This window comes from Papio anubis, chromosome 5 (assembly GCF_008728515.1).
Source record: "Papio anubis isolate 15944 chromosome 5, Panubis1.0, whole genome shotgun sequence".
In the NCBI taxonomy this organism is placed as follows: Eukaryota; Metazoa; Chordata; class Mammalia; order Primates; family Cercopithecidae; genus Papio; species Papio anubis.
The window spans coordinates 149,777,146-149,899,041 of NC_044980.1; the positions used below are offsets into that span (position 1 = coordinate 149,777,146).

Consider the following 121,896-nt stretch of genomic DNA (forward strand, 5'->3'; position numbering starts at 1 on the left):
GAGAATGAAGCTAACAGGAAGGATGGTCTCCAGGGCTACTAACTCAAAACTTCAGACACTTTCTGTCCTCCTCATGGTTTATATATTCAACTTATCCTTCAATCAACATACCCTATATCCTTTCCTTTTAAAATTAAATAGCAATGGAGAGAAGTTCTCACTATGTTGCCCCCACTGGTCTTTTCAACTTTCTGGTTGAAAAGGTCTGGGATGGAGCTAGAGAAACTTCATTTATTTTTTATTTTTCTGAACCTATGGATTATACTAAAACTTTTATTTCTAGTGAGTCCCCAAATGGTACCAATGCTGCTGGTCCAGGACCACACACTTTAAGAACCACTGGCCTACATTAAGAAAATGGCAGGCAAAGATCCTCAGAAACAAAGTCAACTCTCTACTAACACCTTGGTGGAAGAGGTGATGGACAGTGGGGAGAAGAAAGTGCTCACATAAAGTCCAATTAGCGAGGGGCAGAGTGGAGTTAATGAAAAGAAGACTTAGTCCTCACAGTCATTCAAAGACCCAGACTGACAATCTTTGCCATCTTCAGTGGCTTCCAAACTTATCCTGGATATGACCATGCAACCAGCAGTTGGGAGAAAAGAATGGAGGATCATGCAAGAAATGTTTATGGGGCAAGCCTGGATTCCTATGCCCACATTTCACTGCCTAGAACTTAGTCATATGTTCTCACAGAGATGCTGGCAGTACAGAAATGTCCCTGGTTGGGTTGCCACATCTTGGCAACGTATCTTCAAAGAACAAGACTCTCTGGTAGACACCTAGCAGTCTCTGCCGTCAAACCCCTTTCCCATTGTGGACTTAAGCAAGTCTGGGCTTAGCTTTAAAGAAAATGTGTAGCTAATGACATAGACATCTTAATTACTAAAATTAATGTCTGTAACTTAAAATGGCCAAAGGACTTATTACCTGAGTGACTGGAGAAAAAAACAATTCATGGGACTTGCCTGTAAGAGTCCATTCAGGATAGGGAGAAAAGACTGAGATAGTGGGTTTACAGGAGCAGTGATGAGGAAAAAATAAAGTTTCTGTTTTATAATTCTTCTGGGCTCCTCTCTATTAACATGTTATACTACCTTTTGCAGCTTAAGCAAAATTTTTAATGGAATAAGTTTAAAGATATCATAGTTTTACATTTATAGATTGATATCCATTATTCCTCTATCATTCTTAAAGCAAATGATAAATCCCCTTTTCAAAGATGAAAACTTTTGCTGTTACTGAGGTTATCATCAAAGTTTTACTGCAACTCCAAAACATAGGAATGTCCCATACAACAGCGGTGAACACTTTGCTTTTTAAAGTGATTATTCTTAGTGCAGGGGTACTCATTTGTCTATGCTTGTTATACAGTGAAATTACTGCCTATGACATCTCATTAATTGAAAAAGTTGGAGTCAAGATTAAAGCTGTTTACATTTTTAGTGAAACCTCTCTTAAGACTGTCCAAAAGAAAATAAACTAATATATGAGGCTATTTATCAAAAGGAAAAAAGAAAGATAAACATCTTTCATGGTCTTTCATTCATTTCATCAATTAGGACACACAAGGCAGCATCCTTCTCTATAATCTGATCTCTCCTATGACCTGAATTTTCTCTTTGTTCATTCTGTCCAGTACAATTGTTGCTATCATCAGCATCCATTGGTTCAGTTTTTACTCTCATTCCTGCTTCTGAATGAGGCAAATCATCAGGCAAAGAAGCCAAGCAATTCTGAATCATTTCAATTACTCGTTCTAGGTGCTTTTGAAACCTCTCGGCTGTTTCAAGCCGTTGACGTTTCTGGACCTCCATCATGACTCTCAAGGTCTCTCTTGCTTGGTGGGGTCGGTATTCATTTATAAGATGATGCACGTGTACAAAAAGCAGCTTAAGATCTTCTAGTTTCTCTTCTCGTTTTATACTCCCAGGGCTCCTTATTAAAATATCTAAAAGGTCCAAGAAATTAATAAGGATAGACATATTAAGTTTTCTCAGTTCTTTTTTGTGATCAAACTGCATAGGATGAAGCCGTTCGATGCCCTGACTTTCCAAAGGGCGGATGATAAGATCATCGCATTGGAACTGATTGCCAAACATCATGTAACTATCTTTTATTGGAGGGGGAGGCTTGGGAGCTAAGCCTTCTTGAATATTTTCATCTGTATATTCCTTGATATATTGCATTGGAGGTGGTGGAAGTGCACTTACTTGCTGTGGTTCACCCATTGTGGACTATCAAGAACCTATGGACACAGACCAAAGATTTATTAGAGCCACAAAACAAACCTGTTACATTTCATAACTACAGACAGAATATTTTCTTCCTTTTCTTCCAGTAGTTTGGGGTCCAAGACAAGATGATCTCCTTGGTTTCTAAAACTAACATTTATGATAGGGAAAGTTTGCCATATTTTCTAAGTAGGCATTATATTCTCAACCATTCACATATTTTCCATTCTCTCCCTAATAATTTCATCAGCATAAAAAAATCTGTAGCATCTTCTGATCTCTAAAGAAAATCTTCCACCGGGTGCGATGGCTCACACCTGTAATCCCAGCACTTTGGGAGGCCGAGGCAGGCAGATCACAAGGTCAGGAGATCGAGACCATCCTAGCTAACAAGGTGAAACTTCGTCTCTACTAAAAGACAAAAAAAATTAGCCGGGCATGGTGGCGGGTGCCTGTAGTCCCAGTTACTCAGGAGGCTGAGGCAGGAGAATGGTGTGAACCCAGGAGGCGGAGCTTGCAGTGAGCCGAGACTGTACCACTGCACTCCAGCCTGGGCGACAGAGAGAGAATCTGTCTCAAAAAAAACCAAGAAAATCTTCTGGATTCCACACCCCTCACCATTTATGCCCCCATTTCTCTACTCCTCCATAACCAAACTACACATGTTGTCTCCCAATCTCATATCACAATCACTTTTGCTTTATGTTACAGATTGATTTCCAATAGCAAACACTTACTTGTATCTCTCATAAACACTGACAAAATTAACACTGCTAAATCCTAAACACATGGTATTATCCAAAGTTCCTGAATGAAATGATTCAGTTCCATATCCTTTTTGTCACAGTAAACTATGCAATTTTATATGGACACATTAACTTTTTTTTTTTTTTTTTTGAGACGGAGTCTTGCTCTGATGCCCAGGCTGGAGTGCAGTAGTGCGATCTCAGCTCACTGCAACCTCCGCCTCCTGGGCTCAAGCAATTCTCCTGCCTCAGCCTCCCAAGTAGCTGGGATTACAGGCGCACACCACCATGCCCGGCTAATTTTTGTATTTTTAGTAGAGACAGGATTTCGCCATGTTGGCCAGGTTGGTCTCTTAATTCCCCACCTCAGGTGATCCGCCCACCCTAGCCTCCCAAAGTGCTGGGATTACAGGTGTGAGCCACCGCGCCCGGCCTGTATGGACACATTAACTTCCCTACAACTATCACAGAAATTTCAAACCCCAGGTTCAAACCCAGTATCTTCTATGGCCATAATAACCTCTACTTACTCTACCTTAAGCCTAGATATACCATCCAATGAGAAGATTCTGAAGTGCTCCTTCACACTGGTATTATCAAAGTTTCAAGATATAACACCCTCTAACATCAGGTGGGGCAAGTATTCTATTAGAAGCAATATTACACTTAGAATTCGTGAGGTACTAAGGGCAGGCGTGGTGCAGCCCTGAGTTTCCACTATGCCACAGTAGTGCATAGGATGATGCAGCCTCGACCTTCCAGGCTCAAGCTATCCTCCCACCTCAACCTCCCAAGCAGCTGGGAGTACGAGGCATATGTCACCACGCCCAGCTAATTTTTGTATATTTTGTAGAGACAGAGTTTTGCCATGTTAGTGCGGCTGGTTTTGAACTCCTGAGGTCAAGCAATCCTCCTGCCTTGGCCTCCCAAAGTGCTGGGACTACAGGTGTGAGCCACCACACCCAGCCAACATTTTAAAACTTATAACATAAATTCAGATTACAGAAAAAGTGCATGAATATAGAAAGAACACTTTATATTCTTCACTCAGATTCTCCAAATGTTAACATTTTCCTTCATTTGCTTTATTGGTTTCTCATTCCTTCACCCCTGAATACTTCAATGTGTTTTCCCAGGACAAGAATGTTTTCTTCTACCCACAGCACAATTACCAAAATCAAGGAATTAACATTGATCTGGTACTTCAAAACACAATTTTTGACACCTTACGTTTCATTCCACTCAAACCTTTTTAGGTGACGAGTGCTGCTCTGTACTTTCCTACACGATGTGCATTCCTGTGCTTAGGTTGTCATTTTCCTAAGGCCAACTACGTGACAGATACTGTTGTTTTATGGCCTCTCTAACATAATCTTCATAACAATTCTATGAATTAAGGTTGTTTGTTTTGTTTTTTGAGACAAGGTCTCAATCTGTCTCCCACGCTGGAGGGCAGTGGTACCATCAGGGCTCACCGCAACCTCTGCCTCCCGGGTTCAAGGGATTCACCTGCATGACCCTCCTGAGTAGCTAGGGACTACAAGTGTGTGCCACCACGCCCAGCTAATTTTTTATTTCTCGGTAAAGACAGGTTTTCACCATGTTGGCCAGGCTGGTCTGGAACTCCCGACCTCAAGTGATCCGCCCACCTCGGCCTCCCAAAGTGCTGGGATTACAGGCGTGAGCCACCACAGGGTCCCATGAATTAAGTTCTATTATCAATTTCATTTTAGAGGTGAAGATCCCAAGTCTCAATGAGGGGAAGTATTGCCCCAGATCAAAAAGTTAATAAATGGTACAACAGGAATTCTTATCCCAGGTCCCTTTAGCTCCAAAGGGCAAGCTCTCTTATATCTCTAAGCCGTGAAGCATCTAATTATACAATTAGAACTTGCATATTACAAAAATTATATTTTTCTCTACTGTCTCTCTAGATGGAACTTTTCAAAGGCAATGGAAGTCTTATTTTAATAAAACCAGAGCCAAGCATGATAACTGGTTCTGAGACTCAAGATCCAACATCTAGTGTTTGTTCTGGGGGAGAAGGCGCCTCACCAGAAGACGACAGATATTCCAGGGTCCCAGCCCCAGAGATTTGATTCATTCTGTCCACTGTGAATGGGCCCTGGTATGTCGCTTTAAAAACCTCTCCAGATGGACCTGACGATTAGGCTTGGTTGGGATCTACCGCCCTCGCCTGCCCCCGTATCTCAGCTGTTTCACAACTGCTCCCAGAAGAAGGAAGGGCAGGGAGGGCTACTCTCATGTTACAAAGGGCCAGAAAGGGCAAATAACTCGCCCAAGGCCACACAGCCTAGAAAAACAGCGGCGAGGGGACCAGACACCACGTCTCCCAACCTCCACTCCGGCTCGGCGTCCCCACACGGAGGAAGCCCTGGGACTGCAGCGCTAAGAGCCCCCTCCTCCAGGCTGTCCATCCCGAGACCTCCACGAGCGGCGGGGAGGCCGCGCTCTCGGAGAGACTCGGGACAGAAAGACGAGAGAGCGTCTTCGGAGGCCGAACTCCTCCATGCCTCCCCAGTTCCCAGAGGAAACCGCCGGGTCCGGAAGAAAAAAACGCACACACGCGGGGGCCCCAAGCCGTTGCCGCCCACTCACCTCAACTCTGGCTTTACACTGGTAGCCGCCTTCCCCCTCTGCAGCCGAAAGCAATTTCCGGTCTCCTCCTGGAAGAAGCCACCGACTCTGTCTTTGATTGGCTGTAGGAGCTGTCCTTTAACGAGATTCTAGATCCGCCTCAGACCGATCGCTCGCTATTGCGCCTGCGTATATTCGACTCCTGCCATCCCCACCCCTCTTACTGACTTTTAAAAGTAGTAGCTGAGGGTTGTTTCTTCGTTTCTTTAAGGCATAAAATTAAACAAAACATCTTATTGCTTTATTTTTTATAGACCCCTTATTGACTAGAAAAAATCTTATATTTTAATGTGTAACATGCTCTTGTAAGACTTCCATGAATTTAGACATTTATGACGCGAAAATAACCTCCCAAAGAAAACTTAGCAAAGGCGCACTTGCTAGTGCGCCTGCGTGTGTTCCATCCGCTGGCCGCATTACAACTCTTCTGCTGACAGTCGCAGCTGGTAGTTCCATTCCTTTTGTCTTTTCTTTTTTGATTTAACCCATACAATGAAGACATCTTACATACAAATTCGAAAATATAGATATGCAGGGTTTTTTGTTGGTTTATTTTATTTTATTTTATTTTTTTTTTTTCTTTGAGACGGAGTCTCTTTCGCCCAGGCTGGAGTGCAGTGGCGCGATTTCGGCTCGCTGCAACCTCTGTCTCCGGGGTTCAAGCGATTCGTGTGCCTCAGCCTCCCAAGTAGCTGGGATTACAGGCATGTGCCACCACATCCAGCTAATTTTTTTTTTTCCTTTTTTTGTATTTTTAGTAGAGACAGGGTTTCACCATGTTGGTAAGGCTGGTCTCGAGCACCTGAGCTACAGTAATCCGCCCGCCTTGGCCACCCAAAGTGCTGGAATTACGGTCGTGAACCACCTAGCCCGGCCTCCCCCATTTTAATTCCCCCGCACACATAAATTTATTTCCTGAAGAAATTCATCCTCACTGCTGACCCCAATATGTCCTGCACCCGTGACTTCCAATGCTTGTTCCCAGTCCTCGTTTTATTCCCTCTGTCAGCAGCATTTGGCACATTTGATTATTTGGATTGCCCCAGGACTCAGTTCTCCAACCACTTCTCAGTCAGATATCACCCAGATACATGCAGGCCCTGGAACACCGTTTCCTCTGCACTTCAGACCCTCATATCCAGTGGTGACAGACATTTTTACCCCGTTGCACTTTACTCAATTGCAAATGTTCAATCTAAGGAATCACCTTTTTCTCCTTTCTCCCATACCCCACCGAAACTACCATACCAGCCTTTTGCATTAGCTCTATTTAAAAATAAGTAAATAAAGTTCCAAATATGACTGACCACCGTCCCCACTGGTATGGTCCTATGCCATGCTGCCATTATCTCTCATCTGGATTTCTTTGATTTTTGTCCTGCCTTAGTCTATTTACCACAGCTTCTTAAAATATAAAACCAGTCTTAACGCTCTTCTATTCAAAATCTTTCTACTACTTTTAGAATAAAATCTGACATCCTCCCCCGGCCTATATAATAGGCCCTTCAAAATTGCCAAGTACATCCCGGTCTTGGGGGCAGATGCCTTTGCCTGGAACTCTTTCCATAGATATTCACACGTCTCATTTCCTTATTTCTCTCCCCTTTTTTTTTTTTGTATTTTTAGTAGAGATGGGGTTTCACCGTGTTAGCCAGAATGGTCTCAATCTCCTGACCTTGTGATCCGCCCGCCTCGGCCTCCCAAAGTGCTGGAATTATAGATGTGAGACACCGCACCCGGCTTCATTTCCTCATTTCATTCAGGTTTCTGGTCAAATGTGACCTCAAAGAGTTCTTCTGGGGTTACACTACTCTATACAAAATAGCGCATCCCCAATCTTTCTGTTGGGAAATGCCCCTGAAACCCTTCCTATGTATTATCTTTTTTTCATAGAACCTCTCATCATCTGAAATCATCTTATATAGTGTATGTATGTATTTTATTGCCTTTCTTATCCATCAAAAATATCAGGTTTATGAGCATGGGACCTTTGTTTCATTTACTGCTGTTGTGTTTGAACCTACATACAAGAGTGGCTGAAATTGGCAAATACTCAATGAGCGTTTATTGAATAAGGAACGAAATGAATACAATCATCACTTTCAAATAAATTCATAGTGTGGCTTTGGTGGTTATACCACAGTCTCTTTAGCCAAAGCCTCATTGTGTTAAATTACGTTTCTCCCAATTTTAGCCAGTATAACTACACAGGATGAGGAGCATCCCAGTGCATATATGTTTGTGCATGTGTCCAATTTTGTTCTTTAGAATAAATTTCTAGAAATAGAATTACTGGGCCCAAAGGTGCAGTGTCTTAACAGTTAGTAGCAGAATGAAGGCTAGAATCTTGGACTCTTGACTATCAATCTAGTGTTCTTTCCAATAAACTTCAAATGAATAATGGATATGAAGTGCATATCATGAGAAGGGCTAGTGACAATATGATGTGTGTTACACATTTAATTATGTGACTATATTTGCAGAATCTCGATGGAAAGCTTATTCCTTAAAGACGCCTACTGCAGGCCGGGCGCGGTGGCTCAAGCCTGTAATCCCAGCACTTTGGGAGGCTGAGGTGGGCGGATCACGAGGTCAGGAGATCGAGACCATGCTGGCTAACACGGTGAAACCCCGTCTCTCCTAAAAAAATACAAAAAATTAGCCGGGCGAGGTGGCGGGCGCCTGTAGTCCCAGCTCCCTGGGAGGCTGAGGCAGGAGAATGGCGTGAACCCAGGAGGCGGAGCTTGCAGTGAGCTGAGATCCGGCCACTGCACTCCACCCTGGGTGACAGAGCGAGACTCCGTCTCAAAAAAAAAAAAAAAAAAATGCCTACTGCAGCTTAACAAGGAATATGCTCATTGAATAAATATGTATTGTGTATCTGTTGTGCCGGCACTGGTCTGGAAGTCTAAAAAGACAGACAAAAGCCAGTGGGGCCTTTGAAAAAGGTGTTCTCACGGCCGGACGCAGTGGCTCACGCCTGTAATCCCAGCACTTTGGGAGGCCGAGGCGGGCGGATCACGAGGTCAGAAGATCGAGACCATCCTGGCTAATACGGTGAAACCCTGTCTCTACTAAAAATACAAAAAAATTAGCCGCGCGTGGTGACGGGCGCCTGTAGTTCCAGCTACTCGGGAGGCTGAAGCAGGAGAATGGCGTGAACCCGGGAGGCGGAGCTTGCAGTGAACTGAGATCGCGCCACTGCACTCCAGCCTGGGTGACAGAGCGAGACTCCGTCTCAAAAAAAAAAAAAAAAAAGACAAGAAAAAGGTGTTCTCTCTAGAAGGTGTTCTAGAGAGACACAGACAAGGAGTATGCAAACAAGTAAAAACTTCGAATAGTGACAAGGGCTATGGGGGAAAGTATAATACAGATTAATGTGATAGTGACGTGGGTTGGGGGATAGCTACTTTACAGAGGGTGGTAAGGGTAGCCTCTCACAGAAGGTTAACTCTGGAAACAAGATATCAAGGAGTGAATTGTGCAGAGATCTGGAAGACAGCAAATGCAAAGAGCGTGGGGCTGCCATGATCTTTCTGAATTAGAGACAGGAAGGGAGCCTGTGTGCTCCCTAACTAGTGAGCGAAGAAAGAAAGAGTGGGGGAGATGAAAGGGTAGAAATGGGCAAAGACGCACGGTAACCGACTTCTTGCCTCCCTTAGGATCTTGGCACATTATAGAAAACATTGCTATCATTTGAACCTAAATGGCAAGCAGATTTCCACCCTATTGATTTTTTAAAATTTAGGTGTATTGAGGGATACTTCACATAGAATAAAATTAACTCTAGGTGAATAGTTATGTGAGTTTTGATAAATATACACTGGCATAAAACCACTACCGCCCGGATTAAGATGTAGACTATTTCATCACCCCAAACAATGTTTTTTTTATTCGATTCCTTCCCTTTATCCCCATCCTCTAGTAACCACTGATCTGATTTCTGTTCATATGGTTTCACCTTTTCCAGAATGTCATATAAATGAAATTAGAAAGTATTCAGTCTTTGGTATCTGGTTCCTTTCACCTAGCATAATACTTTTGAAGTCCATCAATGTTGTTCAATGTATAATACTTTGTTCCTTTTTACAGATAAGGAATATTCCATTGTATGAATGTGCTGTAATTCATGTATCCCTTCACTGGTTAATAGACATTTGGGTTATTTCAGTTTGAGGTGATTATTAGCAAAACTACTATAAACATTCCCATGCAAGTCAATTGTATGGACATATGTTTTCATTTCTTTTGGATAACAACATAGTGATACAATTGCTGGATCTTATAATAATTATATATTTAACTATATGAGAAACTGCCAAGCAGTTTTCTAAAGAGGCTGCTTATTTTTCATTTCTCAGCAATTTGTAGGAGGTATAGTTGCCCTCAATCTGCACTTGTTATTATCCTTTTAATTTTTACTTTTTGCTATTCTAATATCTGTATAATGATTTTAATTTGCATTTCCTTCGTGTTAGGTATATTTCATGTTTACTGGCCATATATATCTTTTCTTTGGTGAACTGTCTGTTCAAAATTTTTGCCCAATTTTTAAATTGGCATGTTTTCTTACTTACTATTGAATTGTAAGGGCACACACACACAAATACACACAAGGTATAAGTCCTTGATCAGATATGTCTTTTACAAATGTTTTCTCCTAGTCTGTGGTTAATCATTTCATTTTTTAAGTGTCTTTCAGCAAGCAGAGTTTTTTCTTTTTGATGATGACCAGTTTATCAATTATTTTCTTTCATGGTTCATACTTTTTGTGTCCTTTCCAAGAATCTTTGCCTAACTCAAAGTCACAAAGATTTTTCCTCTGTTTTCTTCTACAAGTTTTCTAATTTTAAGTTTTACATTTAGGTCTATGATCCTTTGGGGGTTAATTTTTGTATTTGATGCCCGGTAAGGGTCAAAATTCCTTTTATTTGTTTATTTACGCTTATGGAAGTCCAATTGTTGCAGCAACTTGTTAATTTTGTTGGCCTTACTACCTCTGTCATTGGTAGACAGGTTTATAGATAATCTCTGAGCGTCTGTTAGTCAGTTACATTGTATCTTTGGCTTGCTGATCAGCCCAGGCAGAATAATTGGAAGACAGCAAGTAAAAATTTTTATCTCCAAGCTGGGCAAGCTGGCATGCACCTGGGGTCCCAGTTACTTGGGAGGCTGATGTGGGAGGATTGCTTGAGCTGTGATAGTGCCACTCTACTTCAACCTAAGCAACAGAGTGAAACTCTGCCAAAAAAAAAAAAGGGCTGGGCACGGTGGCTCACGCCTGTAATCCCAACACTTTGGGAGGCCGAGGTAGGCAGATCACCTGAGGTCAGGAGTTTGAGACTAGCCTGATCAACATGGAGAAACCCCATCTCTACTAAAAATACAAAATTAGCCAGGCATGGTGGCACACATCTGTAATCCCAGCTACTCAGGAGGCTGAGGCAGAAGAATCACTTGAACCCGGGAGGCAAAGTTTGCAGTGAGCCAAGATAGCACAATTGCACCCCAGCCTGGGCAACAAGAGTGAAACTCCGTCAAAAAAAAAAAAAGGAAAGGAAAGGAAAAAAAGAAAATAAAAATTTCATCTCCACTCCCTGCTTCTTCCTGATTTTTATAAGCTCATATACTGTATACGGTTTTAACGATGCATTTTTTTTTTTTTTAAGACAGACTCTTACTCTGTCACCCAGGCTGCTGTGCAGTGGTGTGCTCTCTGTTCACTGCAGCCTCTGCCTCTCAGGTTCAAGTGATTCTCCTGCCTCAGCCTCTCGAGTAGCTGGGACTATAGATGCACGCCACCACGTCCAGCTAATTTTTTTACTTTTGTAGAAATGGGGTTTCATCATGTTGTCCAGGCTGGTCTCGAACTCCTCACTTCAGGTGATCCACCCACCTTGGCCTCCCAAAGTGCTGGGATTACAGGCATGAGCCACCATCCCAGGCCTTAATGATGCACTTTGGATGAGAGACATTGCTAATTTTTTTTTTTTTTTCCTGCAGTCTGCAGTATAGTTTCAATTCCTAATCACTATTTTGTTGTTGTTGTTACTTCATGGGTGCCCATGACCTTATCACTACCAGTGTCAACAATCCAGATCTGTGTGCAGCACACACGGGTGGGGAGAGCGCTTGCGGTTTGCTTTGCCTACAACATTTTTTCTTACCAGCAGGGGGAAGCAGCAACCCTGGCATTTGGAAATAATCCCCAGCTTCAACTTCCTGTGAGAAAGATTTGTGTCCCACATATTGGGTCCTACTGAGAGACATTGTCAGTTATCACTTGCAGGTTGAAGAACCTAAAATGAATTTGTAATCCTACAAAAAGGCAGGTAAGCCATTTTGAATTATTTGTTGTAGCTGTCACTGTTAAAATCTACAATTACATTATGTGGAATTTCACCAGAGGAAAAAAAATAGCCATGCCATCATCATACCTGTTCTTTAAATTATCACAAAATATACCCATTACGGCCGGGCATGGTGGCTCACACTTGTAATCCCAGCAGTTTGGGAGGCTGAGGCAAGAGGATCACCTAAGGTCAGAAGTTCGAGATCAGCCTGGCCAACATGGGGAAGCCCTGTCTCTACTAAAAATGCAAAAATTAGCCAGGCGTGATTATGTGAGCCTGTAATCCCAGCTACTCGGGAGCCTGAGGCAGGAGAATCACTTGAACCCAGGAGGCGGAAGTTGCAGTGAGCTGAGATTGCACCATTGCACTCCAGCCTGGGCAACAGAGCAAGACTCCATCTCGACAACAACAAAAAATACCCATTTTATTGATTCATTGATTGATTGATTTTCTATACACTCCCTAAAGGATCACAGGGCATCAATCATTTTGGAACCCTCTTTTTGAGTCCATCTCAAGGTGGTCCTCTCTCAAAAGGTTTCTATGATTTCACCCCAAATAAGTTACACTCTGGATTGGGAGGCGAGGCGGATCCACCCGAGGTCAGGAGAGTCGAGACCATCCTGGCTAACTTACGAGTGAAACCCCGTCTCTACTAAAATGCAAAAGTGGCAGTGAGTGCAGTAGCCTGTAGTCCCAGCTACTAGGGGCTGAGGCAGGAGGAATGGCGTAAACCGGGGAGGCCGGAACTTGCAGTGAGCGAGATCCCGGCGCCACTGCACTCCAAGCCTGGGCGACAGGCGAGACTCCGCCTCAAAAAAAAAAAAGTTCACCTCTCACCCACTCAAAGCCTCTTTCCTTTACTTCTTGCCTCCTGTAGCTGAGTTGAGTATTCTCATGTATTTCTACTTGTTTCCTTAGCTAAGTTCCTGACTTATCTGGGCATCCCCTTAACAATCCCTGGAATTACCTCACACATGGCCAATGTTGAATATATTTTTTTCGAAGACAGATTTGAGCAAAAGCAAAAGAAAAAATTATATATCAGTATACATGTACAAATGTGAGCTACCTGCTTTCAGTGTAGCTTCACATCAGGATCAAGACTAGGTGGAGGTGTGAAAGGAACATGCCTCATGTACAAAATTAAGGAGGAGCAAACTCAGTAATCAAGATAAATAATATTGGCTGGGCGCAGTGGCTTATACCTGTAATCCCAGCACTTTGGGAGGCTCACGCAGGAGAATTGCTTGAACCTGGGAGGCCGAGGTTGCGGTGAGCTGAGATTGCACCATTGCACTCCAGCCCGGGCAACAGGAGCAAAACTCCGTCTCAAAAAAAAAAAAAGATAAGTAATATCTTAACAGAATGTGTGTATATATAGATATATATATATATATATTTTTTTTTTTTTTTTTTTGAGGCGGATCTCCTCATCGCCCAGGCACGGAGTGCAGTGGCTTGAATCTCAGCTCACTGCAAACTCCGCCACACCCGAGTGCGCCGTTCTCCTGTCTCCTCCACAGTAGCTGGGACTACAGAAGCCCGCCCACCTGCGCCCGGCTAGTTTTGTGTGTTTTTTAGTAGAGACAGGGATTCACCATGTTCGCCAGGATGGTCTCGATCTCCTGACCTCGTGATCCTCTCGTCTCAGGCCTCCCAAAGTGCTGGGATTACAGGCTTGAGCCACCGCGCCTGGCCTACAGAATATTTAAATAAAAAAATTAAGGGAAAAACTCATGATCTACAAAATATTACAATTTCTTTTTGGCTCTCACAACCTCCACCTCCTGGGTTCAAGCGATTCTCCTGCTTCAGCCTCTTGAGTAGCTGGGATTCCAGGCATGCACCACCATGCTCGACTAATTTTGTATTTTTAGTGGAGACGGGGTTTCTCCATGTTGGTCAGGCTGGTCTGGAACTGCCAACCTCAGGTGATCCACCTGCCTCAGCCTCCCAAAGTGCTGGGATTACAGGCATGAGCCACCACGCCCAACCAAAATATTACAATTTTAAAGAAAGACAGGATTAGTAGTTCACACACAACCATTTAAAGAAGAGAGATTTTTCATGCAACTGTAAAAGGCCAGAATTATTTTCCCAAGGGTATGGGTAGTAGTGTCCTCATAGACAGAATTTTAAAGTTTAATGAGGCATTTATTCACCCCAATATATATAATATATATCATATATATTTTAACATGGATTTATAATATATATTAAAACATACATTACAAAAATGCAATATATATCATATATATGTTATATGTAATATATAATAAAAATTATATATAGTGTATAATATAAATTATGTATTATGTGTTGTATGTTTTATATATTATGTATTTTAATATATATCTTTGGTGAATGGATGTATTTATTAGGAAATAAATATTTTGAGACAGCATCTCACTTTATCGCCCAGGCTGGAGTGCAGTGGCAGGATCTCGGCTCACTGCAACATCTGCTTCCCAGGCTCAAGTGATTCTCCCACTTCAGCCTCCAGAGTAGCTGTGACTACTGGCATGTGCCAACACGCCCAACTAATTTGGGTATTTCTTGTAGAGACAGGGTTTTGCCACGTTGCCCAGGCTGGCATTCACCCAATATTTGTTACTCACTTACTACATGCCAGCTACTGTCCTAGGTACTGCAGACACAGTGGCCCAACACATGGCAAGTCCAGGTGCTACTTCCCTGCAGTTATCTGGGAAAGTCTTTATCCACTTGAGTCTACACTTGAGTCTTCAGGTCCAAGATGAACTTCTCTTAGAACTTGGGCTTCCGACAGAGATAGATTTTATGAATTCTGACCCCTGTGGGTTTCTTTACCCCATTCAGACTCCAGTCTGTGTATTGCACAGAATTTGACTATCTTCCTTCTAGTCTCCTTTCCTTTGTCTCTTTATTATCTTCCACCACCTCTGACACCTGAGTCCCAGTTTGTCTTCCAACATTTGTTAGCCTGAGAATGCCCCCAAATCAATCAGGGTAAAGCAGAATGCAAAAGAGTCTGACCTGAGATTCCATAGACCTGATTTCAACCAATCAGATGGGTAACCTCAAGCAAGACACATTTTTCTCAGTAAAGTGAGAACCTCAGGTCAAACCAGTGGCCTCCAAGTCACGGAAATGCATTCCAGGTGTCCCCTGAGGCAAAGGGGAGCCAAGCTGGTGGGGCTTCAGGCTGCCCACTCTACCCCTACTTTCAGACAGGGGGCCCTCACCTTCGTCTCTTTTGTTTACTAAGTTCCATTTATGATTTTATATTTTTTTAAAAGATCAATATGTGCAAAACTTTGACAAATACTGAATCATATAATCTCCAAATTTCTTTGAGATTTGGTATTGATTGGTACTGTTATTACCTCCCTATGTATTTATTGTTGATTGTATGCAAATTAGAGAAAGCAATCTCACAGATTTCAAAGCGCATTTGAAGAGTCATGTCTAATGAGGGAGTAAAACTTTTCTTCCAAGGGATTAAAAAGATGCCCTGTAATTCCATAACCAGTCTACCTTTTTCCCTTTTTCTATAATTAAAAACTTTTTTTCTTTTTTTAAATGGAGTCTCACTCTATCACCCAGGCTGGAGAGCAATGGCGCGATCTTGGCTCCTGGATTCAAGCAATTCTCCTGCCTCAGCCTCCCAAGTAGCTGGGATTACAGGTGCCCGCCACCACACCCAGCTAGTTTTTGTATTTTTAGTATCAACATGGGATTTCACCATGTTGGCCAGGCTGGTCTCAAACTCCTGACCTCACGTGATCCTCCCACCTCAGCCTCCCAAAGTACTGGGAATACATGCATGAGCCACCGTGCCCGGCCAATAAGAACATACTTTTAATAGAGACGGGGTTTTATCATGTTGCCCAGGCTGGTCTTGAACTCCTGGACTCAAGGTATCTGCCCACCTCAGCCTCCCAAAGTGCTGGGATTACAGGCATGAGCCACCGTGCCCAGCCAACCAGTCTACTTTACTTTTTAAACAGACTATTTTTTAGAGCAGTTTTAGGTTAACAGCAAAGCTGAGGGGAAAGTACAAAGAGTTCCCATATACCCGCTCCCCCCACACACTCACAGCCTCCACCATCATCGACATCCTGCACCAGAGTGGTGCATTTGATTTTGATGAGCCAACAATGACACGTCGTTAGTACCTAAAGTCCATAGTTCACACTGGGCTTCACTCTTGGTGTTGTACACTATGGGTTTGACAACACATAATGACATATATTCACCATTATGGTACCATAGACAATAGTTTCACTGCCATAAAAATCGCCTGTGCTCTGGAATGTCCTCCCTCTCATCAAACCCCTGGATATCATTATCTTTTGTTTGTTTGTTTGTTTGGGAGTTTTTTTGTTTGTTTTGTTTTATCTCATGTTTTAGATTCATAATCTCACTCTGTTGCCCAGGCATTGGCACAATTGTAGTTCTCTGCAGCCTCAAACTCCTGGGCTCAAGCATTCTCCCACCTCCTTCTCCTGGGTAGCTGAGACTATAGGTGTGCACCGTCATTCGTGGGTAACTTTAAAATATTTATTATTATTTTTTGAGACAGAGTCTCACTATGTCATCCAGGCTGAAGTGCAGTGGTGTAATCATGCCTCACTGCAGCCCCAACATCCCAGGCTCAGATGATCCTCCCACCTCAGCTTCCTGAGTAGCTGGGACCACATCATGCATGCAGGTACCACCACGTATGACTTTTTTTTTTTTTTTTTTAAGAGATGAAGTCTCACCATGTTGCCCAGGATGGTCTCAAACTCCTGGGCTTAAAAGATCCTTCTGCCTTGACCTCCCAAAGTGCTGATATTACAGATGGAAGTGAGCCACACGTCCAGCTGACTTTTTATTGTCCCCATAGTTTTACCTATTTTATCCAGAATCATACAATATGTAGCCTTTTCTGACTGGCTTCTTTTACTTGGTAATATACATTTAATGTCTCCTTTCTTTATTTTTGTGGATTTATAGCTAATTTCCTTTCATTACTTAATACTATTTCATTGTTGGGATGTACCACAGGTTATCTATTCACCTACTGAAGGACTTGGTTGATTCCAAGTTTTGACAATTATGAACACAACTGCTATAAACAATGTGTAACTTTTTGTTTGGATGGGAGTTTTCGACTCATTCGTGTAAATACCCAGGAGCCTGATTGTTGGATCATACGGTAAGAGTCTGTTTGGTTTTGTAAGACACTACCAAAATGTCTTCCAACATGGCTGTACCATTTTGCACTCTCATTAGCAATGAACGTGAGTTCCTGTTGTTCTACCTCCTCAACAACTTTTGTTGGTGGTGGTGTTTTGAGTGTTAGTGGTTCTAATAGTTATGCATGACATCTCATTGTGCTGGGCATGGTGGCTCATGCCTGTAATCCCAGCACTTAGGGAGGTTGAGGCAGGAGAATCACTTGAAGACAGCGGTATGGAGATACTTCATTGTTGTTGTAATTTGTTAATGGCATATGATTTTGAACACCTTTTCACATGCTTATCTGCCTTCTGTATATCTTCTTTGGTCAGGTGTCTGTTGAAATCTTTTGCTGATTTATTAGTCATGTTGTTCATTTTCTTATTATTGAGTTTTAAGAGCTCTTTGTATATTTTGGACAACAGACCTTTATCAGATACGTCTTCTGTAAATATTTTCTTGTAGCCTGTAGCTTGTCTTCTCATCCTCTTGTCCTTCACAGAACAGATTTCTTTTTTTTCATGCAGAACATACAAGATGATTCAAGCAGCATTTTTAATTTTAGTGAAGTCAGCTTATTAATTCTTTCTTTCATGGACCATTCCATTGGTGGTGTATCTAAAAACTGATTGCCAAAGCCAAGGCCATCTAGATTATCTCTTATGTTGTCATCTAGAAGTTTCGTTTTGTGTTAATTTCTAGAAGATTCATGTCTTCTAGAAGATTTATTTTGTGTTAATTTTTGGGAAGAGTGTAAGGTCTGTCCCTAGATTCAATTTTTTGCGTATGGATGTCTGGATGTTCCAGCACCACTTCTTGAAAAGACTCTCCTTTCATCATTGAACTGCCTTTGCTCCTTTGTCAAAGATTGGTTAACTATATTTGTACGAGTCTATTTCTAGACTCTCTATTGTCTTCCATTGACCCATTTGTCTATTCTTTCACCAGTACCACTCTGTCTCAATTGCTGTGGCTTTGTAGGCTTGAAGTCTGGTAATGTCAGTTCTCTAACTTCATTCTCTCTCTGTATGATATTGGCTATTCTGGGTCTTTTGCCTCTCTATGGAAACTTTAGAATCAGTTTGTCAATATCCATGAAATAACTTGGTGGGTAAATTAAGATTTTTAATTTGAGATACTTATGGATTCACAAGTAATTTTAAGAAGTAACACAGAGAAATCTCTTGTACACTTTGCCCAGTTTACCCCAATGGTAACATCTTGCAAAACTTTAATACAATATCACAACCAGGATATTGACAGAAATATAGTCAAGACACAGTTCCATCACTAAAAAAGTCCCTCATAATGCCCTTCATAGCACATCTACTTCCCTCCTGTTCCCACGTCCCTCTTAACTCATGGCAACCACTAATCTGCTTTTTTTAGTTTCAAGAATGTTATATAAATGGAATCAATCAGTATATTACCTTTGGTGGATGACTTTTTTAGCTAGCATATTCTCTGGAGATTCATCTATGTTGTTGCATGAATAAATAGTGCATTCCATTTTTTAACTGAATATTATTCCATGGTATGGATGTAAAACAAGTGGGTTTTACATCTGTGTTGTGTTCAGTATATGGATATTACAAAGAAAGCCGCTATGAATGTATGTTTACAAGTTTTTGTGTGAATGTAAGTCTTCATTTCTCTGAGATAGATGCCAAGGGGTACAATTGCTGGGTTGTATGATAGTGGCATGTTTAATTTTTAAGAAACTACCAACCTGGCATGGTGGCTCATGCCTGTAATCCCAACACTTTGGGAGGCTGAGGTGGGTGGATCACTTGAAGTCAGGAGTTTGAGACCCACCTGGCCAATATGGTGAAACCTCCTGTCTCTATTAAAGTTTAAAAAATTATCTGTGCATGGTGGCACATGCCTGTAATCCCAGCTACTCAGGAGGCTGAGGCAGGGGAATCACTTGAACCCAGGAGGTAGAGGTTGCAGTGAGCCGAGATCGCGCCACTACACTCCAGTCTGGGGAACACATGAGACTCTGTCTCAAAAAAAAAAAAAAAAGGAACTACCAGACTGTTTTCCTTATTGGCTTACTTTACGTGCCCACTAGCAATGTGTGGGTGGTATAGTTTCTCTGGTTTTACATCATAATTTGGTGTTGTTCCTTATTTATTATTTTTGTTTTAATCATTCTAATATGTGTGTAGTAGTATCTATATGTGTATAGTATTAAACTATTGTGGCTTTAATGTGCATTTCCCTAATGACTAATGATACTGAATATTTTCTCATGGGCTTATGTACTATCTGTATATCCTCTGAAAAAAAATTTATCTTGATATATTTTCCCTGTTTTCTAATTGGACTGTTTGTTTTTTTAATGTTGAATTTTGAGAGTTCCTTGTATATTCTACATACTAGTCCTTTATGGAATATGTAGTTTGCAAATATTTGCTCCAGTTTTTAGCCTGTCTTTATTCTTTTCCCCAGGTCATTCATAGAGTGAAAGTTTTTAATTTTGGAGGAGTCTAGCTAATCAATATTTCCCTTTATTAGTTATACTTTCGGGGTTGAGTTTAATAACTCTTTTCCAAGTCCTAGTTTCCAAAGATTATCCCCCATGTTTCTTTCCTAAAAGTTTTACAGTTTTCTGTTTTTAAAGTAAGTCGGTGATCTATTTTGAGTTCATTTTTTTAAATAAGGCGTGAGCCTTATTTAAGGTTAATTTTTTTGCCTGTGGATGTCTGATTGCTCCTGCACCGTATGTGCAAATGTCTATTTTTAAAAATTACTCTTGCACTTTTATTTTTAAAAATCTGTCAGCCATATTTGTAAAGATCTATTTCTGGGTGTTCTATTCAGTTCCATTTAGCTATCTGTTTTATCCCTCCATCCGTAACTTACAGTCTTGATTGCTATAGCTGTATAACTAGTCCTAAAATTAGGTAGACTGATTCATCCCACTCTATTCTTTTTTCCACAACTGTTCTATTCCCATTCCTTTCCCATTCCATATAAATTTTAGAATAATCACTTCTAAATCTACAGAATAACTAGGATTTTGATAGAAATCATATTAAATCTGTATATTACTTTGGGGAAAACTGACATTTTTACTATGTTGAGAAATCCAATCCATGAACCTCATATGTTTCTCCATTGACTTAGATCTTTTTAAATTTCTTTCTTCAGGTTGGGCATGGTGACTCACGCCTGTAATCCCAGCACTTTTGGGAGGCCAAGGCAGGTGGATCACTGGAGGTCAGGAGCTCGAGACGAGCCTGGCCAACATGGCAAAACGCTGTCTGTACTAAAAATACAAAAATTAGTTGTGCATAGTGGTGTGCACCTGTAACCCAGCTACTTGGGAGGCTGAGGCAGGAGAATTACTTGAACCTGGGAGGCAGAGTTTGCAGTGAGCTGAGATTGCACTACTGCACTCTAGCCTGGGCAACAGAGCAAGACTCTGCCTCAAAAAAAAATAAATAAAAAATTAGGCCGGGTGCAGTGGCTCACTCCTGTAATCCCAGCACTTTGGGAGGCTGAGGTGGGCAGATCACCTGAGGTCAAGGGTTCAAGACCAGCCTGGCCCTCATGGCAAAAACCCATCTCTACAAAAAATACAAAAATTGGCCGGGTGTGGTGGCACTTGTTTGTAGTCTCAGCTATTCACAAGGCTGAGGTGGGAGGATTGCTTGAGCCTAGGAGATTGATGTTTATGTGAGCCAAGACTGTGCCACTGCACTCCAGTCTGGGTGACAGAGCAAGACCCTGTCTCAAACCAAAAAAAAGAAAAAGAAAAAGTAAAAGAAAAAACTTCTTTGTCTTTTCTAGAAAGTGCATGCATACAGTGCTAATTCCTTTACTTACCTGTATCCCACACATTTTGATATGATTTCTATTTCTATTTTATTTCTGGAGTCTCACTCTGTTGCCCAGCCTGGAGTACAGAGGCACAATCATAGCTCATTTCTACTTCGAACTCATAGGCTCAAGCAAACCCCTTGTCTCAACCTCCCAAAGTGCTGGAATTATAGACATGAGCCACTGTGCCCTGCCAATTCAATGTAATTTTTATTTCCCTTTAGACTACCTTTTTGACTCTCTTTTACCACTTAGATTCTAACAACACAGTTCTAAGTGTTTGGAGATTTTCCTGTTACCTTTCTGTTATTGATTTCTAGTTTGATTCCACTGTGGTCAGAAAACACATGGTATTATTTCAGTTCTTTTAAAGTTGTTGAAGTTTCTTTTATAGCCCAGCATGTTGTCCTGATCTTGGTATACATTCTGTGGTATGTTGATGAGAATGTGTATTCTGTTGTTGTTGAATGGAGTGTTCTATTAATTTTGATTAAATCCCATTAGTTGATAGTGTTATTGATGTCTTCTATATAATTACCAATTCTCTGTTTAATTGTTCTTTAAATTTTTGAGAGAGGGGTGTGCCTCCTCAAACTACGAATGTGGATTTGTTTATTACTTTCAGTTCTACCAGTTTTTACTCTACATATTTTGCAGCTCTTATATTTGGTTAAAACACTTAGAATTGCCATGTCTTCTTGGTCCCTTTAATATCCTTTTTATCATTATGCCTCTCTGTGGTAATTTTCTCTGCTCTGCAGTCTATCATATTAATACAGCTATTTCTGGTTCACTTTAACATTTTCATAATACATCTTTCTTCATTCTTTTACTTTCAAAATGCCTATATTGTTATATTTGTAGGGAGCTTTTGTTGACAGCATGTAGTTAGGTCATGCTTTTTGGTTCACTCTGTCAATGTCTTTTAATTGGTGTATTTAGAACATTTACATTTAACGTGATTATTAATATATCGGGGCTTATGTATGCCATTTTATTTTTTGCTTTATGTTCTCTGTGTTTTTGTTTCTGTTTTATTTTTCCTGCCTTCCTGTGGTTTACTTGAACAGTTTTTAAAATTCTGTTCTGGTTTATCTATAATGTTTTTGAGTATACCTTCTTTTTAGCTTTTTTAGTGATTGCTCTAGGTATTCTATTATGTATACATAACTTTTTACAATCTATCATGCCATTTTAGTAGTTTGAGTGAAATATAGAAACCTTACCTTCCTTTCTATCCCTTTACTCTCCCACATTTATAATATAATGGCCTTAGATATTTCCTCAACAAAATTTTAATCCCACCAGACAGCTTAAACTGTCAAACATAACTTAGAAAATGCAAGAGAAGAAAAATCTATTGTGTTTTCCCATAGTTTTGCTTACCATGTTCTTTCTTCTTTATCTTCCACGATCCCGCCCTACTTTTTATAAATCATTTCCTTACTGTTTACAGAACATCCTTTAGCCATTCTTGTAGGATAGGTCTACTGATGGCAAATTTTGTTTTCCTTCAATTTATAATGTCTTGATTTTCCCATTATTTTTGAAGCATTAATTTGCTGGGATGGGATTCTGGGTTTTCAACTCTTTTCTTTCAGCACATGAAAAACAATGTGCCACTTCCTTCTGTTTTCCATGGTTTCTGATAAGAAATCGTCTGTCATTTGAATTGTTTTCCCCTGTAGATATATGTCATTTTTCTCTAGCTACTTTCAAAAATATTTATTTATTTATTTATTTTTTTGAGACAGGGTGTTGCTCTGTTTCCCAGGCTGATGTGCAGTGGTATGATCACAGTTCACTGCAGCCTCAACCTCCCAGGCTCAAGCAGTCCTCCCAACTCAACCTCCTGAGTAGCTGGGACTACAAGGATGAACCGCCATGTCTAGCTAATTTAAAAAAAAAAAAAAATGTAGAAACGGGTTCTCCCTATGTTGCCCAGGCTGTTCTCAAACTCCTGAGCTCAAGTGATCTTCCTACCTTGGCGACATTTTTTGTTTGTTTGTTTTCAGCCTTTAATTGTGCTTTGTCTTAGCATGGATTTCTCTGAGTTCACCCTATTTGGTGTTATCTCTGCTTCTTCAATCTGTAGATTTATGTCTTTTGCTAAATTTGAGGGCTTTCAATCATTATTTCTTCAGCCTTACCCCTTCTTCTCTCTTTCTAGGATTTCAGTGACACAAAGTTAGATCTTTTGTTATAGTCCCACAAGGCCTTGAGGCTTTATTTTTCTTCTAATCACTATTCTCTATGTTGTTTAGATTGGGTAGTTTCTGTTATCCTCTTTCAGTTCACTGATTTTTTTCTCTTCTCCTCCATTCTGCAGTTCAGCCCAACCACTTTTTTCTTCAGCTATTATAGTTTTAGTTCTAAAATTTTTCTTCAGCTATTTTTCTTTTTTCTTTTTTCTTCAGCTATTATAGTTTTTTTCTTCAGCTATTTTCTTTTTTTTTTTTCTTCAGCTTTTTTCTTCAGCTATTATAGTTTTAGTTCTAAAATTTTCATTTGGTTCTTCTCTTTCTCTTCTTTTCCTTTGTTGAAGTTTTCTTATTCTTTGCTGAGGATTTCTATTTCTTTCATTTGTTCCAAGAACATTCCTAACTCCCTTTTCATGGATGCCTTAAAGTTTTTATGATATTAACTTAACATCTCTGTCATTTTGATGTTGTCTCCTATAGGTTGTCTCTTTTCATTCCATTTTGAATTTTCCTATTTCTTGGTATGACTAGTGATTTTTGGTTTAAGTCTGGACATTTATTCATTAGAAGACTCCGAATCTTATTTAAACTTACTTTTAACAGACTTCTTCTGACTCTATTCCAGTAGGAGATGGGGAGGGGGCGTCACTTTGTTACTTGTATAGCAGTTCAGGTTCCCTACTTGGCCCCCAGGGTGGACTTCCCATTACTACTAGGCAAGGGTGGGAGTTCCAGCTCCCCACATGGACACCACTAGCATAGGGAAGAGGAGGGAAGGCCTTCATCACCAGCTATCAGGAATGAAAGTCAAAGTCCAAGCTCCTTCCTTGGCATTCTCTGATACCACACACTGGGGATATAGGAGGCCTCATTACAGCCTCAAGAGGATGTTAGATGTTAATCTCAGCTCCACTCGGCCTTTGCTGTCATGGGTGAGGGTGAGGCCACAGGTTTTTTTTCTTTTTCTTTTTTTCTGTGATGTTTCGCTGAAGTAGACTTGTAATTGTGTAAAAGTTTTCTACTTTCCTTGGCTGCCCCTTTCCTGGTCTTTTATTTATTTATTTATTTTCTCCGGATCATATCTTTGTTGGGATTATTTTGGCGTAGGTGTTTCCAGCTTCTTCACCTCCAGGTTGTGGAATATATGAGGCAAAAATTAACCAACCAAACAAAAAAACCCAGGGAAATAACCACGATGTTGTTCCTCAGTTCCTGAGGTTCCTAGCTTTCTTTCCACCTTTCAAGTCTTCTGCTGTTTGTTTTATATGTAATGTTCAAGATCTTTAGTTGTACTGATCAGGAAGGACAGAGAAAAACACATCTACTCTATCTCTCCGGAAGCAGTAAGAAGTGAATTATCAGGGCTGGGCGCGGTGGCTCAAGCCTGTAATCCCAGCACTTTGGGAGGCCGAGACGGGCGGATCACGAGGTCGGGAGATCAAGACCATCCTGGCTAACACGGTGAAACCCCGTCTCTACTAAAAAAATACAAAAAACTAGCCGGGCGAGGTAGCGGGCGCCTGTAGTCCCAGCTACTCGGGAGGCTGAGGCAGGAGAAGGGCGTGAACCCGGGAGGCGGAGCTTGCAGTGAGCTGAGATCCGGCCACTGCACTCCAGCCTGGGCGACAGAGCAAGACTCCGTCTCAAAAAAAAAAAAAAAAAAAAGAAGTGAATTATCAAAGTAGTCAATAAAATACTTGTTTCCTTTTGTATCTCTACATGTTTTGAATTTTCTCAAATAGACCCATTAATTTGGCAGTAAGAAAATATACCTAGTTTTAAAATTATTTAAATTCAAAATTGTATATGCTACGTTATATCCTTCCTGGCTATCATCAACACTTTTCATAACGTTAGTGAAGTCACAAGGAGGTGACCCCAGTGCATTACACTGACATAATGTTGCAAGTTGTGTTCTCTGTGAAGCAGATTTTGAGACAGAGTTTTGTGGGAAGGATGTTTATTAAGGAGCGCCCTTAGGACCAGCACCTGTGGAAGGGAAAAGGGTGGAAGCAGGAGTACACAGGGAAGGAAGGTGAATTTTGATGCAGGCCCCTCAGGAAGCTCTGGAACTAGAATAGCCCTTCAGACTTGGTCTGTGTTGAGCTGACAGCCAGACCCTCATACTCTACATCACACAGTTCTTGATGTGGACTCTGGAAAGAGCATCACATTGGGTGAAAGAGATCTCTGCAACTGGCACCATTTCCAAACTCACTGCCAGCTGAAAGGTGTCTATGGGCAGCATTCTCAGCAACTGAGGACACAAGTCCTTCATCGAAGGAGGGTCTGGATAGTGCATCACCACGTATACCCCACATGAATTTTTTTTTTTTTTCCTCTTTGAGACAGAGTATCACTCTGCACCCAGGTTGGAGTGCAGTGGCCAATCTTGGCTCACAGCAACCTCCACCTCCCAGGTTCAAGAGATTCTTCTGCCTCAGCTTCCTGAGTAGCTGGGATTACAGGTACGCACCACCATGGCTGGCTAATTTTTGTATTGTTAGTAGAGACGGTGTTTCACCATGTTGGCCAGGCTGGTCTCGAACTCCTTACCTCAGGTGATCCGCCAGCCTCAGCCTCCCAAAGTACTGGGATTACAGGCATGAGCCACAGAGCCCAGCCATCACATGGATATTTCTAATGGGAGCGTGTCTTTCAAAACATCTGCTCTAATCTCATTTTATAGATCCTGCAGCAAAAGGCAGAAATTACATACGGTCACATATTAACAACTACCTTCCCAAATATTTTTTCTCACAGCAACTACAGCGACCTTTACAAAGTGCAAATATGATCAAGTCACTCTTCAACTTAAAATGTTTCAGTGGCTTCTCATTACTAAGGACAGAAGTTAAAGTTGCATACACGAACCTCAAAGCCTTGCACAGTCTGTCTCCTGCTGCTCCCTCTAGCATCTTGCCTTCCATTCTTGCCCTGCCAGCCATGATGGTCTGCCTTCAACATTTTGAGGCACCTTGCTTCTTCTCGCCATAGACGGGTTTCTTCTGCTTGAAAGACTCCACCCTAACATGACAACTGCATGAGTGATCTTATACTGCTTTTGCCAAAATATCGCTTTGTCATCTTTGTACTTATGCATGTAATGCCAGACTTTAAGTTTGGATCATTGGTTAGTAATCAACCATCCACTGTCTCATTGCACTTGCAGCAGCAGAATTGTTACCATGGTGACGAATATTGCTGTTAAAAGTATTGGCTTTTATCTGATAGGGATATTGACTTGATGCCCCAATTGATAACTCCCTCTGAGGAAGAGGCCTGTTGCTTTGAAATACGTAGGTATTTATGCATCTATCTCTGATGAAGTATCAAGATAGAAAAGGAAATGTAGAGAAAGTGCATGGTACAGCTGTGGTGGGCAAGTCCCCATCGCTAGTTTACTTAAATTGCGTTTGGGTGAATAAAGTATATTCATGCTGAAGAAACCCTTCAGGCAGGGGAGGGTGCATAAAACAAGACTAGAAGAAAGGCAAAAGATAAAACCATAGTCTACACAATCATGAAATTAAACCGTTTGTAGCTAGGATAATTCAGACTCTGGCATAGCTACAAATCTGGAACTCCAGACTAAAGGCTTTGAAATGAGTTTCCTTTTATCTCTCTCCTCTACCCCACCTGCCAACCTTTCACACTCTTGGGTGGTTTTCCCAAAGGCCCTCTCAGACTTTTGAGCGTGTGCCTCTCTCTCTGTCCTTCTACCTGTACCCACTGTTTCAAGAGTCAACTCCCAGAACATCTTAATCTCAGCCCCTATGGTATTTATCAAAAATCACAAGGTGAGATTTTCCAGCCACCCACTAGAGCAACTGAGAAGGGATTCCCCCGATACTGACAAACCACCACTCCTCCCAGAATATGTCGCTTCTCACCTCCTCCATCTCGACTACACATATTTGCTGTTCAGAAAAGATTCCTAAGTTTTGCTGGAAACCCAACTTCTGTCCTCCAAGGTACTGCTGCTGCAGAGAATGAACAAAGACTTGCAAGGCTGGGCAGGTGCTCCCCTCCTGGACTTACATGGCTCCCAGAATCATTTTTCTCAAATCCGACTTTTATTATCTGGTGTTAATAATTTAATGTTTTTCATTGACTCCTTTTACAGGTTTTTTAAAAATGGAAAGGCAATTTTTTTACAATAAAGGTTTTTAAAATTTGTAATCCCATGTCTAATGTAGTGTGATTTTTTTATTCTGGGAATTAACTTGCACACAAACACATAATTTACATCATGTTAGTACAGCATTTTGGACTATTTTTTTCTTAATATATTTAAACATTTTTCTATGTTTCTATATTCTGAATACTTTTTACGTCACTTAGAATTTTTATTTCATACTTATTGAAAGATATCTTTCAGACTTAGATATTCTGTCATACATCGCTCGTGTGTGCGTGTAAAAAGGAAAACATTGATGAAATAAATTGATTAGGCCATTTCTAAGGCAGTGATAGTGACATGCAGTTGACACCTTGCTGACAGTGATTTAAAAACAATCCTGATTTCAGAGATGTTAAAGATACAATAACAACACCCCGTGAATACACTCTCTTCTTCAAGAAATAGAATAATCACTCTTTTGTTGAAACTCCTTGTGTGTGCCTCCCAGATCAGGCATCTCTCCCTTTACCCTGTAGATAGTCACTATCCTTAATTTTGTGATTATCATTTGCTTGTTTTTCTCTATACGTTTAGCAAATATATATCCCATTGTTGAATCTTATTTTTGAGCTCTTCTACAAATTGAACTATATCATATATATTTTTGTGATTTGCTTTTAGTATCCCACATTATGTAAGATTTATCCATGCTAGCCGGGCACGGTGGCTCATGCCTGTGATCCCAGCACTTTGGGAGGCCTAGGAGGGCAGATTGCTTGAGGTCAGGAATTGAAGACCAGCCTGGCCAACATGGCGAAACCTTGCCTCTAGTAAAAATACAAAAAAATTAGCTGGGCATGGTGGTGCATGCCTATAATCCCAGCTACTCAGGAGGCTGAGGCATGAGAATTGCTGGAGCCTGGGTGGCCAAGGTTGCAGTAAACCACGATTACTCCACTGCACTCCAGCCTGGGTAACAAACCCAGACTCTGTCTCAAAAAGATAAAAAATAAAGATTTATTCATGCTAACATGTAGAGCTGCCATTCATTTTCACTATTGTAGATTATGCACTGTAGTCCATTCTACAATTTATTAACTCTCCTGTTTGAGGAACATTTGGGCAATTTCCAGGGTTTTGCTATTACAACTTGTTTTACTGTAAACATTCTCCTAGTTGTCTACTGGTAAGCATATGTGAGAATTTCTCCACTGTCTACACCTTGGAGGAAGACTTGTTAAGATTAGATCAAGAGTCAGCACACATTTTCTTAAAGGCCCAGATAATATTTTAGATTCTGCGGGCCATATGGTCTCCATTGCAACTACTCAGAGCTGTCATTTTTAGTGTGAAAGCAGCCATAGACAATATGCAAAGGAATGGCTGTGGCTATGTTCCAATAAAACTTTATTTACCAATCCAGACAGCTGGCAAGATTTAGACCTCAGAACATGGTTTGCCAATTCCCGATCTAGATGAGTAGATTTCCTATTCTAATTGCCTACAAATACTGCTGCACTGCTCCTTCCTAACCTGCATATCCCCTGAGGGGAGGTGAATCCTGTCTCTGCTTAGGCTAAGGACTGGACTGAATGTCCATGTTCAGGGGCATTCAGAGAAAAGAGGAGAATGGGTGTGGGGACGTGGTGGCGGTAGTGCATCCCAGCTCTTCGTCTGTGGCTTTGACAATCTCTGGGAAGCAACAGAAGAAAGGGATTGAGGCAAAGCAGAACATTCACATTGGCTCTGCTGGGCCTGGGTGGGTGGTGGGGCCCTACCTGCCTGGAGGCTGGGGTCTCCGGCTGTAGCGTAGCCACCATCACAGAAGCCACTGTGAGGTCACCACCAGGCTATGGGCAGAAAAATTCAAACAGGAGATTGTATTTCTTTTGGAGTTGTATGATTTCCTTTATTATTTGAGCTGCAGTAAAGAAAGCTGGGATGGGCTCCTCTAGGGATACTTCCCAGATCCCTGGGCAGTTGTAGCCCTGGCTCCTCTTTAAATGGATTTGGTTTCAAAGATGATCGTCTCCGTGGTCTCGGATGTCACAGTGCCGCTGATCATCTCCAGCTCCTGGCCACCCTGGGCTTTCTCCACTTTGGCCTCTACGTTTTGCTTCTCCACCATCTTAGCCACGATATCTACCTCTCTGTTGTGTGATGTGACCCTTGCTTTTGAACCAGGAGTGGCCCTGAGGCTCCTTAAAAACGAGCTGATCTTACTGGCTTTCTTACGTAAAGCTCCTGTGCTAGATGCAGATCGGTTCTTCCCCAGTTCGTGAGTTGTTCTCGACTCTTTTTTGGTGGAGCTGTGGGTGGAGCTCTTGCGAGAGGAGCTATGTCGCTTGCCCCTCACGTTGCTGTGCCCTTTTTCTTTTTTGTCATCTCTCATGTTTTTATGGCCAGATACGGACCGGCGGGAGGACGGTTTCTGATTCTTGTCCCCCACTGTCCTGCGGTGACTTTCACTTGCCTTGCGGTGATGAGAACTTTTCCTACTGGGATGTCTGTCCTTCTTTTCTCTTCTTTCCTTTTTTTCATTCCAGGCTTCAGCACTGGGCGGGGAAACCTTCTGGCTTCCATCTCGCTCACTCATGTAGCCTTCGCTCTGCAAGGTGGAGATGAGGGGCCCCACGGCTGGCCCTTCAGTTCTTTCTGCTGCACACTTGCTGGTCGTCATACTGCCTGCAAACGCCGCACTCAAGCTGCTGTCTTGGGAGAGACTGGTGGTCCCCGCCATCGAGGTGGAAGTACCTGCCGAGGAGATGCTTGCGGCACCCACCAAGGCCAAGCTGATACCATCTGAGGATATGTTGGCAGCACCTGCCATGGACTTGCTGGATTCGTTTTCTCCTGGATTTTTGATGGCTGCTCCCGCCAGCGCTGTGGTCACCTGGCCTGGGCCTGCAGATTTGGTTGCTGCTATGCTCACAGCGCCTGTTGCAGGACTCGTGGCTGCCCCTGCTATTGCCACATCTGTTCTAGGGCCTGTTGCTGTTCCTGCCACTGCTATGCCACCTGCTGTCCTGGCTGCTGCTCCTTCAGCAGTCCCTGGAGTGCTCCGGGATAGAGAAGCTGCACTAGCCGTTCTGTGGGAGGCACGTTGGATCCCCTCTCCCCCAGCATAAGCAGAAGAGGTGGCTGCAGATACATCACAAGGCTTGTGGAGCCCAGTCTCACTCTGATCCCTTTCTCTGTGGAGCTCTGCAGCCTGTACCAAGGGGAAGAGAAACAGATGAGATAGAGATGACTGAAATGGAGATCAGAACTTTCTGCTCCTCTCTTATCCTGGAGCTGAACAATTCAAAGCCTTATAATTAAAAGAACCTGGGTCGGGCACGGTGGCTCACACCTGTAATCCCAACACTTTGGGAGGCTGAGGCGGGCAGATCGCTTGAGGCCAGGAGTTCAAGACCAGCCTTGCCAACATAGCAAAACCCCGACTCTACTAAAAATACAAAAAATTAGCTGGACAGGGTGGCACGTGCCTGTAATCCCAGCTACTCAGTAGGCTGGGGTAGGAGTATCGCTTGAACTCAGAAGGCGGAGGCTGCAGTGAGCCAAGATCACGCCACTCTACTACACTCCAGCCTAGGCAACAGAGTGAGACACTGTTTAGAAAAAGAAAAGAAGAAGAAGAAGGAGAAGGAGAAGCAGAATCTCTAAAATCATCAAGTCTAAGTTGTTTTTTTTTTGTTGTTTTTTTTGGTTTTTTTTTTTTTTTTGAGACAGAATCTCACTCTATCGCCCAGGCTGGAGTGCAGTGGCACGATCTCGGCTCACTGCAACCTCCACCTCCTGGGTTCAAGGGATTCTCCTGCCTTTGCCTCTTGAGTAGCTAGGACAACAGGCGCCCACCACCATGCCTGGCTAATTTTTTTGTATATTTAGTAGAGATGATTTTCATCATGTTGACCAGACTGGTCTCAACCTCCTGAACTCTGGTGATCCGCCTTCCTCGGCCTCTCAAAGTACTGGGATTATAGGCATGAGCCACTGCACCCAGCCTAAGCCTAAGTCTTGCTCTCATTTGTTGCCAGGTTCCATCTACAGTACCCCTTCAATGGTCACTCAATTTTGGTTGAGCAATTCCAGTACCAGAGAAAGTACTGATACAATTCCTCATCCTTGGACATTGTATTTTGTACACTTATTTTTACATATTCTGCAGGACAGATTTCCAGAAGTGGGATTGCACAGTCAAGGGATACACTCACTTTACATTTTGGTGGCTACTAAGATTGTGCATGTGCATACACACACGCAGGGTGTGCTGATTGACACAGAAATCAGTGCCTGGTAGTCACAGGGAGACAGACTGTGACTCAGATGGAAGAAAGACTTCTTCATTGTTAAAAATCTTGCACAGCACTTTGGGAGGCTGAGGCAGGTGGATCACCTGAGGTCAGGAGTTCAAGACCAGCCTGGCTAACATGGTGAAACCTTATCGCTACTAAAAAAATAAAATAAAATAAAATAAAATAAAATAATAAATACAAAAATTAGTTGGACATGGTGGTGGGTGCCTATAATCCCAGCTACTCAGAGACTCAGAGGCTGAGGCAGGAGAATCTCTTGAACCTGGGAGGTGGAGGTTGCACTGAGCCAAGATCATGCCATTGCACTCCAGCCTGGGAAATAAGAGCGAAACTCTGTCTCAAAAAAAAAAAAAATGCACAAAAAACTGTACAGTCTCCAATTGCATATTGGACACTCCAATTGCATATTGGAGACTCAGAAGGGTGGGAGGGGGTGAGGGATGAGAAATTACTTAGTGGGTACAATGTATATTATTCAGATGATGGTTACACTAAAAGCCCAGATTTTACCAGTATACGATATATCCACGAAAAAAAAAAAAACTACGCTTGCACCCCTTATATTTATACAAATAAAGAAAAGTTCCACAACACATCAGACCACCTGGGTTGGGGTAATAAGTGTTTAAGAAAAGACTGACAATCAGGATGGTGTAGAAAGGATTTCAACCCTGGGTGTGAGACCGGAGTAGCTGATACCTAAGGTCTCTGAAATTCAGCCTTATGGGACACTTTGAACAAGCCCTCCCACCTCCCAGTGTGGTAAGTCCCCTAGTAGTGGCTCGTTTGGTCCTGAGCCCTTGCAAATGCAATACATTTTCCAGGTGGGCCTCAGAAAGCACCAAAGGCTTTGTAGGACTGGCTTTGAACTGCTCCCTCAAAGACCCCGCCCCATGTTCTCGAGCCTTAGAGAGGCTTACCACTAGGCTTTTGTTGTCTTCGGGTGCTGTGTCCCCAGTTAGAAGTGTCGGGGTACTACAGTAACTCTCTACTGGTGGCCTCAGGAGATAGACAAGTTTTTCCCAATAGCAAAAGAGATCTTCCCGTGTGTCAGAAGAGGGACACAGCTGCAGATAAAAAGTACGGCCAGTGGCGAGTTTCAGGCGCAGCTGCTGTTTCTCACGATCGTGGATGGAGATCTTCACAAACTTCAAGGGAAGCAGTCTCGTGAGCTCTAGAGTCTTGACGGGCCTGCGACCTCTCCCCTTGGCAAACCAGCCCTGTCTGACATGCTCTTCACAGATTTTAGTTGGTCGGGCCAGCACCATGACGTCAGGCAGTGGGAGGATGGGGCTGGTGCAGACGATGCCCACTGTCACCATTCGGACACGGTTGTGTACATCAATCACTTCTCCCTTTTTGTTTATCTGAATAAAATTACTCTCGAACATCGGTGCATACTTGAAAATGTCGTACTCTCCTCTCTTGTACAATTGTCGCTGCAGGTCCCCCATGGAGGTTTTGAACGCACTCATTGAATAGTAGCTGCGGGCTGTGTAATAAGGTAAACAAGATTCATTGCTCATAGTTCTCTTCATTTAAGACCACTCCACCAGCCACAAATAGAGTCCCCGAGAGAGAGAGGGAGAGAAGGTAACTGCCCATCTCCCTACAGGGCTTCTGCCTAAATCTCCTGGCACCACCACATTTATCCTCTGCAGTCCTTTGTGACCTGTACTCATCTCACACCCCTTTGTCCTAGCCTCCATGCAACTATCCCTTCGAGTCAGGGTCACCAGCCTTCCCCGCAAAACAAATCAACACCTCCACAGGGGTGAGGCTGACCTTGCCGGGGTGTAGGTGTGGGTAGGCTGGGTATTTTTTTCAATCAAAATGCTGGGACGCATAATTTATGAAGTCATTCTGCTTTTATAAATATCTGGGTTGTTTCCAGTTTTGCTGTTTTAGATACCCCTTCAAGGATCATCTTCTTGCAAAAATAGTTTTGCTTCAGCTGAATTGCTTCCTGGGGATAAAATCCTGGGCATGTAAGGTGTGCTTGCTAAGGGCAGGGGTGCTGTCTAGATGCTGATCTCTGTGTCCCCAGTGTGTAGGTGGCACAGTGCCAGCAGGCACTCAGGAATAGGTGTTGAACGAATGGTCCCAAGGGACTTCTGTTCCCCATCAGAACTAAAGAGCCAGGGTTCCATTTGGGCAGTGATTTTCAGGATATGGAGGATTTTCTCAACTATTCTCTCATTTGAAGTGGTTTTTTATTTTTTATTTTTTATTTTTTTATGGAGTTTCACTCTTGTCCCCCAGGCTGGAGTGCAGTGGTTCAATCTCTGCTCACTGCAACCTCTGCCATCCAGGTTCAAGCAATCCTCCTGCCTCACGCTCCCAGGTAGCTGAGATTACAGGTGCCTACCACCACGCCCAGCCAATTTTTGTATTTTTAGTAGAGTCAAGGGTTTTTCACCATGTTAGCCAGGCTGATCTCCAACTCCCGAACTCTGGTAATCCACCCTCAGCCTCTCAAAGTGCTGGGATTATAGGTGTGAGCTACCGCACCCAGCCAGAAGCAGGTTTATCTTTTAAAACATCATTTTAGAGTGAGAAAACTGAGGCTCAAGATTGTCTTGCTTGAGGTTAGAGTCCAGAGCCGGATTCTAGGTCCAACCTTTTTCTCTTCCTCAAGCTGCACGGCTCACTGAGAATCTCATTCTGCATCAAAGTGAGTGTCATTGGTAGGTAGTGACATGTGTGGGGATTTACTGGGAACCACAGGAATTCTTGGAGGTCTTGAATCACCACAGGATTTCCCACACGGATATGTCTGCTGCTTCACTTTTGATGCCTACTTGATAAACCACTGACGTTCTGTTTCTTTTTAAAGCTCTTCTGAGAAATGATGGCAAAGACATCTATCTGGAGTTTTTGCTTTGTTTTGTTTTACTTTGTACAAGGTGAAGAATCCAAATTCCCCCTCCCCCAGCTAGAGAATTACTTCTGCAATAAACATACGTTCCCCCAAACTCGATGATTACCATGTGGAGGTCTTGAAATGAACTTCAACCACGAAATGTTATTTTTTATATCCCCCAGTGCCAACTGCAGTGCCTGGCACATTGCAGCCTCACAGTAAATATAAACTTGCTTGTGTCCATTGAGATTCATTCTTCCATTTATTTATTCAACAAAATTTAATGGGCAAGTATTTTGTTTGGGACCCCCTAGAAAGTGGAAATGCAAAGATAAAGTTTCCTATCTCTGAAAAGCTGAAATTTTTTTTTCTGAAGATATTGAATGACTTTTTTGGGGAACAATAAGAAAAAACAAAGTGGCATATATTCTATTATAATGGAATCATAACTAAAAGTCAACACAATTATGTTAAAAAGTAAGAAGTTGGAGCTGTATATAGACATAGCCCTATATTCTTCTCTTAAGGTCATTTCTGATGAATAATTAATAATGAGAGAAACTATAATTGTATGATTGAGAACCTACTATAAGCCAGGCATGCTGTTGCCATGATATATTCTTCTAAACATTTTAATTCTGGTTGGGTGCCTTGGCTCACATCTGTAATCTCAGCACTTTGGGAGGCCAAGGCAGGAGGATCACTTGAGAACACAAGGGAGAGATCAATCTGGGTAACATAGCAAGACCTTCAGCTCTACAAAAAATGAAAAATATTAGCTATACATGGTGGCATGCCTGTAGTCCCAGTTACTCAAGAGGCTGAGTCAGGAGGATAAGCCCATGAGTTCAAGGCAGCAGTGAGCTATGACTGAGCAGTGGCTCTATCCACTGCACTCCGGTCAGGGCAACAGAGTGAGATCCTGTCTCTAAAAAACTAAAAGTGTAGGTCTCTCCCCGTTACCTTTTTTTTTTTTTTGACAGAGTCTTGCTCTGTAGCCCAGGCTGGAGTGCAATGGCACCATCTCAGCTCACTGCAACCTCCGCCTCCCAGGCTCAAGCGAAATTCCCACCTCAGCCTCAGCAGTACCTAGGACCAGAAGCGCAGCACCACCACGCGCCTGGCTTTTTGTAGAGATAGGGTCTCGCCATGTTGGCCAGGCTGGTCTCTAACTTCTGGCCTCAAGTGGAGATGCCTACCTCAGCATTCTGGAATGGCTACCTCAACATTCCAGAATGCTGAGATTACATGTGTGAGCCACCACACCAGGCCAGGTATCTATTTTATAGAGGAAAAATGAAGGCTCAGGAAAATTACAAGCAGATTGGCATGGTGGCTCATGCCTATAATCACAGCATTTTGGGAGGCCAAGGCGAGAGGATTGCTTGAGCTCAGGAGCTCAAGACCAGCCTGGCCAACATGGCAAAATCCCATCTCTACTAAAAATTAAAAAAAAAAAATTAGCTGTAGTCCCAGCTACTTGGGGGAGCTGAAGCAGGAAGATTGCTTCAGCCTGGGAGGTGGAGGCTGCAGTGAGCCAAGATTGCACCACCGCACTCCAGCCTGGGTGACAAAGTGAGACCCTGTCTCAAAAACAACAACAAAAAAAGAAGTTACAAGCAATTTCAGCAAGGTCATATGAGACCAAAAGCATACTGACATCCCAAAATGTGGCAATGGTTAAACTATACTAGACTGGTGACACTAATAGGACAAATAGGACACAAACATATAAATGCAATGCAGCATAAATTTATCCATTCACTCCATTAATATGATTAATTGCCTACTTTGTGCCAGAATCTCTTTTAGATGCAGGAATATAGCAATGGACAAAATAGACAAATATTCTTGGTCTCCTGGAGCTTGTATATAGACAGGAAACCATTTTTTTCCCGATATGTTCAGGAAAACATTGATATGTTCCCAATGATAAACCAATAAATTAAATGGCATGTCCAATGCTGGTAAGTGCTGCAGAAAAGTAGGCAAGCAGGATGGGAGCGTGCGTAGGGGAGGGGAAGGTGGTGGTTAAAGAATGTTCAATGAGAAAGGTTTTGTTGTTGTTGTTGTTGTTGTTGTTGTTTAAGAGATGGGGTGTTGCTGTGTCACCCAGGCTAGAGTGCAGTGATGTGATCACAGCTCATTGCAGACTCAAAACTCTTGGGCTCAAGTGATCCTCCTGCCTCATCCTCCCAAGTGGCTGGAACTACAGGTGCACAACACCATACCCTGTTAGTTTTTACATTTTCTGTGGAGGCAGGGTCTTGCTGTGTTGCCCAGGCTGGTCTCAAACTCCTGGCCTCAAGCAATCCTCCCGCCTCAGATCTTCCAAAGTGTAGGGATTACAGGTGTGAGCCACTGTGATGGGCCCAGAAGTGACCTTTGAGTGAAGACATAAAGGAGATTGGAGAGGAAGCCATGAAGATGGGGAAAGAACTTCTCAGTCAGAGGAAGCAGCAAAGGCCAAGACCCTGAGATGAGAGCATGCCTGGTATGTTTAAGGAACTCCAAGCAGGCTACAGTGATGAAAGTAGAGTAAGGAGGAGGGTCGTTGGAGATGAGGCTGAGAGGCAACTGGGGTGGTGATGGATGAGCAGATCATGTTGGATGGACCTTTTAGCGCTCTGAGAGGTCTTTGGCTTTGCTCTGAACGGGGGATGATCCAAACCATAAATATAGAAGATGATTCTGGTCACCATACTAAAAAGAGATTATAGAAGTGCAGGGAAGACAGCAGTAGAGATGGGGCAACTCCTGCAAGAGATGATTTGGGGTAAGACGTATGCGATAGCAGTGAGAGTAATGAGAAGTGCTCAGCCACCACACATACTTTGAGGCAACTATTAGGTATGCTGAAATTGAACAATTTCCAATAAATATTAGCAAGTGAAAAAGCAAGTTGCTTGGCCTAGGATACTGGGCACACACAAAAAAGTAGGTTGCAAAGTAACATATGCGGTACATCATATGTTTTTTAGTGAGAAATTTAAAGTGTGTGTATGTATGTGTATGAGAGTGTGTGTGTGTGTGTGTGTATGTATGTGTGTGTGTGAAAGGAACTGGTAACAGGAGCTACCTTGGGTCAACTTGCTGTCTCAGGGAAATAGCAAGATGGAGACTTCATTTCTAGAACATTCCCTTCAAAGAGTGAGACTTTCATCAGTCGTGGATAGCCTTCTTAAGGTGTTGAAAATGTTCTAAAAATTAAATTGAGAGGGCTGTACAACTCTGTGAATATATACCAAACATTACCAAACTATACACTTTCAATGGATGAATTTTATGGTCAATGAAACATATCTCAATAAAGTTATTGAAGAAAATAGCAATACTTCAGTCTTGACTTATGGATCCAATCCCATTGTCTTCCTTCATTCTCTTAGATAATTAAATAATCCCCCGGCAGGCATGTTAAACAAGGCTTTAATATGACATCAGAAGTACATATTGCCTGCTTTGCTTGATTTTTATTTACGAGTTTTGGGTAATTTTTCTTGACGAGGAATGTGGTACAGCATGTATAAGCTAGAATCTAAATTTTAGAGAGCTTACAAGCCGGTAGAACACACACTGAAGAAAGAGAAGAAAACAGGAGGGCAAGTAAATACACAGCAGAGTGATAACAAATGAGTTGAATGCATGATGACTCTAATACCCTTTACCACTATATTCAAAACCAACAATAATTGTTTCTTAAGAAGAAAAACGATCAGAACCACAATTCTAAGGATAGTTTTGCATATATTTTAAATGAGCCTAAGGTTGAAGAGCTGTGAAGAGTGGTAACACAAAGCAGTGTATACAAGGCACTGAGTATATGTAGACATACAAGATTATAGGTGGCTGAAGTCTAAATGTGCATTGTGGGAAGTGGTTTCAAGTCAATAACTTTTATTCTTCATCTATGATTTTGAAAAGCAAGGGAAGTAGACAGCTATATATAGCCTTTTCAGTGAGTGTGCAGCCCAGGGGAGCATTGCCAGCTAGGCAGGATGTGAGGGTGGGGAGATTTCCATACCATACACAGTATGTACTGGCTGGGTAAATCCCCCGGCCTAAAATACAATCCACAGTACTTTTATGTCAATGCTGCTCAGCCGAGGTGGCGGCGGGGGCTGAGCTGCGGTCAGCCTGGGGCACCTAGGACTTCAGGAAGCCAACCTGATTTCTGCCTCACCTTCTGGCTCCGAAAAGACGGTCACCTAACTCTTCCCCTGAGGACCAGTATGCAAATCAGCTTGCCTCTCTGCCTCGGGTTGAAAAGGAAAATGAGCTGGTATACATACAAAAAGGAAGTCAGGCAGGGGATCAAAATAATTGTATTTCTCAACATTATGATCCAACTAGCGCCCTCTGTCTTCCCCCTCCCATCCCCCACTCCTGTCTTGCTTCTTTCCTGCTCCGCATTCCGCCCCACTCCCTAGCGGAATCCTTCGCTGCTCACACAGGCTTAGGACAACTTCCCTGTCTCGGCTCCCTGTTTTGCTCTGTTTACAAATCATGAGATGCTCTGCCTCTGTTTACTTATTATTAATTTAATGTTACATTGAAGAAACTTGCAGCTAAATTCACACACACAGACACACATACACACACACACAATAAAACACTTAACATTAAAAATAAAAATAAAGATCAGGCCAGGCTTGGTGGCTCACGCCTGTAATCCTAGCATTTTGGGAGGCCGAGGCGGGTGGATCACTTGAGGCCAGGAGTTCGAGACCAGCCAGGGCAACATGGTGAAACTCCACCTCTAATAAAAATGCAAACATTAGCTGGGCCTGGTGGTGCGCACCTGTAATCCCAGCTATCTGGAGGCCGAGACACAATAATCGCTTGAACTTGGGAGGCGGAGATTGCAGTGAGCCGAGATCACCCCACTGCACTCCAGCCTGGGTGCTGTACTCCAGCCTGGTTGACAGATGGAGGCTCTGTCTCAAAAAAAAAAAAGAAAGAAAAAGAACAGAAACTGTCTACAGGTAGAAAGAGGTAACTGATCCAGGAGCTGGGATAAAATGATTATTCTAAGTAAATATTAAATTTAACTCTGAAAAAATACTGGAAGAATGTAAAATAAATATTAACATTGATTATTTCTGAAGGGTGAGATTAGATGTAATTTTTATTTAATTGCTGGTCTGCTCTTTCCACCAAGAATATACTTTACTTTTGTTATCAGAAATATATATATATTGCAAAAAAATTAGCTCTAAATTTACTAGCCATTTCAGTCATTATTGTCTTCTACAAATCAAATCAATGATTTCTGACAAATCATTTTTCTTTTATTTTAAATTGGAAAGTAAAAAATCCTTCCATTTTATCATTTTTTAAATTTTGTAAATTAAAAAGCAAAACATTTCTTTACCTTTCCAGTTTTATTTGCTGGAATTTTGATATACAAACTTCCTGATATCACCATGTGCATTTAAATATACATTAATATAAAAATAAAATACACCTGGAAAAGGTACAGAACAATATGTATGACTTGTATGTAAAAACAAAACGTAAAAACATACAAGCCAAACATATTGTTCTGCGCCTTTTCCATGTTAACAATATATCCTGAAGTTTTTTAGGTTGATACATTATGAATATACATTATTTGTTTCCATAACCTTGTAGTGTGCCATTGTAAGGATGCACCATAGATTATTTTACTTGTCTCTCATTGATGCACAGACAGGTGTTTTCCATTACAAAAAAAAATACTGCAATAGCCAGGCGCAGTGGCTCACCCCTGTAATCCCAGCACTTTGGGAGGCTGAGGCGGGCAGATCATAAGGTCAGGAGATTGAGACCATCCTGGCTAACAAGGTGAAACCCCGTCTCTACTAAAAATACAAAAAATTAGCCGGGCGTGATGGCACACACCTGTAATCCCAGCTACTCAGGAGGCTGAGACAGGAGAATCGCTTGAACCCGGGAGGCAGAGGTTGCAGTGAGCCGAGATCGCGCCACTGCACTCCAGCCTGGTGACAGAGCAAGACTCCGTCTCAAAAAGAGAAAAAAAAAACTGCAATAAACATCTTGTACAGATACCTCTCTGTGCTCATGCTATTTTTCACCCTTAGAGTTGATAGCTCTAGCAAACAGAAGGTGTTGTTGTTGTTGTTGTTGTTGTTGTTGTTGTTTTCAGAAGAAATAAGTTATATATATGCCAAAATATTCTGGGTATGACTCTTAAGTGGATATTAATAAACCTGATTAAGTTTGGATGGGAACCACAAGGAAATTAAAGGGCTTCACAGCCACATCCAAAGAGGACAATGGAAGGATCTCTTTGGCCTGGACACAAGAGGGCCCTGCAATTATCCAAAGGGCAAGCTCCCGGACTAGAGAAGGCTGGAGTTTTAGGACCTCAAAAGATAAAGCAATGAAGATGGGTTTTAGGTAACAGTAAGAGAGCAATCATTTATCACTGATGCAGCAGCCATTCCCGTTCCTCTAGTGGAAACACTCTAGTGTTCCTCAGAGAACCATCCCTCCCCCATCTGTGGATGGGTAGGTCCATGTGGCTGGATAGGGCTGACTCCACCCCACTCCCAGATCCAGGATTGCATCCAGGCCTGGAATGGGTCAACTGAATATTCCATTGCCTTGGCTCTAATGATTGAGGTACATGTGAGCATATCATCTGAGTTAGGCCAATGATTCAAAATTCTGGGACTTTTACTGAACTATGAGGAAAAGGATCTAGCTCCACTGATAAGATATCAGCCCAGCAGCCATTTTGCTGCCACGGAGGACAGCTTGCCCATACGTGAAACCAGCCCAGAACTAAGGAATGAAAACCAAAACCTCTGATGTCGTCGTTAAATACCAGGGGACCCAGCAGTGCCAGGTTGAATTGGTTTTTCCTTTGTTATAGAAATTGGGTTAAATTAGATTTTTTCCAACCCAGTTTCAGTTGAGGCCCCAAAGCCCTATATTAATATGATAAAGGGAATGAAGTACCTCCATCCATACTTGACGCATTAAGAGGCAAAACAGATTCTGCCAGTAATAGCGTTTGCCCACCTTCAGCCTTTAGAAAACAAGGCATGAAAAAGCAAGAGAGAGAATGTTGGGGGTTGTGCGTTTCCTCTCACCACTAGCCCACGGGGTAAGGTGGGTGGGTGCTTATCTACCAGAAGCCAACCAAAAGGGACTTTAAGAGACTGTTCAGTGAGCTTGGTGTGAGTCCCAGAGTTTTACAGCTATAAGGACTAGTGTCTAAATCCCTCTGGGAGAAACATCATGGTGAAAGTTTGTAGAAGAGCTACTTATTCGGTGTCAGAGGGAGAGGGGCCTCTACTTGGGGCAAATGGTATATCCATCATTGGCTGGGAAAGGAGGCCTGAGTCTTCCAGTCGATCTATGGGAGGAAATAAGTGGTATGTGGTTCCATCTCTTTTTTCTTCATTTGAGATGGGGTCTTACTCTGTCCCCCAGGCTGGATTGCAGTGGCACGACCTCAGCTTACTGCAACCTCCACCTCCCAGGTTCAAGAAATTCTCCTGCCTCAGCCTCCCAAGTATCTGGGATTATAGGCGAATGCTACCACACCCAACTAATTTTTGTATTTTTAGTAGAGACAGGATTTCACTATGTTGGCCAGGCTGGTCTTGAACTCCTGACCTCAAGTGTTCCGCCTGCCTCAGCCTCCCAAAGTGCTAGGATTACAGGCATGAGCCACCGTGCCTGGCTCTTTTTTCTTTTTATTTAACAGAAACGAGGTTTCCCTGTGTTGCCCAAGCTGAGCTTAAGGGACCCTCCCACCCCAGTCTCCCAAAGTGCTGAGATTACCAGCGTAAGCCCCCATGCCCAGCCTCTGTAGTTCATTTTCAAGGAAATTTTACCCAAGAGGACAACCTAGTGGGCAATTGAATCCTGACGGGAGCTGGAACAGCTGAAGCCCAAGGGCTGAGGGTTGGGCTCGTTGGCCAAGAAGAGTGGCATCTCCCACATCAGGGGAACAGTTGTCAGAATCTTCAGCTGAAAAATCTCTGAAAATAACAAAGCACATGAAACATGCAAGAAAAAGCAGCAATTATGCATCCACCACATCCCAGGGACATCATCCCCAGATCACTGCTGCAACTACACAAATGTTGCACCCTTTGCCCCTCTTCCTCTTTTCCCTCCAGCCTGAGCTTCCAACTCAGGTGGCTCAGACACCAGGCTTGTGTGTAGGAAAAGAGAGGTTAGGACATGGTGGAAAAGCCAAGGTGCTTCAAATCCTGAAGCAAACCCATTTAAAGTTAAGGAAAAGCATGAGTTTAAATACATGTTTGGAGTTTTGATTATTACCTTGAACTGAACTGGGCTTTCTTTTTCTTTTCTTTGTTGTTGTTGTTGTTGTTGTTGTTGTTGTTGTTGTTTTGAGATGGGGTTTTGCTCTTGTCACCCAGGCTGGAGTGCAGTGGCGCAGTCAGCTCACTGCAACATCCGCCTCCCAGGTTAAAGCCATTCTCCTGCCTCAGCATCCCAAGTAGCTGGGACTACCGGCGCCTGCCACCACGCCCGGCTAATTTTTGTATTTTTAGTAGAGACGGGGTTTGGCCAGGCTAGTCTTGAACTCCTGACCTCAGGTGATCCACCCTCCTCGGCACCCCAAAGTGCTGAGACTACAGGTGTGAGCCACCACACCCAGCCTCTTTTTCTTTTCTTAACTTTTTAATTACGGAAATTTTCGAACGTGCATCAGTGCAAGGAGAGTAGAATAAGGATGTACCCATTAGCCAGATTTAGCAATTGTCAAGTCATGGTCAAACATTTTTCATCCCTTCCCCTACCGATTTCTCCCCCTCCACTGGATTATAATGAAGCAAATCATAAACATTTTATTGTTTTATCAATAATTCAGTGTATGTTTCTATGCAAAATAAGGACTATTTTAACATGATAATAGTGCCATTATTACATCTTTTTTTTTTTTTTTTTTTGAGATGGTGTCTTGCTCTGTCGCCTGGGCTGGAATGCAGTGGTACCATCTTGGCTCACCGCAACCTCTGCCTTCCAGGTTCAAGCGATTCTCCTGCCTCAGCCTCCCAAGCAGCTGGGATTACAGGCACACAGCACCACACTCAGCTGACTTTTGTATTTTTAGTAGAGATGGGCTTTCACCATGTTGGCCAGGCTGGTCTCGAACTCCTGACCTCACATGATCCGCCCACCTCAGCCTCCTAAAGTGCTGGGATTACAGACGTGAGCCACCGTGCCCAGCCTATTATTACATCTTTAAAAATAACAAGTTTCTCAGTATTATCAAACATTGATTTAGCATTCAAATGTGTCTAATTGTCTCATAACATCTTTATACAATTGATTTGCTTGACTCTTAATCCAAAGTCCAAACATGCTCATATGTCTCTGAAAGTCTCTTTTAATCTAAGGGTTCCCCCTCTGACTTATTTGTTGTTGTTTTGTTTTGTTTTGTTTTTGTTTTTTGAGACAGAATCTGGCTCTGTTACCCAGGCTGGAGTACAGTGGTGCAGTCCCAGCTCACTGCAACCTCCACTCACTGGGCTCAAGTGATCCTTCCACTTCAGCCTCCCGAGTAGCCGGGACTACAGGTGTGTGCCACCATGCTTGGCTAACTTTTTGTATTTTTTGTAGAGAAAGGGTTTCACCATGTTGCCCAGGCTGGTCTTAAGCTCCTGGGCTCAAGCAATCCACCACCCTTGGCCTCCCAAAGTGCTGGGATTACAACCATGAGCCACTGTGCCCCACCTTCTATGACTTATTTGTGAATGACACTGAATCATTTGTCCTTAGCATGTTTTGTATTCTGGACTTATCCAATTGCATCTCCACAGTGTCATTTGTCAGGTCCATTTATCTCTTGTATTTCCTATAAACTCGAATTTATATCTCGAAGTTTGATTAGATTTGTGTTCAATTTTGTTTTCTCTTGGCAAGACTCCTGAATTGTTGGTTTTGTGTACTTTCTCTTGCATCACCTCAGGAGGCATACAACGTCTGGTTGTTATTCTTTTAAGATTAATCAGCGTGTTACAGTGTTGTCAGCTTCATATGACAGTTATACATTTTCGTATTGACTTTTTGCATAATAATTTTAACAGCCATTGATGATCATTGCCTACATTTATTATCTCTTTGGCATTGCAAAATGATGATATTCTATCACTCCTTCATTGATTGGTTTCTCAGAAAAAAAAAGGACTTCCTCATTAAATACTTGACTACTGAATTGAAAGATAGTTCTTCAAGAAAAGCAGGAAACATGTTTTATTCTTTTCCTTTGTTTCCAGTTTTCAGAAAAACAAGCTGGTTCTTCAGCATCCTCCAAAAGTGATCAAAAGGTTGGATGCTTTTTTCAATTCTCTTTTGGACTCATTGCTTTAACATTTTTGCTGTTCTTCATTCATGGCAATTATTATTCCTTTTGATACTTAAATTGTTCCATCTTTGGCAAGTGGGAGCTCCTTGAATTTGGCTCCTGGGAAGTGAACTTTTTAAAACGAAAACAAACAAAGGGACTATTTTTTTGTTTTGTTTATGTTTTCCTTAAAGTGAGAAAAAAAATATTGAGCTTCCTAAGTTTACAATTTAAAGTTGGCAAAGACAATTCCGAGATAGTGGGTTTGATGGCTCTATGAGAAAGAGAATAAAACTACTTATGATGGCACTCCATGGAGACTGAGCAAATGAAAGACTCCTAACGACTGCAGCAGCTACTGATGATGTTTTGTTTTCCCGGATGAGAGCACTTTGTGAAGTCTGTAAATCTTTTCATCTGAACCAAGCAGGTATAAAATGTACTTCTCTCAAAGGAGTTTGTAGTCTAGTTTGAGAAGATAACACTGTATTATCTAGGTTTCCTGGTAGTGACAGAAACCTCAAAATAACTGAGACTCAGAAAATAGATATTAAAAAAGGTAATCCAGGACTGGCATGGAAGATCCATGGTCACCAAGGTCCCAGGCTCTTTCTATCTTATACTCCATTGTCCTCAACATTCAATTTCCACCTCATGATACTAGATAGCTGCTTCAGCTCCAACTGTCACCTCAACATTCTAGTCAGAAGGCAGGAGGAAAATGGAAAGAAAAGGGGATGACAGATCCCACTAAGGAAATTTCCTAGAAGTTGTGCACACCACTTCTGTACATTCAGTTGACCAGAAGACAGTCACACAACTACACCTAGCTACTAGGGAGGCTAAAAATTGTGGTCTTTATTCTTGATGGCCAGATGCCCAGAAAACCATCAGGGATTCAGTCAGTTACTCTTGTATGAAGGAGAGAGTAGATATTTGGGAAAAGCAGCAATCCCTAACTCAAGCCCATATTCAGGGAGAAAAAAAAAAAAAAAAGATCTTGTTTGAGCAGCGTATTTTCACACATATGTCTTAAAATCTCAGAATAGGGGAGATCATTTAAAAATATACCTGTACCCTACCCTCCTGAGTGTCTTGATTATGCTGGGGCATCCAGTATATGAAATAAAATAAGGCTATTGTTTGGTAATTTACATTTAAAAATAAACATTGGAGAATTTCACTCCTATACAGCAAGAATGATTGTTTCATTTATTATTTATCACTACCCAGTACATGCCATCTCTGCTTACACTAAAATCTCTTGATTATTAACATGGTAGAGATAAATGCCACACATTATTTTTCAACTACGTACTAACTCTAAGGCAACATGCATGACTAGCACCCACCATTTGTAAGATGTATGGGATTCAGTCCTCCAAGGGACCCTCGCAAGGAAGCTAAGGATCAGAGGAGGCACAGCTTGCTCAAAGAGAAACAGCTTAGTAAGTGACAGATCTGGGAATCCAACACAAGTTTGTTTGTTTTTAAAGCCCATATATACTTTGTTTATTATGCCATTCTGAAGGATTCGCTTATTTTTCACTGTTTCACAAAATGTCAGGACAGAAAGGCAATCATCTATATGTAGCATTGAGAAATTTCTGTGGGCTTTAATTTAAATCTTAAAAACTAATACACTTCAGCAACATATTTCTTCATTTTAATGTGTGAGGGTTTTGTGCTCATTACCTCTTTTAATTGTCCAACCCAATTTGGCGAAGATCCATTCAACAAATTTTTCTTAAACATCTTTTTTAATGTGTCAGGCACTGTGATAGTTGCTGAGTATATCATGGTAAGCAAAACCACGCATTGTCCTTACCCCTTGTGCTACATGTTTTAACTGCTGGATGGATTGGATGGATTAAACCAGGAACTATAAAGATTAAACTGTAATCCTTACCATAATTTTGAGTCTACAGTTTTTCAAATATCATTTTGAGCCATATAGCAAAGCCTGTATGTATTTTTTACATATGCTTCCTCGTTTTGTGAATTTTGAAAGGATGTGGTTATGGCCTTTGACATCAGAGGAGAAGCTCAGCTATGTTGGCTGAATGTTGATAGAAAGATAACGTTGAAGGCAAGTTGCCCTTGAGCAACTCTCTGAAGATCAACTGCCTCCACATTGCATTCTTTGCCCCAAAACTCTTCCCTTTGGTTGTGCTGAGAGGTGATGCCCAAGGTGCATCACATTTCAAGAACTGGATCATGAACAACTTTATCCTCCTGGAAGAACAGCTCATCAAGAAATCCCAACAAAAGAGAAGAACTTCTCCCTCGAACTTTAAAGTCCGCTTCTTTGTGTTAACCAAAGCCAGCCTGGCATACTTTGAGGATCGTCATGGGGTATGTGAGCAGTTTCATTTGTCTTTTTTCACATAGTATTTTATGTTTGGACTGGGCTAATGCAAAAGTATATACATAGCATACAATAGAATACAGGAAACACAAACATGCTTGTTGTAACAACATAAAAAGTACAGTAAAAGTAACCAGAGGAGAATGCAGAGAGCAGTCAAGAGGTGAAATGGTGGTGCGAGGCAATTTCAGTTGTAAAAACTGGAAATTTAATATTCATCAGCTTTTTCCCTGTGCAAGATTATATTTGATTTTTAAATTATTAATAACATTTTAGGAAGCAAGTATTATGATTCATTAAAACTTGAACTTTCTATGAAACATACCAAATTTAATGAAACATACTAAACTTAATGAAATATACTAAATTTAATGAAACTTAGATTAATACAACATTAGCATTCGATGGGATGATCTACCCCAGCTTGCTTATTTTTAGTGGAAGAAACTGGTGTTTAGAATGGTTAAATTTGGGGTTCCGTGTTAACGTTTTCATGAATAACTCTGTCTGTCTCAATACTCGTCACTTGCCCAATCTTGAAATAAGATTCCCCAGGCATTTAATTGTCTAAAAGTTGTAAGGCACAATGGCAAGCCTCTTCATCTCTTGGTAGACTTCCTAGGACACCAGGTTTATTAAGAACAAAGTTTCTGCAGTGCAGACCAGCAGTTCTTACCCAGAAGAGTATGGCTGCTTAGCTAGGTCAGTCTGTCTCTGTATCTCAAAATAGTCTCATGCTTCTTTAAGATCAGTAATAACAAAAGCAACAGGAATAATCCTAATAATGTAGTTTGGTAGAAAAAGCATTGGACAAAGGGTCAGGAGACCAAACTACTTCTCAGTAGGTGATCCAATCTGGACAAATGTCTACCCCCTATTTCAGGTTCTTTCTTTATCAAAGGAAAAAACTGGAAATAACAACCTTCAAGATCCCTTTCTTCTTTAAAACTTCTTTGCTTTATGCAGTGGCTCTTGTTTAGCCCTATGCTGCAATTTTTCAAAGCGTGTTTGATTCCTTACTGTATGGTTATATTATTTTTACATCATTATTGGGGTAGGACAAGGATTATCACTTATATTTTACTGAAGGGAAAATAATATTAGGTGCCTGATGGTCACTTAGAAACAAAAGTGCTCTGATTCTTTGTTGGAGTCTGACTTAGTAGCTGGAGGCATGAGTTTGGGATTCTTTGGTGTGCCAGGCTTTAAAGCATTTCATGAGGTGGAGCTCCAAAGGAGGTCAGGCTGGGTATAGAGTCTATGGATGCCTCACTTTTTAAAGTTGCAGGTGTTGCATGTCTTTGATGAATTACCAAAAAAAAAAAAAAGTTGCAGGCGAAATAGTGCTGCCTCTTTAAAAGTGAAAAGAATTGCTTGTCTTGTTATCAGACTCTTACTGATAACAATTTACCAGTCAATCAGAAAACACATGGAATTATGTGCGAGGCCTCTGCCAGGTGGCCAGGAGCCCAGTTTGTGAACTTGGGGGATTTATCATAGAGCTAATAAATCGCATGGCATTACTCAATGCTTTTTTGTGAATGGAACATTTAAAGTTTTTGTTTCATATTGAAAGAACAGTCATGTACCTTTAAATATTTTTTTCAAAGCCCATTTTACAGTTTTCACCAGTTTGTTTTCCTGATTCAACATGGTATCATCTTATTTAGTTAGTACTAATAATTCTTTAGCCCAATTGTTATTTGTGAACTGTTTGTGAATTCAGCTCAATATTATTTGCAAATAATCACAGAACCAGATGGCCTCAATTCAGAATTTTATTGGTCATAATTTGCAAGTAGACAAGGTTGTAAAATCACCCTACTTCTTTATCTGAGCATTATGAAAAATTCCAAGACAATTACTTCATTCTGGGGAGCCCTAGGCTGTAGTTTCTGATACTTCCATGTAAGATACAGAGAATATATGTCCAAACATCAAATTTCTTGTTTTCTAATGCCTTTTTTGCACTTATAAATAACATTTTTAAAGTATTTCTTTAATTATTTAATTATTATAGAAATTGATTAATTAGAAATTTATCCAAGGTCCCTGAAACAGGTAATATATGTGAGTTATTATTGTCCATGTCTTATGTACACTACATCGTTTAGGGCCACCAATTTGTACACAAGAGTGCATTAATATTACCCATAAGTAAATAACATTACACCTGTGGGAAGAACATTTTCATTTTTAAATTAAAGCCTTCACTTTCAATCTGTAAAATGGATGTGATACTAGTACCCATTTCATAGGAAGATGGCAAAGACTCAGAGGTATAATGTCTTTAGGCTGAACTTTTTGAAATTATTTGGCAGGTCGAATATCAGGTATTAGAAGTCTCAAACAATTCAACTTAATGTATTAGGTACTTAGCATAGGCCCTGCCATCTGGTAAGCATCTACTAAAAGTTAACCGTTGTTTGTATCCCTTTCACGTCTCTACAGAAGCTAGCAGGGTGTCATAACAATTCATTTTCAAATTATGGGAGATATTCAAGGATTCTCCAAAGTCAAGCTAAGATCAGGGTCCTGGATTCCTTCTATTCTGTGGCAATACAAGTTTGTGGGGTAGATATACACGCATCATGAGCTGTTTGGCCAGTTATTGCCCCTCTTAGGGTGTCAGAGCTTGTTTTTCTCTTTTCTCATTTGTAAAATTATGATTCCTGCAATTCTCATATTCTATGAATTTATAACACCATATGAAAAATAACCCTTCTACATACTCAAGAACATATTCTGTAGTTCTATAAATCAAGTATGTTTATTCTAACCTTAAAAATCATGCCTATTGTCATTATAATACTAATTGATTGAGGCTTTTACTTTAACATGGATTTAGTTCTGGTGTTAGATGCCTATTTTTCCTATTGAGATGTGCAAGTGTTTTCAGAGGGGCCAAAAAGCGCCTTCATCTTGCTGGAGCAGTGAGCCAGAAAGAAGCATAGATTTGGCAGGTAGTGGCTTGCAGACAGACATGATTTCAGAGTCTCTCCTGTGCCTGTCAATTTTTTTCCAAGTAGTCCCTGATGCCAGAAATTCTTTAACAGAGGGCAATGAGAGATAAGGGCACATGGGTGTGCTGGTAAATGCTTAGGAATCCGAGTATGGGGCTTGTTGGATAGCCTTGATTCATAGTGTTTGCCAATTCCTTTGGTGTAAATACTCCCATCATGGCCCATTTTAAACTACCAATGTGAAGTCTGCTGGTTCACAGATTCCTGAAAATTTAACAATTAGCTACCTCAGGCCAGTACAAGCCAAGTCCAGCACATCATTGGCAAGCCTAAGAACAAATGATCCTTGAAGAGGTAGCCACCAACTAAGCAGCATACTTAGTTGCACATGACTGATATCAGATCCTTTTCAGTGGTAAAAAGAAAGTGAAGAACCTCAGGCGCTTTGAGTAAGCACAGAATGGAAGAGGCAGCCTAGATGGGAATAAAGCATCATAGATTGGTGTGGCTCCTGTGGCCACTTTCTAGATGTGGGATCTCAGACCAGACATTTGACCTCTTTATGCCTGTGTCCTATTTGTAAAGTAAGGATCCCAGCACTACCTACTTCAAGTGATGTTGAGTATTTCATGAGAAAAGTATGTTTTAAGCTTCTTACCAATTGCTACATGGTAAGGTGATTATCACTCACAATTTTGCCCAAGCACCACCTTGATCTTCTGAAAGCCCCTCTGGAGAACTGGAAACATTCTTCTGTTTTGATGACTCTTTCCACCTTAGAGATCAAGTGTGCTGTGCACCTTATGATGTGAGAGTCATTATCATTTACATGGAACCAGAGAAACAGTTATGATCACCATTCCAGTCAGCATCTGGGTGAGGGTCTCCACTCTTCACGGCCTCTTCCCTTTAGCGTGCAGTCTGATCTAGCAACAGAACCATCTCCTGCTTGCAGCAAGCATCCTTTCTAAATTAAAGGTGGTAGGTGGGGAGATGGTCACCTTTCCTTGCTTTTGAAAGCATTACTGCATAGTGGTCAAAAACACTGCTTCTACATCAGATCTGGGTCAAAGACTAGGTCACATATGATCTGTGTGATTTTGTGTAAATTACATAATGCTGTGCAATCTTCTAAAAAACTATTTACTTTTTTTTTTTTTCTTTTTGAGACAGCGTCTTGCTCTGTCGCCCAGGCTGGAGTGCAGTGGTGCCACCTCAGTTCACTGAAACTTCTGCCTCCCAGGTTCAAGTGATTCTCCTGCCTCAGCCTCCTGTGTAGCTGGGACTACAGGTGCGCACCACCACACTCGGCTAACTTTTGTGTTTTTTTTAGTAGAGACGGGGTTTCACCATATTGGCCAGGCTGGTCTCAAACTCCTGACCTCATGATCCGCCTGTTTCAGCCTCCCAAAATGCTGAACCATTGCACCCGACCTATGTTTTTAAAATAATTAAGCAAGGCCAGACACATAGACTCACACCTGTAATCCCAACACGTTGGGAGGCCGAGGTGGGTGGATCACTTGAGCTCGGGAATTTGAGATCAGCCTGGGCAACACGGTGAGACTCCATCTCTACAAAAAAAAAAAAAAAAAAAAAAAAAAAAAAAAAGCCAGATGTGGTGCATGCATGCCTGTAGTCCTAGTTACTCAGGAGGGTGAGGTGGGAGGATCCCTTGAGCCCAGGAGGTTGAGGCTGCCATGAGCTGTGATCATGCCACTGTAATACAGCCTGGGCAACAGGCTGAGACCTGGTCTCAAAAATAAAATAAAATAATTAAACATTCCTTCATGATCTTATTTCCTTTTAAGAAGATGGAGGTCACTCTTTTTACAAGTCCCCAATGGAAAGGACAGTCCTGAAAATTGGTACCCTGTGCCAAATGGGTCTTCTGCAATGAACTATTTTAGGACCTGTACACTTTCCACATATGCCCCAGGACAAATCTTTGTCTTCATTCACTTCAAGAAACCCCGCTATGTGTCTTTAAAAAAAAAGAGAGAGAGAGAGGCCGGGCACGATGGTCCACGCCTGTAATCCCAGCACTTTGGGAGGCTGAGGAGGGTGGATCACCTGAGGGCAGGAGTTCGAGACCAACCTGGCTAATATAGTGAAACCCCGTTTCTACTAAAAACACAAAAAATTAGTCAGGCGTGATGGCAGGTGCCTGGAATCCCAGCTACTCGGGAGGCTGAGGTAGGAGAATTGCTTGAACCCGGGAGGCAGAGGTTGCAGAGTGCTGAGATTGTGCGATTGCACTCCAGCCTGAGCAACAAGAGCAAAACCCCGTCTCAAAAAAATAAAAATAAAAATAAAGAGAGATAGAGAGGGAGCCCTGGAAAGCTTTGCCTCCTAAAGTTTCCCTAGAATCTCCCCAGATTCCCACAGCCACCTCCTTAGTGGAAGCTGTCAGAATCTCTCACCTGGGACTGCTACCACCTCTCATGGTCTCCCTGCACCCGCTTCACCCCTGCCCGCCACTTCATCCTCCACATGGCAGCCAGCACCAGCTTTTCACATGTGACTGTAGTCAAGTCCTGAAGACCTTCATCAGAAGTTGATGTGTCCCTCCAGCAGCTCTCCCCATTGCCCTAAGGATGGACACTACCAGAATCTACCACATGGTCTCGTCTGTCTCAGCTCTTGTCTCACTCTCTCATCTCTGGGATCCAACCACACTGGGTTTTCTTCAATGTTAAAGCCTCCATTTTAAGTGTCACTTACTTGGGAAAGCCTTCCTTGATGTCCCTAGACTAAGTCATGTCCTCCTGTCCTGTTCTACCATGGCACCAGGTGTCCTTTCTTCACAGCACATGCTGAAGTTGTAACTACTCATCTGTTAATGTAACGATGTATTCATGTCATTTCCCCACCTCACCCTCCATTGGACTATCAGCTTTATGAGAGTAGGCACCCAAGTTGATAAAGATGGCCTCGCCAGTGTCTACAAGAGTGTCTGGCACACACTATTCACTCATGCATCATTTGTGGAAGGAATAAAAGGAGAAAGGGAGAAAAGAAAGGAGGGAGTAAGGACATAAGGTATAGATTCGGCTGGAGAGGTTAGAGACACAAATGAACCTCAAATAGAAAAGGTTCAATGCCCAAATAATAGACATAGAACTTCAAAAGGGAGATTACTGGGTGTAGGAACATGTAACAAAGACTCCCTGGAGGCAGTAGTGTATGACCTATCCTTGAACAAGGAAGAGGAAGATTTAGGTATTCAGGTGGATGGAATTTTAAGTGCTAGGTCAGAGAGGCACATGTAGGAACCAGCAGGAGGCCCAGGTCCCAGCCTTCAACTCTTTTTAGGAGACTTAATCAACTCTTTTCTCCTTTTTCCTCTGCCCTGTCTTACCCTTCCTTCCTTGCCTTTTACAGCTAAACCCTCTGTAGATGATATTCTTTTTTTTTTTTTCTTTGACCCAGAGGCTTGCTCTGTCTCCCAGGCTGGGGTGCAGTGGTGTGATCACAGCTCACTGTAGCCTCAACTTCCCAGGCTCAAGTGATCCTTCTGCCTCAACCTCCTGAGTAGCTGGGACTAGAAGCATGCACCATCATGCTCAGCTATTAAAAAAAAATTGTAGAGACAGAGTCTCACTATATTGCCCAGGCGGGCCTCAAACTCCTGGGCTCAAGCAATCCTCCTGCCTCAACCTCCCAAAGTGCTGGGATTATAGGCATGAGCCACCATGCCTGGCCATGTAGATAACATTCTTAAAACTACCCAGGCATTTTTGCTTGAGACATTGAGAAGTCATGGACCCTCTTCTCTTCATTCCCATGTCATTCAGTTGCCTTCCAGCTGGGTTCCTGCTGACATTTGAAGCTCTGTACCGTCTATTATCCACACAACACCTAGAATGAACCTTAAAATTTTAAATCAGATACTACTTTCTACCTTAAAGCCCTCCATGGCTTTTTAGGGTATTTAAATAAATTCTCAACTATGACTTACAAGACCCTTCATCCTGTCGTCCTAGCCTGCCTTCTTTATTTCACTTCACACCACACTCCCTGTATGTGCTTCTATCACATCTGCCTTCTTTCTTAACCATAAGCACTCAAAGCTCAAGGTCCTTGCAGGGCCTTTGTACAGGGCCAGGACTAGGGTGAGACAAGTGAGACACACACATAAAATGGCACTCATTCTCAGGATGCAGGATCTTTGCATTAGCTGTTCCCACTGTCTCAAACACCCCAGATTTTTGCAGGAGGGTTTGTGTGTTTGCTTGTTTGTTTGAAACATGGTCTTGCTCTGTCACGCAGGCTAGAATGCAGTGGTGGAATCTTGGGTCTGCAACCTCTGCCTTTCAGACTCAACCGATCCTCCCGACTAGCTGGGACTACAGGAGTGCATCACCATGTCTGGCTAATTCTGTTTGTTGATTTATTTCCCACCTCTTCCAAAGCACATAGATACTTTAGTATCTGCACTTATTTGTTAGGTTTCTGGATCTGCTTCCCTGTTTAATTTCTGTCTGTCCATCTACTGGAAGGGCAGTTCCATGAAAGCAGAGATCTTGACTGTCTTCTTCATCACAGTATCACCATCATCTAAAACAGTTCTGGGCACTGGTTAGTAGTAATAGGTGGTCAGTAAATATCTGGGGAATGAATGAAGGCCACATAACTCATGTTGCATTCAGAAAAGCATCTGGAAGCTAAAAATGTGGGTCTTGTCTAGTCACACAAAGACAAGGAAGGGCCCAAGCAAAGTACTTTGCAATTGAGACATGCACAGTTTCCATCTGTTTTAATGGAGTGTTGTCATGAATTGGTCTTTACCTGCGTAATGTGAGGTTAATGTTTTATGGAGATAACTATTGTATTGACAGCTTCTTTTCTCGAAATAAAATTAGATTTGATTCCTACTGTTTAGGGACTGGTGCACCCATTCATCAGTTTCTGCAGTAAAAATAGGCCAGAGAGAAATACTATAAACATGAGAGTTTAGTTTCTGACTCAGTCTGAAAGAAAGCAGAAGAGCTCAGTTTCAGACCAGGCACAGTGACTTACGCCTGTAATCCTAGCACTTTGGGAGGCCAAGACGGGCAGATTGCCTGAGCTCAGGAGTTCGAGACCAGCCCGGCCAACATGGCAAAACCCCATCTCTACTAAAAGTACAAAAAATTAGCCAGGTGTGGTGGCACATACCTGTAATTTGGCTACTCGGTAGGCCGAAGTAGGAGAATTGCTTAAACCCAGGTGGCGGAGGTTGCACTGGGCTGAGATCGCACCACTGCACTCCAGCCTGGGCGACAGAGCAAGAAGTTGTCTCAAAAAAAAAAAAAAGAAAAAAAAGAAAGAAAGAAGAGCTCAGTTTCTTGAACTACAAGCTCCATGTAAAACAAGATATGTAAATATCAAACTCGGAAATCATGTCTACAAAAAACTGTACTAAAGCTCTTCTCAAATGTTGATGAACCAAATAGTAAATCCTCATTCCACCCTCATTTTCTGAACCAACTGATAATACGTTCCTCCATTCATCAGTGAATTATGAGACCTACTGGAAAAAGTAGACCTTCCAGGAAGTAATTTTCATCCAGAGGTCAGTTTGGGTTTGGCTTCATGACACTCAGAGGCCTCGCTAAAAGTGATCCTGAGGAGAAAACAGGTCTGTAATGCCTTCCCATGCATATAAAAGTCCCCGTTTGGATCAACGGTCTGTTCAGTTTCTTGAAATTCAGTAAAAGTTTTCTGTATTTTAATATAATAAGAGCTAGATACAGGTTCTTACGTCTTATGTTGCCGTATAATTCCTATTAACCTAAAGGTATTTATAAGCAGGCTTCTCATTGTATTTTTCCTTTTTTGATATTTAAAAAGTCACAGAAATTATAACTGTTTGTTATAAAAATTCAACTATAGGGTTTTTTTCCCCCAAACTTCATATATTGTGCCAAATTTTTATTATTATTATTGGTTTTGGGGTTTTTGTTTGTTTGTCTGTTTTTCATTGACTCTGTATCAAGGAAATGTTTCTGTTTTGGTACATTTAGATTTAGTCATTTGTTCAGCAAACATTTTGCAAATAGCTACTCTGTGCCAGGCACTGTGCTAGATGTGAGGAACACAGTGGTAAGTAATGGAGGCAGGTGTCTTACATTGGTGCAGAAGTAATTGAGGTTTTAATTGAGGTCAATTACTTGTGCACCAACCTAACAGCTTGCATTCCAGGAGATGAGACAGACAGCAACCAAGTGTATAACTGCATAGAGCAGATAGAGAATGTGGTAGGTTCTATGGCAAGACCAGGCAGCCACTGGGACTGAACTGGGAGGAAGGGTGGTCAGAGAACTGAAATTTGAGGAAAGAACTAGTTAAATAAAGAAATGGGAAAGAGTGTTCTGGGCAGAGGGAACTGCAAGAACAAAGACCCTGAGGTAGGAGAAGGCTTGGCTTGTGTGAGGAACAGAGATTTGAACATGCAGAGTTCAAGAGTGGGGCACAAGACAAGGGGCAGAAGCCAAACTCTTGTGGATCATGGCAAGGAGTTTGGATTTTATTCCAACGCCAATGAAAAGTTTCCAAGGTTGAAGCAGTGGGGGTGATTCCATCCATCTAGAAGTGAGCTGACAGCTTTGGGGTCAGCAGATTGTACAATGGCCAAGAATAGAAGCCAGCCAGGAAGCCAGGTAGAGTCTACTGCAGTGGTCTCCTGGGCCATTGTGTAGTGTCCCATCCTATGAGTTGTTCTTCAGCTGTCTTACGTTTTAACTTTCTTGTGGCATCCTTCTTCCTGGGGGTACTTTGTCCAGAATCATCTCACTCCATGTTTTGATAGGAAAGTGCCTGGTGTATAACCTGGGTCAGGATCAACACTGAGCTCAGACAAACTGTAGCAGCAAAGACTGAAACCAAATTAGAATTGAGTTAAATCAGCTTTGATTGATCTCAAGACAGAGTAAGGAATCTTCCGATCCTCATATTGTCAAAAAAATTAATGAACCAAGTACTTTCAGAATGTTTTCTGTAATCTGGTCTGAAGACATCAATTTACTATCTGTGTCAGCACTGGTCTTTTCTCTCGTGCAGACATATCTTTTGCAGAGTTATAATCATAATGCATGACAATTTTATATTCTACCTTTCCATTTATTCTTTTATGTAAATGTATTTCCATATATCTACATTGCCTCCAAAGTAATCATTTTTCATATATATGATTTTTTAATGGTTGAGTCAGTTCATTGCAAGAACATGCTTATCTATTTTACATACGTGGGGGAATAGATGAACTTATCTGTTAGCTATGGTTCAACATTCAGAGTGTTTCCAGGTATAATGAAAACACCAAAAAAAAAAAAAAGTAAACATAATATAGGGCTGTCTTATTTTAAAAATCAGCTTCTTAGGATAGAGTGCCCCAAATAGGATAATTGTGTCACAGGATAAGAAGATTTTCTGGTCTTAATCGTTTGTTGCTAGATCATCTTCCAAAGAGATTGAAGAAGCAGTGCATGGGCCACAAAAAGCGGCACCGTATTTGTTAGCAGAACCATTAGAGAAGATTATGTTTCTAAAAAGGAACTAATAGAAACAAAAGAATCACACTGTTGTGATTTTCAAGTACCCCATTTTGAATGTTGTAGTGAGAGAGAGGGCAAAATGTGTAATCTTTTACACATAGGTGAGATGATTTGATTTAAAGTCAGTGTCACATGTATGTAGACGAACCCACCACCTGCATAGTTGGATTTAAGCGGTGCCAGAGGGTCTCCTACTCTGCAAAAGCTGAATCCTCGAACTGACGTCACAGAGTGGGGGTGGTCTGAAAGGTTCCCATGAATGAGTTCTTTGGGTTAGGTCATGAAACACCTTATCAAGGAGCAAATGAAACACAAGAAGGTGTCGCAGGAGCCACTTTTGACTGTTCCATAGAAGTTAGTTTTAATTTTAGACAGGGCCTATGACACTGAAATTTTCAGGCTGCAATTCCAGAAAAGTGGGATGAGGTGAGCAAGGAACAACAGAGCAACCTAACAGAAAAGAGATTTGCATGCTGCTATAAAGACACATGCTCACGTATGTTCATTGCGGCACTGTTCACAATAGCAAAGACTTGGAATCAACCCAAATGTCCATCAGTGACAGATTGGATTAAGAAAATGTGGCACATATACACCATGGAATACTATGCAGCCATAAAAAAGGATGAGTTTGTGTCCTTTGTAGGGACATGGATGCAGCTGAAAACCATCATTCTCGGCAAACTATCGCAAGAACAGAAAACCAAACACCGCATGTTCTCACTCATAGGTGGGAACTGAACAATGAGATCACTTGGACTCGGGAAGGGGAACATCACACACGAGGCCTATTATGGGGAGGCGGGAGGGGGGAGGGATTGCATTGGGAGTTATACCTGATATAAATGACGAGTTGATGGGTGCTGACGAGTTGATGGGTGCAGCACACCAACATGGCACAAGTATACATATGTAACAAACCTGCACGTTATGCACATGTACCCTAGAACTTAAAGTATAATAATAAAAAAATTTAAAAAGAAAAAGAAAAAAGAAAAGAGATTTGGACCCAAGTCACCTGGCTAATTCTTTACTCTCTCTGGGATTTAGCTTTCTTGTCCTAAAATTAAAGGATTCGGCTGGATCAGTGCTTTTTCAAACTTTAAAAAACATTTTAATATAAAATTATACAAGTCATCACTATCCCCACATATGGAACAGAAAGAAGTGGAAGTTCTCTGCTTGAAGCAGGGCAGGGCAACTGCCCAGAACCCTATGTCCCTTGGCCTGTCCCTGACTTTCAGGGATCAACAAGGTATCTTCCAACTCTGTGACCTGTCTCCCCAGGGTGTAAATTGAATAGTAGAAATGAAAAGACAAGAGCTGATTTAGAAAGTAACCTTGAAGCCTCATTGTCCTCATCTCTAACATTATAAAGTTGGACTGAATGATTTCTAAAGACTCTTCCAGTTCAAAACTGTGGAACCTTGGCTCACATTTGTAATACCAACACTTTGGGAGAGCAGAGTGAGAGGATTGCTTGAGGGCAGGAGTTTGAGACCAGCCTGGGCAACATAGTGAGATCCCATCTCCACAAAAACAAAAAATAAAAAAATTAGCTGGGCATGGTGGTGCACACCTATAGTCCCACTATTTGGGAAGCTGAGATGAGAGGATTACTTAAGCCTAGGAGTTCAAGGTTGCAGTGAACTATGATTGCACCACTGCACGCCACCCTGGGCTACAGAGAGACACCCTATCTCTATTTTCTTTTAAGTGGAAATTGGATATCTCTGCCAATGATAACAGGAATTCACAAAAAGTGATGGAGATTAGCCAAACATGGAAACCTTTTCAGGAAGTAACACCTTTAAGGTGATTAATAACTGTGTGGCTCTTGAGAAAGCATGTTGTCAAAATACAAGCATGACCCCAAGAATGTCCCCTGAAAATCAAGTCGGACATTTCATGTGTAACCAATATAAAATCTGAAATAATAACAGCCAATATTTAATGAGTTCTCTTTGTGTTTCAGAGCATCAGGGTTAAGTGTTTTATATGTCTTATATCATAAATATTCACAATACCCACATTCATTATGTTATCCTATTGTTATCCCCATGTAATTTCTGAGAAGGCTGAGGTTTAAAGAAGCTAAGTATCTTTATTTAGGTTACACATATAGGACAAATATTATAAGTTGGATTAAATGTTCTTCAATGGACATTTTCAGATCTAAGCTTGTTTGGGTCTGATAAGTCTTATAATAGAAACTGAAAAGGCAGAGTTGGGGCAAGGATTTTTTGGTGAGTTTCTAACACAGTCCAATAGAGGCGTTGAGTCGGAACCAGTGGGCTTGCTCCAGGTTGCCCAGCAGACTTACCCGAAAGACAGCACAAACATCATCAACAGCAACAATTGTTTTAAAAAAAACAATAGTTAGCATTACTACAAGAAGAGGACTGAACACTTTGTTAAGTATTTTCTCATTTCCTCCTTACAATTCTTTGAACGAGATAAAAGTAAAATTTTGTTTTAGTGAGGAAGCAATGGAGCTACGAGGACAGTAAGTAATTTTCCCAAGGAAGCGAAGTGAAAAGTGTAAAGGCAACAGCATGCCTTAGGATGTAAGGATTCCCTACACTTTGCTCCTACTACACATTATTGAGACCTTTCCTGATATCTTTGTGGTTACCTAAGTAGGATTACGTTTTGCGAGAAGGTAATTCTACTTACCTTCATGATTGCAAGCATCTCAGCCAGCTTCTCGCTGCGAGTTTGTGAATTCACCAGTCTTTGGTGACTTTGCAGAGTGTATTTCCATTCACCTGGACTCTATGGGCTGACAAACATGAGTTCCTGGGCTTGTAAACCTGAGAATCTGTTCCTGGGATGGCCTCTGACAAGGAAAGAGGCTGTATCCGCCTGAGCACTATCTAGTTTTCCAGATTAACAACTAATAACAGCATCGACCACTTATTGAGCCTTTTCTGGGAATAACATTCTGGGAACGCTATATCCAAAGTGGTAATACAAGGAGTACCAGGAGGAAAGTATTAGCCCAGCGAAGCGACCCAGAAAGGGAGATTGAGGGTGCTAACGCCAAACTTCACCCTTTTCCACAATCTGTGTTGAGGCCACTTCCATGAAAATGACCCAATGTGGTGTTTCCCAAAGTGGGGTACTACCAGGAGCACACAAGATGGTACATGGACAAATCTGGTTTTAACATGTCTTTAATAGTTATGTATCTACTACAATTTATATTCGAAATAAGTGTTTTAAAATTTATGGTGGTGGTTTACAGTTTCCTCCTGGAATAAATTTGTTTATGTGGAAAAAAGTCAATTGAAAGAATACTATTAAGCAGACAATACTATTTGAGGGAAGTAGGGTATGGTGGAAATTGCCAGGCTAGGTTGCAAACCGAAGCCTGGGAGCACTGAATCCTTGGGATAGCAGTGTAAATCATGATTCATTATAATTTGCTTTTAAGTAGTTTCAAGAGTGAAATGTAATAACCTCCCCTGGACATTTGGAGATACAGAGGTGATGCGCAGAGTCTAGGGCACTTGAAGATATTGGGCTGGTGCAAAAGACATTGTGGTTTTTGCCGTTAATAGATATAAGCACAGAGGAGCAGGAAGATGGTCAAAAGAGATCTCAGGCCCCCACGTTCTGCCAGAGCACAGCAAGCAAATGAGCCTCTTGCCACAAACTGAACCCAAATTTCTCTGAATCCAAGAAAAGGCTGTTCTAATTCCAAACAAGCTCATTGTAAACCTCAATAACATGAAGTTAGTGTTGTTCACATTGCTTTCCAACTATGTTTCAGATTGATATAACTGGTTCCTAATGCATAATTAACTGCTGTTGGAATGAATCCTTGTCCCCTTGCCTCTGTGCCTGCTGGACTTCATATCTGTGTATTAATAGTCACTTTTGTTTGGCAATCTTGTGAAAAATGTAGACTAATTTTTAATTCTTAAAGAGATAATACATTCACATAATTTTATTTTTATTTTAATTTTTTTAGATACTGGGTTTTGCCATGTGGCACATTTCAACAATTTTTTTTAAAAAGTTGCAAAATGTTATGCAGTAACAAATCTCCCATCCTTGTCCCAAGTCACATTGCTGTCCTACATCACAGTAACCATGATAGTTAATTTCTTATAAATTCCTCCAACAATACTTTATGCAAATACTTGTAATACAAATAAACATTCTTCTTTCCTTCCTTTTTGAATAGTAGTAACATACTCTGCACACACTTCTTAACCTTTCTTTTAGTTGGTTAACAATATATCCTGGAGATTAATCCACATGGATACACAAAGATATTCTTCATTCTGTTTATGGTTGCATAATACTTCATTGCATGCATGAAAAATTTCTTTTAGTTATGGTTGGTCTGTTTCCAGTTTTTTGTTATTATGCACAATGAGAAATGAATGGCCTTGTAGATGTGTCATTTTCCATAAATATGATTATAATAGTGATTCTCAACCAAAGGTGATTTTACCCACCAGGGGACATTTGACAAAGCCTGGGGAAATTTTTGGTTGTTATAAGTGGGGAGGAGGGTGCAATCAACATCTAGTGGGTAGAAGCTGAGGGTGCTGCTGAATATCCTATAATTCACAGAACAGACTCACAACAAAGAATTATTCAGCCCAAAATGTCAATAATGCTGAGGTTGAGAAGCTCCAGTCTGTTGAAAACATTTCTAGAAGTGGAATTGCTGAGTCAAAGGATATTTGCATCTGTTATTTTGTTGACTACGAGCAAATTACTCTCTACAGAAGTTGTACCAATGAACATTCCCCAGGGCCACATGTGAGAAGCCTGTTTTCTCAAAACCTTACCAACACCATTATCTTACGTTTTGATCTTTGCTTATCTGATAGGGGTTTAAAAAATAGTACCTAAGTATAATTTATTTGCATTTCTGTTGTTATAGTGACATTAAGCATCTTTCCATATGCTTAAATATTTATATACCTTTTGCTCATTTTCCTATAAGTTTATTAGTATTTTATTTAATTTATAGGAGCTCTTTATCTACCAGCTAAACACTTTGAGCAGACTAGTTTTAACCTACATTTTCATTGTCAAGAGATTTTTATCCACCTACCAATTTTTCTGGAAATCTTATTCCAAATTATTTCCATTAAGAGTTTTGTCATAGGGTTCACGATAACATTTTCTGCTGCATACTTGGTTTTACTTGCTATTCCTTCAATCAATTAACAAATATTAATTGAATATGACCTCAATGCAAGGAGTTATTTCCTGAAATGCGATGAAGTTGTTATGCACTTATGTATTTTGGCTACTGGTCCTTCAGCGCTTAAAAAGAAGACACAAAAAATATGTTCTTTCAAAATCATTAAACATTTCCTATTTCTTATTCTGGGAGGAAGGTCTTCGAAGGAACATTCACAGCTTAGAGATGCCGAGAGAACAATACAGAGGATGCCTTGAGAATCTACTTTATGCTTGGAAAATATCAGTTAGTTCCTGCTCTTAATTTCCACATAAATCCATTTCTCTCTTCTCCCTTTTATAAGAAAATCCAAACACACATGTTTTCATCATGCTAGGATCATGTTACCTTCATCTAGTAAGAATGGGGCTTGGACATTATTCCTGAGTTATCATTTCACTTATAAGATAAATATATCCATATAAAAGCACACTGAATTACTTTATTAGCATCTATGAAGAAAATGGCTATCCCTCAAGAAGAACATGAGAGATACTGTCATGAACTTGAGCCCCCATGGATATAGATGAGCAGGTGGCAGGTGCTCTCTAGCTGCTGCTCACCGCTAATGGGGTTATGCGGTTACAAGGGCGTGCATCATCTTGCACACCCAGCATTTGATGCATACCCCTTATTCCTCTCCCATAATCATCCGAGTTGACACTGTGATGTTTTTAAAACTTCCGACAGTATTAAAACATTATTTTCATTTCCCTGCTTTTCCTCCTGCTTCACACTCTCTGTAAAAACTTCAAATATCATAAGAATAGATAAGTTTGTAAAATTCTGCCACAGTGGAACCCACCACAAAGAACCAGTGTTAGTAGCTTGGAATGCTTTTCTTCTTGTATTATTTCTTTGGATATTGCATATGCTAATATTATAATCTCTTTTTCCAAAAATGGGATGATGCTCCATCTGTTGCTTTAAATCTACTCTTTAACATTTGGTGTATACTTTTGTCCCTCCGTATAGACGAACTTTATTATCTGTTAATGGTTACAGAGTAGTCACAGAATGGATGAACCATAACTAATTTAACCATTTGTCTATTGATGGAATTTAAGTTTCTCCAGTTTATTTTAGTGTAATAAATAATGTTGCTGTGAACATCCTTTTTATTATATCTTTATATATTTTGAACAAATGTTTCCATAGAATAAATCTGATCAGAGAAATGTATTTATTCATTTTAGTTAATTGTTTTTAATATAAGAAAATAAATACATGCTCATGGCAAAATATTCAAAGAGTACAGAAGGATACAAGGTAAAAAGAAAAGCTCCTTGGGAGGCCAAGGTGGGTGGATTGCTTGAGACCAGGAGTTCAAGGCCAGTCTGGGCAACAGAGAAAGACCCTACCTCTTAAGAAAAAAAAAAAAAAAAAAAGAAAGAAAGAAAGCTTTCTTCCCACTCCCTACTCCCAACCCCCAGGATCACCCACACAGGTGTCTGCTCTTAATAGTTTCTTATGAGAAAATACATTTTAATAGATGATCCTAAATTGTCCTCTGAAAACTGTGTGTGAGTATAATTCTTTTTCTTTTCTTTTCTTTCCTTCTTTGTTCCTTTCCTTCTTTCCTTTTGAAAATTCTCACTTTTTTCATTTGGGTGGCCAGGGTGTTACTATTTAAAAATGGCAGACTTTAAAGGAAGTGAAATTGTTTTCCTCATAGCACATCCAGCCACATGGTAACCCACAGTGTGAAATGCTGAGGCGGAGAAAGCCAGCCAACGGTGGGCCAGTGATGAGTGAGAGGTCTTATGGAAAATAAGAGAGAAAAGAAGGCAGGTGTGGGATGGATCAGTTTCCTGGCTTTAAGGTGGTGCAGGGAGACTTGAAATTAATGGCCTTAGCTCCAGACTTTCCCAGAGCTTCACAGTAGAAGGACGTTAGGTCTAGCTGAAGATGGGCTGAGGAGGTAGGAACCAGGAACAGCTCATTGCAAATTGCTCTGGTGTTTTACGAGACACTAATTTGTCCATAGAGACAGTAATGATCATATCTTTTTGTTTTGTTTTGTTTTGTTTGTTTGAGACAGTGTCTCACTCTGTCACCCAGAGTGCAGGGACATGATAATGACTCACTGCAGCCTCAACCCTCCAGGCTCAATTGGTCCTCCTGCCTCAGCCTCCTGAGTAGCTGGGACTACAGACATGTACCACCACACCTGGCTAACTTTTTAACATTTTTTGTAGAGACAGGGCCTTACTATGTTATCTAGACTGTTGAACTCCCGACCTCAGGCGACCCTCCTTCCTTGGCCTCCCAAAGTGCTGGGATTACAGGCATGAACTATTGCTACTAGCATTTGCTAGTAGGTTTATGTAATTTTTAAAAATTCTCTTAATTAGCTCAATGATTCAGAGACTATTCTTATGTCACTTTTGAAAAACGAAGCAACTGAGAGGCTGAGACACTTGCCTCAGGTTGTACAGCTGGCAAGGAATGAAGTTAGGATGCAAACCCAAGTCTGCCCTACTTGAAAGCTCCAGTTCTCCCCCACTCTGCCTCACCAGAGGAGAAAGCTGAAAACTGCTGTTTTTCAGAAAGGTGGAGACGTCCTTTTCCCATGGGTAGCAGACACATAACTTCTCATCGGCGTATCTGCTGGACTAGTCCAGCAGCAAAGGAGCCAATGTTGTTGGAGCAAAGAGAAGTGGCTATTCTGAGGAACCAGGGAGTGTGTTCCACCTTTGCAATCCAGCATAAGCATTGCTCAACCAAATGGGACAGAAACAAAGCTCTGCTAGGCCACGGCTTGGTGAAATGGGTCACGCAATTGATTTTCCAGCGCTGAGTTCAGGGAATGACAGTCTTCTGTGCAAAGTCCCAGCAAGCGCTAAGCCAGGAAGCATAGTAGTTAGGTTAACAGGCTCTGGAGTCATAGAATGGAGCTTGTACACTGCTCTTCTACGTATTAAGAAGGTTGGCCTCTGTGAACTTCAATTTTCTCATCTATAAAATGGGGAGATAATATGTTATAGGATCGTGATGAAATGGGATGGAATGTTGAGTGCCTGGAATATAGAAAATGTTTTTCACTTTTTTCCTGTTTCTCTCTTTGAAACTTATAATGCAAGCTCTATTTCATACAAAATATTAACATAAAAAGCCACCCTGCCCCCTCATCTATCTATCAAGCAATGCACGTTTATGGGGAACCTGATGCTGACCCATTTGTAAACAACTTGTTTCTGGGTTGGGGTTTTGTACATAGCAGAGCAGCTCCCTCGCTGTGAGATCTATTGAAAGTCAGCCCTTGATACAAGGGTTTGTTAAAAAAAAAAAAGAGAGAAAAAAAAAAGAAGGAAAGAAAGAAAGAAAAGAAGAAAAGAAAGGGGAAAAGAGAGAGAGAGAAACAGTAACATAAAAAGAAAAAAGATATAAAAGCAGATTGCACAAGCTTACCCCTGTGCAAATTTGTAAGCATCCGCATCTTTAATTGTGTCTGACACGTGTCAGATGCTTGGGATGAAACATTAGACTATGAGAACGGCATATCTTTGAACATGGCCAAGAAAAGAGACAAGGGTAAGCAAGGTCCTGTGACTTTCGCCCCAAGTAATGCAGACAGAATAACAAGTAAGAATGAGAGCAGGTTGTACTTGGCCTCTCCCTTTCTCTGGTGGCTTTTGTGTGGTTTCTTTGGAAAGTTTTACCCTGGCATTTTTCAGAAATAGCACAGTTGTTTGGGATGATTATAGGCAATCACCCTTTCCCAGAGACTGAACTGTGTCAGGCTTAGTGACCGGCCACTCCTCAGGGGCCAACTAGGAAGGACATAGCTGGTCCTGCTGTTTACCAAGTATTGGATCTTGTGAGATGCCAGAAGAACCAACCTCAGGGTCTTTGGAAAGACCGACCAGCCCGTCAGGATGGATTGTAGTGGTGGGTCCCAAGCACTCATTTAGGAATGAGAGTGACGTTAATGGTGGAACATGAAATCCATCCCAATAGAAGAGCAAGCCCGAGAGCAAGCTCATCTGACAGACTGTTAAGGCACAGGCACAAAGGAGGCCATGTGAGTTGGGAGGAGAACTCCTCCTTGGAAATCTTGGAGTCTCGCTGTCCACTAACGTAACCACTAGCTACATGGGTCCACTGAGCACCTGAAGTATGGCAAGTGCAAATTGAGATATGCACAAAATACACAATTTCAAAGACTTAAGTACAAAAAAAAATATCGCATTAATTTTTTTGTGGATAACAATTTTTTTAATATACTATAACCAAGTAAGATTTTATTCTCACAAATGCAATGTTGGCTCACTATCCTAAAGTCAATTAAGACAATATACAACATTACTTGAATAAATATCAAAAAAGAAAATTTCAATAAACAAAGAAAAACATTTGACAAATCCAACACTCATTGTGATAAAACCCCCAGTACATTAATAGAAAAAAAATTTTGAGTCTTGCAAAAAGTCATCTATGAAAACCTACAACTAACATTATACTTAATGGTGAAAGACTGAGTGCTTTATCTGTAAGTTTGGGAACAAGACATAAATTTCCACTTTTTTTTATTTTTTCTGGAGTCTTGCTCTGTCACCCCGGCTGGAGTGCAGTGGCACAATCTTGACTCACTGCAACTTCCACCTCCTGGGTTCAAGCGATTCTCCTGCCTCAGCCTCCCGAGCAGCTAGGATTACAGGCGTGCACCACCATACCCAGCTAAATTTTGTATTTTCTTAGAGACGAAATTTTACCATGTTAGCTAGGCTGGTCTCAAACTTCTGACTGCAAGTAATCCACCTGCCTCGACCTCCCAAAGTGCTGGGATTACAGCACTTTGGGATTAGCCACTGTGCCCGGCCAATTTCCACTTTTAACACTCTATTCAACACTGTTCTGCAAGTACTAGCCAGATAAATGATACTATAAAGCGAAATGAAATTCTCCAGATTGAGATAAAAAAGTAGAACTGTTTTTCATGGCACACCACATAATTTTCCACACACACAAAAAAAAATTGTAAGGAATTTACTACAAACCCACTAGAACTATTAAACAAATTCATCCATGTCAAAAGATACAAGGTCAACATACAAATTAATTTCTTTGAAACTTTTATTTTAGGTTCAGGGGTACACGTGCAGGTTTTTATATAGGTAAATTGCATGTTGCAGGGGTTTGGTATACAGATTATTTCATCACCCAGGTAATAAGCATAGTACCAGTAGGCAGTTTTTCAATTCTCACCCTCCACCCTTGAATAGGTGCTGGGGTCTGTGGTGCCCTTCTTTATACCCATATGTGCTCACTGTTTAGCTCCCACTTACAAGTGAGAACATGCAGTATTTGGTTTTCAATTCCTGTGTTAGTTCACTTGGGCTGATGGCCTCCAGCTTTACCCATGATGCTGCAAAGGACACAATCTCATACTTTTCTATGACTGCAGAATTTTCCATGGTGTATGTGTACCACATTTTCTTTTTCTTTTCTTTTCTTTTTTTTTTTTTTTTTTTTTTGAGACAGAATCTTACTCTGTCACCCAGGCAGGAATGCAGTGGCACGATCTCAGCTCACCGCAAACTCTGCCTCCAGAATTCAAGTGATTCTTGTGCCTTGGCCACCCAAGTGCCTGAGATTACAGGTGTGCACCATCACGTCCAGCTAATTTTTATGTTTTTAGTAGAGACGGGGTTTCACCATGTTGCCCAGGCTGGTCTCGAACCCCTGGCCTCAAGTGATCTGCAGCCTTGGCTTCCCAAAGTGCTGGGATTACAGATGTGAGCCACCACGTCTGGCCTCACGTTTCTTTATCCATTCTATTGTTAATGGGCATTAAGGTTAATTCTATATCGTTGCTATTGTGATTAGTGCTGTGATGAACATATGTGTATATGTGTCTTTATGGTAGAATAATGTATATTCCTTTGGGTATATGCCCAATAATAGGATTGCTGGGTCAAATGGTAATTCTGTTTTAAATTCTGTCAGAAATCACCTAACAATTTGAAATGATAATATTTTAGATATTGGGTTAAACAAAATATATTGTTAAAATTATTACTTGTTATGTTTTGCATTTTTGAATGTGCCTAGTAGAAAAAAAATGTAAGTTACATATATGGCTCATGTTACATTTCTATTGGACAATATCACTTTAGAACTTCACATAGAATTTTTATCCCTATTCACAATTCCAGTTAGTATTTGCCTCCACTGTCTGCCCTCATCACAATGCTGCTAGGCTGTTAACAAGCCAGACTTATCCAGTATTTTTCTACTCCATAATTTTGCCCTGGCTGCTTGCTCTACCTAGGATACTCACTCCCCTAGACCTTCTCCCACATGGCTCCTGTTCGACTTTTTGGTCTCTTAAATGCCCTTTCTTTCTCCAGAGAAGTCTGCCTTGGCCACAGTTCGGTCACATCAACTGTTCTATTCTCTTTCCAGCACTTCTTTGTCTTGTCTGCCTTCCCGAGTATACCACGAGCTCTGTGAGAGTCTACTACGTTCGTCAGTTCATTTCCTGAACTCAGAATAGCACCTCACTCATAGCTGGCCCTCCATAAATACTTCCTGAATGGCTAAATCTACTAGCCTTAAATCTGGTTAAGATTGTTTAAACTGTGCTCCAATCTGACACCCTTTGTTTTGAGCTAATTAAGCTCCACATAGGGCTAGCCACTGCTGGGCACTGGGTATATGGGAAGATGCCCTGGTCTCTGACCTTAGGGAGCTCAGGACTTAGTAGGTTCCAAAGACAAAAATGTCAGCAAATGGTGTTGTCATGTCACGTGCCATGAGCCTGTTGTTTTTATTTCACTATACGTGCTCTAAGGAAAGAACCCAACAGAAGTCAAAACACGGCAACCTCAAGCTCGGGCTGCCTGTTTACCAGTAGCTGCAGATAGTTCTTGAAAAGGCAGCTCTGCTGTGCTCTACTATTTGTGAAAAACAGGTTAACCATTCCAAAGAACTGTGATTATGGTCAGGACCAGAGCATGCATTCCTAACTCTAAATGAGAAGATAGTTTGAGCCCAAAGGGCACGTTTGCAGAGGCTTTTGCGGGAAGACAAGTCTCCTAATTTAGTATTAGACTACAAAAGCAAGTTCTAGACTGATAAGTAGAGTAAACACTCATTTTCCTTTATATATACTCTATAAAAGTGCAGGGAAAAGACAAATATACTCCAAATGATTAACCTTGGCTACCTCAGGGTTATGGGGAAGGTTGGGATAATAACACACTACAAATATTTTCTTCTCATGCCTCTATAGTATTTTGTTTTGTTTGTTTGCTTGTTTGAAACAGTGTCTTGCTCTGTCACCCAGGCTGGAGTTGATGCCACCAGCTCTATCACAGCTCACTGCAGCCTGGAACTTCGGGCCCAAGCGATTCTCCCACTTCACCCTCCCAAGTAGCTGGGACTACAGGCGCACACCACCAGGCTTGGCTAATTTATGTAATTTTTTGTATTGTCTCACTGTGTTGCCCAGCCTGCTCTCAAATTCCTGGGCTCAAACGACCTCCCACCTCAGCCTCTCAAAGATCTGGGATTGGCTGGGCATGTTGGCTCACGCCTGTAATCCCAACACTTTGGGAGGCTAAGGCGGGCAGATTGCCTGAGCTCAGGAGTTCCAAGCCACCCTGGGCAACATGGTGAAACCCCATCTCTACTAAAAGACAAAAAAATTTGGGGGCCGGCACGGTGGCTCACGCCTATAATCCCAGCACTTTGGGAGGCTGAGGTGGGTGGACCACGAGGTCAGGAGATACAGACCATACTGGCTAACCCCCTCTCTACTAAACCCCCTCTCTACTAAAAATACAAAAAATTAGCTGGGCGTGGTGGCAGGCATCTGTAGTCTCAGCTACTCAAGAGGCTGAGGCAGGAAAATCGCTTGAACCCGGGAGGCGGAGGTTGCAGTGAGCCGAGATCTCACCACCGCACTCCAGCCTGGCGACAGAGCAAGACTCTGTCTCAAAAAAACAGAGAAAAAAAAAAAAGATCTGGGATTACAGGCATCAGTCACCATACTGAGCCTCTATAGTGTTTTTATTCGTCACAATAAACATAAATAGATTTCGTACTTTCAAAAATGGATAAAGTTGTTTTTACTTAAAAAAGTAAAAACCAAACACCACAAAGCTTTCCTGTATTTGATAGGGTCTGCTTCTGGCATCTTGAATTTTTTTTATCTCAGTTGTGTTCCTCAGCTACTAAATCAAAGATCAGCTTCCGGGCTGAGGACCCAAAAACAGGAAGTAAAGACTGAATTCACTTCGGGAGAATTTGATGATGTAATGGGTCCCTGGATACTAACCAAGCCCCTTCATATAACACAAATCTCTTGCGATAGTTAAGGCTTCCTTAACTTCTTTAATTGGGAAAGTACCCTTTATTGAGGGCACCTGTTATAAGCCAGTTAATTTGTTTACATCATCCCATTTTATTCTCCAATCAACTCTCAAAAGGTAAGTATTATCCCCACTTATCGGATGTAGAAACCAGGGTTCTAGGAAGTTTAATGAATTGCCCAAGGTCGCAGAGCTCCTATGGTAAGAGGCAGAGACCTACTTTGAACATAGCTTTTCCAAACTTGTGCTCATTTCACCATCATTTGCTACCTCCTTTAAAAGAATAAGGTAGAATGGGGTTTGAGCCACAATCCTGATCACCATAGTTCCAGATATTGAAATCCAAAACATAAAAATTCCCAAAAATATAATTCTGGAAAAAATAATTCTAAAACTTTTTTAAGAGACATTTGCTTACATTTTAAAAGTGGATTTATTTGAGAAATGTATAAAGACATGACGAAATGCTTCATAGGCCACTGTGTGCGATAAAATAGGCAGTAATAATATACATTCTTTTGCAAACATAAACACTTAGGTATACTAAGGACAGTCACATGGGTATAACAGTTTTGAGCAGACAAAAAGGCTGCTCAAAACTTGAGCAGCTAAAGAAATAGCTGGTATTCAAGGCGAATGCCTTCAGCTTTTGCCCATTCAGTATGATGTTGGCTGTGGTTTGTCATAGACGGCTCTTATCATTTTGAGTTATGTTCCATTAATATCTAGTTTACTGAGAGTTTTAAACATGAAGGGATGTGGAATTTTATTGCAAGCCTTTTTTGTATCTATTGAGATAATCGTGGTTTTTGCCTTTATTTCTATTTATGTGATGAATTACATTTATTAATTTGCATATGTTGAACCAATCTTGCATCCCTAAAGCCTACTTGATCATGGTGGATTAGCTTTTTTTTTTTTTTTTTTTGAGTCAGTCTTGCTCTGTCACCCATGCTGGAGTGCAGTGTCATGATTTTGGCTAACTGCAACTTCTGTCCACCTCAGCCTCCCTAGAAGCTGGGACTAGAGGTTTGCACCACCATATCCAGTTAATCTTTGTAATTTTTTGTAGAAACAGAGTTTCACCATGTTGCCCAGGCTAGTCTCGAATTCCTGGGCTCAAGTGATCCGCCCTCCTCAGCCTCCCAAAGCGCTGGGATTACAGGCATGAGCCACCGCGCCTGGCTGGATTAGCTTTTTGATGTGCTGCTGGATTTGGTTTGCAAGTATTTTGTTGAGAATTTTTGCTTCAATGTTCATCAATATTGGCCTGAAGTTTTCTTTTTTGTTGTATCTCTGCCAGGTTTTGGTATTAGGATGATGCTGGCCTCATAGAATAAGTTGTGGGGGAGACGCTTCTCCTCAATTTTTTGGAATGGTTTCGGTAGGAATTATATTGGCTCTTCTTTGTACATCTGGTAGAATTCGGCTGTGAATCCATCTGGTCCTGGGCTTTTTTTGGGTGGTAGGCTATTTATTACTGATTCAATTTTGGAGCTTGTTATGGATCTGTTCAGGGAATTAATTTCTTCCTGGTTCAGTCTTGGGAGGGTGTATGTTGTCCAGGAATGGATTCATTTCTTCTAGGTTTTCTAATATGTGTGCACAGAGGTGTTCATAGTAGTCTCTTTGATTACTTGTATTTCTGTGGGGTCAGTGGTAACATCCTCATTGTCATTTCTAGTTGTGTTTAATTGGATCTTCCTTCTTTTCTTCTTTACGAGTGTAGCTAGTGGCCTATCTATCCTATTAATTTTTTCAAAAAACCAACTCCTGGATTCATTGATCTTTTGCATGGTTTTTTGTGTCTCAATCTCCTTTGGTTCAGCTCTGATTTTGGTTATTTCTTTTCCTGTATCTTAATTACGGAGGTTATTACACAACTGTATACATTTGTCAAAACTCACTGAAATGTACATTGGTAAATTTTATTGTATGTAAATTATACTTTAATAAAGTTGATTTTTTTTTTTTTTTTTTTTTGAGACGGAGTCTTGCTCTGTCACCCAGGCTGGAGTGCAGTGGCCGGATCTCAGCTCACTGCAAGCTCCTCCTCTCGGGTTCACGCCATTCTCCTGCCTCAGCCTCCCGAGTAGCTGGGACTACAGGCACCCGCCACTTCACCCGGCTAGTTTTTTGTATTTTTTAGTAGAGACGGGGTTTCACCGTGTTAACCAGGATGGTCTCGATCTCCCGACCTCGTGATCCGCCCGTCTCGGCCTCCCAAAGTGCTGGGATTACAGGCTTGAGCCACTGCGCCCGGCCAATAAAGTTGATTTTTAAAACAAAAAACTAATATGCAATATATTTCACCTTTAAATTTTTTAAAAAACCAAATAGCTTATATAGCCAGGTTATCTGAAATACTACGATAGACAACCTAAGTCTTTTAATGAGATGGATCAAAAACAGCAGAAGAAAAGTCTGTGCCAACTCTCAGAGAGAGACTAATTTGCCTTCAGTATTTGTTCTTTTTGGGTCCCTGGCTAATTCAATGGTGTCCACCAACACTGATAGCAGATCTCCCCCACCTCGTCCATTCTGATACATGTACTAATCTACTCTGTAAACACCCTCACAGACACACCCAAAATAATGCTTTATCAGGTATCTAGACACGTCTTTTTTTTTTTTTTGAGACAGAATTTTACTCTTTTGCCTAGGCTGGAGCAAAGTAGCACAATCTCAATTCACTACAACCTCCGCTTCCCAGGTTCAAGCGATTCTTCTGCCTCAGTCTCCAGAGTAGCTGGGATTAAGGCGCCTGCCACCACACCCAGCTAATTTTTGTATTTTTAGTAGAGGTGGGGTTTCACTAGGCTGGTCTCGAACTCCTGATCTCAGGTGATCTTCCCATGTTGGTCTCCCAAAGTGCTGGGATTACAGGTGTGAGCCACCATGTCCAGCTTTAGATACTCCTTAATCCAGTCAATTTGACACCTAAAATTAAGTCAACAAGTCCACTCCTCATCGATTTGGCACCCATACACATCTTAAACCACACGTAATTTCCAAATGAAGACAATAATAAAGCAGTAGTTCTGCCTAACATGATGCAACTAACATAATGAGGCTATCCTGCATACAACAGAAAATTCACTAATCGTGATTTTTGAGATTTTAGACGTTAGGGACTTAGACTTTAGGGATTTTTATCTTTCAGGATTTCAGCATTTGAGACTATGACATTCAGAATCGTGTCTTTTGGGATTGACTGGTAGTGGGTATAATGACGTATTTTGCAACTGGTTCCAGAGCTGAATTAAAGTCTATTCTCAATGGCAGCTCAATTCTAGGCACCTGTGAAAGGCTTCTTCGATCCAAAAGCACTTTCCTAACTATCTTTCCTTGGAGTCTGATAGACCACCAATGGAATTTGTTCCATTAGGTAAGGCATCAAATCCCCTGAGATCCCTTCTCCAAGCACAAGGATCCTTAGAAATAGGTAACACGTAACATCATTATAAATCACAAATACCATCATGTGAATTAGTTATCAGGGAAATACAGCTAGCAAGTTTCCAAGACAATAAGACACAGGCCCAGTAATATTTGATGGGGAGGTTGGGGAGGACGTGGAGAAGAGGTAGTTGTAGAGCAGAGTCAGGAATATCCTTTGGGAGTGTCATTGTGGAACTGCGGATAATTAAAGGACATGGAGAAGCCAGAGGCAGGAAAAAAAAAAAAAGGTGCCGCTAAGGGTATGCACCACAATCCAGGTCAGGCCCCAGCTCAATTACTATGCTAATATGGTCATGGATAGACACGGAGAAGAGAAAATTGTCACATATGTGTCCATGGATTTCTCTACGCATCTCAGCTACGAGTTCTGCCGATGCTGCCGTTTGTCACAAGGGCAGTGGGGTACATGACCCAGTGTCTCAATGAGTGGAAGCCTGTCACCAAGAAGAAGACTCTGAAGGCATGTTTTCCCAGCAGTCTGCTCAGAGTGTTTATCCCACACTTAGGGCCAAGAGGCAGTTTTGGATATTTGGTTTGGAGGGTTGGAATTTGTTAAAAACTCAGTGGATCTTATCTAGTAGTAGATTTCTGGAGCAATCTGGACAAAAATATTGTCTTCTCTCTTACATGAATGGGATGTGCTTGTCTCCCCACAGAAGAAGCGCACGCTGAAGGGGTCCATTGAGTTGTCCCGAATCAAATGTGTCGAGATTGTGAAAAGTGACATCAGCATCCCATGCCACTATAAATACCCGTTTCAGGTAAGTCCATCAGGTGGGTAGTTCCCCATTTCCTGGACCGCGGTTAAAGTCCTCAGTCACGTGCAGGTGCAGTGGCTCGCGCCTGTAATCCCAGCACTTTGGGAGGCCGAGGCAGGCAAATCACGAGGTCAGGAGTTCGAGACCAGCCTGGCCAACATGGTGAAACCCCGTCTCTACTAAAAACACAAAAAGTTAGCTGGGCGTCCTGGTGGGTGCCTGTTATCCCAGCTACTCGGGTGGCTGAGACAGGAGAATCATTTGAAGGAGGCAGTGGTTGCAGTGAGCTGAGATCGCGCCATTCACTCCAGCCTGGGTAACAGAGTGAGACTCCATCAAAAAAACAAAACAAAACAAAAGGCCTCAGTCACTGTGACAGAGGGTGGACAGGGATGACTCTCTGCTCCAAGGTTAGAACTTAGACAAATCCCATTAGGAAACATATGTGTTCCTTCAATCAATGACATTTATTTGTTAATTCTTTCACTTACTGAACACACATTAAGCACAAAATCTTAAAAAGGTGGTTATTCCTCATACCCCTTTCCCTCATGTCTTCTCTTCCTCAAGGGAAGGCCTAATTAGTGAGGAAAGAAAGAAAGCTGCTATCGGGGCCCCAAACCTAACGTGCTTTAAGTGCAGTTTACTCATGATTTGAAGCAACATATTGCAATTGCTGGGTATGAATTGCTTGGAGATTCTGAGGCACAAAGATTCAGATTTTATAATCTGAGGATTATCTGGAAATGCACTGTCTAGTACAGTAGCCACTAGCCACACAAGCATGTTCACATTTATATGTATTAAATGACATTAAAAATTCTGCTTCTTAGTCACACTGGGCACATTTCACATGTTCAATAGCCGGACATGGCTGGCAGCTACTGTACTGAAACAGCACTGGCAATAGAATGCTCCTATCACTGCGGAAAGTTCTTTTTTTTTTGAGACAGAGTCTCACTCTGTTGCCCAGACTGGAGTGCAGTGGCGCAATCCTGGCTCACTGTAACCTCTGCCTCCCCAGTTCAAGTGATTCTCCTGCCTCAGCCTCCTGAGTAGCTGGGACTATGGGCACGTGCCACCACTCCCGGCTAATTTTTGTGTTTTTAGTAGAGGCGGGGTTTTACCATGTTGGTCAGACTGGTCTCAAACTCCTGATCTTGTGATCGACCCGCCTCGGCCTCCCAAAATTCTACTGAACAGAGTTAGTGGAGGGTATCTTTAAAGTCCTTACCTTATGTATGAATCTTGGCACTTCTGGCTTCAAAGGCATGGATATCTCCTTGCACATTTCAGGGTACCATTCTTGCTTACCAACCTGAGGGATGAGTATATATTTAACGTGGCATAGAAAAGAACTTTTTTCCTACTGGAAAAGTGACCCTCATGAGTTGGAATTTTGAGGACTGAAAATAAAAGGAATAGCATGTATTTTTCAGTTGTTCGAAGTCCCAATGATAATGAGTGCCTAAAAAAGTGGTGAAATATAAAGAAGACTGCAGTTTAGTTAAAGTATTATACCAATGACAGTCTCTTGGTTTTGAAAAATGTGCTGTGGTTATGTAAGATGTCATCAGTGGAGAAAAGTAGGTGAAAAGTACACAGGAACTCTGTACTATTTCTGGAACTTCTTGTGAATCTTAAACTATTTCAAAATAAGAAGTTTTCAAAACTCTCATTACACATTTGTCATATAATATCTTTCTCTTTCATGTGCCAGAAATATTTTTTTTAATCACTAAAAACTTAAGATGAGAAATAAATGTGCTTTCTAGTCAAGAGGAGAACTTTCTCCTGCTGTTTTAGTTAGCGATTGCTCTCTTGGGGCATGGAATCTGAGACAAGCAGCCGAAACCGCTTACCCTGTGTTTTCGTAGCACCCAAACATCTGGATGAAAAGGATACTGGCCCCCTAATTACCCAAATGTTTGCCTATGTGACGATAAACACTCGAGACCCCACTCTCAGCTCAGTAGGTCTGCTGTCAGTCAACTATCTCCATGCACACTGCTCACCTTGGATTCTGTGTGTGTCTCCAGGTCATGCATGACAACTACCTCCTATATGTGTTTGCTCCAGATCGTGAGAGCCGGCAGCGCTGGGTGCTGGCCCTTAAAGAAGGTAATTAAACTCCTTTGCCATTGAATCACTGACACCCTTGATCCTATAGTAGGGTTGGGTTCCACAATAGAATAGACTGTGGTATGAGAGCAGCTGATGGCTGGTTTCCCTTTTGGGGTTAGTGGAAGTTTCCACGGTTTCATTCCGGGCCCAGGAGGCAATAACTGATATCATTCAGGGCTGACCAAATCCAGCCTGCTGTCTGTTCTTGTCAGGCTCTGAGCATATTTGTATATAACTCATTTCAAATAGTTAAATAAGTACCTACATAAGACCCTTGATTTTGTCTCATGGTCGGTAAAACCTAAAATATTTACTGTCTGGCCTTTTAAGAACAAGTTTGCCAACTCCTCGTATAGTATGAAGAAGCAGAGCATAGGCCCTAGTGTGAAATGACCTGGGTTTAAATCCCAGTCTGTCACTTGCTATGTACTCTTGGGTAAGTTCCTTAATTGCCTGTGCTTCAGTTTCCCATTTATTTAAAAGGGAGAAAAGGAAGGGATAACAGCACCTGCCTTTGGAGCTGATGTGAGCAAAGTCCTGGGAACTAGGTTGGCCCAGACAGCACGCAATAAATATCAGCTAGCTTTCAAGCGTTTCAGACCATTGGTAAGGGTATTTCTTAAGCCTTACCTTCCTGACGGCACAGTTAGAGGCAGTAGTGTTTAAGCACATGGGATGTGGAGCCAGGCATGAAAGTGAAAATCCCAGCTCTGCCAATGATTAGCATGTGACTCTGGGTAAATTCCTTGACCTTCGTGTGTCTCTATAAATTTTGACTAAAAACAGTCATGGAGCTGTTGTGAGAACTGAATGATTGAGGACTTAGGACAATACCCATCCCAAAGAAAGCACTCGATCAATGTTACCATTATTGTTCTTTAGCCTGAAGCACTGGATGTATCAGAAGATCTGGATTCAAACACTAATCTGCCTCTATGAAACTATGAGGACTAAGGATAAGCAAACTATTTGTTATCTCTGAAGTTGCAATTCCTCTATCTGAAAAAAAATGAGAATAGAAATACAAGGTGTATCTTATCCCAAGGTTGTTGTGAGCCTCAAATGAGTTATGAGCAGACAAGTGCTGGGTAAATGGGAAAGGGCTTACAGTTCTAACAGTCATGGGACATAGAGCAAACACAAAAGTAAGAAGTAATCAAAATGGGCTGGCTGCAGTGGCTAACACCTGTAATCCCAGCACTTTGGGAGGCCAAGGTGGGAGGATCACTTGAACTCAGGAGTCCAATGCTATGATGAGCCATGCTCATGCCACTGCACTTCAGCCCGGGTAACATAGTGAGATCTCATCTCTACTAAAAATAAAAACATTAGCCAGGCATGGTGGCACAGGCCTGTGCTCTGAGCTACCCGGGAGGCTGAGGTGGGAGAATCATCTGAGCCTGGGAGGTCAAGGCTGCAGTGAGCCAAGTGAGCCGAGCCTGGGTAACCAGCAAGACCCTGGTCTTACCCCACCAAAAAAAGGAAGAAAAAAAAGTAATCAAAAGGGCCCCAGCTATGATCATTGGCTTTTTGCCCTCTGTGAAGGGATTTCATACACAGGATGTTAAAATTGGAAGGAACATTAGAGATTAGCTATCTAGTTCTGTGGTTTGTTTATTTATTTATTCAAGGAGACAATGTATTAGTCCATTTTCACACTGCTATAAAGATATGCCCAAGAGTGGGTAATGTATAATGAAAAGAGCTTTAATTGACTCACAGTTCTGTATGGCTGAGAGGCCTCAGGAAACTTACAATCATGGTGGAAGGTAAAGGGGAGGCAGTCACCTTATTCACAAGGTGGCAGGAGAGAGAATGACAGAAGGAGGAACTTGCCCAATACTTATAAAACCATCAGGTCTCATGAGAACTCACTTACTATCACAAGAACAACATGGGGGAAAATATCCCCGTGATCCAGTTACCACCACCTGGTCTCTCCCTCAACACGTAGGAATTATGGAGATTACAATTCAAGATGAGATTTGGGTGGGAACACAGAGCCAAACTATATCAGACAGGGTCTCACTCTGTTACCCATGCTGGAGTGCAGTGGCACAAGCATGGCTCATTGCAGCCTCGACCTATTGGGCTCAAGTGATCCTCCCACCTCAGCCTCCTGAGAAGCTGGGACTACAGGTGTGTGACACCATGCCCTGCTAACTTTTTTCTTTTCTTTTTTTTTTTTTTTTTTTTTTTTTGGTAGAGAAGGGGTCTCACTATATTGCCTAGGCTAATCTCCAGCTTAAGAGATCCTCTTGCCTTGGCCTCCCAAAGAACTGGGATTACAAGCATAAGCCACTACACCCAACACTATTCTGTGCCTTATGTATGTATTTGTTTCAGTAGCAGAGCCCCCCTTTTTCCCCAACCAAAATCTTACTTCAAAGCCACAAACCTACAAGGGAAAAAACCAAAGTTGCTGTGGTTAAAGGTAGGAGAGTTGGAGGGATGGTGATTCCACCTTCTCAACCTTCTCATTACCCTTAAAGGCACTTTTGTAGAGCCCAGTGTTTAACAATCTCATTGGCTCAGATGAGGGTTTGCCCAACCTAAGAACACACAACTAATGCAAGGCAGAGTCGGATGTGAGCCTAGATGTGCTGATGCCTAAATGTAACATGAACTACCCCAGTAAATAGCACAGTGCATTTATGTGCTCAGGTCAACCCATGCTTCTGAATGGTCTGGACAATACTCATTCAGGCTCACTTAGCCAGGTCTAAACTCGAGATGGTATAAAATTGGTAGCCCTTGATAGACTGACCTGGAAATAACTCTTCTGTTGGTGCCAATCTATTTCAGAAACGAGGAATAATAACAGTCTGGTGCCTAAATATCATCCTAATTTCTGGATGGATGGGAAGTGGAGGTGCTGTTCTCAGCTGGAGAAGCTTGCAGCAGGCTGTGCCCAATATGATCCAACCAAGAACGGTAAGAGACTGGGAATTCCCTCTACTCTGTGAAATGACCATAGAAAGGTAAAAGCTTTTGGCCTTCAATCATTGAGGGTATCAGGAATGGAATGCAAAATTCTACATTTTCAGAATTTTCCAAGAGGAATCATCTGTGTTTTCTACCAGTCTGTTGGTGCTTCCATCTCAAAGCTGATGTCTTTATAGCTCCTGACCACTTAAAGTGTGTTCTTTGGACCAGCAGCATCAACATCTCCTAGCAGCTAGTTAGAAATGCAAATGATCTGGCCCCACTCATGACCTACTAGATCAGAATTTTCATTTTAACAAGATCCCAGGAGACGTATGTGCACAGTACGGTTTGAGGAACCCTGCTATAACCTGCATTTGAATGGCATGGTCTATTTAAGTCTTAAATTACAGAGGCAGCCTTAAGAGATATAAAATATTTATTTCTCACAGTGGCATCTTATCACACATATATTTAATTATACAAATTCAACTCTATAGCCTTAAAGGTGAGAGGAACTTTTTTTTTCTTTTACTTTTTACTCTGTGGTTTCTCCTTGCCTCCTCTTCAAACTTGCTCTTGACCTCCACAATCTCAGAAAGGAGAAGGCCACAGTCTAAATGCAAAGTGAAAACAAAAAAAAAGCTATTTCTTTGCCTTTGACATTAAAGGCTCAGGTCTGGGGGACTGGGCTGCAACGGGATTTTAGTAATGACTTTCGAACCTTAACCTCCAGTTCTGTACAACTCCACTCGAATGCATTTCACATTCATTATGCTCTTGTTCCTCTCAACCATCTGGGGTAAGGGAATGGGCTGCCTTGAGCAATTCAGTATGCTCCAGGTCACACTGCTGGAAGTGCTCTGCAAATTCCATTGTTGCATAGGAATGATGGACCGTGTGGATTGTTCTCCTTCCATGTTCCTCTCTTCTCAACCTCTTTTGCCATAGTTTCTCCTTCTCATTTATCACTTCCTTTTGTGCACTAAAACTTAATACTGAAAATTGGCAACCCAAGGCGGATGTAACACATGGCTCAGTTTTCTGTGGCTTCCTGATTCATAGCCCCTCTCATTACCACTTTAAAAACCACCACTTTTCACCCTGCATCTTGGGGAAAAAAGCCCTTCAACGTAATCCATCCCTGGGCCCAGAAGAATAATACTTAATAAGTTTTAGAAATTGGTAAATATTCAAGTGATCCTCCACATTAGTCCTGTGACCATATTCATGTAGGCCAATATTTAATAAAAAAGAAATGGAAAATTTTCTATGGATGGGCTCCACCGTAATAACAGAACGGCATGGGCTTACCTCAGTGAGTGAAAGCCCTTTCCAAAGTCAGGGATCTGGTCTCCAAACTTCTGCCAATGCCTTGCTCTGGGCCCTCAGATGAGTGACTTGGCCATCAAGGGGCCCCAGTGTCCTCATCTCAAAAATAGCAAGGAGTTCTGAGGGGCTTAGGATGAAATAATATCTAAGCCCCTTTCCAGTTCTGAAATTCTTTGACTCAGTATTTCCATTCTGTAGTTTGCACCATGCATGCTGCAGCTATTCCTCTTTGGGGCGCACAGTATTTCCCTCCTCCAAGTGATACACATGTGACTGAGGTGCTAGGAACATCTGAATGACTCACCAGAACTCCAGTGCAGGAGGGCTGGTCATGCTGAGCTGCTCCCCACGTGAAACCAGGGCCTGAGCACTCTTGGGGTCCTGCTGTGGGTGTCGTGCAGTCACTCTGCTAATGGTTTTGCTTTTGCATTGCAACCCATTGCTGTCTCCCCCTTTAGCATCTCCTTACTCTACCTTCTTCTGATTTGGTTAAATAACTTCGTGGATCCGAGTTTTACACAGTTGAGACTAGAGTTTTCAAGAAACACACTGCGCTGTGAATACAGCTCATGGTCACCTCCCTGGGTGAAGGCTCACAGGATTCCTGGTACCGAGCACATTGCCAGTGCGGGTCTATGAGCACTGGGCTTTGGATAACCCCTCTGAGCCTCTAAGTGCATTTCCTCACCTGCAAAATGGGGATAATGATAATAGGTAGCTACGTGTAAGGCTGGGAGATTCAATGGTGTTGTGGAAAGCAGTACAGCTGCCAACATATACAGAGTTCTCGATAAATGGTAATTGTGTCTACTTGTCTTCCTTATTGGTGGTTGAAAGAATCTAAGGCCGAGATATAGCCTCAGAACTTGTGTGTGTTTGGGAAGCAGCAGACTTGGTTGAGTAAAAACAGACCCAGCCACACCCAACCCATAATAACACCCATGTCTTCAACCAGAACTGGCCCTGATCTCTCCACATACCAACCCCACACAGATGGAAAGGAAAGAAGGGAAAAGCAAGGCCAGAGGAAGAAGAAAGAGACACCAGTCATAGAATATCCAGGGATGGAAGTGGCCAAGGCTCACAGCTAGTATTAGTGAAGTCAGAGTTAGAACACCAGTCTCCCAGCTCCAAGTTGAGTTCTAAATGGGAGCCATGCTTCCTATTATAGGGGTTTTCCTTCTTCTCTGGTCATCGCATACCCAGGTCACTACCCCAGCCTACTGTTTCTTGCCAAGTCTGCACGGGGCTGGGCTCCAGTGTCAATGTGTGACTCTCCTTTACTGTATCCCTGATGTGGGCTGTCCAACTTCAAGTCAACCTCCTACAGAAATGAGGAACTCATCACCTACCTATGCAGCCCATTCTCTTCTCATCTCTCATTATTAAGGATGTCTTTGTATTAGCCTGAAGCCTGTGCAGTGCCTCCCGTACCACAGAGAGCCCCAGACACAGCCACACACCTTTGATTCATTGAGTCCAGGAATGGCCTTTGCAGAGCTACAAAGGAGAAATAGTGAGAGACGAGTATGAAGAAATGAGAGGAAGGAGAGAGGGCAAGAGAAAGAGAGAGAAGAGAAGAGAAAGGAGGAAAGAGAGAAGAGAGAGGAGAGCTAAACAGAGGGAGACATGGAAACAGAGATAAGCAGAAAGACAAAGACAGAGAGATGCTGGGTTGGTATAGTTTGAAAGAAGCAGAAATAACACATATTCAGATGCCTTAAGGCAACTAAAAGTGGATTCCAGCCCACTCAAAAAGCAGCACAATGACCTCCCACCTTAGCCACCCCCTCCTCAAGCTCACAACTGAGTCAGGAAGCTAGTGAGTCACTGTCCCCCTGAGTCACCAATTCCCACTCCTGAGTTTAGCAGGTGGCAGAGACATTCCCAGAAGTCTCTATGCCTACAGGGAAGGGTGCAAGTCTAACCCCACTGTCAGGCTTTTCCTGGGAATACAGAGAGACAGGGTCCCTGAATATGGACTTCTGGAAGCTTCTGGTGTCTACTAGAAAAGGGAATCCAAAACCAGCAGGCCCAAGGAGATAAAAGACAGCTTCTGACAAAGCCAAGTCGGGTTTCACTGTGTCTTATTGCTCCTTCTGGCCCCCTTTCTTCTGTTGTTTTCCCTGGGCCCTTTTTCTCAGAAAAGCCCCCTGGCTGCTCACTTCCGGTTGGGTCCATTGGTTTTCATGCTCATTTTTTCTTTTCCTGTTTTTCTCTTTTCAGCTTCAAAGAAGCCTCTTCCTCCTACTCCTGAAGACAACAGGGTGAGTGAGAGCCCTAGCTCTGGGTGCAGGTCGGCCCACAAGCTACCTGATTGGCATGTTCCTATTTCATGTTCCCCTCTGCCCATATTTTTCAAACCCTGGATGTATGCAGCAGGCTGTCACGATTCAGCGAAACTCAACACATTGGGTATTTTTGGACTTCAACTGACTTGGGGGTCTGTCCCCTTAAAGAACCATTCAGCTGCTAAATCTCCATGTCACTTTGTTTATTCAACAAATACTGATATCAAATTGGGTGGCCATTCACCTGACCACTTTGGAGTATAGTATCAGCGCACTCTCTATAAAAGTGTGGCTGGCATGGTGGCTCACACTTGTAATCCCAGCATTTTGGGAGGCCAAAGTGGGAGGATTGCTTGAGCCCAAGAGTTCGAGACCAGCCTGGACAACAAAGTGAGACCCCCATCTCTAGAAAAAAATGTTAAAAATTAGCTGGTGTGGTGGTGCACGCCTGTGGTCCCAGCTACTCAGCAGGCTGAGGTAGGAGGATCACTTGCGCCCAGGAGGTCGAGACTGCAGTGAGCCATGACTGTGTGCCACTGCACTTCAACCCGCGTGATAGAGCAAGACCCTGTCTCCAGAAAAAAAAAAAAAGGTGCATACTCACTCTATGCAAGCATTTTGGAGACATACATTTGTTGGTATTTTATATTTTTCAAAGCACTTCAACCCCTTTATTATCTATTTTAAAACTTACTGTCTGTTCTATCCACTTCAGAGGGTTTTAGTTTTATTCTCATTGTAAAGCTTGGGAAATCAAATCCCAAGGGAGGTCTTAAGGCTTTTCCAAGGCCATTTAGCAACTTAGTAGGATGCAAGGTTTCTGGCGTGGTGGTCTTTAACTCGAGTGGTGGTTCTCAAAGTATAGCCCATGGACCAGAAGCATCTGTATCACCTGGGAGCATGTTAGAAATACAAATTCTTAGACCCCACCCCCAGACCTGCTGTGTCCAAAATGCTGGGGGAGGAGCCCAGGAATCTGCATTTTAATAAACCTCCTCACTGATCTATAATACACTGACTTACAAGTCTTAGATACCACAGTACCTACTCTAGGGCAGCTTATTTGGTTAAGGAGATGAAAAAAAAAAAAAAAAAGAGAGAGAGATGGGAGAAAGGATCATGACCTTTAGGTAGGGGATATGGCCCTGACCTTATGATAATATTAACACCAATATCCACTTTTTTTTTTTTTTTTGAGATGGAATCCTGCTCTTGTCACCCAGGCTGGAGTGCAATGGCACAGTCTCGGCTCACTGCAACCTCCACCTCCCAGGTTCAAACAATTCTCCTGCCTCAGCCTCCCGAGTAGCTGGGATTACAGGCGCTCACCATCACGCCCAGCTAATTTTTGTATTTTTAATAGAGACGGAGTTTTAGCATTGTTGGCCAGGCAAGTCTTGAGCTCCTGACCTCAGGCGATCAACCCACCTCGACCTCCCAAAGTGCTGGAATTACAGGCGTGAGCCACTGTGCCCGACCAATACCCACATTTGAGTACTCGCTCTTCATTCCAGAGCAAATTCTTTAACCAGAGTTTACTGATTCCGTTTCCTCATGCTTCTTCCTGAAGAATGAGCTCTGTCTTTTTTCCCTTCAGCCAACATGGTGACATTTCAAAACTGGCAGCGTCCCCATAAAGGAAGCTCTAAATCCTCAAAGTTCCAGCCTGGTGTTTAGATCTGTCATCAGCCTACTCCCTCACAACAGAAAAGAAACTGAAACTGTAGCAGAGAATGAGCTCTCTCTCCTTTTCTTTCACTGACCTTCTGAAGACTATTTCACCATCCCCCTTGAAGGCCTGATTCGGAATCCTACTGCCCTCCCTTGCAGATGGTTCCCTCAACAGTCCCGCCTAAACCCACACCTCTCATCTTAAGCCAGGCTGCTCTTGTGTCTTTGTTTTTGGTATCAATGAAGGTGAAAGCCAGAATACACTGCTGATCCTTCTCTCGCTGCACTCTGTCATTTGGCTTTTCAGCCTTCTTGGAGGAGTATCGTGGATACTGTTTTGAGTGTTCTGACCACAAGGGTTTTGGAATCATTGTTCTAGTTTCAACCGCATGTCTAAATCCAATGCAACGATTCTCTTATCTGAGCCACTTGGAGTCATTTCTCTCCTCACCTTCTCGTTCTGCTCCCTGAGTGGTAATGACATCTCGGATTGTCATACAGAGAAACTATGTTTTTAATCTAGTCTGAGCCAACAGGTCTCATGCTCTATGTGAAAAACGCTGTGAGCAGGGCCAGTCCTCTGGGGTCGGGGGATGGCTATTTTGTTCAAGATGGAGAATATCCATGGTCAGAGTGAAGGACAATCCCAGGCCTCTCTTGCCTATGGATACAAACAAGGTCGTATTTCACATTGAAGTCCAAATTCCAATTCCTCTTGGCCCCTTGCATCCATGGGAACTCAACTCTTCCTCTTACAGTCCCTCCCAGTCAACCCAGGGCTTGCTGAGGGGCCACTAGAATGAGTCTGCATGTGTCCTTTTTCCCTGGCTGCCTACTAAGGCACCCTATCCCTGCCACTGCTACCTGGACTCCCTGTGAGGGCCCCTCAGCCCAGTGGAGCTCTTCCCACCTGGGACCAGCAGAGGTCCTGGGGGGTCAGGTTATGCTGAGGCCTGTAGCAGAGTGGCCAGGAGACAGGATCCTCATTCCCTTCGTGCCTCACCACATCATGGAGGCTCCCAAACAACCCTTCCTGAGCCCACAGACTCAGTTTCTCCAAATGCCATCCCTTGATTTTCTCACTCAGATAATGGTTCCCAACCTTATCAAACTCAATACTGCCTTTTAATGATGGATATTTTGTAAGGCTCCTTTTGTTATCCTGAAAAGAAATTCATAAATAATATACCATATGAATACATATTTTTTTTAATTAAAGTACTTAATTAATTTTTGTTGTTGTTGTTTTGAGACAGGGCCTCACTCTGTTGCCCATGCTGGAGTGCAGTGGTGCAATCATAGCTCACTGCACCTTCTGTCTCTTGGGTCCAAGCCATCCTCCCTCCTCCGACTCCGCAGCTGCTGGGGCTACAAGCATGTGCCAGCACACCTGGCTAACTTTTGTATTACACATACTTTTTTAAAAAAAAATCAATAAATGTTCTAACTGTAATACTTAGAAGGAAGGAAAAATAATATATATAACAAAATTTCCATTTCAAAAATAAATAAATAAAAATTAAAAAAATAAAATAAAGTATGTGTTTCTGTATAAATATTGGGGCATGACTGCACTGGAAGACAGAATGAAATAGTCATTTTCTTGCACCTGTAGGTAGGATCCCGTTGGATTTGACATCTCAAATGCAACTGATAAAAATTGTGGCATTGGGACTCAACTGCAGCGTTACCCCTGTGATATAATTTTCCAAAATGATGAACAACTCTTGGTAAACTTCTGAACCAAAGTATAGTCTTCCCTCAAAGTACAAGGTAGTTGCATTCTTGGGAAATCCAGTGCTTTGGATAGGGTATGGATAGGATCTAGGCTCAGGATGTTCTTATATAATTATTGTATAAGCTGGTTTCTCATCACGTGAATGTTTACAAGGATATTCGAAAGTTGTGTGGAATGTGGGACTCTACAGAGCACTTTGCATTCTTGACCATCACCCATTAAAGGCCTATAGCATACCTCAAACTTTGTGATATTCAAAATAATCCCCATATTCCAAGCTTGCATGATTGTTAGAAAAAAAAAATACATGTCCAGTGTGCCTCCTGCAGAAAGGTACCATCATAATTTGAGGACCATGCTCTGATCTTTCTCTTCACAGATATTAACCAATGAGTTGACCTACAGTGGGATGAATGCCATAGCTCTCCTTCATCTTCTTCAAGCATCCTTGAACACTATTCCTCCCTCCATGAGCTCTTAGAGCAAAAGCCTCAGGACATCCACTCTTTTCTGTAGCATCCCATTTACACATCCTCACAAGCTCCACAAATATCTAGATTTCAAATTCCAATCTGCAGCCGGGCACAGTGGCTCATGCCTGTACTCCCAGGACTTTGGGAGGCCAAGGCAGGAGGGTCACTTGAGCCCAGGAGTTTGAGACCAGCCTGGGCAACACAGTGAGATCTTGTCTCTATTTAAAAAAAAAAAAAATCCAATCTGGGCTCAGTTGAGATAACATACTACATCAGTATGATAAGACTTTTTTTTCAGCTCCAGTATTTTTATGCCACCAAATGCTTCAATGTACTCAGAGAACTTGTGACTTCCTAACACTAAATCACATTCTAGTGAGGAACTCGATCTTTCCGCACATTTACTCTCACAAAGTCTGCTAACCCATAGTAGGCATGCCCATCCTGAACTCTGGCAACTGTGTGCTTTGTGGTCTTTTCTTCATGTCCTCAATATGTAATCCTAAGAAAGGGACTGAGGAACAGAGACATCAGCAATAGAGCCCATTGGAGAAGGAAGGGAGACAGGTGCTAGAGTAGAGAGAGTCTTAGGGCTAATTCAAGTGGTAGATTGGCCAGGTCCATTTCTCTTATCTGGGCCTCAGTTTCCTCATCCTAAATGAAAAAGTGTATTAAATGATCTGTTAGAGGAATTCCAGCTCCAATAACCTATGATTCTGTAGATCTGGATAAACCCATAAATCATATCAGTAAAGCACAAACTGAAAGACTTAATGTTGACTGTATCTCCTTTGCCAAGGGCATGATGCATCCGGCAGAGAGGCTGCCGCATATAACATAGTGCGGATAAAGAAACCAGCAGACTTTTGTGAAAATCATGTGGCTGCTTGGAATTCACTGTGGTCAGAATTTACCTCATAGAATGAGCAATGTGATTAATTCCAAGCACTGATGTCTTTTTGCCATGTTCAGTGCCGTAACTCTCACTCATAAAGAAAGTCAACCAGAGGAAGGCAGATTGTCTCCCCAGACACCCCAATGAAAGGAGGCATTTTCCCTCCTTTTTTATGTCTTTGCTTGGTTTTGTTGTCTCTCTTCCCCAGCGACCACTTTGGGAACCTGAAGAAACTGTGGTCATTGCCTTGTATGACTACCAAACCAATGATCCTCAGGAACTCGCACTGCGGCGCAACGAAGAGTACTGCCTGCTGGACAGTTCTGAGATTCACTGGTGGAGAGTCCAGGACAGGAATGGGTAAGGCATCTTTGTGGCTGCTGTCCCTCTGTTTGAGGTGTGGTGCGAACAAATAAAATACCAGGATGATTTGTCCTATCTCCCGCAGCGTGACCGCAGTACTGAGGTGGAAGAGGAGAGCAGAGGCAGGAGGAAGAGGGAGGAAGAGGAAGTAGTTGAGGCTCGTTTTTCCTCTTCTCAAGAAGTGACTCTGAGGCAGTCACTTGCTATGCTTGCTCCCTGCACCCCATCTCACGCACTCCAGACCCAAACTCATCTCAAAAAAAACCCTGGATTTTTCCACTGACATCTACAATTTGGGAGCTTGGCAATTTATTCTGTAAAGTGTTATTGTTCTTGAGTGTTAAGTGAGGCTGAAGGTACATCCCATTAGAAAGCACTTATTTTTGGTGAAAAGAAAAGGTGTGTGTAGAGATGGTACAGATTGATAATTATGTTAGGATGCATCAGAAAGAAGATACTAAAGATTTAGTTACAATCGCAGTCATTGAACTAGCCATCCACTTGACTCAGGGAGAAAATAAGATTGTACAAATACCACTTTCCCACTATGCAACTTTTGAATGAAAAAAAATACCGAGCATGAGATTCACACTGCCTTTTAAGGTTTTTTTTTTTTCTCTTAATATATCAGATGTATTAACCCATGCTCTGGAATATTTTCCAGAATATGAGTTCAATGGTTGCATCAATCCAGCCATAAATGTACTCTAAATTAGCAAATTCCCTTGTTGAACACTTACGTGATCTCCAATATTTTGCAAATATTAACAACACTGCAACAAACATCTTTGTATCTTAATATTAAGGGTTTAAATGTTTTCAAAGTATGAGGTTATTATTAATTTTAAAATATAAAAAAGAAAACTGTCATTGCAACATATGGATCATTTATGTCAACATTTTACTTAACTAACAGTAGAGAAAAATAGACATAAAAAATAAGCCACCCTCCATTTGCCCCCGCATCAAGTCCAAAAGTAATCACTATTCGGCTGGGCACGGTGGCTTACGCCTCTAATCCCAGCAGTGTGGGAGGCCAAGGCGAGTGGATCACTTGAGGCCAGGAGTTTGAGACCAGCCTGGCCAATGTGGTAAAACCCTGTCTCTACTAAAAACACAAAAATTAGCCAGGTGTGGTGGTGCACGCCTATAATCCCAGCTACTCCACTGGCTGAAGCATGGAAATCACTTGAACCCAAGAGGGAGAGGTTGCAGTGGGTCGAGATGGTGCCACTTCACTCCAGCCTGAGTGACAGAGCAAGACTCTGTCTCAAAAAAAAAAAAAAAAAAAGGATCACTATTAATACCTTCTTGTGTATCATAAACAAAAGTTATACCTATGCAAATGCATCCTTTTTTCGCTTGTACCAAGTTGATCCATTCTGTTCTGCATCTTGCTTTTAATTTTTAATGATATTAATACACATTGAAGATCTTTTCATACCAGTACATGCAAATCTACCTCATTTTTTAAATAGTTGCATAGGCCGGGCGCAGTGGCTCACGCCTGTAATCCCAACACTTTGGGAGGCCAAGGCAGGCTGATTACCTGATGTCAGGAGTTCGAGACCAACCTGGCCAACACGGTGAAACCCCATCTCTACCAAAAATACAAAAAATTAGCTGGGTGTGGTGGCAGGAGCCTGTGATTCCAGCTACTCGGGAGGGTGAGGCAGGAGAATTGCTTGAACCTGGGAGGTGGAGGTTGCAGTGAGCCAAGATCGCACCACTGCACTCCAGCCTGGGTGACAGAGCGAGACTCCGTCTCAAAAAATAAATAATAATAATTGCACAATATTAGAATGTATGATTATATTACAAGTGTTTAAATAACCCTCTATGGTGGGACATTTAGTTGCCAGTTTATTTGTTTCCTCTGCTGTTTCAAACAAGGCTTTAATGAAGATCTTGTATTCATGTATCTTGGCCATCTTTGGAAATATATATATATATATATATATATATATATATATATATATAAAGCATTACTTTTTCTTTTCTTTTCTTTTCTTTTCTTTTTTTTTTTTTTTTTTTTGAGACAGGGTCTTGCTCTATCAACCAGGTTGGAGTGCAGTGGCACTCTCACAGTTCACTGCAGCCTTGACCTCTCAGGCTCCAGTGATCCTCCCACCTCAGACCCCTGCGTGGTTGAGACTGTAGGCACACACCACCATGCCCAGATAATTTTTAAATTTTTTGTAGAAGTGGGGTCTCATTGTGTTGCCTGGGCTTGTCTCAAACCACTGTATTCAAGCAATTCTCCTTCTTTGGTCTCCCAAAGTAGTTGGGATTACAGGCATGAGCCACCAGGCCTGGCCTATATGTCACATTTCTAACTGTGCAACAGTTGAGTCAGAGTATGTGATATCTTAATTTTGCCATGTAATTTCATCACAAAGCTTGCCAAATTTACATTCCTGCTAACGGAGTTATGAAAGTGCCAAGACTGGGTATCATTGAACTTTTTAAAAAAGCCAATCTGATGGGTTAAAAAAAACAAAAGAGGGGCACAAATATCTTTAAGGATAAGGCTTTACCTTTTACATACACCAAGGTGCTTCCTCTTTAGGTAGGCTTATCAACCCCATTGCAGGGGGAGAAAAGACAGAAGTGAGATTTTCAAGGTGCTTCCTCTTTAGGTAGGCTTATCAACCCCATTGCAGGGGGAGAAAAGACAGAAGTGAGATAGGGTAAAAGGTGACGAGATTCAGAACAATGGTTTGAGAGGCAGTGTAGTTTGCTAGCTAAGAACAGACTCCAACTCCCCTCACCTGGAACCTCCCTCTTTAGTTGATTCATGAAGACAATTAAGGCTGGTCACATCACCTTCTCTTTGTCCATTATAGAGAGGCCCATATCTGAAATAGGTTCAAGGCTGTCTACAGGGTTTCCAAACACCAAACGGACTTAGAAATTCATTAGTTCAATCAACTGACCTTATTTAGCACACCTAACGTACCAGGAAATTTCTTCTAGGTCTTACTTCCCCAAATGATAGTTAAACCCTTCATTTGGTGAGCTGTGGAAAGGCTTAACTATGCACTTCAAAGGGCATCAAAGAGGACACCCCAGCAGCCAGTCAGCATTATGGAATTTCCCGTTTGCTTTGTGATAGTGTGGTATAGTGGAAAGTACACAAGATGGGGAGACAGAGGACTCGGACTTTATCAGCTACTCTTGTCATATGTAGCTGAAGATTCACAGATGACCATTTCATATGTGTGACCATGTCATTCACAGATGACCAAGTCACTTTTCCGCTGTGAATCCATTTCCTGAACTGTAAAATGCAGATGATAATGTCAGCTTTGTCTATATCACAGTGTTGAGAAAATCAATGAGATGATGGAAGTGAAAGAGCTTTGGGAAGTCTACACATCCACATACAAGTATAAGAGTTATCATTTGTGTAGATGGCCCAGCTTTGGGTGGCATATTCTATTGAAAAGCAAAATATTACTTGATCCATTAATATAATTCGAAAAGTATAGTATGGCAACACCAGACGTAGTTAAGGGGATTACAAGAGTGATACAGAAGGGATGGCAAATTTCAGAATAAGCTAACTTTCTTCAGTCGGAATGGCTGCCTTGAGCACTGTGCGAAGGATGATTCTGAGGGCAGATGTCCAATTCTGCAAAGAAACTATGCCGTGATTGCTTAGCAACGTCTGCCAGAGGAGTAAAATATAAGATAATCATCCTGTATTTGGCATCGCCAGTCTTGATTTCTTCACTCTTCACAACTCTGTGCACCGATTACACATTTCCCATAAACAGAATCACTAGATTGAAAATTGGCCTTATTGTAAGAAAATTAGAACATGTTATGGAATAAAGAGCAATAAACTATCAGGCATCTTTTTTTGTTTTGTTTTGTTTTGTTTTGTTTTGTTTTGTCTTTTTGAGACAGAGTCTTGCTCTGTGACCCAGGCCAGGGTGCAGTGGCATGATCTCAGCTCACGGCAACCTCCATACCACTGCCCCCACCCGCCACCACCCAGGTTAAATGAGTCTCATGCCTCAGCCTCCCAAGCAGCTGAGACTACAGGTGCATGCCACCACACCCGGCTAATTTTTATATATTTTCTAGAGACAGCATTTCACCATGTTGCCCAGGTTGGTCTCAAACTCCTGAGCTCAAGTGATCCACCCCCCTCAGCCTCCCAGAGTACTAGGATTACAGGTGTGAGCCACTGCGCCCAGCCTATCAGTCATCTTTTTACATTGGCATAGTATGGAGTATCTACTTAAACTAGATTTTAAGTATAATCTAATTTAAGCCCTTCATTTGACACATATAAAGTCAGAGATCCAGAGAGCAGAAGGGATGTCATTTTCACCTTGTGGTATTAAATGAGATAATGAATGTGAAAGTGCTTTGAAAACTACAAAGTTATACACAAATGTAAAGAAGTTTGATATTCTTATTTTGTTTATTATGTTTTTTGTTTATGCACAATTATTAATTCTTGCTCAAAAGAGACTCCCGATCCCCAAATCTAGCCTGGCTTTATCCTTTTTTCTTGTGTTTATACCATTCATATCTGAAGAAGCTCAATTAGGGAGGCCTTAAATTAAAAAGCTTACAATGCCAACTGGTAGTGTCTTTTAGAATCTGTGGTTGGAAAGTCATCTTTTATATTTTAATTATTTTGGCTTCCTGACTATAAAATGATAGTACTAAGGTGGAAAAAAATGTTGATTATCACACAAAAATGTTTCCTTATAGAAAATAGAGAATGAATATTAATCTTTTTTTCCAGTAGAGGAAATTTCACAATGAGGAGAGCAGCAAACAGAACTTTTTAAGTAAAATCGCCACTTCTTCTCTATTATGTTTCATATTTTAGTAGTGAAATCAACCTGCCTTTAACAGACAGCAAGTTGCTGTTAGTTTTACCAGTTCCTTTTTTTTTTTTTTTTTTTTTTGAGATAGAGTCTTGCTCTGTTGCCCAGGCTGGAGTGCAGTGGCATGATCTCAGCTTACTGCAACCTCCGCCTCCTGGGTTCAAGCTATTCTTCTGCCTCAGCCTCCCGAATAGCTGTGACTACAGGCATGCACCACCATGCCCGGCTAGTTTTTTTTTTTGTTTTTTTTTTTGGTTTTTTTTTTTGTAGTTTTAGTAGAGACAGGGTTTCACCATATTGGCCAGACTGGTCTCAAACTCCTGACCCTGTGATCCACTTGCCTCAGCCTCCAAAAGTGCTGGGATTACAGGCGTGAGCCACCGCCCCTGGCCTACCAATTCTTTTATTCTAAATTTTAAAATGTCTTATCGCAAATGCCAAATAATATGATATTTCCCAATCTTTAAATGACTTTTAATGGATTAAACCTATAAAACGGTGTAAAACTTAGTTCTATGTAGGTCTAAACACTAATTTTCCTTTTAACAGGCATGAAGGATATGTACCAAGCAGTTATCTGGTGGAAAAATCTCCAAATAATCTGGAAACCTATGAGTAAGATATTTTATTTGTTTTTGGAAAATACAGTCCTAAGGAATCCTCCCTAGGTTAGGAATAAATTATTGGTTGACTGTAAAAATACCAGAAGATCTCTATTGCAATAGTAATGTTCACACATACCACCCAGCTCTTAATTCCGAAATAACACTTTCCACTAAAAAGAACCAGGACTTTCTGAAGAAAAGTCTTGGGGTAGGGATAGAACAAAAAAGAACTTAGAACATCTTTTTGTGCCAGAAAGTAAAGAAGTACTTAAAAATAAGTTTTTAATTTTTATTTTTACTTTTTGAGACAGGGTCTTGCTGTCGCCCGGGTTGGAGTGCAGTAGTGTGATCTCGGCCCATTGCAACCTCAACCTACCGGGCTCAAGCACTCCTCAGCCTCCCGAGTAGCTGGGACCATAGGCACATGCCACCTTGTCCAGCTAATCTGTAAATTTTTTGTAGAGACAGAATCTCGCTAGGTTGTCCAGGCTGGTCCTGAACTTTTGGGCTCTAGTGATGCCCCCACCCTGGCCTCCCAAACTACTGGGATCACAGGTGTGAACTGCTGTGCCCAGCCAAAAAGATGTGGGCATGTCAAATGAGCACAGAAGTTGGCTTTAACGGGCTCCATTTGATGAAATCTGGGACAATTTGGTATCAAAATAAATAATGAGTATTAAAATAAGTAATAGACTAGAAACCATTGAATAATATAAGAATCTGTAATAAATAGGCTGATAGATAAATAAAGAAGTAAATAAATAAAAAGGAAAGGGTTTTTTCTTATAGCAGAATGCCAACTCATGAATGATAAAGTTTAAAAATCATCATTTTGTAACCCAGAGTATCAACTGATTCAGGCAAGAATCCTCGATGAAGGTCACCACTAGCAGATTAAAGTTTGATGAGCTATGGGATATTTACATAGTCGCAAAGTATTTCCTCACAAATCACTTGTAATTACAAAGTGGAGGTAACTAGTAGGCCCATCTTAAACAATCAATCCAAATGCACATAAATAATGGAGCAAAAAGCTATCTTGTGTCTTCTTATGTGATGCACTGAGAAGGGCACACATCACTTCTGTGATATTCCTGCTCAAAGAATGCACAACATGAATTTACTCATGAGGATATATTCATAAGGATATATTAGACAAATCCAAATTAGAGAATGTTCTCTAATATTAATGTCTTGTGCTCTTCAAAAAAAGAAAAATCATTAATATCATGAAAGACACAACAGGCTGAGAAACTGGTCCACATTAAAAAAGACAAAAGAGGCCAGGCGCAGTGGCCCACGCCTGTAATCCCAACACTTTGGGAGGCCGAGACAAGTGGATCACCTGAGGTCAGGAATGAGACCAGCCTGATCAACATGGTGAAACTAAAAATATTCTACTAAATGTAATACCAGTTTGAAAGTTTAGCAAATATCTCTACTAAAAATACAAAATTAGCCTGGCATGGTGGCGCATGCCTGTAATCCCATATACTCGGGAGGCTGAGGCAGGAGAATCGCTTGAACCCAGGAGGCGGAGGTTGCTGTGAGCCAAGATTGCGCCATTGCACTCCAGCCTGGGCAACAAGACCAAAACTCCATCTAAAAATCCATCTAAAAAAAGAGAGAGAGAGAGAGAGAAAAAAAAGACTAAAGAGACATGGTAACTAAATACAGTGGTGATCCTGGGCTGGATCTTGAACCATACAAAAAATATTTTTTGTTATAATATACGTTATTGGGACAACCCATAAGATTTGAATAAGATCTGCAGTTAAGTACTAGTATTATGTAGATCTTAAATCTCATGATTTTGGTAATTTTACTGTGGTTAGATAAGGGTATACTCTGTGTCTTAGGAAATAGACATGGAAGTACTTAGGAGTAAAAGTCAATTCTCAAATAGTTCAGAAGAAAAGTCAATCTATGTCTAAAGGGAATAGTAAAGCAAATGTATAAAATATCAACAATTGGCTCACCTGGGTGATGTGTAGATGAGGGTTCTTTTACACTATTTTACAGCTTTTCCGTAAGTTTGAAATTATTTAAAAATTTAAAAAAATTAATTACTCACTAAATATAAGATACCAGGCCTAAAGAATAATGCTAATGAGGACACCTATTAACACAATAGGGTTCTTAATTCAAATGTGGTCGAGTTATTTGTTGCTGAAATTCTAGCAGATTCTTTAGTGAAGAACCATCATTTTCTGTAGTCTCTCAACCTGGTTTGTTTTGGTCAAGTATGTGTGAGTAGCCCTTCCCTCAGTGAACAGAAGAGTCGTCAGTTCTAAGAATTTTTGAGCTGACATAAAACATATAGGATATATGCTTAAATAAAATAACAAAATTATAGGCAATACCTTTGAATAAAAAAACAATAAGCATTATTTCAAATGACCACTAAACTGTGTAGTTTTGTTTGTTCATCTTTGCTTTTAATCAGAATCTCTTTGCTTATGATCAAAGGAGCAAACTCAAAATTCCAACAGGATAAGCAATAGGAAATGGTGACGCCTGGAGCAAATAAAAAAAGTCTATTCACCCACCTAAAAGTATTTTAAGCCATTTCAAAAATAAAACACTATACCATTCAAACAAAACAATCTAGTTATACTGTGCACTTTCAGTTTGCATTCTCCAGATTATGAATCTCAGCTGGAAAATAACATGACTTACAAGCAAATATGCAGATATTTAGTATATAACTGGATATATGAAAGATTCCAGTATGATAACTTTTTATTCGTGAACTTAGTGTTGTCTAGTTTCAGGTGAGATCTGCTTAAGTACTTAAATATGTACCACCTGATAACATAGTCATGGGTTGGTAAATTTAATGGATTCAGGTCTCCTGCCTTGGTTTGCAGTCATGACCTTGGGCAAGTTACCTCATCCTATTTGAGTTCTGATCCCTTCTCCATAAAACGAAGGTTCAGACAAGATGAAGGAAAGCAAATCATGACTCTCTTGCTGGCATTCCCTTCCCGTGCACTGAGGTCAGGTAGATATCACCCTTTGATAGTGAAACTATTTACCCACCATGGTGGTGACAACCTTTTCAATGCACAGCTCTAGGCAGCCACTACTATTGCTGGGGGCTTGTGTATGAGACGAAGCCTATATTTTCCCAATCCTCAATTAGATAATCTCTAAGAGCCCATGTTCGTGTAATGTATGTACTATTCTGTCTTATAATGTTCAAAAACCTCTAACGAATCCATGAATTCCTTTAATCATGGCTACTCTCAAATAGCCAAACAAGTTTGTTAAGTGGTATTTCTTCCCTACCCAGACCTTCTTTCCTCCTGGATTTATTAATTTTCAAAACTGATTATTAACCGAGGATCAGTCTGCCTCCTTTCACCTAAAAAGCAGCCAGAGAGGTTAGGATGTTGGCTCAAATATTGTTAACAACATTAAAAAAAAAAACCTTCATCCCTAAAAATCATTTATATTCTTCTTTACCATTTTATAGTTGTTTTTCACCAGACAACAAAATTATAAAAAGAATGCAATTACTTGGCAGAATGTCTGGAAGACCAGTCTTAAAGAGGAAAATACTACAGTTGTTTTAAAAGGATTTTTGCTAAACTTTCAAACTGGTATTACATTTTTATAGCTGCACTAGCACCCTCCTCCTTACAACCAACTGCCTACTGACTTATGAAAAGAAGAGAAAAATTGATGTTTTCTACAACTTTATTTTAGAAAATTTCCAACATATGCAAAAGTAGAGAGAATAATATAATGAATATCCATGTTCCCCAAACCCAGCATCAACAATGATAGATATTTTGCCAATTCTGTTTCATGTGTTTCTTTCCAATTAAACATTTTAATACCTGGAAATGAATCACGCATTTGCTTTTGAGTTTAAAGGCACTGGTAGAAACATATGTGTGCAGGCTTGTTAAGTAGTAAAATAGACTTAAAATTTTGTTTAAAAATTTGTTTAAAGCACTGTCAGAAATAGAAAATGACCATATAATTTTCTAGCATTGTCTTTTATAACTAATGACACTTTAAAATATGTCATTGACATATGACTTTTACTTGCTTTCAGGTGGTACAATAAGAGTATCAGCCGAGACAAAGCTGAAAAACTTCTTTGGGACACAGTAAGTCTCCTTAACCTGTCTTTTGACATAAAACAAAATGAATTAAGTGCAGTGTCTCATGCCTGGAATCCCAGCAATTTGTCAGGTCAAGGTGGGAGGATCACTTGAGCCCAGGAATTCAAGGTTACAGTGAGCTGTGATTGTACCACTGTACTTCAGCCTGGGCAAGATCAAGAACCTGTCAAAAGAAGGGAGGAAGGGAGGAAGGAAGGAAGGAAGGGAGGGAGGGAAGGAGGTAGGGAGGGAGGGAGGGGAAGAAATGGAAAAAGGAAAGAAAGAATTGTATTGTTTTTTCAGCCTTGCTGTGTTTTATGGCCATGCAGTGGATTAATAGGTTGGATTAACAATAGTTTTCGTGTCTGGTGAAAATATTCTGGGAATTTACAGGACTAGCAAACCACAGGATGAGAAACCTGGGCTTGGCATTGGCATGCAGACATCACCACAGCTGCAGCAGTCTTTATGAGTGGTGATGGCTGGCCATGGAGTGCCATCAGGGCTGGTCTGCCATGCCTTCTTCTCGGTGTAGGTCAGAGGTGCTTATGACTCTGATTCAGCCTGGCTGGGCTGTGAGTCCAGATGGAACACAGCACTTGTTTTAATAGTTATTCTTTAAAGCCATGCATAGCAGGACTGATTTTACTCAGGGATGTCAAGATTAAGGGAGAAAGGGAAGAGAAAAGTAGAAAACACGGTATGGTGGGGGCAGGTACTGGGCTCTAGTTCCTTAAGTCATCAACTCAGTGTGTGACTTTGGGGACCTCTCTTCTTCCTTCTGGGCCTCAGTTTATCAATGAGTAGAAGGGGAGCATTGGATTGAATTGCCATCCCTGATTTAATCAAAAATACAGAATTGTTTTTTTGAATTTTTTAGAATTGCTGGGAAATGTTCAAAAGTACAGATTCCCAGGTCCCACTCCAGATCCACAGAATCAGAGTCTCCAGCATGAGTTCCTGGGAATCTGTGCTTTCTCAAGTTAAATTTACAATGCAAATGTGGCCAGCTCAAACCTGGCACTGCCAGTCTATGTTAATGGATAACAAAGTAGAACTTGATTAATATGAGCTAATTGAGTGGAGTGCAAAATTAATTAAAACTCTGAATTACACTGTGTTTAAACAAGTGTAGTTTTGTTATATTAAATCACACATCAGTTAATGTTGTCTGAGGAGCACTTCAAACAGCCCACATTAATAATTTCCTAGAGATGATTCCTGTATTACGGCAGTTCTTGTGAGGTGCTAAGTTCATTTTGCTTGCTCTGGCAGTTGAAACATTCCTCCTTATTGATATATATGAATGTGGAGGGGAGTTGTTTGTTTTGTTTGTTTGCTTGTTTATTTATTTATTTTGAGACAGAGTCTTGCTCTGTCACCCAGGCTGGAGTGTAGTGGCCTGATCTTGGCTCACCGCAACCTCCGCTGCCTGGGTTCAAGTGATTCTCCTGCCTCAGCCTCCTAAGTAGTTGGGATTACAGGCACATGCCACCACACCCAACTCGTTGTTGTATTTTTGCTAGAGACAGGGTGTCGCCCTGTTGGCCAGACTGGTCTTGAACTCCTGACCTCAGGTGATCCACCCGCCTTGGCCTCCCAAAGTGCTGGTATTACAGGCATGAGTCACCATGCCCAGACTCCTTACTAATATTTTGAGCTACTTTACCAAATTCTTTTCTCCTCCTTAGGTAAATATGAGGGCAAACTTCAAACTTAGCCCAGATTCTGGATAGAATTGAATGGCATTTTCTTGCTATTTTTCACTGTTTTTGTATGCTGTTTTTGAAACAATAGCTGTATTATTTCTAGGTGTATTTAGAGTCTTTTTATCTAATAAGTATAGGACCTTTAAGAGAGGAATTGCTGCATAGTATTCCATGGTGCATATGTGCCACGTTTTCTTTGTCCAGTCTATCACTGATGGGCATTTGGGTTGGTAAAAGGATGGGTTCATGTCCTTTGCAGGGACATGAATGAAGCTGGAAACCATCATTCTCAGCAAACTAACTCAGGAACAGAAAACCAAACACCGCATGTTCTCACTCATAAGTGAGAGTTGACAATGAGAACACATGGACACAGGGAGGGGAACATTACACACCGGGGTCTGTTGGTGGGTGGGGGACTTGGGGAGAGATAGCATTAGGAGAAATACCTAATGTAGATGACGGGTTGATGGGTGCAGCAAACCGCCATGGTACATGTATATCTATGTAACAAACCTGCACGTTCTACACATGTATCCCAGAACTTAAAGTATAATAATAATAAAAGAGATGAATTGATTCATTACACCTTTTTATGAACTAAAACTCCTGGTATACTGCCTCATACATATTTTGCCACTACACTATAAACGCTTTATCTTGTTCCTGCTGTACCTAGGCACCCAAAAGTGTATCTAGCCCCTTGTAGTTGTTCAATAAATATTTGTTGAATGAATGAATGAATACATTGAATGCTTAATAAATGTTTTTAAACTAACAACTCCACTTAAGGGGGACCTGGGTGATCATAAGCATCACTGCAGGAGCTTTTTAAAAATACAAATTGCTGGACTCCAGGCCTATCCAATCAAAACCTCTAGAGGTGGCACCCAAGTTGTTCTGGGACTTACCCATGTTTGGGAGCCACTAAAAAGCATCTCCTAATGTGCTGTATCCGTTCTTCCAATGTTGCCTCCTCCAAGAAGTCTCTCCTGCCTTCCCTCGCCCTAGCTATGGAAAATGGTTTTTCTTGCCTTTGAACCCTTATAGGTCAAATGTTATTATTAGTATTATTACTTCTCCAGTGGCTCTGTTCTCACTCTGCCTCCAATCTCAGCAGTTTCTCTTCTGTCTTTACCCATCTAGGTAGATGGTGAATTCCTTGGAAGTGGGTACTCTGTAATTCACTGAGAACACCTTACAACACCTCACACATGGGGTGACCTGAAGTTCAGACATTATAAACTGTCATTGAAGACTCAATGTTGACTTAATAATTGGTTTGTTTCCAGAGAAGAAAAGCACCACCTCCAGACTGAAAGATGGCGGTACATCAGAGACACTGTTAAAATATAACGCAGCGTAACGAGACTATGAATTATCAGTTCATCTTTTCACAATAACTTAACCTGTGTGTTGAGATTATCTTCTGAAAGGTCACTTTCAAATTATAAGAACAGAAAGCAAGAAAAATACTCCTAACATATCCAACATGCCTCAGATGGAGACTGACAATGGAATAATTACTTCCAATAAGTAGCATACCATAGCATGTGATAATAATGGCCAATAATAACCCTAATAGTCCTTGTCCTGGTATTGTACTCCAGGAGCAATTCTAGGCCCATTACCTTAATTCTCCCAACAACCTTCCAACGGTCATTTTACAGATGAGGAAACTGAAGCTTATACAGTTACTCATCTTTATAAGTTCCTTTTAAGGCCAGGCGCAGTGGCTCACACCTATAATCCCAGCACTTTGGGAGGGTGAGGCAGGTAGATCACTGGAGGTCACGAGTTCAAGACCAGCCTGGCCAACATAGTGAAACCTCATCTCTACTAAAAATACAAAAAATTAACCAGGCATGGTGGCAGGCACCTGTAGTCTCAGCTACTTGGGAGATTGAGGCAAAACAATCGCTTGAACCCAGGAAGTGGACGTTGCGGTGAGCTGAGATTGCGCAACTGCACTCCAGCCTGGGCGACGGAATGAGACTCCATCTCAAAAAAAAAAAAAAAGAAAAGAAAATTCGTTTTAAACCCAGAGATTCTAAAATTCAAACAATTAGCATGGGCTACTGTGTGTGTGCACAGGTGTGCACCCATAAGCAAACCATCTTTGTAGTTGTGGGATACAGGGATTTGCGTTGTTGTAGGTTCTATATACTTTGTTCCTTATGCTCCAAGTGTATGCCATCTGCACAAGGATCTTGTCTAACTCTGACCTTTACTTGGGGCCCTCACTATGTCTAAGTTAAGTGAATCATAATATTAGGCTTAATAAATGTTACCAGCGCAAATTTACAGCGGAGTAGGAACAGAGTGTTAGATACGAAGGACTTAAAATAGATTTCTTATTTTTAATTTCCACCAAGAATGAATACAATGGTATGTCCATTTATTAGTGCTTATTTCGTCAGTGCTGGCAAAATTGTCAGGGTGGTGAAAGTTACATTCTCAGGGCACTCCCTTCTTCCCACCTCTCTCATGAAACCAGGAGCTTAATGTTTTTGCCTTCTGCCCTGCAGCAAATTCTCACTCTGGAAGGGGCCTAAGAAATATATTATCATTAAGAGAATCCTTATGCACTGTTGGTAGGAATGTTCATTAGTTCAGCCCCTGTGGAAAGCAGTTTGGTGATTTCTCAAATAACTAAAAATAAAATTATTAGTCAACCCAGCAATCCTATTGCTGGGTATATACCCAACAGAGAATACATTATTCTACCTAAAAGACACCTGCACTCTTCATAACAGCAAAGACATGGAATCAACCTAGGTGCCTATCAACAGTGGATTGGATAAAGAAAATTTGGCACATGTACACCATGGGGTACTATGCAGCCCTAAAAAAGAACAAAATTGTGCATTTTGCAGCAACACAGATGCACCTGGAGGAATTATCCTAGGTGAATTAACACAGAAACGGAAAACCAAATACCACATGTTCTCACTTATAAGTGAGAGCTAAACAGACATCAAGATAGGAATAATAGACAGTGGGGACTCCAAAAGTGGGAAGGAAGAGAGAGTGACAAGGACTGAAAAACTGCCTATTGGGTACTATGTTCGCTATCTAGCTAATGGGTTCAATAGAAGTCCAAATCTCAGCAATACGAAATATGTCCATGTAACAAACCTGCACACATACCCTCTGAATCTAAAAAAAAATGTAAAAGTTTTATATTCCCATTAAGACACTGATGAAGTTTTCAGGACAGTTTTGTGACTTTGTAGGGGAATGGAGAAGCAGCTTCTAACTTTCTTTGAAAGGAGGCATCTGGAGTAGTAGACCAAGCCTGGGCTTTGCTTCAAATCCAGAGTTCAAATCCCAATTCTGTCACTTTCTAGTTGTGGGTGGCAGGAATGCCACTTAAGCTCTCTGGCACTCAGTGTCGTTGGCAGTTAAGGATACCAATATCCAGACAGCAATATTGTGGTAAGAGTTGGAAAATATCTGTAAAGAGTCTGATCCATGCGGAGCTCTAAAAGGGCAGAGCTTATGTCTCTCTGTCTCCATTCATGGTTCATGTCAGCATGAGAACAGTCTGGGATCCACGTCGGAGACCAAGGAATATCTACTGAAGGACAGGAGTAAATGAAACGGTAGCCATTCTTACTGAAATCTGCTCTATGCCAAGTGGGCCTACAGTATTTCCTCCTTCTCTGGGCAAGAAAGGGGAGCTGGAGGAATAAGCCTGGCTTCCTGAGATCACTAACCTTCCATTCTTTCTAACCATACCAGGGCAAAGAAGGAGCCTTCATGGTAAGAGATTCCAGAACTCCGGGAACATACACCGTGTCTGTTTTCACCAAGGCTGTTGTAAGGTATGGAGCTAACTCTGCTCAGCAAAGTGGAGAGAAACACTTCTGAAGTGTGTGAGCATTGGGGTACAGATGACAAAGTCAGACAGTGCAAGAGGTAGAAGCTCACTAGAAATGGTCTGTTTTCCCTCTTCACTCTGAGAAAACCAAGGCCATGGAGATCAAGGATAGAACTTAAGAGATTTAGAAAGTGACAGAGTTGGGGGTGGACGCCAGGTCCTCTTTCAATTAGCATCTCCGATTTTAGAGTTCTAAAGACATAAAATGCTTGGCACTGTATTGGATGAGTATATAATTTAATACATAGAATAACAGAAGAGATATTTCTATCTGGAAGCAAAAATATATGAACTGCACTTCTGGCTCTGCTCATAAAACTACCTACCGTTAACTGAATCTTTATTATGTGCCAGAAAATATGCAGACCATTTCCAATCCTAAGAAGCCCTGAAGGCAGGTATTACTATGCTCATTTCACACAGAAGAAACCGAGGTTGAGGAGCTGATGGTGCTTCCCTACGGCCGTGGGTCTGAACGGGCCAAGGCACCTCCAGCCTCCAGCCAACTGGACTGCAAGACCCTTGCTGCTTTTCTGCCCCTCTGGGCCTGTTTCTTCTCTGTAAAACAATGTCTAAGAACCTATCTAGGGCTCAAATTCCCTTCTAATTAGAACATTAGTTAGAACTAAGCTGTTTGACAATGACCAAAGTGCAGTCAGAATTAAGAGAAGAGACAAATAATTTTTAAGGTGTGTTTGGAAAATTTTTTTGGAAGACTGAGACTGTGAGCAGGACGTGGAGCAAGGGCAGGTGGCAAAGAGGAAGGGCCTGATCCAGGGATGGGAGGGAACACAGGGGCTGTGCCTCTGCCATGGCTGGGAGATAGTAAGGAGGTGACCTTCAATCCCGCAGGTATGATGGCAAAGGGATGAAACATACAGTCTGTGTTGAGGCTCCCCACAACTACCCCCAGCTTCAGGAACTCACTAGGAGGCCTTACAGGACTAAGACTTATTGAGATTTAATACAACAAATTGATACAAAGCAAACTCAGCAAAGGGAAAAGACACATGGAACAAAATCTAGAGGCCACAAAACACAAGCTTCCGAGAGTCCTCTCTCATTGGAGCCACACAGGATGTGCCTAATTTCTCCAGCAACAAGTTGTAACCACACGTGAGCACTGTCCACCAGGAGAATTCATCAGAGACTCCGTGCCCAAGGCTTTTATTGGAGGCTGTTTCCATAGACAGCCCCTGCCTAGCACATGCCAAAATTCCAGATACCCAAAAGGAAAACAAGAGTTCACCTTAAATCACACTGTTTCTAGCAAACAGTTTAGGCACAGCTCACCACCCTTATCAGTTAGAGAAAGAGCCCTCCCGAAATCCCTGTTCCCCAACACCAGCCAAGGGCTAAGCGTGCAAGCAGGCCCTTCTAAGGAGAGTCGTCGGGCCTGTTAGGTTCATCCTGTGCAGCGTAAAGTCAAGTAAGTGTGAAGGGGTCATAGAGGCCTTCTGAACGTATGCTGGCAATCAGTTAAATTCACAGAACAGGCAAAGCACTCACATAGCAAATATTTCCCTTCATTCCTTTTGTGGCAGTGGAAGAACCATCACCAATCCATCACAACACTGCTGTCCACTGGGTCCAGACACAACCTCAGAGTCCTTTTAAACACAGTACTGCAGCACCCAGGGCCAACCTGTCAACACTGACTTACAAGCTGAACAATATCTACCATCTTGTGAGAGGTTACAAGTCAAAGATAATAAGAACTTAATACTAGTAGACTTTTTTTTTTTGTCTCAACATTGCTTCTTAATAATCACTACATTTATGCTTCATTTGTTTAAGTGAGAACAACCCCTGTATAAAGCACTATCACATCAAGGAAACAAATGACAATCCTAAGCGATACTATGTGGCTGAAAAGTTTGTGTTCGATTCCATCCCTCTTCTCATCAACTATCACCAACATAACGGAGGAGGTAAGCCCTAAAGCAGGGGTGGACCAGGGCCGTCCAGCAGGAGGTGAGCAGCAGGTGAGCAAGCATTACTGCCTGACCGCCGCCTCCTGTCAAATCAGCTACATTAGATTCTCATAAGAGTGCAAACCCTATTGTGAACAGCACTTGTGGGATAGGTTGTGCGTTCCTTATAAGAATCAAATGCCTGATGATCTGAGATGGAACAGTTTCATCCTGAAAGCAACCCCCTGCCACACCCATCCATGGACAAACTGTCTTCCACAAAGTCGGTCCCTGGTGCCAAAAAGGTTGGGGACTGCTGCTCTAGAGGACAAAGGCAAAAGGCACCTGGGTCAGGCTTTTTTGAATTGCTATCAAGGAATACCTGAGGCTGGGTAATTTATAAAGAAAAGAGGTTTAATTGGTCCATGGCTCTATAGGAAGCATGGTGCCGGCATCTTCTTGGCTTTTAGGGAGGCCTCAGGAAGCTTTCAGTCATGGCAGAAGACAAAAGGGGAGCAGGAGTATCACATGGCAGGAGCATGAGCGAGGAGGGAGAAGGTGCCACAGACATTTAAACAATCAGGTCTTGCATGAACTCAGAGTGATAACTCATTTATTATCACAAGGACAGCACCAAGGCATTTGTGAGGGATCCTGCCCAATGACCCAAATACCTCCCATCCCACCAGGCCCCACCTCCTTTCCTTTTTTTCTTTTTTTTTTGAGACAGAGTTTTGCTCTGTAGCCCAGGCTGGAGTGCAGTGGTTCAATCTTGGGTCATTGCAACCGCCACCTCCCAGGTTCAAGTGAGTCTCCTGCCTCAGCCTCCTGATTAGCTGGGATTACAGGCATGTGCCACCACATCGGGCTAATTTTGGTATTTTTGGTAGGGACAGGGTTTCACCGCATTGGCCAGGCTGGTCTTGAACTCCTGACCTCAGGTAATCTGCCCGCCTCAGCCTCCCAAAGTGCTGGGATTACAGGTGTGAGCCACCATGCCCAGCCAGCAATTACATTTCAACATGAGATTTGGAGGGAACAAACATCCAAACGATATCAGCACCCACACAGGAGACTTAATGAAAACTGGCAAAAGCCCACCCTGGCTTCGTTTTGACCATAAATAATAAACAAATATACAAATAGAAAAATATGACAAATATTTAATTATATTATATATCTTCTATTAGCAAGTTATCTTATGGAAATCATGAAATTTTACCACCTGCCCATCTGTGCCTATGATGTTTTCAAGGAGGGCGCGATATCAGTAATTAGGCTTTGGGATTTGTTTTCCAGAATAAAATTAGCTTTTGCATCTGATTATTATTATTATTATTATTATTATTATTTGTAGTGATTTAAGGTAGATGGTTGCTACAGCAAAGCCCTAACCACTGCTTCTTGGCTTTTCAATCATCCCAGGCCTGGTGACTCGACTCCGGTATCCAGTGTGTTTTGGGAGGCAGAAAGCTCCAGTTACAGCAGGACTGAGATACGGTGAGCAGTACAATCAGGAATGTAAACTCATGTCCCTCGAGGTCTGGGGCAAATTCTGAATAAACTGGCCATGAGCCTACCTGTTCCCCAGACTACAAATCACCATTAAAACAAGTATATTACATATCTAGAGATGATGGCACTAATGAATATTTACATTGTGTGTAAGAGAAGTACATACATAAGCATATTTCTCTAGGTCAAGCCAGTGGCCATTGGTTTTAGTGAAGAGTTCATTAATGAAGTGTTTATTAAGCACCTACTTTGTACAGAGCACTCTACTAAATGCTATTAGAAAAATATTAGAAAACCATGCCTTAGCACTGTGTTTCCACCTATCTTCTAGAACTTTTATATCATCTAGTTGGCTGAGTAGCAGACTATTGCAAGAACTGCAAGCTGACAGCATCTGGAAGTATTTGTCTGCATAAGAGAGTGTTAAAATTCTTTGGAATGCCTTTAGGCGTGGCATGATCTCCAGTGCTGCAGCCCCTACTATGTTTTCTTGTCCTATGGAATTGCTTCACTCACTTGGGATTATCTGCCTGGACTCTGAAGGCATATGGCTTTGCATAGCCTTGGCCCCAACTGTGCGCTGCCTGTGGATTAGGCAGAAGGCTGCCTAATTTTCACTTCTTATCTCCTAGGTTGGTGGTTCTCAAACTTCAGTGTGCATCAAAGTCTTCTAGAATGCTTATTAAAAATGTTGACTCCTGGCTCCTATCCAAACACTCACCAAAACACAATCCTTGATAGGGTCTAGGAGTCTGCTTTTTTTTTTTTTTTTTTTTTTTTCTGGCATGGTCTTGCTTTGTCACCCAGGCTGCAGATGCAGTGGCGTAATCACGGCTCACTGCTGCCTTGACCTCCTGGACTCAAGCGATCCTCCCACCTCAGCCTCCCAAGTAGCTGTGACTACAGACACACGCTACCATGCCTGGCTAATTTTTAAAAATTTTTTGTAGAGACAGGGTCTCACTATGTTGCCCTGGCTAGTCTTAAACTCCTGGGCTCAAGCAATCCTCTTGCCTCGGCCTCCCAGTGTTAGGATGACAGGCATGAGCCACTGTGCCCAGCCGAGTCTACATTTTAAACAAGCATGCTAGGTGATTTTGATACAGGTGGTCAGAGGGCAATACTTTGAGAACCACTACCACGCATGGGCTTCTTTATCCCTAACCAGCACCATGTCTGGCACATAGTAGGTGCTCAATACTGCTTGTTGTTGAGTCTCTGCCCCAAAGCAGTGGAAATCTTGCTGTTTAGGTACCAGACCAAGCATTGGAAAAGGATAATGCTTCTTTAGCCTCCTTATGAAAATAAGGGTGTTCTAATAAATGTAGAATCTTAATGTGTCCATGCTGGATGGGATCTCAGATATTATCTGGTCAGCCCACGCATTTGGTCGGTGAGGAAACTGAGCCTTGGAATCTCGTATTTGTTTGTTAAACTTTTCTTGAGAACCTCCCATGTGCCAGACACTGTGCTAGATTGTGCCTCTGCACAAACTGTCTTTGAATCTGTCTCTTTAACTGCCCCTCCGCTCCAGTAAGGCCTAATAGAGTTCTGCGTATACAGCAGATGCGCTTGATAGATGAACGAATGAAAGAATGATCAGCTCAAATGAAATTTACTTAGCGTGAAAAATGACAATAAAAACTTTAGAGTCAGACATAGAAAATGGTTGTGACATTGCAAGAACCCTTTCTTTAATATTTTGATTAACATGGTTTCTTTAATATCTTGATTAATGCCACTCTCCTTCTTCTTTCCATGTTACCTTCCCACACATATTTTCATAGTTTTCTAGCATATCCTATGTTATTAGGTGGGAAAAAAAGATTATTTATTTGCCATCTTTGAATTATATTAACATAGGCTAAAATTCTAGATAGGGCTTTATAATCCCCTGGTATCCCAGTACCTTGTATCTACCACTTGCTGACCCCAGGGAACTCTCTCTTTCTCTTCCAGGGAAATGGGTGATTGATCCCTCAGAGCTCACTTTTGTACAAGAGATTGGCAGTGGGCAGTTTGGGTTGGTGCATCTGGGCTACTGGCTCAACAAGGACAAGGTGGCTATCAAAACCATTCGGGAAGGGGCTATGTCAGAAGAAGACTTCATAGAGGAGGCTGAAGTCATGATGTGAGTGCTCGAAACAGGGATATGCAGAAACTCTGGGTGGAGGAACATCAGTTCCGTGTTCTTGAAATGCCATTCAAATGCCATAGGGTACTATCTCCCTGTGCAAGCTCCCGGCAGTGGCTTCCTATCGCACAAAGAATAAAATCAAACTCTTCACAGTGGTCTCCAAGGCCCACCATAATCTGATCATGCCTACCTCCCCCTTCTCAGCTCCTACCCATCTCTCCTCCGGTCCATGACATGCCAGCCACACTGGCCTCTGCTCATCTTCACACACACAGCTGACTCCTTGCCATTTGTCAGGTCTCAGCTCCAATGACATGTTTTTGTTTTGGGGAGGGAATGAATATTATTTTCATCCAAACCATAAATTAGACAAAATGACCATTGGCTATTTTGGTACCATAATATTTTCGGCATTTTGGGGAGGCTGAGTTTAGGCCATCTCACCCCTTGTCTTTTTCCTCCAGGAAACTGTCTCATCCCAAACTGGTCCAGCTGTATGGGGTGTGCCTGGAGCAGGCCCCCATCTGCCTGGTGTTTGAGTTCATGGAGCACGGCTGCCTGTCAGATTATCTACGCAGCCAGCGGGGACTTTTTGCGGCAGAGACCCTGCTGGGCATGTGTCTGGACGTGTGTGAGGGCATGGCCTACCTGGAAGAGGCATGTGTCATCCACAGAGACTTGGTATGAGCACGCAGGGTGAACACCCACAGGTCCAGGGTAAAGGGACAGGTCTCACTGAAATGACTGGGAATGCATTAATAAATAATACATCACAGACAATCTCCTTTCCTCTCTCAACTTCTCCCTTCCTTCACCTACTTTGGGTGGTCCTAGTGGAAAGTGCTGCATGAGGACTTACTTCTGGGCCCTAATCCCAGTCCAAAGTCTTTCACCTCCTGCATTTCAGTTTATATTCTTCCAAAATGGAAATCACTGCCACTCCTTCTTAACCTCCCTGTGACTCAGTTTCCTCCTGGTAAATTGAGGAAACTGAGTTTGTCTGAAGGTGTTATTCAAGGGTCTACCAGAATCACACTGGGGAAGCCCTTAAGCTCCTCTCAGAATCTCTGGTGGCTGGGACTCAGGAATATTCATTTTAACACATTCCCCATGTGATTTGTACGCACATTAGAATTTGAGACATACGGCCGGGCGTGGTGGCTCATGCCTGTAATTCCAGCACTTTGGGAGGCCAAGGTGGGTGAATCACAAGGTCAGGAGTTCAAGACCAGCCTGGCAAACATGGTGAAACCCGATCTCTACTAAAAATACAAAAAAATTAGCTGAGCTTAGTGGCGGGCACCTGTAACCCTAGCTACTCGGGAGGCTGAGGCAGGAGAATTGCTTGAACCCAGGAGGCAGAGGTTGCAGTGAGCTGAGATCATGCCACTGCACTCCAGCCTGGGCAACAGAGTAAGACTCTATCTAAAAAAAAAAATGGAGACACACTGGGGTGTTATCTCTAAGGGCTCTTTCAAAGCAACATTGTATAATACTAATTTGGGGTCAGATACTCTCCTTATTAAAGAATAGTTTTAAGAGGATTAACAACATCAAAACATTCTTAATCTAGTCAACTGGGAGACGCTTTCTTCCTGTTATCCCTGATGTTAACATTTCCTATCACATCAGGTTGCATTAGAGCCTATCCTTGGTTAGACAACACCAAGGATTTCTAATTAGAACTCAAGAATGGAGATAAACTTACTCATCTTGATAGTGGATCTTACACATTCAACTTTCCAGTTCACTTCTAGCAGGCATTTGTGAGGCTTAATTAACATTTGTAAAGCTCCAGGATGCCCTTGTATGACAGCACTGCAGTAAAGCAAAGGACTGGAATTATAGGAGACTCCTTAACTACTGACGACCCATCAACAGTTTTCCTCTCCCGCTTTGTTTGCCTGTCTCCTCTCCAGGCTGCCCGAAATTGTTTGGTGGGAGAAAATCAAGTCATCAAGGTGTCCGACTTTGGGATGACAAGGTAAAAGAGGGATGTGGTGCCAGTGAAGTCTCAGGAATGGGACTCAGGCCCCCGGAACATTCTGACCTTCTCCCTCCACTCTCTTCCCAGGTTCGTTCTTGATGATCAGTACACCAGTTCCACAGGCACCAAATTCCCGGTGAAGTGGGCATCCCCAGAAGTTTTCTCTTTCAGTCGCTATAGCAGCAAATCGGATGTGTGGTCATTTGGTGAGTGTCATGCTCGGCCCCACTGCCCCAAGATCTGGGCTGCAGGCCAGCTGTTTCCTTTATCAAATGCAGACAACCTTACCCACCCTGAACCCAGTATCATACCATGAGGGTGTCCCACTGGAGGGTTGCGTAAGAAAGGCCTTGAAAACTATGAAAGGGTCTTCATTATTTTGTTTGTTTTTAGAGATATTGGACATGGTTGGGAGCTAAACTAAAAGTGAAAACAGCGTTCTGGTGCCAGCTGCTGTGAAGTCAAAAGCTGGAGAAATCAGGAGATTCAAATATGAGCCCCTTGAAGGCAGGGACCATGTTTTGTCCAACATTACATTTCCATACTTATCTCTCAATAAGTATTAATATTTATTCATTCAAAAACAATGAACTGAGGATCTATTCTATGCCAAGGGCTAATCTAGGTGCTGAGGATGCAATGGTTCATAGGACAGGAAAGACTTCTGTTCTTTTGGAACTAAATTTGAGACGGGAGGAGAGACAGAAAATCACAAAAGATCATAATAACCATCATAAACCATAACAATCATAAACAAGCTAAGGGATAGAAGATAAAGTCAAGCAATCATAAATAGGTGCTAGGAATAAAATAAAACAGTAATGGGGCAGAGTGACTAGAATGGAGAGAGGGTCTGCTTTGAATAGGGTGGTGTGGGAGGGCCTTTCTCAGAAGGTAATTCTTTAGCAGAGACTTGAATGATAGGAGGGAGCTGTCACCATTTGAAGAGACAGGGAACAGTGTCCCTGATAGAGGGACCAGCAAGTGCAAAATCTTGGTGCATCCAAAGAACAGGGGGTACTGACTTATTGGGAGAACAATAGACAACGAAGGTGGCAGGCCATGATAAAGAATTAGAATTTCTAAAAAGTGCAAAGGGCTATGAATGAATGAATGATGTTGGTATGGCGGGATGTACCAAATGTTCTTGCTGGATTTGTCATGTCACCTGAAGTCATAGTTTGTGCATACTAAAGTGTGCAACAAATATATACCAGAGAACCTCTTTGATTTGGATTACAAGAAGAATTATACTGTGTACAGAAACTACTTGAAGATTGATTTTTGCCATTCGGTATGAAGGAAGGGTTTGACAAGGTCTTACTAGTAGTAGAAACCAGGGGGAGGTTGGCTAGGTAAATCTTTTAGGAGAAGAATGAGTGTTAAAAATCTTCTCCAGCATTTTAGACTATCCATCTCTAGGAGCCAAGTGGTTTGTTAATTATGAGTCCTACCTGTTTCTTAAAACAGTCCCCTGTTCACCAAACCTAGCAGCCACTTTGTTAACCAGGTTTAAGTTACAGAATGGACCTGAAAGAAATTTACTAACAGCATTCTTGGATGACTCTCCTCTCCCCAGTGTGTATAACTAGGAAGGTTGGGGCTGATGTACAGTCATCTCACTATGGGTGATGAAACTGATCACACTGCACCAAGCAAGGGCCCCACAATGAGACATTTGGAGCAATGGCCACTTTAGCACATTCACCTTCTGACTCTGAATGGGGTTTATTCAGCCAAAGGGTATCAGCCTGGGAATTTCCTGCAGCATCTTACCGTTAGAGGGTTGGGCTGAAATTCATCCCTGCCTAGGATATGTTATTTGAAGAGAGTCCAGAAATGGGGTTGATGGATGGATGCAGAATAGAAAGAGGTCAATGAAAAAAAAGTGTGAAAAAACTGGGGGTACCAGCCTAAGCAACAGAAACCTGGATGAACTGAAAGCTCCATGCCTGCATCAACCCATTTGACTTTGTCCTATGTTTTAAGTTTTTTTGCCCTCATTAGCAGTGTGCTATTCAGAACAAGTCAACCTCTTTGTACTTCACTCAATTTTTTTTATCTATACATATCTCATCTATGCATCTATGTATTAAAGAAATCATTCTGAAACCATGTTTTAGCAGCAGCACATTTTCAAATAAATTTTCACTAAAAATTATGGTGTCTTGGAGTGATAAGCATTCTTATTTAGGGTCAAGTTCTGAATTTCCAACTCCGGAGGCACCTCTGAGTAACACTAGAGATTCTGATCACTGGATCTGGGCTAGGGCCCAGGAATCTGCCATTTGAACAAGCCTGTGAGATGATTTTTATTCAGGTGTTTTGGGGATCATGCGTTGGGAATGTGTACTCTAAGATTCTCTGGAACAAGCTTCGGAAAGCTCTGGATTAGCTGATTTGCAAGCAGCCTTCTTGCTCTGACAACCTGTGAATATATCAGCACATGATAAAGACAAAGCTGGGTGTGACATTTCTACTAAGGGCAGAAGAGGAAAAGAAAGGGATTAAATCAGAGGTCAAAACTAGACAAGCAAAAGATGTGTTTTGCTTAGTCTGCATGGTATTTTTAAAATTCAAGAAGTTCAACTCTTAATTTTTGACTTCTTTTTAAAAAAAAAATCAGAAAATGTGACAATTCTGATCCCTCATTTTCATGTGCCATACTTTGGTTGGAGTCAAATCATAGCTGTCTCCTTAAGACAGAACTGTTTATTTCATTTTCCACAATCCTCCCCAATCCCTATAGTGTCACACCTCCTGCATGCCATTGATTTACATCCTGCATCGTGGTGTTTCAGTCTACAACTGTTAGTTGTAGCATTTGAGTTTGATATAACAAAGGGTCCATCTTGAAAAATCCTTCTCCACTACAAAGGTCGGGAAATTTCAGTTCTTTAAAAATAAGACAGGCCTAACAAACCTCAGGTAGACTCAATGTACTTCTGGAGGTAGCACATGGATCCTAGTGCCAAGGAGTCTGTAATTTCTAGAGGCAGGTTGGTTTGTTTGCTGTCTGTGAGCTTTGTCATTCACTGTGCTGTGCTCACCATTTCTCGTAGGTGTGCTGATGTGGGAAGTTTTCAGTGAAGGCAAAATCCCGTATGAAAACCGGAGCAACTCAGAGGTGGTGGAAGACATCAGCACCGGATTTCGGTTGTACAAGCCCCGGCTGGCCTCCACACATGTCTACCAGATTATGAATCACTGCTGGAAAGAGGTCAGTGGAGGAAGTGCTTCCCCATGCATTGTCGTATACAATTTCAGGACCTGCCTCCTTCCCTAGAGAAAGGAACCCTCTCGGAAGGATGAGGCAGGAGGGATAACTAATATAGATTAGCAACAACATGACTTTGAGGATCTATTAACGGGATGGATCCCCCATCCCTAAAAAGGAGCTGACGGTGACCTTAAAGGTTATTTGGTTTGCTACATAATGTCACAAGCTATAAGCATAGCTTCAGAGAGGAAGATGGGGTGTGGCCTATGCCAGTTTCCTTCTTGATTTTCTGAGAAGAGAAAAAAAAATCCGTAACATCATAAAACCATTAGAAGTTATAGAAATAACTTCGGGAACGAAGTTCACTTGCGCTATGAAAATATTAAAATGGCTTAATTTGAGTACATTTTATTCATTCAGCAATTTAAAATGAATGGGGAGGCAATTACTCCGTACCCACCCGGGTGGCTCATTTACCCCATCCTTGGATTGCAGGCCATGGCTTGAGTCCCATCACTATGAGTCTTAGTCTTTGCTGAGTTAGAAAATCATACATTTCAGCCAAAGTGGAAAGTTGCTGAAATAGAGAATTAATAAAAATTCAGATCATTGTAGGACAACAAGATAGAATACAAAAAATTTAGAACACTAGGATTTTGTCTCAGCTTTACCATTTATTTGCCATTAATCTTTGACAATTCTCTGAACTTCCTTTTTCTTACTGTTGAATTAAATAATGCTTGATCTATGAGCTTATAGAGCTTTTATAATCAGAAAGAAACAAACAATAAAGACATAAACTAGGGCATAAAACAAATCTTATCCACTTCATAAGGATTAGCTGCAATAATAATAATGATGGGTGACATTCAGTTAGCACTTTTTTCCTCTTTTAACCATCGTGTATTGATTTTTTTAAATTAATAGACTTTATTTTTTAACAAAGAGTACGGAGTTCTCATATACCCACCTCACCTGAACAGTTTCACTGTTCACTAACATTTGGCATGAGTGTGATACTTTTGTCACAATTAATGAACTTCTATTAATACATTAACTAAAGTTCATAGTTTACATTAAGGTTTAGTCTTTGTGCTGTAGAGTTCTGTAGGTTTTCACAAATTCATAATGCCATATATCTGTCACTATAGTATCAGACAGAATAGTTTTACTGCCCTAAAAAATCTCCTGTCCTTCACCCATTTATCCCTCTCCTCATCACCAGACCACTGACAACTACTGATCTTTTCACTGTCTCCATAGCTTTGCCTTTCTCAGCATGCCATATGTTGGCATCATACAGCATGTAGGCTTTTCGGTCTGGCTTCTTTCACTCAGTAATATGATTTAAGATCCCTCCATGTCTTTTTGTGGCTTAATAACTAATTTCTTTTTATTGTGAAATAATATTCCATTGTATGGATATATCACAGCTTGTTTATCTACTTACCTACTAAAGGAAATCTTGGTTGCTTTCAGTTTTTGTGTTGTTTGTTTGGGTTTTGGGGGTTTTGTTTTGTTTTGTTTGAAATGGGGTCTTATTCTGTCACCCAGGCTGGAGTGCAGTGGTGCGATCTCAGCTCACTGCAACCTCTGCCTCCCCGTCTCAAGCGGTCCTCCCACTCGGCCTCCCAAGTAGCTGGGACCACAGACGTGTGCCACTGTGCCGAGCTAATTTTTTGTATTTTTAGTAGAGATGGGGTTTGCCACACTGCCCAGGTGAGCTCAGGCAATCAATCCACCCACCTCAGGCCTCCTGTAGTGCTGGGATTACAGGTGCGAGTGCTCAGGCAGACTGGTGTCTTTCACTCAGTAATATGCCTTTGAGGTCCCTCCATGTCTTTGTGGCTTGATAGCTCATTTCTTTTTATTGCTAAATAATATTCCATTGTATGGATATACCACAGTTTGTTTATACATTTACCTGCCAAAGGAAATCTTGCTTGCTTTCAGTTTTAAACAATTATGAATAAAGCTGCTATAAATGTTTATGTGGAGATTTTTGTATGCACATAAATTTTCAACTCAATTGGGCAAATGCCTAAGAGTATGCTTGTTGAATCATATGGTAAGACTATGTTTAACTTGTTAAGAAACTGCCAGAATGTCTTCCAAAGTAGCTGTATTATTTTACATTCCCACCAGCAATGAGAGTTCCTCATTAGCATTCGTTGTTTTGGATTTCAGTGGTTCTAATAGATGTGTAGTCATATTATATTGTTGTTTCAATTTGCATTTTCCTAATGACATATGATGTTAAGTATATTTTCATATGCTTATTTGCCACCTGTATATCTTCTTGGTAATATCTGTTCAGATCTTTTGCCCATTTTTCAATCAGGTTGTTTGTTTACTTACTGTTGAGTTTTAAGGGTTCTTGGTATATTTTGGATACAAGTCCTTTATCAGACATGTGCTTTGCAAATATTTTCTCCTAGTCTGTGGCTTGTCTTCTTATTCTCTTGACAGTGTCTTTCACAGAGCAGACTTTTAAAATATTTTAACAAAGCTCAACATCAACTTGTTTATTCATGAATTGTGCTTTTGGTTTACATCTAAAAACTCATTGCCGAGCCCAATGTCCCCCAAATTTTCTCCTATGTTATTATGGAAGTTTTATAATTTTGCATTTTTACATTTAGGTCTGTGATCCACTTTGAGTTAATTTTCCTGAAAGGTATAAGGTCTGTGACTAGAGTCATTGTTTCACATATGGATGTCCAATTATTACAGCACTGTTTGTTGAAAAGACTATACCCTTTCTCCTCTGTTCCTTTGTTAAGTATTAGTTTACTATATTTATATGGATCTATATCTGGGCTGATCCATTAATCTGTTTGTTTATTCTTTCACTAGTACCATCCTGTCATTACTGTAGCTTTAAGGTAAGTCCTGAAGTCAGGTAGGGTCAATCTTCTAGCTTTGTTCTTCTTCATTATCGTATTGGCTCTCTGGGTCTTTTGCCTCTCCATATAAATGTTACAGTAAGTTTGTCAATATCTACAAAATAACCTGCTGAGATTTTTATTAGGATTGCATTGAATCTATAAGTGAAGTTGAGAAGAACTAACATTTTAACACTGTAGTGTCTTCCTGTCCATAAGCATGGAATATCTGTCCATTTATTTAGATCTTCTTTGCTTTCTTTTATTAGAATTTTTAATTTTTTCTCATATAGATCCTGTAGATATTTTCTGAGATTTATACCCAGATATTTCATATTTTGATGTTCTTTAGCATTAATGTCATGATATATTTTTATATGTGATTTAATCCTCAAAACAATTTCATGAGGTAGATACTATTATTATTCCCATTTTACAAATGACAAAACTGAGGTTCAAAGAGGTTAAATAACCTGCTCAATGTCACACAGCTAATTCATGGTACAACTGAAATTAAACACTAGTCTATTGGATTCCAGAATACCTGCTGTTAAAAACTAGGACAATGGATGTGGAATACAGTCTATATGGAAACACATATAAAACTCCGCAGGGGATGCTGCTATTAAATTCTGGTTTGTTTTGGATTTACCTATGACACACAAGTACAGGGAACTTACAGAATTCTTTTTTCCCTCTCCAGAGACCAGAAGATCGGCCAGCCTTCTCCAGACTGCTGCGTCAACTGGCTGAAATTGCAGAATCAGGACTTTAGTAGAGACTGAGTACCAGGCCACGGGCTGCAGATCCTGAACGGAGGAAGGATATGTCCTCCTTCCATAGAGCATTAGAAGCTGCCACCAACCCAGGACCCTCCAGAGGCAGCCTGGCCTGTGGCATCAGTCCCTGAGTCACCATGGAAGCAGCATCCTGACCACAGCTGGCAGTCAAGCCACAGCTGGAGGGTCAGCCACCAAGGTGGGAGCCAGGCCAGAACAGAAATGATGTCTCTGCCCTCCCTCTAGCCTCTTGTCACATGTGGTGCACAAACCTCAACCTGACAGCTTTCAGGCAGCATTCTTGCACTTCTTAGTAATAGAGAGAGACATGAGTAAGACCCAGATTGCTATTTTTATTGTTATTTTTAACATGAATCTAAAGTTTATGGTTCCAGGGACTTTTTATTTGACCCAACAACACAGTATCCCAGGATATGGAGGCAAGGGGAACAAAGAGCATGACTCTTTTTCTAAGAAAACTGGTGAGTTAACTAAGGTTAGAGTGAGTGTGCTCTGTTGCTGTGATGCTGTCAGCCACAGCTTCCTGCCGTAGAGAATGATAGAACAGCTGCTCACACAGGAGGCCGGATATTCTGAGAAGCAGCTCTATGAGGTTTTACAGAGTACGCTGCTACCTCTCTCCTTGAAGGGAGCATGGTGAGACCCGTTGGATGGATTGGGGTGAGCAGTTCAGGTCCCATGGTTGGAGCGTTGGGTATCTGATGTCTGCGCCAGAACAAGAGAACATCTGACGGTGGAGAACCACGTGGTACAAGAAGAGACCTTAGGTTTTATCACTCCCATGCTCATCTTTTATACGAAGCTGTGCAGGTGACTATGTCTCTTCTTCAGCACAGAACGCTTCCACCAGCATCCTGAGAAGAAATGATCACTTCTGAATACGGACTCTGAGGGGCATCCTGTTTTTCCAGTCTCTGGGAATCAGCCCCTTCTCTGCACTATCCGATCCTCATCAACAGAGGGCAGCATTGTGTTGGTCAGTGTTGCTTTGGCGAGCAATTGAAACTTGTTTAGGCCCTAGGATTGAACAATTTTAAGGTTGAGACTCCAAGCCTCCTAAAATTCTAGGAGAGAAATAAAGAGTCTGTTCTTGCTCAAACCATCAGGATGGAAACAGCCAGGCACTGACTGGGGTGCTTCTAAGAGGCACGAGAATGCCTACTCTGGCTTGAGCACTTCTGTATGCAAGGCGAATATGTGCTGAGCTAGGAGACTTTCCTGCACTATCTCTGTTCACCCAGGGTTCACATCTCCATGAGGCAGTATTATTATTCCCATTTTACAAATAATGTAACTGAGACTTTAAAAGACCAAGACATCTGCCCAAAGTGACGGAACCAGAAAGTCTAGAGCTGGTATTCTAGCCCAAATCTGTCTGACCCCAATACACAGATTCTTTATTCCTTTTCGACAATGCCTCCTACTGAAAGTGAAAGGGATTGAAGAGGGAATAAATACAACAGAGAGGAAAGATGGAAAGTCAGTAAAGAAGTAAATATAGAACCACTAGCGAATAGTGTTGCTCTGGCACAGACCACTGTGGTTGATGGCATGGCCCTCCAACTTGGAATAGGATTTTCCTTTTCCTACTCTGTATCCTTACCTTGGTCATGTTAATAGTTATGAACCCTTTAATTCTCAGTTAATGAACCCTTTAATTCTCACAACCCACCAGTCATGTTGCTTGAAGCCGTTTATAGACGAGCTTCAAAGCAACTTTAGAAGATTCTTCTGTAGAAGTGTGAGTCCTTCCTTTAATTATCATTCCAACTTTCAGCTGTAGTCTTCTTGAACCCTTCATGAGGAGGGACATTCCCTGATATGAGAGGATGATGTTGCAATTGGCTCTTTCTAAATCATGTGACATTTTGACTGACTTGAGATTCAGATGCATAACTTTTAATTATAATTATTGTGAAGTGGAGAGCCTCAAGATAAAGCTCGGTCATTCAGAAGATGATTTTACTCAGCTTATCCAAAATTATCTCTGTTTCCTTTTTAGAATTTTGTACATTATCTTTTGGAACCCTTAATTAGAGATGATTTCTGGAACATTCAGTCTAGAAAGAAAACATTGGAATTGACTGATCTCTGTGGTTTGGTTTAGAAAATTCCCCTGTGCATGGTATTATCTTTTTCAAGCTCAGATTCATCAAAGCCTTAACTCAACATATGTAGATACTTCACCTCCCGGTGTCCTATCCCGCAAAATGGGCTTCCTGCCTGGTTTTTCTCTTCTCACATTTTGTAAATGGTCCCCTGTGTTTGTAGAGAACTCCCTTATGCAGAGTTTTGTTCTAGTTTTATTTTGTAGATTTTGCATTTTGTACCTTTTGAGACTATGTATTTATATTTGGATCAGATGCATATTTATTAATGTACAGTCACTGCTAGTGTTCAAAATAAAAATGTTACAAATACGTGTTATCCTTTGTAGAGCACACAGAGTTAAAAGTTGAATATGGCAATATTAAAGTTGTGTTTTAAGAAATGTGGTGCATAGGGCCTGGGTTCTGTATTTATTTAAATCGCAAACTCTCAGAAATTTTCCTTAAGTAAAAATGGTTACGTGGTTTCATTTTCCACAGACAATTAAAGACTACATATCATTGAACAACATGCATTCAACAAGTAAATATCAAATGTTCCTATGGGTCATGCACACAGCTCAGTGTATGTATCCTCTTGAAAACAAAGATGGAAAAGGCATAGTCTTTACTTCTAAAAAATTCCTAGTCTGATTGTAAAGGAAAACATATAAAGAAATAAAATTATGATACAGCAATTAGGGCAACAACAAAAAACTGGTCAAAGAAGAGAAGAGCCCAGAAAAAGTGATGGAATCTATCAGGGAAAGGATGACACCAAGGGAAACTTCCTAGAGCCCTGATACTCAAAGTGTGGTCCCTGGACAAGCAGCAATAGCATCACCATGTTGTGAGAAATGCAGATTCTCAGGCTTCTTCCTCACCTACTGAGCAATAAT

General features: G+C 41.6%; 3 protein-coding genes and 1 long non-coding RNA gene across 5 annotated transcripts in view; 2 read left to right on the plus strand and 2 right to left on the minus strand.

Moving 5' to 3' along the window:
* Positions 1-5,952, minus strand: part of MED7 (mediator complex subunit 7) — a 6,486-nt gene extending 534 nt beyond the window's left edge. The window contains exons 1-2 of the mRNA XM_003900428.4: positions 5,600-5,952; positions 1-2,248 (exon numbers count right to left, since the gene is read on the minus strand). The exon at positions 1-2,248 is cut by the window's left edge and continues 534 nt beyond it. Coding sequence (XP_003900477.1) covers positions 1,533-2,231 — 699 coding nt within the window. The 5' untranslated portion in view covers positions 2,232-2,248; positions 5,600-5,952 and the 3' untranslated portion in view covers positions 1-1,532. The remainder of the gene's footprint in view (positions 2,249-5,599) is intronic.
* Positions 5,953-29,234: 23,282 nt separating this feature from the next.
* Positions 29,235-33,295, minus strand: FAM71B (family with sequence similarity 71 member B). The gene is made up of 2 exons (XM_003900427.4): positions 32,591-33,295; positions 29,235-30,562 (listed from the first exon to the last, which is right to left on the minus strand). The coding sequence occupies exons 1-2, from the start codon at positions 33,206-33,208 to the stop codon at positions 29,351-29,353; spliced, it is 1,830 nt and encodes a 609-aa protein (XP_003900476.2). The 5' UTR covers positions 33,209-33,295; the 3' UTR covers positions 29,235-29,350.
* A 10,901-nt stretch (positions 33,296-44,196) lies between these two features.
* Positions 44,197-121,401, plus strand: ITK (IL2 inducible T cell kinase). 2 transcript variants are annotated; one of them, XM_021939905.2, is made up of 18 exons: positions 44,197-47,218; positions 75,378-75,482; positions 77,519-77,600; positions 80,409-80,537; positions 84,087-84,127; positions 89,137-89,288; positions 94,691-94,756; positions 98,813-98,867; positions 104,315-104,397; positions 106,251-106,384; positions 107,792-107,866; positions 109,841-110,012; positions 110,483-110,699; positions 111,938-112,002; positions 112,093-112,211; positions 115,068-115,225; positions 118,082-118,110; positions 118,814-121,401. In XM_021939905.2, exons 1-18 carry the CDS (start codon positions 47,081-47,083, stop codon positions 118,893-118,895), a joined length of 1,902 nt encoding a protein of 633 aa, XP_021795597.2. In that variant the 5' UTR covers positions 44,197-47,080; the 3' UTR covers positions 118,896-121,401. The 2 variants fall into 2 exon arrangements, with proteins under 2 accessions (XP_021795597.2, XP_021795598.1); XM_021939906.2 differs by lacking the exon at positions 118,082-118,110 and having other exon boundaries at positions 44,199-47,218.
* On the plus strand, positions 91,416-93,192 carry LOC110743556. The gene is made up of 2 exons (XR_002522828.2): positions 91,416-91,845; positions 91,916-93,192. It is a non-coding gene; the product is annotated as an uncharacterized LOC110743556 (long non-coding RNA).
* Positions 121,402-121,896: the final 495 nt, after the last annotated feature.

What these genes read in the sequence shown, in the direction of transcription:
- FAM71B (XM_003900427.4), bottom strand. Translation starts at nt 33,208, where the DNA reads ATGAAGAGAACTATGAGCAATGAATCTTGTTTACCTTATTACACAGCC. An exon ending in AAGACAACAAAAGCCTAGTG is followed by an intron (nt 30,563 to 32,590) that starts GTAAGCCTCTCT and finishes CCCTTGGTACAG; the next exon opens with GCTGCAGAGCTCCACAGAGA.
- ITK (XM_021939905.2), top strand. Translation starts at nt 47,081, where the DNA reads ATGAACAACTTTATCCTCCTGGAAGAACAGCTCATCAAGAAATCCCAA. An exon ending in AAAAACTTCTTTGGGACACA is followed by an intron (nt 98,868 to 104,314) that starts GTAAGTCTCCTT and finishes TAACCATACCAG; the next exon opens with GGCAAAGAAGGAGCCTTCAT. An exon ending in ATCGGATGTGTGGTCATTTG is followed by an intron (nt 112,212 to 115,067) that starts GTGAGTGTCATG and finishes CATTTCTCGTAG; the next exon opens with GTGTGCTGATGTGGGAAGTT.